The 140129-nt window shown below is 38.9% G+C and overlaps 2 protein-coding genes across 3 annotated transcripts; both read left to right on the top strand.

Annotated features, from left to right (window-relative positions):
- The first annotated feature begins 25745 nt into the window (after window positions 1-25745).
- On the top strand, window positions 25746-66707 carry LOC137030828 (hepatocyte growth factor activator). Of its 2 annotated transcripts, XM_067401273.1 has the most exons (14): window positions 25746-26048; window positions 26136-26202; window positions 26294-26387; window positions 42138-42211; window positions 44571-44711; window positions 47843-47974; window positions 48068-48178; window positions 48618-48792; window positions 51390-51487; window positions 53657-53897; window positions 53974-54113; window positions 55624-55764; window positions 64243-64385; window positions 66348-66707. In XM_067401273.1, the coding sequence occupies exons 1-14, from the start codon at window positions 25914-25916 to the stop codon at window positions 66558-66560; spliced, it is 1905 nt and encodes a 634-aa protein (XP_067257374.1). In that variant the 5' UTR covers window positions 25746-25913; the 3' UTR covers window positions 66561-66707. The 2 variants fall into 2 exon arrangements, with proteins under 2 accessions (XP_067257374.1, XP_067257375.1); XM_067401274.1 differs by lacking the exon at window positions 44571-44711.
- Window positions 66708-67409: 702 nt separating this feature from the next.
- On the top strand, window positions 67410-132761 carry dok7a (docking protein 7a). Its single transcript, XM_067401216.1, has 12 exons — window positions 67410-67463; window positions 67554-67599; window positions 73867-74082; window positions 93695-93895; window positions 110527-110646; window positions 114581-114673; window positions 115881-116668; window positions 117898-117946; window positions 123900-123988; window positions 131234-131309; window positions 131381-131536; window positions 132616-132761. The coding sequence occupies exons 1-12, from the start codon at window positions 67410-67412 to the stop codon at window positions 132759-132761; spliced, it is 2034 nt and encodes a 677-aa protein (XP_067257317.1).
- Window positions 132762-140129: the final 7368 nt, after the last annotated feature.

Raw genomic sequence — 140129 nt, 5'->3', positions numbered from 1 at the left:
CCTTGTCCCAACTTTTTTGAGATGTGTTGATGCCATGAAATTTAAAATCAACTTATTTTTCTCATAAAATGATACATTTTCTCAGTTTAAACCTTTTATATGTCATCTATGTTGTATTCTGAATAACATATTGAAATTTGAAACTTCCACACCATTGCATTCTGTTTTTATTCACAATTTGTACAGTGTCCCAACTTTTTTTTGGAATCGGGTTTGTAAATAGTCACAATTATGACATACTCATGAGATAAAAAGTTATGACATAAGAAGTTGATGTGACAGCAAGTCATAGTCATAATTATGAAAAAAGTTGAAATTATGATTTAAAATTAAGTTGAAATTATGATGTCAAATTATGTGATTAAAATGAAAAAATATGACATACTAAGCCATATTATGAGATAAAAGTCGAAATTATGTCTGCACAGTAGGTAGAATTTCCACTTTTTATGTCATAATTTCCACTTTTCATTTTTAATTATGAATCAGCATATAATTTTGACTTTTTATGTCATAATTATGATTTACAAAAGCATTTTTTATGTGGTGGTAATGGGCTTCCATGTTTCTTCCCTGTGTGTAAGACTGAAAGGATGAGAGAGACTGTGATAGCAGGTGTGTGTATGAAAGGACTGCTTGATCAGGTGTTCAGCGAGTAGGTGGATGCGTTGTGCACTTCTGAGCGTCGTTATGTGATGTGTTTGATCTGTGTGTATATGTGTATTACAGTCGTGCATTACTGCAGGAAATTAAGTGTGTGTATGTGTTGCATTGTAATGTGGTCGATGGTGCACAGATGGCAACTCGGATCCAACTGGTGAGGTTTGCTGCTGTTGCCAGGTGAGGGGTGTCACAAGGGCGAAGGTCGTAAAACTGTACACACACAAGTTTCGTCAAGGTGACAAAACCCATCTGCCCAGTTTGGTTTCAGTAAACCCATCCTCACCCTAACCAGCATGCTTCCAGGGCACACATTTACGTAGCTGTCTAAAATGCCCTCAAGTATGGTTTTGTCAGATTTAGCTCAAATTGGACCTCAAAGTATAGCTAGCACACACATTCTCAGAAGGTTACAGTGTTGCAGGTTGACTCTTTTTCTTTATGTAATGGAACAGCGCCATTTAGTGGCCAGTAAGTATAAGAATGTGAAGTGAATATGTTTTTAGCTCTTATTAGGGCTCTAAGCACCACAGAGTGTTTGTGATTTTCTTCTTCATTATTTGTCTGCACCTAAACTGTTTGTACTGTATATTAGATACTGTAATTCCCAGATATCTCACAGTCCCAAAGTCCCAAATCCCAATTGAGAAGTGGGAATTGGGATTGCCCTGACAAAAAATAACTTTATTCAAGTGTGCTATTAGTATACTTATTTTAAACAAAAAAAGAAAGCCTACTTTTAGTCTACTTTTTATGTACTTATGTACTGGTAGTGTACAGAGGAATTTACTTAAATCTACTTAACCCTTTCACCGCCATTGATGGAATTTTCTGGAATTTATGACACAATGGCCTGGTTTCACAGACAGGGCTTAGCCTAAGACAGGATTAGGCCTTAGTTCAATTAGGGCATTTAAGTAGCTTTTATATACTTACACTAGAAAAAAAACACTACTGGTGTGCATCTTCAGACCAAACAATGTCATATTTTAAGATCTGTCAGTGCAAGCTGCTTTCAGTTAAAACATGCATTTTAGTCTAGGACTAGCTTGAGCTTTGTCTGTGACAGACTTTTTCAGCAATCCATGTTTCCATTGTTATACGGTAGGGGGCGCTATTACACATCTTCTGAAAGAGTACAGAATCTCTGGATCATAACACTGGTAAAGCAGAAACAGCAATAGAAGCATATGCACATGTAAAATATCATCAAACAATAAACAGCATATAAATCAAAACTGCCTAAAGTTACTGAACGAAATGTTGACCCAGGAAGAGGTTTTCAAATGTGAATCTTTGGGGGTGTTGATGGTTGCAATCTACTCTACCTATGTTTTGATCAATGTTTTGAATGCGGACAGGGTTGGGGAGTAACAGAATACATTTAACGGTGTTACGTAATCAGGATACAAAAATCTGGTAAATATATTTTGTTACAGTTTTGTCAACAAATAAAGTAATCAGATTACAGTCACATTTTGTAAAAAAATAAATGGGAATACTATCAGGAGTACAATGGTTTCACTTAAAATGAAATAAATTAGTATTTTGACATAATAATGCTTTATTGACAGTAGAAATGCATGGGTCGCGATTATATCTGTGGTGGAGGCTGCAGATAATCCACGGGTCGGGCAGGCAGGCGGGGCAAGTAATAAAAATGATGAGATTTTTATTGAGAGAAAAAACACTTATATGATTTAATAAAGACAAAACTCTCATTCCACAGAAAACTGCAATGAACGTGTCACTGTTTTACTTTCGTTTTCAACAACAACTTATCTCTTCAGGGAAAACCACAGAAAACATATGCCTAGCTCCTAGTGGTCATTATATAAAACCTACATTATTACTTAATAACTTAATGACCTGGTTTTACAGACGAGAAATAGGCCTTAGCTAAGTAGCTTTTAAAACACTGCTTCAGGAAGCATCGGAGCACAAATGAATCAGTGTATCGAATCTGCTGTTCAGAGAGCCAAAGTCACGTGATTTCAGCCGTTGGCAGTTTGACACGCGATCTGAGTCATGATTCGATACACTGATTCATTATGCTCCGATGCTTCCTGAAGCAGTGTTTTGAAATCGGTCATCACTAAATAAGTCGTTATCCAAGATGTCCATGTCCTTCTTTCTTCAGTCGAAAAGAAATGAAGGTTTTTGATGAAAACATTCCAGGTTTATTCACCTTATAGTGGACTTCAGTGGCCTTCAAACGGTTGAAGGTCAAAATGACAGTTTCAGTGCAGCTTCAAAGGGCTTTAAACAATACCAGACGAGGAATAAGGGTCTTAGAGAAACGATCGGTCATTTTCAAAAAAATGTAAATGTATACGCTTTATATAAACAACCATATCATTATGCATAACACTGAGAATTAGAATAATTGTAATTCTACGATCGAGTGTGGATATCTAAATCAGCAAAAACCATAGGTTCGAGTGGGTGGCGGGTGGATGAATTCTCTATGCTGAGTCAGCATTCTGATGTAGAACCTGAATGAGTTCAGTACATGGAAAAGACATACATTGAGTTTCAAACCCCATTGTTTCCTCCTTCTTATGTAAATCTCATTTGTTTAAAAGACTTCCGGAAAACACTCGGATCTCAACATAACACCAACTGTTACGTAACAGTCGGGATCATTAATATGTATGACCCCAATATTTGCATAATGCCAGCCCATTCGACGCATTAGACAAGGAAAGGCAGTATTAATAGTGATGGGCAGATCGAGGCTTCATGAAACACTGAAGCAGCTGAATCAAATGTGCCGTAATGATTCGAGGCTTCGAAACAATCTGACACCCGTCTCCACGGTGACCCCTAGTGGTCAGAGCAGTGCAAATGCAACAAAACTCAGGCCAAACATGCATTAAAAATACACTTTAACAAATGTATTGCAAAAGTTTTATTTAAAGTAAAATCAATTAAATGGAATTAACTAATCATCTAATAAGATTAAATATAGAGTGTCTGTATAATATGTGCTCTTTTCTCTGTTCCATGGCTCAAGCTAAACAGGCCAATAAGATATGAATAACTACCACTATTAATTTTAATTATTCTAATGTATAATTAAAACATCTACAACTGTATAAAACTGATCGGAGATCAGGTAAAACCATAGGGTAAAGCCCTAGACACTTGTTCAATAGTTCTCGGTGAATCTGCATGATTCATGGGCTCACTTTATCATCCCCCTCTACCGGTGAACCATTGAAATTTTGAACTGTTTTGAAATGTTTCGAAACAGTGATGACGTAAAGAAGCCTCGTTTACTAAAATCACGTGACTTTGGCAGTTTGATACACGCTCCGAATCACTGATTCGAAACAAAAGATTCATGAAGCCTCGGAGCTCCATGAAGCAGTGTTTCGAAATCGGCCATCACTAAGTATTAACGGTTGGATCTGTGCACAGACAAGGTAAGCAAGCAAGAACAACAGCGAAAAATGGCAGATGGAGCAATAATAACTGACATATGATCCATGATATCATGATATTTTTAGTGATATTTGTAAATTGTCTTTCTAAATGTTTCATTAGCATGTTGCTAATATACTGTTAAATGAGGTTAAAGTTACCATCGTTTCGTACTGTATTCATGGAGACGAGAGCCGTCGCTATTTTCATTTTTAAACATGTGCAGTCTGTATAATTCATAAACACAACTTCATTCTTTATAAATCTCTCCAACAGTGAGTAATGTTAGCTTTAGCCCGTTAGCCACAGAGCATAGCCTCAAACTAACACAGAATCAAACGTAACCATCTAAATAAATACTTTACTCACATAATTCGAAGCATGCATGCAGCATGCATGACGAACATCTTGTAAAGATCCATTTGAGGGTTATATTAGCTGTGTGAACTTTGTTTATGCGATGTATATATATAGTTGAGAGCTCGTGTGGCAGAGGAAGCGCATCTCTTAAAGGGGCCGTGCTGAAAAAATCAGTGCATAGTTAAAGGAACACTCCACTTTTTTTGAAAATAGGCTCATTTTCCAACTCCCCTAGAGTTAAACAGTTGAGTTTTACCGTTTTCGAATCCATTCAGCCGATCTCCGGTTCTGGCGGTACCACTTTTAGCATTGCTTAGCGTAGTTCATTGAATCTGATTAGACCGTTAGCATCGCGCTTAAAAATGACCAAAGAGTTTTGATATTTTTCCTATTTAATACTTGACTCTTCTGTAGTTAAATCGTGTACTAAGACCGACGGAAAATAAAAAGTTGTGATTTTCTAGGCTGATATGGCTAGGAACTATACTCTCATTCAGGCGTAATAATCAAGGAGCTTTGCTGCCGTTCCATGGCTTCAGCAGTGCAATGATATTACGCAGCGCCCGTGAGCCCCTGCTTGCACAGGGAACGTGCCTTGCAACCATGGAGACGTTTGTGAGAGACGCTGCGTAATATCATTGCACTGCTGCAGCCATGATACGGCAGCAAAGTTCCTTGATTATTACGCCTGAATAAGAGTATAGTTCCTAGCCATATCAGCCTAGAAAATCGCAACTTTAATTTTCTGTCGGTCTTAATACACGATTTAACTACAGAAGAGTCAAGTTTTAAATAGGAAAAATATCAAAACTCTTTGGTCATTTTTAAGCGCGATGCTAACGGTCTAATCAGATTCAATGAACTATGCTAAGCTATGCTAAAAGTGGTACCGCCGGAACCGGAGATCGGCTGAATGGATCCGAAAACCGTAAAACTCAACTGTTTAATTCTAGGGGAGTTGGAAAATGAGCCTATTTTCAAAAAAAGTGGAGTGTTCCTTTAATGATGCCCCAGAATAGGCAGTTAAAACAATTAATAAAAAAACATCTATGGGGTATTTTGAGCTGAAACTTCACAGACATATTCAGGGGACACCTAGGACTTATATTACATCTTTTAAAAAAACAATCTAGGGCACCTTTAACAATGTCTTTGCTACCTTTCTGGGCCTTGAAAAGTGCCTGTGTTGTTGCCTGTGTGGTTCAGATATCTCTAGAATTTCATCAAAAATATCTTAATTTGCATTCTGAAGATGAACAAAGGTTTTAAGGGTTTGGAACGACATGAGGGTGAGTACTTAATGATGGAAATTTAATTTCTGGGTGAACTAACAGTAATAAAATAAGTATAATTAGCATACTTATTTTTTGTAAGTTTGAGAATGCCTTGTAAATTGCAGTTATTTTCCTTAATTGAATTTAGCATACAGAATGCAGATATGCAATTCAAATGTGAAAGTAAGGGAGTATTAAAATAAATTGAAAAATCTAATAATAATTAGAAAAGCAAAGTTGGTCAAGACAAATTTCAATGTTGTTTGACAAAGTTTTTAAAGTTTGTTTTAAAGTTTATTGTTTACTGGATATATTGTAAAATTTTCAGATGATACTGCCATTCTTGGTCTTTTGTATAAAGATAAGGACAGGGCTTGACATTAACTTTTTTGCTCACCAGCCACTGTGGCTAGTGGTTTTCCAAAGTTACTAGCCACTCAGCATTTTCACTGGCCACAATTTTGCTGTTGAGAAATTAAATTTTATATGATTAAAGTTGACTTTGGCATGCTTAAATTACCATATTTTGAGTCATTTTACTTGATTTACAAGATTTAAAACCCATTCAAACTTACAAATGCAGACCACCCAAATCAAGACAATACATTGTATATATCAGCTGGCATTTTTGTTATGCTATATAAAAAGAACAAAGAAGCAAAATTACAAATAGTAGATGTTCTGATGTTTATTTAGCATGCATACATTTATTTAACATTTTTTTATGTTTGATTAACATTAATGACATGCAGGTATTTATTTGGGGGCTGTTGAATGCATGGACGTCATACACATCCAGTTTTTCCCCACCTGTTTACGTCCACTTAAGCCATAGCCGACGCGAGATACTTCACACGATGCATTTTGACATCTGTGTGTGCGTGTATTCAGGCACAAGGAGAACTGATCGCGCTCGCGACAAAGAGAGCGCGCACGCGAGCGCTTCTGTTGTGTGTCATTCAGCGCGATTTCGCCTATCACGCCTTCACTAACCGCAAGTTAATCGATAAAAAAACTGTGACTGAATTGTAATTGTGTGATACGACGAGCTTGGCTAACTTTCATTTTGCTGTAGGCTGAAATTATATTCAACCCGTCAAAGCGGCTAGTGGGAGTGGCTGTCTTACCCGCCACAGCGGAAATCTACCCGCATTTGGCGGGTTGGCGGGTTGGAGTGTCCCCACCAAAGCTGAGACCAAACCTACGCCCATGTATCAAACCCTGGATAAAGGACATTCAAGACTGCAAAGATCAGTGGTGTATAAAGTACTTGAAAATCATGCTTGAAAAGTATGGATATCTTACCAGAAAATGACTTTGGTAGAAGTTAAAGTCACTGTTTAGAATATTAGGCTACTTGAGAAAAAGTTTTAAAGTATGTGATATATATATATATATTTTTTTGTACTTAAGTATGAAAAGTAGCCTATATATATATATATTAAATGTACTTAAGTTTTGAAAGTAAAAGTACAAGTGAATGTAAAATATAAAAAGAGCGAAAAAATATTATTAATTGTTCTATACACAGTTTGAGCAGCAAGATTGTGTTCAGTTGTAACTCTTTCTTACATTTTGTTTTCTTTGAATTAAAAAAATGGCAAAATATTTAGTGTAAGTTTTAAATATAAAAAAAAACTAATATATAAATTCATGTAAACATTCATGTTAATTCATAGTGCATTATAACTGATGTAAGAAACAACTTTAAAATGTTAAAATGTAAATGTTGAAATAACAATGAACAATACTTTTATTAAAGGTGCAAATCTGTAGTCGCCACAATCTCCAAAAACGGCAACAAAAACAAACTGGTGTAGCCTGGACCACAAATCATAATAAACATGCTCCAGTCAATAATAATGATTTTAATGCGCGTCCTTAAAAATTGCCATCTTTACACACAAAGGCATAGCATGGGTCTATTATATGTATACTTTTACACATTATTTGCCTCTATTTTAGAAAACTTGATGATTATCTATTCAAAATTTGTGTTACTTTGCAGATAAAAAAAGAACTGAAATTGAATACATTTCTGATTTGTTATTTCTGTTGCTACATGATGGATAACGAATGCATGAAAGTGAACAAATGGATATAAACTAATGCAAATGAATGGTAACAATCGTGACATTAAACAGTTGGTGTTTTTGTCACATTGTTTTAAATGCTTGAGGTACTACTAATGTTAGCATCCTCTCAGCCTCGACGGCAAACATACTGCTGTTCTCCACTAATGCAGCATCCAGTCAACAAACTAATTACTTTATAATGATATGAAAACATGTACTGTAGTGTAGGTATAACGTACCGTTTTGTTTTTTGTTTTAAATCCGTTTCTGAAGTGTCCCTCTTTGTGCAACGCATAGCCTCACATCACGTGTCAAAACAAACTTTACGAGGCATCAGTGATAGTTTTTATTTCGCCTCTAGAGATCGCTCTCGTACTGGATAATCTCTCCAGCAACGGATGCAACCCGGAAAAAGAAATCAACCATGGTTGTACGAGCCTTCAGCCTTGCAGTCTGTGTTCTTCCGACTTTATTTTGTAGTAAGTAACGAAAATGCTTTAGGAAAATGTATCGGAGTAAAAGTATACATTTTATTTAGGAGATGTAGCGGAGTAAAAGTAAAAGTTGACAGAAATATAAAAACTCAAGTAAAGTACAGATTCTCCCAAAAAATACTCAAGTAGCCTACATTACACCTGTCACGATCACGTCTGTTCCTGTCACATCCCGGACTACATTTCCCATGATCCTCCATTGCTCATCACCTGCACTCACTTCACAATCACTCCACACTAATCATCTGCCACTCATTACCAGGACTATAAAGGACTGTCACACACACCACCTCACCGCGAAGTCTTGATTACCTTGTGTGTCATTTCCGAGCATTTATATCCTGTTTTACCTGTTGTTGCTGTTCCTGTCTGTTACCCGTTCTTGACCCGTTGCTGCCTGTCCTGACCCTTGCCTGTTATACTGTTGTGTGAATGAAATCCGTCTGCCTCGATCTACTGCCTGTGCCCTGACTACGACTCTGCCTGTTCCTTACTGTCCCTGTTTGTTCCTGTTTTGACCCTGCCTGTACGACCACTCTACTTTAATAAAATGCTGCATTTGGATCTCTGCCTCAGTCCCTCTTCGTTACAACACCACTGGCAGAGATTGTCAACTTTGTTACTTGGAGTAAAGAACACAGTCCAAAGTTAGAAAAACAGAGGAAATGATTTTTGATCCCAAGTTAGTAGGCAACCATTTACTTATCATGATTAACAATGAGCCCATTAGTCAGGTTGTTTCATACAAATACATATGTTTACTTATTGATAATAAACTTTCATGGGATGTGCATGTGGATAATTTGTGTCAAAAGGTGAAACAAAAAATATACTTTCTTTGGAGGCTCAGACATTTTGGAGTTGCTCAGAGGATCGTGTTGCTGTTTTGTTGCATGTTGCTGTGCTCTATCCAGAATTCAAACCACTTCCATCTAATCAATGTTTCCGTATCCCAAGGTTTAGATACAACCACTAGAAAAACTTGTTTCTTTGGAAACTACACTGTTCAACTCTTTTGGAAAGGACACGACTGTTTGATGATGTGGTATCAATAACTGTGTTAGCTTCATTTGTATTGCCTTAAAAGAGACAAATAAAGTATTACCAATTTAGATAGATACATAGATGGATCTTTTTAACCTCTTACTCATTGTGATCTCCTAAATCAGCTATTCACACTGTATTTTTAGGACATTTGCTATATCTGACTAGAACATCAAATTTCAGCACATAATGACTTAAATTGTGAATGAGTGATTATAAAATATAGTATAGAGAATGAATTTGTAGCATACTGAACATGAATTGAATACAAATGCTGCAGACCTTGATGATTGCTAGAAATACATTAGAAAGTAGTGATTCAACTGAAGTAATGAGTCTTCAGTTTTTCCTGTTGCAACAGTGATAACATCCAATTCCTCAGAACTGGGTAATTGTAGTGATGCTGCCTCAACCGGGGCAGAAGAAACCGCAGTGCGTGCTTCCGACACTGGATCTGCCAGGTGAATGCAGAGAAAAGGCAGAGCCCGTCTCTAACCCCTCTGTCAGATCCATTTGCAATACATTTGTTACTGTATTTACTAATCTTCGTTAGTGTTAGTTAATGAAAATACAGTTGTTCATTGTTTGTTCATGTTAGTTCACAGTGCATTAACTAATGTTAACAAGATTTTAATAATGTATTAAATGTTGAAATAAGATTAATAAATGCTGTATAACTGCAGTTCATTATTAGTTCATGTTAACTAATGTAGTTAACTAATGTTAAATAATGAACCTTATTGTAAAGTGTTACAATAAGTTTATATATAAACATAAACGGGAATCTCATTCTCATTCAGATTATATAAATTCTGCAATTAAACAATTAAAATCAAATCATAAACAAGAAACTGAAACCAGAAATGTTAATTTCTTTCTTTAAAATACCAAACCAACCAAATGGTTTGGTTCAAACTATAGGTCTATGAAAGCTAGAAAATCATGCCTATAATTGCTGACAAGAAATATGACATTAGAATTGGATTTTCCATCCAAACCAGAGCCCACCCATCTTATACAGACCTTGCAGCAGTAGTCGTGTTTGAACCAGTTCGGTTCTGAGACTGAATTCAGTTGAGTCATTTCCTCTACCATCGGATTCCCATTCCCAGTCAGTGTTAATCCCAATTACACCCTTCACATGAGTGTTTTCTGAAGACGGCACGGCTGACTAACCATGAAAGATTAAACTGAAGGATTACTCTGGTGCCTGCTTCATTTCTGGGTGTGTTATAAAGGTTCTCAGCAAATGAGCTTAATTATTCTCACTTACACATTTATGTGTGTGTGTGTGTGTGTGTGTGTGTGTGTGTGTGTGTGTGTGTGTGTGTGTGTGTGTGTGTGTGTGTGTGTGTGTGTGTGTGTGCTCTGGCCCATAAATATAAATAACAAATGAATACAAATGTTGTATCGCAGTATTTTTTGGTGATTTCAGTAAAACTTTGTTTAAATGTAATTATGTTTCCCATAATTGAGATTCAAACCTTCACTGTTTGGTGAAATTATTCCTGATAGTTCAGTCAATCTGATACCAACTTCTGATTCTGTTTAGAGTCTGTTTAGTTAGTATTATATATTATATATTATATATATATATATATATATATATATATATATATATATATATATATATATATATATATATATATATATATATACACACACACACACACTACTAGTCAAAAGTTTGGAAACATTACTATTTTTAATGTTTTTGAACTAAGTATCTTATGCTCATTAAGGCTGCATTTATTTCATAATAAATACAGAAAAAAACTATATTGTAAAATATTATTATAATTTAAAATTATGGTTTTCTATTTTAATATACTTTAAAATATAATTTATTTCTGTGATCAAAGCGGAATTTTCAGCATCATTACTCCAGTCTTCAGTGTCACATGATCCTTCACAAATCATTCTAATATGCTTTGATACTCAGTTATTATCATTGTTGGAAACAGTTGTGTTGCTTAATATTTTTTGGAACCTGTGCTACTTTTTTCAGTATTCATTGATGAATAAAAGGTTAAAAAGAACAGCATTTATTCAAAATATAATCTTTTCTAAAAATATAAATCTTTACTATCACTTTTTTCTCAATCCATGCTGAAAAAAAGTATTAATTTCTTTCAAAAATAAAAAATAAAAAAATTACTGAACCCAAACTTTTGAATGGTAGTGAATATTGTTACAAAAGATTTTTATTTTAAATAAATGCTAATATTTTTTATTCATCAAAGAATCCTAAAAAAAAGTATCACGGGTTATAAAATCTTGTATAAAAACTTTTTTCCAACATTGATAACAAATCAGCATATTACAATGATTTTTGAAGGATCATGTGACACTGAAGACTGGAGTAATGATGCTGAAAATTCAGCTTTGCATCACAGACATAAATTATATTTGAAAGTATATTAAAATAGAAAACCATATTTTTAAATTGTAATAATATTTCATAATATTATTGTTTTTTTTCTGTATTTATTATTAAATAAATGCATGCCTTAATGAGCATAAGAGACATCGTACAAAAACATTAAAAATAGTAATGTTTCCAAACTTTTGACTGGCAGTGTATGTCAACTAACTTTCATAGGAGTATTAGTAGACTGTAAAGCTTAGCAGAATAAGTTGACAAGTAGTTGCAAAGTTACTTATAGTCAGTAGAATGTCTGTTGGGGAGTGTTAGCTGATATTAGGAAATTAAGAATACAGTCTACTAATACTTTAATGAAAGTTAGCTGACAAGTAACTGCAATATTAGTAGTCAGTAGAATGTCTAAAGTGGAACATTGAAATAAAGTGTTACCAAAAAAAAAAAAAAAGAACACTACTGCATGCTTAAAAACTATTGGTAAGTTGATCTTTACTTGAAATAGAAAACAAATCAACACAAACACAATTACAGTACTTTGTAATCATTATATATAAATACATTATTATAAAATCATTTTAAACAGCTTATCATCCATAAGAATTAAATCAGAATAAAATTATAAAATCATTGTGACAACTAAATAAAATGTGTGCCCTTGGGCTTTTGAGTTTTTACATATATACATATAGGGTTATGAGAAAATGTTACATAAAAGAACAGCTGAATTATTCACTGAATCAATGAATGAATGCATTAATAAATAAATTAATTGAAGATCACTAAATCTGAGAGTTTTGTAAAACATATCTAAATTACCTACTTAACATCATTTAATTTTAAATAAATGTGATTCTTATTTTTCTCACATGAGACATGAACAGCCACTGTGAATAACACTGTGGATTGGTTGCATTTCTTTTTGCTGTGCAGGCACTGGAAGTAAAAAAAATGGCAATATGGAGGCATAGCAGGGCCATAAACACAAACAGCTATGCCAACATCTTGCCATGTTTTCTCTTCCGATCCGAAAACTTGGCTGTCTCCTCTAGACCTGATGAACAACTTCACAACAACATTTTTACAGATACTGTAAAAACAGTTTTCATGTGTTAGCATGTAGTAGTTTATTTAAAAACAAAACACAAAAGACCCAACTGTATTTAATAAGACAGAATCAACCACAGATCAGTGAGTCTCAATCAAGCATAATTAAACAGGATTGAGGAGGAACTTGTTTTGAAGGTATTCCATTATTTTAATTCAAAATATCTTTTGTTGCCGATTTAACACATTTTGATGAAAAATACAGATTAATATATGTATGTGGGTGACACTTGTAGCAAAATATATGTCCAAATACATAAAAGCACCAAACAGAGGCAGATTTCTACAGCAGTGCAATTTCTTAATTTCTTCACCCACTTTTTTTACAATAGTATTTGTAATATTTCTCAAACTGTATCTGATGATGCACATATCAGTTTTCACCCACAGTATTTATTGTTTTAAAAGTGAATCATTTTAATGTGAGTTAAAAGGAAGATATACCTGTATGAAGGGTTATTTGAGCCTTACTGATGGGATTGATGGAGTAAATAAGACAAAACAGATTTGGGAAACACTGAAATAGACAACTGCTCCTAGAAATAAATTCAATTTGAAGGGTCAGGTGGAAAGAGACAGTTGAACAGGAATAATCCAGATCTCTTTGATTAATCACAGTACTGTTTTGTACAAGTTTTCTGAAATGTTATGTTTGAATATGTAAACTAGGCATTGCCTATAAAGGGATAGGTCAAAAATTCTGTCATCATTTACTTACCCTCAAGTTGTTCCAAACCTGTATGAATTTCTTTTTTCTGCTGAACACAAAAGTTGTGTGTTTGTTTGTTTGTTTGTTTGTTTGTTTGTTTGTTTGTTTGTTTGAAGAATATGGGTAACATTTGACAGATGTTCCCCCCCCTCCACCCTTTTTTTTTTCTTTTTTAACTACCCCTTTAAGTATGCACTGATTGCATAGGCTACAGGACAGAAATCTAAACACTGCAGCCATATTCAAAATTATTATTTAATTTTGTTGACATATTAGATTTAAATGTTTTTACAGAGGGGGGTTATCTTTTTATCACACCATAAAACAAAAATACTCTCAATAGTCAGAATAAAAAAAATAAAAAAAATAAAAACATTTTCACTAGCCTATGTTATTGGGAAATACATAAGTTAAATAGTAGAAAATATATGAAAAATCTTCATAATGTAGATATAAATAAAACTGGAAAGTTTTTTTCATGAGGAAAACAAACAAACAAAGGTTTTGCCGTAAGGATACAAATGTTTCACACACAGAAAGTAAAAAAAAGTTTTTTTAAGAAATTCACCTCAGTGAAGAGCAATAAAAATCAACTTACCCTGCTGCATTTGAGTCGAAAACGTTCTGCTGCTATAATCAAGATGTTCCTCAACATCGTTTCTGCTGTCGATATTTCAATCTCTCGTATCGCTAAAAAGGTCCCGCTGAAATGAATCGAGCTGCTTCCACTGAAGAGCTTTTCCCCCGAATGAGGTGAGTCAGCAAACTTCGGCAGGCTTCAGGTGTGTTCAGGTGTGTTACAGCGCGATCGCGTCACCACAGCGCCGCGCCCATGTTAGAGGAGAATAATGGAGCGCGCACGTCAGGCGTCAGAGTATCCCGGCATTCAGGTTACACTGGCCTGAAGATGCTTTCAAAATGCTTTTAAATGCAAAGCTCTGCTCGGTGCTTCATGTTTGTGTGAATCACGCGTGGTCTCGGTCTAGACGGGGTCCTGCATCTCTTGGGATGTGAGCTAGACTCTTGGAGCGGGTCTCGTGCTGAGTCAGGGTAGATTTTACGGATGAATCATTTAATAATTCGACAGACTTTCCGTTTTTCTTCTTCTTCTTCTTCTTCTTCTTCTTCTTCTTCTTCTGCTGCTGCTGAATCTGACCCGATGCTTTGTCACTCACTTACAGTCCACGCCTTTATTATAACTATTATAGTGCGTATCACATATTTCCACCCGGTTAAAAACGGGTCTGCCAAAACTGTTTCGAATAATCTTTTTTTTTAACAATAGCCTATGTTCCCATTAGTTAACGTTAGTTAATGCGTTAATAAGTAACGCCTTTTATTAGCTTTGATTAATCTATATTAACTTCTCATTGTCAGTTCATGTCAGCGCAGGTTTGAATGATATGAATAAGTTTCTAATTGTTAACAATATGTAACATGAACTAACAATGTAAAATAATATTGGCTTATTTATTAAACTTTGATCAATAAAGCCTTTATTAATCTTTGTTAATGTTAATTTGAACATTTATAGGCTACTAAAGCATTATTAAAATCAAAAGTTGTATTTGTAAGTATTATTTAATGGACCTTAACATGAACTAACAAATGCATTGCTCATTGTTATAGTAAATGTAAAGTCACTGTAAAGTGATAATAATATTCACATATACTTTTGGTTGTAATAATGCATAAGTAAATGATGAATTAACATTAAGATTAATGAATGCTAAGCTAATTGTAGTTCATGTTAAAGGGTTAGTTCACCCAAAAATGAAAATGTCATTTATTACTCACCCTCATGCCGTTCCACACCCGTAAGATCTTCATTAATCTTCAGAACGTAAATCAAGATATTTTTGTTTAAATCTGATGGCTCAGCGAAGCTTGACACTTGAATGACATTTCCTCTCTCCTCTCCATTGATGTACTAAAAGCATATTTAAATTTATGAAGCTTCGGAGCGTTATGAATCATGATTTGGATCGTGTGTCAAACCGCCAAACTGCTGAAATCACGTGACTTTGGCACTCGTATCCACTGATTCGACACGCTGATTCATAATGCTTCGACGTTTCATGAAGCAGTGTTTTGAAATCGGCCATCACTTTATAAGGGCCCCTATTTTAACGATCTAAACGTAAAGTGTAAAGCGCACGGCGCAGGTGCACTCAGGGCGTGTCCAAATCCACTTTTGCTATTTTAACAACGGAAAAACGGTCCGTGCGCCGGGGCACATTTTTGAAATGGGTTGTCCCTATTCTCTTAATGAGTAATGGGCGTAACATTCAATAAACCAATCAGAGTGTCATCTCCCATTCCCTTTAAGAGCGAGATGCGCTCGCGCCATGGCGGATTGCTATTTACATGGCGGAATTTGTTGGCGGAAAAGCTGAACGCTTTTCAAGCGAAGAAACCAATCTGCTTGTGTGCGAAGTTAAAGTGTGCAAGCAGATCATCTACGGGACAAGCAGGAATCCACCAAAGCTTCCCAAGGTGAAGAAGGCGTGGGATGAATTAGCAGTGATTGTGTCCGTTATAAGTAGTAATAGGCTGAATTGAAAATAGGTATCCTAATTCTAATACAAGCAATGGCTATTCATCATTACATTTTTATATTTAACTACTAGCAAACACACTTACGCTGCGCCTTGCGTCGCATTGCGCCGGGTGTATTATAGGGCCCTAAGTCGTTATTTTCGTCGCTTTATAATATTAATATTGAACCAGTGTACTCACATGAACTGATTTAAATATGTTTTTAGCACATTAATGGATCTTGAGAGAGGAAATGTCATTGCTGGCTATGCAAGCTTCACTGAGCCAAAAATATCTTAATTTGTTTTCCGAAGATTAACGAAGGTCTTACTGGTGTGGAACGGCATGAGGGTGGGTAATAAATGACGTTTTCATTTTTGAGTGAACTAACCCTTTAAAGGTGCAATATGTAATATTTTCTGTTCGCTAGAGGCCTATTCAAAACAAAGGCTTAGCTTGATGACTCCAAGTTTGAGTGCGGAATCTTGGGACATGTGGTCTTCAGCTCAGAGCCGGTGGAAAACAATTGGGATAGGACTCAGGAAGAAATCATGTTAATGGATGTGATTATTAACGTTATTGTAGTATGAAGCAGAGCAGGACCGAGTGTTGTGGGAGCTGAACGAGGCCGCTGGAGCGATTGCGCAACACACGCTTCACAAGCAGCGGGATTTTTATTATGACACAGTCGCCGGCGCTGCTTCCACTTTTCCGGTCATGAATATGAGGTATCACAGCTCTGTTTATCATATTAGATACATTTGAGAGTGTTGAAAATGATGTTCTAACGTTACTCTGTGCGTTCGCTCGGAAGCTGCTGTGAGACACTTGTTGCACACTGCAGTAAACTAGATCGATTTTAGAATATCATATTAAATACTTCATGGCTTGTGTTGATAAATGGCATGTAATTAATTTTAAAACATATTGTATGATAAAGAAAATTCTGTATTACTGTTACTAAAAATAAAGCTGCATCTTATTATGCTATGTTAGCTACTTGACAAAATAATGTTTTTCTCTGAGGCATGGTAAATCATGGTACTCGCAAAAAATCAAGAAAATTAGATTAAAACAAAAGGACTAAATGTGTTGAGCTATATAACAATAATTAGTTTTCTGTCTACATATATATTAAAACAGTTGTTCCCTTGTCTATTAAAACATGTAAATATTAAAGCGTCTTTGGTGTTTGGTTTCTACAAAATAAAACCGGAAACTGTGGGTAATGCGGGTATGACACAAGGAGCCTTGGTTAAAATTGCACATCTACAAACAGTTGTAAACATGTGGGATATTGTAAGTACCCAATTGAACAAATATATATAACACAATTATATATATATATATATATATATATATATATATATATATATATATATATATATATATATATATATATATATATATATATATATATGTATATATACAATATATAACACTGGCCTAGTGGTTTTTGGATATTTCACTGCAAAATTCTTACACCTTTAACAAGTGGAACCTTATTGTAAAGTGTTACTGATTGTCTGATCGGCTACTCATGCTTACCTAACATCTTTCTAATGCTTTAAAAATCCTACAGTAATCCTGATCCTTCTGACAATTGTGTGAATGATTATAATGATAATAATAATTGCCAGACTGTTGGCCTAATTTCTCAGTGAGGTGAGTCACTTCCTGTGCCAAACCCCATCACTGAATCCCACCTGGATCCTCCCACATTACAAACATGAAATACCTCCATCCATGCTCTCAATTTTCCATTACCTACAAAACAGCAGAAAAAAAAAAAAAAAAAAAAAACACACTGAGATACTCACATTGTTTCAGTCTATACGCCTTAATTCTTCAAGCAGTGTGTGTGTGCTTTAAATACAGTAGGGACACATATTTTCCTATAAAGGAAAAAACACTTAACCCTGTAAAAAAAACTTTTTTTTTAAATAGTACAGTTTATTGAAACTTAAAAATCTGAAAAAAAAAGAAAGAAAAAAATGCATATATGTTTTCTTTTGAGTATCATATTTGATACATCAGACTTTAATAGTTCATATATTATGATATAGTGAGAATATGGAGCACAATTTTATTCAGAGGCCCAAAAATATGCAATTTAATACAAATGCTGATATTTATATGGCCAACAAATAAGATGAAATTCTGATAGCTTGTAATGTAATTCAATGAGATGTTTATTACAGTATACCACTCTATATCTGCCAATAATATGTCCTAGTAAGATGATATTTAAATGCTTAGTTTTATGATCAAATCTCTGTAGTTTTAAAACATAATGCAATTAAATAAAACGATGATTGAGAGAAGAACATATAAATGTTCTTTAAAAAGACTGATGGATGACGCACATTTTAACATGATTTTTCTAAAAAATGATGTGTGGATAATCAAGTAAACCTGCTGCTTCAGTCCAGTGTTCAAGTTATTCTTATGTATTCGTGTAGCTCAAAGTTAAGATTTCAAAGCAAAAAGACACGTGAACCACGACTCTGACGTTTCTACAATTAGACTAAGGTCTTTTACTTGTTAAATAAGTATAAACTATCAATCAGATGTCAGAATGCATGTAGTAGATTGTGTGCAGCAGGTTTTGATCAGGTTTCAGGGGTTTTTTCAACAAGGTTTTGATCATGTTTTGACCTTGAAATTTGTGTACTAAGTATGTCTTTATAGAGTTAAACAACAGATTATGCTGATTCTACTGAAGGGCTTGTGTTCTCAGCAGAATGAAAGTCTGACGTGTGTGTCAAATGACTGAATCATACACACTCAACAGTACTTTGAGCTCCACGTGTGAATCACCTACAGTGACCCAGACGGGCAGATCTTCATGGCTTCTCCCGTCCGTTAAACAGGCCGAGGCTTGACTCACCGAAAATAACCAAAACTGCCGGGTCTGGCTGTGTGTCATGTAAGGAAAACAAAATGTTCTGCATCCAGCTCATAAGGGGATAATAAAGTTGTTGCTGTTCAGCTCGAGTGAGTCTGGTCACACTGCCAGTCCAGCAGAGCGTTTTGTCATCCACACATGGTTACGATCAGACACTCGTGACGCACATTTTGCTCACTGCATGAATCAGCTCTCTAGCGGCGAATGAACGTCCTGCTGTTTTATTTTTATGTATTTTACTAGTCTGTGCTCTTATCATTGTTGGCAAAAGTTCATGTATTCGTGTAGCTCAAAAATCAAAGGTCAAACTAATATGACCCAATTCACACTATATAGAACAGGGGTGATAGAGTGGGGCATGTTGTCACACCACATGGGTCAGCTGCCTCCATGGAAACCTGCTGTTTATTGCTGCTAATTTGAGAGGAATGGCGAATATAATAATACAATCTAAAAAAAGCATCTTCCACAGCATATGGCCCAAAGAAATTGCAATGAATAAATTACATATAATTAAAATAAATGACAGCCTGCCCCTAGGAGTGGGACGGTACCCTTTAAAAAGATGCTAATATGTACACCTTCGGTACCAATATGCACTTTTAAGGTACTAATATGCAAAAAGGGTGTACCTTTTGAAAAGGTATATTTGTAGGCTACCTTTTTTTTTGAGAGTTTACCATTTATAAAAAAAACTTTAAACCGGAGAACATCAACCTTAAAAACTAGTTTGATTACATTCTTCACTCTCCGTGTATGATTTATTGTGTTCACAATTTTACTCAGCCATAGCAAAAATAGGAGTGTTTCAGAAAACCATATAATTTGAATGCATTTAAACCAACCTAGATAAACCCAGTAGAGAAAACAATCATTTGTACAAAATCTTTGGGATATTCCCTAATAACACACACACACACACACACACACACACACACACACACACACACACACACACACACACACACACACACACACACACACACACACACACCAAATTAAACAGAATCTGATTAGTGTTTTGTAATAATTTAGCATCTACTAACACGATCACAAATCAAATAAACATAATAAACAGATGTAAAAATTCTTACTTCAAAATTCGGTTTTGTCCTTCAAATCTTTTTTTTTTTTTTTTTTTTTTACCTATGAGGATGGTGGTCATGTGGTGATTTCAACCCTATACCTTCTAAGAGGTTAAACTGACTGTTACAATCGATCCAGAGTTATATCCTAACTATTCTTGGTCTACTCTATGGCATATAAAATGTATACTATTTAGGAAAGAGAAAAATTACTTAAGATTTACCTGATGTACCTTCTAGGAACATTTTTATGAATTTTGCTCTATAATTGAGGACATGTAAAATTAATTTCAATGACTACTGACTAATCTAAAAATAAAATCGCATTTTGCCATTTATTTTTTTCCTTTCTTTTGTCATTTTAGCTCGGTTTTATTTATTTATTTATTTATTTTATTTTTTTGAACACACACACACACACACACACACACACTCACTCACACACGTGTCGCCTCACCTTTACTGGATCAACTGCGGCGTCCTTGAATCGAGTTCTTTCCAGATGTTTCTTTCTACGAGGTACGAGAATCCCCCTAAAGCTCACTTATGTCTGACCACAGAACATTTCGACAGCTTTATAAACACCTTCAGAGGGATTCCCTGGAATCTCGGTGAGACTTTCCCACCATGAACTTTGAGACGGAATTCCCCTGCATGGATACAATGGAATTGGACAGAAAATAGCCGGAATTGAGTGGGATTTTTCCTTGTTATTCTGAGTTAAACGTACCGTTAATTCTAAGGAAAGGACGTTTCTAAAAATACATCCGTCTGTTTGTCTGCCTGAATGTCTTGTCTAGATTCAGTAATGAATGAAAGCAATGAATGAATGAACATGAAAGTGAAAGTCATTACTACTCGAGTGTGTGTGCATCTTTTGTGCGCTAGATGGCGACTAAATCAAATGCATGAGAGTTAATATCCAACGTGATGTTTCAGCAGTGTTCTCCCTCTCATTTAAAACTACTTTGAACATTATTTCAACACTGTTTGACTAACTATTATTCAAATAACTATTTTGAACACATATTTTAACATGATTCACTGTAGGCCTATACATAGCAGTTTATATTTACTGAGATTTTGCATTAAATATTTACTAAATAAAAGATTACTAAAAACTTTATAGGCTATCCTATACACAGCTAACATTTTTTTTTTTTTTTTTTTTTTTTTGCTACTGTTTTAAATAAAAACGCTATTTCTGAATGTTGTCTGAATATTCAAAACGTCCAGTTTTTTTTTTTTTTTTAAATGTTTTAAAAAAGGTTTTTTTGTTTGTTTGTTTGTTTCTTGGTTGTCATCGTTAATGCAATATTTTACGGAAGAGGATTATAAGCAATAATAATAATAAAATTAAAAAAAAAACATCTCGAGATTAAAGTTGTTAAATTTCGAGAAAAAAGTCGAAATAAAATGTTGAGAATAAAGTCATTAAATTACGAGAAAAGGTTGTTAAATTATGAGAACAAATTCGTAATTTAACGTAATTTATAAAATAAACATCTACCTACTGCTCATGTGTCCCTCATAACACTTTAGTATTTTCACATTTTTATGGCAATGAAGTAAAAAATAGACAAACTGTGTGTCTGTGGTCTCTTTATTTTTGTAAAAAATGTTTTCAATTTAGCCGTTTAACTATAACCACAATTTTATTGTTAGTCCTTAACATGTCAAGTGGTAATCAGCAAGAAATGCCTTCATTTTTAATCATCTTCCCTATTTTTTTCCCCCGAAAGAATAGTTGAGAATAGTGTGACGAGGTTGAAGATGATTTGAAAGGAGATATTGCCTTCAATTTTATTTTTAATTTAGTCTCTATTTCATATTGTGCCCTTGTCTGGGTCAACATACACCCAACACAGTCTTTCTGCTTCTGATGTGGCTGCCATTTCTGACATAGGATGCTTGTCAAATGTTTAAGTGCACACATTACGTCAAATATTCTATTTATAACAAAATTATGAGCTGTCATGCTTTTTTTGTGAGTATATCTTTACTGAAAAAAAAAGACTTTATTCTTTTTATTATTATTAAAATTATTCATAAATGAAGTGAAACTCAACCTTGTCACATTTTTTTTTTGCCCAAAATGGCCACTGTTCCTCATGTAGTGTAGGGAAGTAGACCATATATGGCAGCAATGAAATAAGTACATTGTATGGATTCAAATAAAATTTTGAAAAATAATCATTTTCCAGCTTCATTTTATGTGATGGTGTTGAGTTAAGCTTGACAGTACCCTCCCTGACTAATATACGCCACAAAAAATATGAATAAAAACTATGATATACTTACCATCTTCAGCACCACTGTTGAAAAGAGACTTGAATGATATAATTTCTGGTAAATGATGTCATATCTGGGGGTCTAAATTATTATAGGTGGAGAATGGTTGGTGTGACGGAGTTGAGTTCAGACTGAGGGACATAGCTTTGTAGTCTGTTTTTTATTGCATTTTTTTTAGAAAAATATTTGTTCACTAGAAAGTAACACAAATAAATATTTACAATATTGCCAAAAATTACAAATTACTCTGCACATTTTGTTAAATATTTTAGTAAATTCAGAATCAGTGAAGTGCCTCAGGGACATGACAAAATGCTAGTGTATGATAGAAATTATTAAGATATTATTTTATAATAAAAATTATTTAAATGCAATAATTATTTTTATTTATTATAATGGATATACCAAAGTATTGTGAAAGCTTTTAACATTTAGTTTTGGTGAACCACCACTTTAAATAGACTGGGGGACTAAAATATCACTGAATTTGAATGACCCACATGCAGTTTTTTTACTGTTAAATCTTACCTTTCTGAAGGCAGTTATTTCAAGCTGTTCATCTCACACTCCGAAAGGTTCATAGTATGTGACATCTGTTCCAAAAAGTTGTGTTGAAAAACTTCAGTGGGTGGGGCTAAGCTATCAGTGACATCAGTGCTTTTTAAATCCAAGTGTAACTTTAAGCACAAAGGCCAGATGGCAAGATTTAATTTAAGAGCATTTTTTTTTCATTCTTTGACTTTCACTTCAAAACAGTCACACCCAGACTCTCCTTTAACGCAGAGTAAAATGACATATTTCCTCACTTCTTCACTCGACTGTGAAAGATATGCCTGTGCTTTATGGGAGTATGTGCTGTCTGAAGTGGTAATACAGGGAATGAAAATCATGCGTCACTGTGGCTTCAAAGCTATAGACAAAGATTCTTAGCCTACACTTTTTGCTTTTATTAATTTGACAAATAAGAAAGTGCAGAATGGCTGTTATATTCTTATCTAATATTTTATTTTATCCCCATAAAAAAAGTTCCCTTCATTTAAATGGCATGAGATGTCGTGGATGACACTTGCTAGCTCTACAAACAATCAAACAAACAAAAAATAAATTAAAAAATTATAATGATATCCGGCTTAGCGTGAACTTTGAAATGAATGGGGAAATGAAAAAATCAATACTTTTTAAAAAAAAGTATTTGTCAAATAAAAAATATGAAATCAGCCACACCACAGCATACAAATACACAGAAGTGAAGTGTCAAGCCTATAGCACATCCACAATGTGGAACACTCATGCTCACTCACATATACACTGCTCCATATCCTCACAAACAGTCCTTCCCCCTAACAATCACCCATACACATCAATGAGAGACTATAAAATATTGCTTTTTGTTACATAATTTGTCAAAAAAAAAAAAAAAAAAAGTTTCAATGCAGAAAACACAAAAAAAAAAAAATCAAGGGGTGATACCACAACACATCCCTGACACATAACACCCCCACCCCCCCAAACTCACAAAATCATTCATAGGAAATTAAAAATGGGCAAAGATGTATACCCATGATAAGGAAATTGCAGATGAGCCATTGAGTAATGCTTTGAAGCCATCGACTGGCTGTAGTTGAAATGTCATGTTATTTTCATTTTAAAAGTAGCTATTTGTTCTGATGGCAGCAAGCTTCCTTTAAAGGTACATTATGTACTTTTTCTGTCCGCTAGAGGCCTATTCAAAACAAAGGCGTAGCTTGATGACGCCAAGTTAAAACGCGGAATCTTGAGACATGTGGTCTTTACATCACAACCGGCAGAAAATAATTGGGATAGGACTCGGGCAGAAATCATGTTCATGGATGCGATTATTAACGTTACTGTAGTATGAAGCAGAGCAGGACCGAGATTTGTGGGAGCTGAACGAGGCCGCTGGAGCGATTGTGAGCAGCGGAACTTTTATTATGACACAGTCGCTGGCGCCGGTTCCGCTTCTGGTCATGAGTATGAGGTAAAACAGCTCTGTTTATCATATTAGATACATTTCAGTGTATTGAAAATGATATAACATTACTCTGTGTGTTCGCTTGGTGGCTGCTGTGAGACACTATTACACACTGCAGTAAACCAAATTGATTTTAGAATATCATATTAAATGCTGGATGGCTTGTGTTGATAAATGGCATGCAATTAATTTTAAAACATATTGTATTGGAGAAAATGCTGTATTACTGTTACTAAAAATAAAGCTGCATCTTATTATGCTATGTTAGCTACTTCACAAAATAGTGTTTTTCTCTGAGGCATGGTAAAGCATGGTACTCGCAAAAAATCAAGAAAACTAGATTTGAACAGACTATGTTGAGCTATAACAACAATTCGTTTTTCTGTCTATAAATATATCACAACAGTTGTTCCCTTGCCTATTAAAACATGTAATATATTAAAGTGTCTTTGGTGTTTCCATGGTTTCTACAAAGTAAAACTGGAAACCAAGGCAGACGAGGGTTAACGCAGGTATGACGCAATTGACAGGCGACTCCTCACACGTCCCGGAGCCTTGGTTAAAATAGCAATTTTCTCATGATTTACAAACAGTTGAAAACATTTGGGATGTTGTAAGTACTCAAGTGAACAAAATATATAACACTGCTCTAGTGGTTTTTGAATATTTTACTGCTAAATTCTTACATATTGTGCCTTTAAACCAAGGCACATTATCCATGTTATCTCCACGAATGAAAATGAGAAATGTGAATTTTACATAAACGTTTTTTAAAAATAGTTTTGATTTTTATAAATTAAAAAATACCTTAAATCCCCCATTTTTTAAATAAATTACATTATTATGTTACAAAATCACATTTTATTGTTTGCGGTTTCTGGAGACACCAACATCCTGAGAGTATACACCAAATGAATAGCTTAGAAATGGTTTGTTTTTAAACATCAATAACATGATCATTAGGCTTTTTTTTATTATTAACTGTATATATTTAGCTCATTCAGATGTAGAAAGCTTTGTGAGTATAATTCTGCTCTCATTTATCTCAAAATTGTCTTAATACTGTTACTCAGTAACCATGGCTCTTATTTTCATGTTTTCCCATATGCACACATATGTGGAGGAATTCCTAGCTTTCGCTTTGAAAGTAGTTTCGGTCAACAATGAATGATTAACTGCATTCACCCGAACGTGACGCGCCGCGTAAGTGCAGCGGTGACGCGCAACACTCTAATCAGGTTTAGAGTGTGTCTCTCCCGGTGCAACATCACTTGTGGGTGGATTCCGTTGTCACTGACAACAACCCCTAAATCAAAGCATGAAGATCGGTATTACATCACAGGCTCGTGCTGGGCTGGGTCTGTCCACCCCGCCAGGTGTAATCACAGGCTTTTCTCGTGGGAACTCCCTTGAAGAGGCTTTTCCTGCGGTGAGCTTTCACGCATCCATCGCCCCGGGATATAATGGAGGAATCCTACCAATGACACTTGCGTGCGGGACGGAAACTCTCTGAATTTATCTAGTGCTTTTATTCCTGGTGAAACTTATCCAAAGATCAAATATCTGCCATGCGGAGAACACCTCGTTCACAAATCTCTTGGTTGGATTTTTCTGTGTTTTCTCCAGTTCTGACTCGTCGAGTATTTCTTCTTTTGCTGCTGTCATGTCTTATTTTATTGCCCCGTTTGCAGTGTGTTGGATCGGTGAGTGTCCCATATGATTTTTGCTGAATGTTAGTTATTTGGTATACATCTTGGCAAACTCTCTCTGTCTCTCGCTCTCTTTTAAAGCCCAAGCAGCCACCTGGTTTTGAAATTTTAGTAGTTTCCAGGCAGTCTAACACTGTAACCCAGAAAGGTATGAACTCTCGAATTGCTCTCAGTCCTTAATGTGTCTGTTTCTAATAACTGTTGGTTCATGTTTCAATGTGTGTGTGTTTTACTTTTAGTTCTCACAACAGATGGAAAAGAGTGCAAGTTTCCTTTTCGCTTTGGTGGGATGATTTATCACAACTGTATCTCTATGAACTCTTACAAGGCCTGGTAAGTGCTAACAAACATGCACAGCATGTACACATTCAATGTCCTTCAACCATTCTCTTTGATAAATAACTCTTAATTCACTGACCATCAAACGTCAGCACTTACTTTAACTTCAACTCCTTTAAGTGATCTCAAACCCCCTAATACAACAGCTCATACCCAGATGCCTAAATCGTTACCAGACCCACAAAGAATCTGCATGCGTAGAATGTGTTTGTTTATTAAATAGTTTGGCTAATTTGATGTTTTCAGTTACCAATAATAGTCTAGTACCCTCAGATCCATGATTAGTACCATTCTACAGATTTTTACAACAAATCAGCATAACCTGTAATCAGATTAGATTAATCGTTGTAAATTTAAAGGGTTAGTTCACCCAAAATGAAAATTCTGTCATGAATTACTCACCCTCATGTCGTTCCACACCCGTAAGACTTGGCAGAAGCTCAACCTAACGTGAATGACGCACAAGAACAAACCCCTTCCGGAAGCTCAAACATGCTGCGTAACCAAAGAGGTTCATTCTCGTGTATTACGCAGTACGTTTGAGTTTCCGGAGGTTTGTTCTTGTGCATTATTCAGGTTTGGTTGAGCTTCTGCTTATGTTCGCTCATCAATTTGTACATGCGAGTAAAAGCCTAAATTAAATCTGTTTATCATAACAAGTGATCGATTCTCTTCAGAAAATTTGGACTAAACCGCTCGATTCATATGGATTATTTTTCCGATCTCTTTATGACATTTTTGAAGCGTCAAAGTGGTAGTTCCAAAGGCGGTCTATGTAAGGAAATCTGAGCATTCTATCATCAAAAAGATCTTCATTTGGGTTCCGAAGATGAACGAAAGTCTTATGGGTTTGGAACAACATCAGGAATGTAATTAATGACAACATTTTCATTTTGGAGTGAACTAACCCTTTAAGACATAACTTCTGAGGATCTGGTCTGTGCCGAGTTAGTATCTACAGTAGGTTTGGGATAACTAAAGGTCTGGCTTGAGCTTGTTACAGACACATCCTTAACCAGTTCAAATGGGAACTCATTTCAAAGATTTATTGCATTTTGTTTCTGAAATCCACCCCATCTGATGGTATCAGTATAATCCTAAATTATTTGGATCAAAGTTATCCTAATCCTACTAAAAGTTTTGAACAACACGTATGGAAGATTTGAGATCGAAACCAAGACTAAATTATGTGATCCAGTTAAATTAGAATCTTTTTTCTTTTTCTTTTGAACAAGCCATTTTCAAGATTTGATCCAATCCAATATCCAACTTAAAATAGTTTCTTTTGTTAACATTAGTTAACTACTTTAGTTAACATAATCTAGCAATGAATAATACTTCTACAGCATTTATTAATCTTAATTCATGTTAATCTCAACATTTACTTCTGCATTTTTATAATCAAAAGTTGTTAAAGCTGCAGTCCGCAACTTTTTTTGTGTTAAAGATTTACAAAAATTATATAATGAGAATATACAACATGAATCCATTTTCCAAGCCGTGTTTTTGTCTTACCTTGAGTCATTATGGTAAACTTATAATTAGTGTTTATATTCGGACTATTTCAGACCGGACTCGCCGCAGAGTATCACAATAACTGCGTGACTCGCCATAGACATACACGGAGAAAAGTAGCTCCGGCTACAGTGTTCTTCTGCAAGACGCGTGCAGTTCTGTTAGAGGGCCAAAAATCGTGGACAGCAGCTTTAACATTAGGTATTACACGTCTCTGTGGAATACTTGATTCTGATTGGTCAATGGCGCCATTCAGCGGTATGTTATTCCCCAATAACTACCGCTGAAAACAGTTTAAACATAGGCTCATCCAGGTTACTGAAGTCTGCAGCGCTATCCACCTGTTTCCGCGGGGCGCTACTGTAAAAGAGAACGTGGGTACAACTTCCGGTGAGGCGGCGGAAGTAGCATACCAATGGTATTTTGTGTGCTAATTAGCGAAAAGGGCTAAGTGTTTTTTGGATCATTGTTTACTTTGTAAAGTTGCAAATCTTTATGAGAGATGTCGTTACGGCACCCAGGGACAACATCTCAGTTTACTACATTAGTTAATAATATCACAATAGAATAAACAGTTTTCGTGCCCTTAATTGCTCTTTACTTTACTGACCTTCCACAAAAGTGCTGCTGCATGACTAGAGCATCCTGACCCTGCAATACTTGAACAACCCGCTGTCTGTACTTCCCGTCAAAGCCTTATGATGTGATATTTTACTCCTAACGTGTCGTGCGTGCCAGAGCCAGTCGCGTTTCCACTGTATGCGATGCTAAAGGCTACTTATGTTAACCATTGCGATAGTAAATACACACATTTATGGAAAATATCAGAGACTGCTTGAAGACAATTTTTATATGATTATAATCGTGTATTTATTTGGTTTAATGTTTTATCTGTCTCTTCCCTGTGCCTGTTGACTCCTGACAAATGCATAGCCTGTATTTGACAGATTCACATACTCCGGTTAACTCGTATAACTCATAACTCCTGTTGTCTTCTCATGAGCTCCCTCTTGCTCTGGCTGAAAGGATCAGGATAGATAGACTGAGAGATCGCGCAAACATCCTCGGATAGCAATCATCGCATAATTTCGAGGAAAATAAATAGAAATGCTCAGAAAAGTGACGTAAACATAGGGTATGTTATCAATATATTTCTAAATGTGTAAGCCTTTGGATTTAAAAGCTTTAGTGGAGTTGTTTTTTGCATTCTTGTGATCTCAAATAAATGGAAGCATGCGCAACTAAATAGGTCTGTGTTTTATTTTTATGTCAATATAAATATCAGTTAGATTTAGCATGAGTGATGTGCACTCCTGCCATAAATTAATACATTAAATGTTTTTAATTGTAAAACATTGTTCAAATATTGATGCCGGAATCTTAAATCTTTAAGTAAAAAACAAACGTTCGCAAGTTTGGATCGTTAAATCTTGAATGACTGTCAACTGTTGAATGAATGAGTGTCACGTCCAGCTTGTTTACTTCGAACCGGAAGACGCTCCCACGTTTGACGCAAGGCCTCGTGGGGCGTAGGAAACTTGTGGATATGCTTGCTAGGAACGTTTTTCCTCGTGGAAGTTTTGCCTTTGGTGAGCTAATTAAATTATTAAAAAGCAGTCAAATTTTGTGTAGTTATTTAATTATGTCATCCGGTATCGCGGACCCGCTCTATCGTTTCATACAACAGCAGCTGCTGCCATTTTGCGACTATAGTTTTGTTCACTGTAATGGATTAAGATAACAAATAGGTACGATTTTAAATCAGTTTAATCTCAGATCAATATCTTATGCCTATAATTATTTATGTGGCAAAATGCAGTGTAATATGCTGTATGAGTGTACCGTACTAGATCTCTTAAATGTGTTTCTGTCTAGTTTGCCACGCGAGCAACTGCTCTATCCGCAGAAGCGGACTCAGATCGAGAGATAGAATATTTTGTGTCTAATTATTCACTTATGTGGCAAGTAGCCATGTAATAAGCAGGATAATGTACATCCATCTGGTTGTTATCGCAGTATAAACCCCTTCAGGCTGATACAAGACCTGTTGGGGTTTATTCTGAGATAACAACTGGCTGGATGTAGCCTACATTATCCCTTACTTAAACAGTGATAATTTTTATTAAAGCTGCAGTCCGTAACTTTTTTTGTTTAAAAATGATCCAAAATCCATTTTTGAGCAAGTACATAACCAGCCAGTGTTCAAAACAATCTCATTATCTTAGCTCGATTCACAACGGTAAGCTTGTAATAATGTTTTATAATAAGAGCGACCTGGTGGATTTCTGCTGGAAATTCGAGCATGCAGCATATGTCATTACGTCACGTCTATAAACATAAAGGAAGGAGTTCCGTCCAGGCTAGTCGGTTTTATCATGTGAGGATGCTGCCGGTAGCGGATCATTTATAGCCTTTTCTCACAGCAGCTGAAATAATTAAACTTTCATTTTAATGGCGGATTGTAATCCAGAAAGATCCAAATGACAATCATCAGTGACAACTGGAGATTCACCTGTAGTTAAAAAGCAAAAGACGTCAGACTGCGGCGTTGCTACAGAAAATGATATCTACAGGTAACACTAATATACACTAAATACACATAGTCACGCAATGCTGATGTTGTTAACATTAACAGTTTGAGAACAAAGCATAAAAGTAATCATAATTTGCACGGTTTGGCGTGATTCAAGCTTTAATCACCATTGACAACGCAATTTATTGTAGGCCTAATGCTTTTTTCCTCAGTTGGTCAGAACAAAAGTGGCAGAAATGTTACTTGTTCAGCTGATTTTTTCCAGTGAAAATTCTTATATTGGTCATACTTTCAAGACGTAGAATCTGTGATTCTGAAGTACAGTATCCACACCGGTGTAGTCACTTACAGCAAGCATTAGTTTCATCCGCGCTGACGAGCTGTTGCGAGGTACAACAACACACATACAGATAACTATTCCGCATAGGCGCAGGGCGACAAAGAGGAAAAATGGCGGACTGCAGCTTTAACTAACATTAACAAAGATTAAAAATGTAGTTATATGTTTCTCATTGTTAGCTAATTCATTAACTAGTGCTAACAAATAAGGCCTGATGTGAAGTATTACAACTGCACTCTGGTAGTTACCCATCTTAAACCAGTTACTTAGCCAACCCATAATAATGTCCTTACATATCCAAACCCACATCCTTAATGAGTTTAAACCACATTGTACCATCAAGTGCAGACTCATCTGCATATTGAGCAACTTTTACCAAAACTAGTGACCTGTTCACTTAACTTTTGACTCACTACTCTGTTTGCTAAAAATGATCTTTTGTCATCTCCGCTGCTCTTTATGTTTCCTCTGTCAATGAGTGGAGCAGATGACTACACATACCGATGTAATAAACCATTATAAACAATGAGAAGGAGTGAGTTTTATCAGTCAGAGAGATCAGGGCTGTGATGCAAGATCAAGGAAGCGGTGCGGTTATTAATGTCACTGCAGCTGAACAAGTGTGTGCAAATTTCCATATGGAGCAACTCTTAAGTGAGTTTTACTCCATAAATATGGAGGAGGGTTTGCTTCTGACTGAGTGTTGTGAGACACAGCGGATTTGCTTCAAGCAATGCCAAAAACTGAAAATCTGTCATAGTTTAAATTCATTCATTTTAATTTCATTCACTTTGTTTATAAAGCACTTTACAACTGCAGCTGCAGACCAAAATGCTGCACAAACAAGAGACACAAGCAATACATAAAAACAACAGACAACCTAAAACAACAGACATCCTACTAAAACAACAGATACAAGCCCACCCTCTCAGAGACAAGAAGTAGTTTTTGACATCAGCTTTAAAAGCATTTAAAGTCAAGTCACCTTTATTTATATAGCGCTTTTTACAATGTAGATTGTGTCAAAGCAGCTTTACATTGATAACTGGTACATAATTTTTGCTGCACAGCAGCTCTTAAAGAATAGTGTCAATGCAGGCAGATCAAAGCACTGTTGATTATCAAATGTCAAGTCAAATGTCAAGTGTCCCCAACTAAGCAAGCCAAAGGCCACAGCGGCAAGGAACCCAAACCTTGGGAGAAACCAGGCTTAGTCGGGGGGCCAGTTCTCCTCTGGTGAACAGTGCTTTGTTACGATTCAGGTTGCTCTCATAAGTCCGATAGAGAGGTCACATCATGTTGCGATCCTAAGTTCCTGAGAATGACTATGCCAGAGCCTTGGACCCGCAACAGCAAAGGCCTGATCCCCTTTTAACTTTATATGAGTTCAAGGGACAGTAAGCAATACTTGGCGAAGAGCAATGAGCTCAGACACATAAGCAGGAGCCATCCCAATCACTGCTTTAAAAACTTACTACAGAATTCTATATTTTATCATGTAGTCCACTGATAGTCACTTGAGTGAAGCCAAAATAGGAGAGATATGATGACTTTTTCCATAAGACCTTCATTCATCTTCAACACAACACAAAGTAAGATATTTTTGATGAAGGGTATCTGATCCACACATAGGCAGCAACATCATTGCACCTTTTGATGTCCAGAAAGGTTGTTATAAACATGGTTTAAATAGTTAACAGTGTTCAACCCGTGGACACTTCGGTAAAGTTGGTTTTATATTTGCACATTCGGACATCCATATTCAATAGCCTTGTTAATCACACTACATTGGACATTCAGTGGACATTCACAAGTAAATATGCCATTAAAACAATACTTGTCTATTTTTATCGACTGTGAAAAATGTTGTAAGTTGACAATCGTTGGTTTTCAATATCATGTCGCTGCTTAAAATTCGCAAATATTAATTTATTGCACATTTATTGGAAAGTCTGAATTTATCAGAAATCCGAATGTGTGAATATAAAACCAACTTTACCGAAGTTGTGTGAACCCTCGGAAGGTCTTACAGGTGTGGAACGACATGAGAGTGAGTACTTGATGACAGAAATGAAATTTTTGGGTGAACTAAAGCCTCGTTTACACTGCACGCGTGTGCGGCGCTTTATGGCTGCGACGTGGCTACCGGAGCTGATACGCGGCCACTCTACTCAATGCTCGTGTTTACACCAGCCGCACCGCGGTGCGTTTGAGAAGCGGCTCGTCGGCCCGCTTCGCTAAAGATAGGAGCCTCGCCTATTTTTGACGGACGCCGCATCCAAGACGCGCAACTCAAATACAAAATAAAGTAAAAATAATCACCCTGATGGTGCGTTCAAGTCCTCCTGGGAAGTTCGTATTTACGAGGTGGGAAGTCGTGTGTACGACGGTAGGTGCATTCACCTTCGTCGGAGTATGATGGCGGTGTGCCTTCTCTAAATTAATTACATAAAATAACAACACTTCTGCTTCTAGAAAATGTAGAGCAAAGAATGTGCATTAGTTGTATGTTGCTTTTTTATATTTTTTAATTAATTTATGAAGCCATTGTAAACTTTATTGTTACATATTACATTTTTATATTGTGATGCTATCGTATATCGTATAGCTTACTTCGTTGTAAATAGAAAAGCCTGACAATGTCACTGCAAAATACCTGTAAGTATGGTATTTCACTATGTTTCTGACTGACACGCCCCCAACTTGTACAAATCAGAGCTTAAAGAAAATTACGAGCTTCCCACTGGTATTTACGACATTGTGGTGGCGTTCATGTCGGTTCTGCTCGTAAATACGATCTTTCTGACATGACTTGAACGCACCATGAGTAAACTCCTGCTCATATTTCACATCACTAAGAGGCCAGAAACTGACGATAAGAGATTCGAAGTTGAAAAAATGTGTAATTTCTTTGTTCTAGTTGTCCATAACTGGACTTTTATGTGTATTAAGTTCATCTTTAGGCTACAGCAAAATAAAGTATGGCATAGCAATAAACACAATTAAACTAGACAAAATATAACCATTTAGCCATTAACAACACTAAAAAATCCATGAAAAAAAAAAAGTCAGACAGGCAAATAACATGGTCTCGCGAAACCAGCTGCTTTGCTTCTGAAATGCTTCTGGTGTGAGTTGACACCGCTCAGAGGACGGAACAAAACCTTGCCGGAGTCGTAACGAGCCGCAGACGCGTGCAGTATAAACAAGGCTTAACCCTTTAACTAAACCAGATTGTAAGCCATCCAGCTTTTAGCCTCCTCTAGACATGCCAAAAGTAAATTAGGGCCATATTTCTCTCCCACTCTCAAAGGAAGACAAATCTGTGTATCATCAGCATACAAATGGTTATAATTAAAAAAAATTAAGCCCAGGGGCAACATAAAGAAGGAAAATAAAATAGGGTCAATAACAGAACCCTGAGGAACCCCACAAGTGGCAGATACTGTTGTTGAAACAAAGGTAGCATACTTTACAGAGAATGATCTATTTAAGAGATAGGACTTGAACCACTCTAAAACTGTCCCACGAATTCCAACCATGGGATAACCACTTTATAAGAATCACATGGTCTATTCTGTCAAAAGCTTTGCTTCAATAATATCCAATAAGTCCAATAAAATCAGAGCTGCAGCATTACCTGCATCTCTGATTATACGAAGGTTATTAACAACTATTAAGAGTACAGACTCAGTGCTGTGACCTGCCCTAAAACTGGACTGAAATTTGTGTAAGATCTCATACTTACTTAAAAATGACATTAGCTGTGAATAAACCACCTTCTCTAAAATCTTTGATAAGCATGGTAGTTTTGAGATGGGCTGATAATTCTTTAGTTCTAGAGGGTCTAAATTAGGACTTTTAAGAAGTGGCTAAATAACCGCTTACCTAAGGCCTGTTGGGACAATCCCATTATGAAGACTACTTTTAATAATGTAATTAATACTCTGTCCAACAACATCAACCATCACCTTAAGAAGATGTAAAGGAACCACATCGCAGCTACCAGATAGACTATCAGTAGGCTTCAAACGCATAATGATGTCCTTAACTTGCGCCAATGACACCTGTTCAAAGAGTTTTATGTTTATGTACTTTTATATTCTTCCAAACCCATGTGCTATAATTTTATCCTGTGGAACGCAAAAGAAGAATTTTGAAGAAGCTTTATGCAGCTTTTTTGCCATTTATTTGCCATTTACTGATGTGTGACGGCATACCGCAAAATCTATAAGGATACCTTAAACAAAGCAGTGTTAGCTTCTGATTGGCTGAAGAAAGCCATTCAAAGGCATGCAGGAAGTATGGCAGGGTGACACAGCATCTTGTTCCCTTCTCAGGGAACCATGGTTACAGTCATAACATGAGATGTTCCCTTTCGACGGAACTCTACGCTGCATCTGATGTTAGTTCTATGACGTTAGTTCTATAAAATACCCACTATGCCATACTGACAATTGCCTGTCCTAGTGTGAAGCTCTTCAGGTACAACTTAGGACAAGAACACTTGAGACCCTGTGTATAGTCCAGGTCCAGACTATAAAACCTTATAAATGTGTGCGGGGAACAGATGGTGGGTACCAGCGGGTGTCTGCGGGTGAACCACTAATATTTGATGTAACGGGTGGAATAATATTTACGTGTCGGGTGCGATGTGTAACACAGCGGGAGTCATGGTAAGATCCAAATGCAAGCTTTATTAAGAATGTTGTACAGGCAGGGTCAATCAGGAGCAGACGAGAACAGCAAGGGACAGGCAGGATCGTAATCAGGGTGCAGGCAATGGTCAGGACAGGCGGATATCATTCACAGAACAGTATAACAGGCAAGGGTCAGGACAGGCAGCAACGGGTCAAGAAACAGGAACAGGCAAGATCAAACACAAGCAGACAGGATACAAGGAACGCTCAGAATTGTCACTAGGAATCAAGACTTCGCAAACTGGTGGTGTGAGTGTGAGTCCTTTATAGTCCTGTTAATGTACTGCAGCTGGGTGTGGTGATTAGTGATAGTGATTGATGGAGTGAGTGCAGGTGATTGGCAGAGAGGATTATGGGTAATGTAGTCCGGGAACTGACAGGAACAGACGGTGATCATAACACGATGTGGGTGTGGGTCGGGCGTGCGGTAGGCACGGGCAGACTGCGAGCCAAATAGCCAAGACTATTTAAACTCAATCCGGTGCATTTGACAGCTGCTTTCAAATAGTCCAATGCTTATTTGTGTTCACGCTCTTTCTGAAGATCGTTAAAGGCTTCTAATTACAGCACAATTTGTAGCACTGGGCATTAAAGCTAATTGCATCGCATCTGATTAAAAGCTAGTGATTATATTAATCACTTTGGTCGCTTGATGCCGATCACTTAAATGCCGAGTGAATCTGCTAAAACATTTAGGCCTACTAGCTTTAAGCTTACAGTTAAATAGGCATACTAAAACATTATTTGTTCTATTGTTTTACTTGTGTTGTTTAATGCAATGCTTAATTAATTGCAGAATGCCTAATGCAGAATGCCTAATGTTGGTTTTATTGCTTGTGTTAGGCTACATGAGAAAATTATTTTTGTCTACCTCATGTAGGAGATTTAATGCGTGTGCGGTTCAGGTCACAGTTTTTATGTCAAACAGGTCATGTGCGGACTAAAATTTGTGTTTGTGTCAGATATCGGGTTGGGTGTTTTGTTAATTACTGCAGGTGTGGGGTGGGTTCGGGTTTATCAAACAGGACCCTTGCAGGACTCTGTCAGGGAAGACCAGCCAGCATCACATTCTTTTTGGAGGGAAACTCCTGACAGTAAAACTTTTGAAGCCGCCAACCAAAGGTGAAGGCAAGTCATGTGCCTCATAAGTTGTAGAGATACCCTCCACAATCCATTTACTGGTCTGCTTGGAAGCTGGGGAACCCCACCTGGGTGAACTGATGGAGACCAGTAGCTGGTCAGTCTTACGCCACTGAGCAGTCCAGTAGACATAAATCTCAAGGGCCCTAACTGGGAAAAGCAAATTAAGCTTCTCTTGGTCCATCGACATGAAAGGAGGAGGATGAAAGGCCTGCAAGATTGTAGAGTATGCTATATTTGTCGGAACTTTAGGCACGTAGCCTAGTCTAGTGTGCAAAATTGCCATGACCCTATCTGGGGCAAATTCTAGGCAGGAGAAGGCAACTGACAGGGCCTGCAAATATCCTACCATCATGATTACATCCTTAAGGGATGTAATCACCAACAGAAAAGCCATCTTTAAAGTTAGGAACTTCTCTGAAATCAAGTCCAAGGGTTCAAAGGGTGCCAGGGACAACCCTTCTAGAACCATGGCCAAATTGCAGGCCGGAACGTTTACATGGACTACAGGCCTCAACCTCAAAGTCCCACGAAGTCCCAACATAAAATGTCCCAGGTTCTCCGTGTCACGATCACCAGCTGGAATGCCCTTGCCACCAGGGAGACTCCATCACAGACTGTATCAAGGACTCATTGCCCGGTCTCATCATCCATGATTGTCTACAGCTATTTCTTATTACCTTGTTTACGACAGCCTATATAAGCCCTGTTCACTCAGCCATTCATTGCGAAGTGTTGTACGTGTCTACACTGCATTTCTGAGCTTGCTGTCTTTTGTTTCTCATGTTTATGATTTTGACTTTCTGCCCGGTTTCTTGCCTGTGTTCCTGTGCCCTGTGACTGGTTGGACTGTTTACTCTGTGTTTTGACCTTTGCCTGCTTGATTGTGGATCAGAGAGCTGCACGGGTCCGATTTTGTAAATCCGCACCCGCCCGTACCCGCAGTGCTTAAAACCGCATCCGACCCGTTTTCCGACAGCAGCACTAATTAAAATCCGCACCCGACCCGACCCGCTTAAAATAGAACCGACACCCGACCCGCACTCGAAATCAAATCAGTTTAGCCAATCACATTATACACACTTTTTTCAAATTTTTATTGCCAGGTAATACAGGAGTTATTACAAGGCCTTTAGCCTTAACACAAGGACAACCTCAGCCGAAGTTGTCAAAAAGCCGGTACATAAAGAACATGGCTAACGTTACCACAAAACTGAGTAACGCAATTTCGTCTAGCCTACATCAGACAATTTCGGGTTCAAACACGCCCTGCACACCACACATAGGCTACTTAACAGTGTTAAAATAAACAATAACAACAGTGTAGGCTATGTGATAGGCTACTTTTAAATGAAAGAAAAGTCCAGTTGTATGCGAATCCTAACAAACGCTACATACACCGGCCTGTGAATTATGCTACTTAACCATACAGCCTAGGTATAGGTTACAATTAGGGCTGAGACGTGAAACTGTCCCGTTTATGAATCCAAGATCTAATGGGGGCAATTTTGGCCTACCTTTTGCCGTGCAAGGGGATTAGATCCTATTTGTGGTGTGGTATTTTTAATTGCTGTGTAAAAAAATCACATCTTCCACTGTGGACGGTTTCAGCTGACTCCTCCGCTCTTGGATAACGTATCCAGCACAAGAGAAGTCTCGCTCACTTGCAGTGCTGGATGCAGGGATGGCGAGGATAGACCTCGCAATCTAGGCAATATTAGGGAAAAGGTGAGCATGGTCTTGCCACCATGACAAAATGTCAAAATGGTCATCTTTTGGCGTTTTGTGATCGATGTAAGCAGCCACTTCGTCCTGATACTGCGGAGCCTCATCACTGGAATCTTCTACGTCTGATAAAGTGTCCGCCGACACTCGAACTCGCTTCTCCGGTGGGGGGTGGTGGCACTGCTCCTCAGGACTTCCACGCTTATCCTTAAGGTCTATAATAAATGTAAACAAACATTGTAGTGCAATAATTTTATGGACGTGACATTTGCAGTCAAAACTCGAAATATAAATTCTCAGAAAATGCATTTAATACCAATATATTGAAACGTCTGTTTATATATCCATATAGCTACCCCTTAATAAAGGAGTCCAGTCATTAGAAAAAATATCAGTATACACATGCGTTTTATATTTAATATGACGGAAATACACATGCCTACGTTACACAAAAAATCTGTAACCACCTAAAACGCTCAAATCCCGCTCCGACATATATACTTCTCTGTACTGTAGTTTATAAGGCCTCTACGTGTGGTAGCCTAGTCATTAAAGAAAACGATTTTCACAATTATGTTAAAAAAAAATTATATATATATATATATTATATATATATATATATATATATATATATATATATATATATATAAATAATTTCATCTATGTTGATTATATGAGAAGTGAAAAGAAGATCATAAGTTGCGCAATATGTCGGGAGACAGAGTGGGCAGACATTATTTTGTTTTTTATTGTATAAAGCCTTTCTTTAAAGTGAATTTCGTTTTGTATTAATTGTATCTTAATTTTAATCAATGTTTTATCAACCAATTGCCTGGATTTAATAAATAAGAAGTAAATATAGCAGGCAATATAATCAGGACACGGAGCGGAGGCGCCGGCGCGTGAACTGGAGCTAGTCTCATAAATTAACCGAAACTCAGTGTATAAGCTAAATGCCTCACAGACCTGAGAAATATATAGAAAGCTTGAAATGTGTACTTTTAAACAAAACAATTCAAAGCGAAATAAAACAGACTGCTCTCTGCTTATGTAATCTGTATGAAATGTGCATTTCTCTCTGGCGTGTTCGCTACTGCGAAGATCGCGAGTCGGCATCGTCAACTTCATCTTTGCAGCCGACACAGAAAACACTTGTTTATTAATAAACAATTGAAATGTGTCCTGGCAATATTTGACATATTCATAATCATAGGCTACTTTTGCCGGTTCTTTGTGACATTTTTCATGAACGCGTCACAATCGCTCATAGTTAATATTGTTCTTTGGTGTTCAGTTTATACAGGTTTTTCAAATGTTATTTAATAAAAATACATTTTTCCCCTCAAAATTTCACTTTTATTTTCTCTCATCCAACCCCCCTGTGGCTGTGTTTGCATTACTGACCTTTCACAAGGCGCCGCATCTCACTGTGCACGCTTGCCACTTCACTACTGTCAGCAAGTAGCTTCATACTTTTCAGTTTAGGATGCAGGAACATTGCAAGTCTGTGTAAACGATGAATGTCGAACTTGTCCTGGAGAATACTGAGGCATTTCTCCTTCAGTGAGGAAATGATCATGCTATCATTTGAAGAAGCTCGCAAGTGGCGTCTGATGCGCTCATACCAAACAATGGTTAGATGGAGGGTCGGGGTTTTCGATGCCTCTAACGCTTTAGTGGCTTCCTTAAATCGCTCCAGGAATGCAACAAAGTCGGAGAGGGCCTCTTCATCCAAGTTTGCGAGGCGGTCAACTTCCCCTCGCTCTTCCAGAAGTGTGCGGATGTCTTCATATTGACTGTTGATAGACTCTAGCATTGTATGCAGGGAATTCCAACGTGTCTCTACAGAGTTTTTAAGAGTCTTTTTCAGGCGAGTCTGGAGGTTGGTCTGCTTGAAATATGTTACCAGTGACTTGGCTGAGGCAATCATTGCAGTTACTTCTTCTCCATACATATCCTCCTGGGATGGTTTGAATGTAGTGTACAGGACAGTATTGAAAATATGGGCAGCGCAGCTCAATCTGGTCACTGTACGCAGGGCCGCAACTATATTTGCGCCCCTATCTGTCACATACACCAGTTTGGAGTAGAATTCATCAATGCCAAATTTACGCAATGCGCTGATGATGGCTGGTTTAATGTTGTCAGCCGTTTTACGCAGTGAACTGTCCCACTCAGAGGTACACAACACTCTTTCGATAAGCTCCCACTTATTGTTAATGTAGTGCAGAGTAACACAAAGGTAGCTGGTTTTTCTGTAATCGTCAGTCCACATGTCCAATGTACCAGCTCCATTACTCCCCTCCAACTGCATTTTAAGTTCTGGGATTAGTTTTTGGCGAATCTCCTCTGCATATTTGTTGACACCACGAGAAACCGTCGTAGGGTCAGGCAGTAGTTGTTTAACATCCACACGGCCAGCCTGAGCACCAACATCTATCAACCCTTGTGCTAATGCAAAAAATCCCTCGCCGTGTACTGCATCAAAGGGTCTAATATCATTGCATACAAAGTTCACAGACAGCCTGGTTATGGTGTCCTTGTCATCTCTACGAGGCACCTTCAGTTCTGTCCCCTTTGAAAGATACTGTTCGATAGAACTGGTGATTAGTTTGTTACCGGCACAGGTATCTGCGTGCTTCCTCAGCGACGAAGTTCCACATTTGCGGCTATCGAAAACGAAAACTTTAAGGCAGGTTTTGCATGCAGCAAAGCCTTTCACAATATTGCTTTCTTCATCTGAGATGACTCCAAATTTCTCCCACACACTGGACTTGAGTTTTGATTAAGTATTGTCGACAACTTTACAATCTCCTCTAGCTATTTTTTTTTTCAACTCCTCAGGATCCATCTCGACGACTCATGCAGCAGTTCGCGCGGTTGTGATTTTTTAAAAGTGGAAAGTGGCCTAGAGACTCCTGGGAAGGCGCGGGCTCAAATAAACAAAAAAATATATACCAACTTGAAATACAGGCATAGTTTTGTAGAAGTGTTCCTAAAAATATGCATTTATTTTTACGTTTGCACGCGACTGTTTTGAACCCGTGTTTAGACCCGTGTTTCGTGTTTCCGTTTCCGTCAGCCAAATTTGCGGGTCACCCGCGGGTACCCGAACCCGTGCAGGACTCTGTTGTGGATTACCCTTTCAGTAAATACTGCGTTTGGATCCTCAACCTTCGTGTCTTGGAGCAGCTTCATGACACTTGGCCTCACTCTGCTTCATGTCACAGTAACGTTAATAAAACTTTAATACATAAGCTCATTCATGAACATGATTTCTGCCTTGAGTCCCGCCAAATTGCTTTACATTGGCTGTAGAGGTGAAGACAACAACTCCCATGATTCCATGTTCATTCATGGCAAAATCAAGCTACAACTTTGTTATTGTTTTGAATAAGAGATCCCTAGCGGTGAAACTTACATACTGTGCCTTTAAGTACACTTTTGGCCTTTAATTTTATTGATATTGTATTATCTGTAGTTTTTAAAAATATATACTATACTTTTAAGATTTAAAAGTACACTACAAGTACATATTCAATACAATTAAGCACAAATATTTTTGACAAGGGTGTCCAATATAATACAAAGTCATAATGAAATTTCTCCTTTTGTGTTCCCCGGACAGAAATAACAGCATACAGGTTTGGTGCGATATGACATAAATATATAAATAATGGCAAATTTTCCATGCACTCAACAACCAGTAATTCTGTCTGTTTGATCTTTACCCAAGTCTTGAGTAATTCAGATGTGTGTCATGCTCATTGTGTTTTCGGTTTGACTTTTAGGTGTTCTCTCACACACAACTATGACCGTGATCAGAAGCGGGGATTCTGCAGTTCACCCAAACGAATGTTTAATGGTAAGAAATAATTTTTGTATAATAAGTACAATAAGTCTTGTCAGAAGTCATAAGATCTTGCATCAGCCTTTGTAGATATTAGATATCTCAATGACAGTATTTGCTCTGATTTTTTTTTCAATTAGAGAAACCAAACAGTCAATTTGTTGCCAAGTAAAATCAAAATGTGTAATGTTTAATAAACTGATGCAGAGTAAAACATTTAGTTAAAATTAACCATGGCATGTCATTCACAGTTATTAACTAAATGAACACAATAAAGGAATTTATATGCATATAACAATAAATAGTAATAACTCCGCTTCGCATCGTGCCTAACAACGCCCTTTAGCCAAGACTTATTCACGATACAGCACAGTGTCTCGTACCTTATTGCTTACATAACTCACTACAGTTGAAATTATAATCAAATGCTTAACATATATGCTTTAGTATATTGGCCAACACACCAAAATAATTATACTTCTTTAAAGCATGACAAATGATTATTAAAACATGATTTAAAATGTAAACAAAAATTTTTAATTTACATTACAAAGTGCACTTAAGTGTGTTAAGAAACAGTCATGTAAATGTATTCTTTATAAGTACAATTAAGTGGCCTTTTATTTTATTAATATTACATAATCTGCAAGTATAGTTCAAAAATAATTTTAAGATTTAAGGTACACCACAAAGTGTACATTTAAAACAATTAATCGCACTTGTTTTTTTACAAGGGATGATGTGAAGCCATTAAAACAATATCCCAGCAGGTCAATGAATTTGTGCCAATTAATAACCAATAATCCATAAATAGTAATAAACCTTAATATTTATATGCTCGCAGAGAGAACTTTTTTATTTATTTATTTTAATTAGTTGTCAATATTTATAATTTTCATTTAAGTTTTCTGTTTAATTTTTTTAGTTTAAAGGGATAGTTTATCAAAAAATGAAAATTCTGTCAATATTTACTCACCCTCAAGTTGTTCAAACCTGTATGAAGTTTTTTTCTTCAGTAATACTTTAGTTTAGGGTCCAGTATTAACTAGTTGCTTATTAGCGTGCATATTAATAGGATATTGGCTATTTATTAGTACTTATAAAGCACATAGAGATAGATGCATGACCATATTCTACATCCCTTAATTCTTCCAATACCTAAACTTAACAACTACCTTACTAACTATTAATAAGCAGTAATTGGGAGTTTATTGAGGCAAAAGTCATAGTAGTTAGTTTATAGTGAGAATTGTACCCTAAACTAAAGTGTGACCCTTTCTTCTGTTGAACATAAAGGAAGATATTTTGAAGAATGTTGGTAACTAATCAGTTTTGACTAGCATAGTGTATAAAAAAAACTGTTGAAAACTGTTTGGTTACCAACATTCTTCAAAATATCTTATTTTGTGTTCAGAAGAAGAAAGAACTTCATACAGGTTTAGAACAACTTGAGGGTGAATAAATGATAACAGAATTTTCATATTTGGGTGAACTATCTCTTAAAAGATTTTCCATCTAATTCCTTCATCTAATATTTATAGATATATAAAACTTAACTTAAATCCTAAATAAAGCAATATTTGATAGTTTTTGCTCTAGTTAACAACACTGCATGGAAGTGAATTAAACTGTTTTAACACTCTCATACTCTAAACTAGTTTAATGACTTGTAAAGAAACGTAATAAAATAACGTAATAAAAATGGCATTAAAATCATTCCATCGCATATACACAATGTTGCTTCATTTTATATCGCTAACAAATTCATTAAATGTATGATGTATTTATCACTCAGCCTTAGTCGGCAATCGTGTGTACATTTCCCGCTTGTGGATGGATTTATGGCTGAAACTGTGGGTTTACCAGGATGTTTTACTTTCAGAGGGAGGTGTTTATGTTAATGCATAAATGACACACTTTGTTTGTAAGATGCAGACCTCTGTGTTTATAACAAATGTACAGAGTTTGTTTTCAAGTGCGTGCTCTGGTTCAAACACACTGTTTGTGTATATGCTCACGTCATGCACTGGATTTTTGAAGGGACACTATAGTGGCAGTTCTGGCTTATTTGGTTCCTTATACAAGACATTTTTTAGCTTAATTATTAATTCAAAAAGTGGCTCAAAACGTGGTGTGTGAGTTTGGATGGACAGAAATGCTTCTGTACTGAATCTACATGCACATATAACTGTGTTCAGTAATCATAGCTGAGAGTAATGCGGACTGCATTTGGCACAACATTGTTTATGATTTGGAAAACAGATACTGTATGTCTCATTGACTCATTCAAGGTTTGAGAAATGAGCATGATGAATCAGCCCTGCCGCCATGATGATAAGCAAGTTTTTCTTTATTTATCTCATCCTCTCCTCAGGATTTCTTCATTTGCGTCAGGGTCCAAGTCTCTGCCAGCAAAACCCGTGTTTGAACGGAGGCGTTTGTGCCACGAACACTAACCTGGACTCATTTGATTGTGTGTGTCCTGATGGATTTACTGGAGCTCTGTGTGAAAAAAGTGAGTGAAACACAGTGAAATGGCCATATTCACATAATGCAATGATAATTTCAGTGTAATTATGGATTATTGGTTATTAATTGCCACAAATTCATTGACCTGCTGGGATATTGTTTTAAAGGCTTCACATCATCCCTTGTGAAAAAAGAAATGCGATTAATTGTTTTAAATGTGCACTTGTGGTGTACTTCAAATCTTAAAAGTATTTTTTAACTATACTTGCAGATTATGTAATATTAATAAAATAAAAGGCCACTTAAAGGGATAGTTCACCCAAAAATGAAAATTTGATGTTTATCTGCTTACCCCCAGGGCATCCAAGATGTAGGTGACTTTTTTTCTTCAGTCGAACGCAAATTATGATTTTTAACTGCAACCGCTGCCGTCTGTCAGTCAAATAATAGCAGTAGATGGAAACTTCAACTATAACAGTAAATAAAACTTGCTTAGACAAATCAAAATTAAAACCTGTGGCTCGTGACGACACATTAATGTCCTAAGACACAAAACGATCGGTTTGTGCGAGAAACCGAACATTATTTATATAATTTTTACCTCTAATACACCACTATGTCCAACTTCGTTCGGCTTCCTGTTAGTGAGGTCAAAAAACGCGTTGTGATGACGGAAGTGATGTCTCGCCCATATACTTCAATGAGCGCGAGACATCACTTCCGTTGTCAGAGCGCGATCAGACCTCTCTAGCCGGAAGCTGAATGAAGTTGGACATAGTGGTGTACTAGAGGTAAAAATTATATAAATAATGTTCGGTTTCTCGCACAAACCGATCGTTTTGTGTCTTAGGACATTAATGTGTCGTCACGAGCCACAGGTTTTAATTTTGATTTGTCTAAGCAAGTTTTATTTACTGTTATAGTTGAAGTTTCCATCTACTGCTATTATTTGACTGACAGACGGCAGCGGTTGCAGTTAAAAATCATAATTTGCGTTCGACTGAAGAAAAAAGTAATCTACATCTTGGATGCCCTGGGGGTAAGCAGATAAACATCAAATTTTCATTTTTGGGTGAACTATCCCTTTAATTGTACTTAAAAAGAGTACACTTTCATGACTGTTTCTTAACACACTTAAGTATACTTTTAAAAAGTGCACTTTGTAATGTAAATTAAAAGTTTTAGTTTACACTTTAAATCATGTTTTAATTATGATTTGTCATGCTTTAAAGAAGTATAATTATTTTGGTGTGTTGACTAACATCAAAGCATATGTTAAGCATTTGATTATAATTTTTACTGTAGTGAGTTATGTAAGCAATATGGTATTATTAGCGTGCATATTAATAGGATATTGGCTGTTTATTAGTACTTATAAAGCACATAGAGATCGATGCATGACCATATTCTACATCCCTTAATCCTACCAATAACTAAACTTAACAACTACCTTACTAACTATTAATAAGCAGTAATTGGGAGATTATTGAGGCAGAAGTCATAGTAGTTAGTTTATAGTGAGAATTGTATGAGACGCTGCGCTGTATTGTGAATAAGTCATGGCTGAAGGGCGTTGTTAGGCACGATGCCAAGCGTAGTGCCTGCAACCCCTTCAGCCGTGACTTATTCATGATACAGCATTAGCCTGGAGTACCTTATAACTTTTATAAAACGGTTACCACACAATACAATTATTAAAGCCAAAAATATGTATTAATGCAATTTTCATGAAGTAAACATTAACTAAAAGCCTTCCTTCCACCGGAAAAAATAGTCCCTGACTGTGAACAGCAACAGAAGTTACATTATAATGCCATTAGATGACAATAAAGACTGTCTTTATGAGTGTGTCAGTCAGTAGCGAAGACTTTTATATTGAAAAGACTGAATCGTTGTGAACACGGAACAAGACGCAACTGACAAATGCTTTGACTAGCGCTGTCAGTCATGGGAAAACCCCTTAACTGTTAAAAGGACAAGATAATACATCGGACATTTAAACAGATTTTTTTATTATGAACATAGGACTGACCTGAAGGAAAATGCTAAATCTGAATGCAGGTAATAAACTCGCTCACTCGATCTCTTTCTCACAACACTCTTCTACATAGTATAGTAAGCTTCAATGAACAATATCAATTGAGAACAAACAGTTTACGTTGCTAAGAGTGGTTGATAAGGGTGTTGTGTAGTGATACACAGAACCGTCTGGTGAAGCGTTCATAGCCATGTTTTATCATGAATAAAACACAGCTATTGACTATTCGGAATCAAGGACAGGAACTAACTGTTTTATAATCGATATTACATTTGAAGTTAAGTTAATATATTTTAAATGTATTAAATTGCAACTTCATCATTACAGATGTGCAATTACAAATATATTTAGATACATGCACATTTCAATTGCATTTAACATAATTTTACAAAACATTTTAATTGCAATTAACATGCAAATAAGTGCCCCAAAACATTACACACACACACAAACACATATAATAAGCACTCTTTAAACGTATGTTAAAGTGTACTTCTTTTTCACAAGGGGAACTGATATCTTTAGAGATGAAAACATACAGTAACATTCAGAAGTAAACATGTATCTAGAGCATCAAAAAAATGTCATTTAATTCTGGCAATCTCAGTGAAAATTTGTTTCCAAGATGTTGGACATGTTAAGAAAAGCAATTATAAATATATTATAATAATATATTATAGCAATTAATATATTAACAAATGATACCTACTGTATTATAAATATATTTCCACTTAATTGCAGTTTTGTCTAATTAAATTGTTTATTTAAATATTCTAATTGATCTTTACTTCTGTTTTGGGTATCATTAACAATATTATAAGACTATAATCTGCAGTAATGATAATTAGTTTAACAGTAATAATTAATAATAGTGTATGATCTGTTAACTAAAAGTAACTAAACATGTTCTTTTTCAAGCATTGCGTCAGATGTTGTTCTCCATTCATGTGTCGCTGTCTTTTATGTTTTGAAAATTTCTCATCTTTAACACTATCACATGTCCTGCGAACCGTGAAGTTTTTGTGCCTCTTCTTTTGTCTGTCATCTGATATTGGTGGAGTTGTTTCCTCAGGGTTGATCTGATTGGTGGAAGAGTCGAGGGTGTTTTGTTTTCTGACAGCTTGGGGTATGTTTTATAGAAAAGTGCTACGAGCCGCTGCATCTGAAACACTATGACATTGGAGAATCGTGGGGACGGATCTACCAGCGAAGCGTAGAGCTGTGCACGTGCCTCGGTGGAGAAGTCAGCTGCAAGCGTGCACGTTACACGGGTACGACTCACTGAAACTACAGTACTGACACCTGATCCCCTGGAGCTACGGCTCTTTCCTTTTAAACATTGTTCTTTTTGTTTGTGTGTGTAGTGTGTTTGCGAAATCACTGTGAAAATGACGGAGTCTGTAGAATAATAGAGGCCACTGGTGAAGAGGTGTGTGGGTGCAAATCTGGATATATTGGAAAATATTGCAACATCAGTGAGTACACACACACACACCCATACTGAAAACATGAATTTTGAAGCAGTTTATTTTTGAAAATGCATGTTTTTAATAAGTAACTAGATAAGACAGTTTGGGGTGAGAGTGTGTGCAGTTTACGTTGTAGAGAAAAATGTCAAAGTATTGTCAAGTTATGCCACAGGTTTCGATGTCATCCCTGCACCAGTCTGTTAAAGGAATAGTTCAGCCAAAAATGAAAATTGTGCCATCACTTACTCACCATCAGGTTATTCCAAACCTGTATGAGTTTCTTTCTTCTGTTGAACACAAAACAAGATATTTTAAAGAATGTTGGCCCAGACAGTTGACGATAGCCATTACATTACATAGTAGGAAATAAATATTTGGGTGAACTATCCCTTCAACACATATACGCAAATACAGTGTAATAATCTTTCCCTGTGTGTGTCATCAGACCCACAAGAGCAGTGTTACCTTGATTCAGGTGCACAGTATCGCGGTCTAGCCAATGCCACCGTCTCCGGATCATCCTGCCTGCCGTGGAACTCGGATCTGTTGTTCAATGAGCTGACAGTCGATACAGTGGACAGCGCCACCCTCAGGGGCCTCGGAGAACATGCTTTCTGCAGGTGACTGCTTGCATTTAAAGTCTCATCATGCTTGTCATTATAGTAATGTGCTGAAGATTTATAATGGAGCAAAGGTAACTTAAAAAAGTGCACTTAACTGTACACTTATTTTGATGTGTTGACTAACAAACTAGAGCACGTGTAAAGTACTTGATTAATTTTACTGTAACATGTTCAACATTACATTTAAAGTTAATATATTGGTAACACTTTACAATAAGGATTCACTTAAAATTAGTTAACTACTTTAAGTAACATGAAGTAAGAATTAACAATACTTCTACAGTAAGTTAATCTTAGTTAATGTCAATCTTAGTTAAAATCAAATATTGTATATTGCACTGTGAAATAACATGAACAAACAATGAACAGTTGGATTTTTATTAACTACCATTACCAAAGATTAATAAATGCTGTAACAAATGTATTGCTCATTGTTAGTTCATTAATCAATACATTAACTAATGTTAACAAATGAGGCCTTATTGTAAAGTGTTACCATTATTTACAGTGCCTTGTGAAAGAATTCAAACCCCTTCATTTTTTTCACATTTTATGTTGCTGCCTTACATTAAACTACTTTAAATTACTTTTTTCCACATCAATCTACACCCCATATACCATAATAGCAAAACAAACAAACAAAAAAGATCTGTGACAACTTTGCAAAATTATTAAAAAGGAAAAACTGAAATAAGTACATTGCACAAATTTTCAAACCCTTAACTAAGTACTTAGTTAAAGCACCTTTACAGCTTTAATTATTTTTGGATATGATGTGACAAGCTTTGCACATCTGCATTTGGTGATTTTCTTCAATTCTTCTCCTCAGAAGCTCTGTCAGGTTGGATGGGGAGTGTCAGTGGACAGACATTTTCAGGTTTCTCCAAAGATTTTTGATTGGGTTCAAGCCGTGGCTCGAGCCACTCAAGGACATTCACAGAGTTGTCCATAAGCCATTCTTGCATTGTCTTAGCTGTGTGCTTTGGGTCATTGACCTGTTAGAAGGTGAACCTTCTGCCCAGTCCAAGGTTCTGAATGCTCTGGGACTAGGTTTTCCATTAAGGCTAACTCTATATTTTGCTGCCTGCCACTGAAAAACACCCCCACAACATGATGCTGCCACCACCACTCTTTACTTTTAAGATGATATTGTGCAGGTAATGAGCAGTGCCGGATTTCCTCCAGACAGGATGATTGGAAGTGAGGTTAAATCTACCAGAGAATATTGTTTCTCACAGCCTGACAGAGTCCTTTAGGTGCTTTTTTTTGCTATTTCCAAATGGGGTTTCATGTGTCCTCACCAAGGGGAGGCTTGAGTCTGGTCGCTCTGGCATAAAGCCTGGATCGGTGGAGTTTGCAGTGATGTTTGTCCTTCTGTTAATTTCTCCCATCTCCATATATGACCATGGAGCTAAACTAGAGTGACAATCCGCTTCTTGATCACTACTCTAACCAAGGCCCTTCTCCATCGATTGCTCAGTTTGGCCAGCTCTAGGAAGAGTCCTGGTTGTTCCAAAGTCCTTCTATTAAGGATTATGGAGGCTATGTGCTTCTTTGAACCTTCAATACAGCAGAATTTGTTTTGTAGTCTTTCCCAGATCTGTGTCGTGATACAGTCCTGTCTCTGAGCCCTCTAGGCAGCTCCTTTGACCTCATGGCTTGGTTTTGCTCTGATATGCATTTTCAGCTGTTAGACCTTTTATTGAGAGGTGTGTGCTTTTCCAAATCATACCTATTCAATTAATTTTGCTCCAGGTTAACTCCACTCAAAGTGTAATAACATCTACAATCGAAATTGGAATGCTTATGAGCTAAATTTCCAGAAAAGGGTTTGAATAATTGTGCAATGTACTTATTTCACTTTTTCACAGATCTGTTTTTTGCTATGTCATTATTGTATATAGGGTGTAGACTGATGTGGAAAAAAGTAATTTAAAGTAGTTTAACATAAGCCAGCATCATAACAAAATGTGAAAAAAAATCAAGGGGTTTGAATACTTACGCAAAGCACTGTATGTGTACTAAATTGCAACATCATCATTACAAGTATGTTACTGTATGTTACATACAGGTTTCAATAGAAATTACATTAAAGTATATTTTAGTTTACCATAAATGCTTGTCAGTACATTCAGCAGTAAACTTTAACCATATTTCAAAGACAATAGAATAATGAAATTACAAATGAAGATGTACTTAAGTCCTACCTACTGTAAGTTGCTCAAAAACACCTTGAAGCTCAGCTAATGGCATTTAATATAAATTTAACCTATAATACATTGTCATTTAATTGAAGTTAATGTGCAATTAAGTGTCTGAAAACATTACAATACATTTAAACTTAAGTATAATCTTTTAAAGTATATTATTTCAATAATAAATCTGCTAAAATGTTCTTTTTCACAAATGTAATATTATACGTACGATTTTTACTTTTTAGTAAAAAAATGTGACAAAATTCAAGCACCTGGCAACCACCCAGAGCACCCTAGCAGCAGTGTCATTATCACAGCATATAGATATTTTTATGTGATTTTGCAGAAAGCATTGATGTGATGCTGTCTGAAATCTTTCCGTATGACTTCATTTGGCAGGAACCCCGATCAAGATAAGCTGCCGTGGTGTTACACAATGACAGATAGAGCCATTTCCTGGGAGTACTGCAACATCCAGCCCTGTTCCAAACAGCCATGTTAGTACAACTGCACATGCACACACATGAGCAACAGATCCTTCAGCTTCTGCAGAATATTCCTGATAACTCACAAATAATTGTGCATGAGAAGTAAAAGAAAGATAAAGCTTTCTAAAAATTCTGTAGAATTCTCATTGACTTCTTCTTGGCGTGGGAAGAGGAAATCTAAATCAGTGAAGCAATAGATTCTTGATCATGAGCACTTGACATCGTGTACATGGAACACCCTGAACATGTTTTTATTAGGATTTTATTAATACTGATTCTAGCACAGACATGAGCGACACAAGTGATCGCCGATAAACATGTTAAAGCAAGCTGCTCTTTTCTGTGACATATTCATTCTTATCTGGTGTACACTACTGATCTAAAGTTTGGGGTCAGTAAAATTTTTGTTCTTTTTGCACAATGCACAAGGACACATTAAAGGTGCCATCGAATGAAAAATTGAATTTACCTCGGCATAGATGAATAACAAGAGTTCAGTACATGGAAATGACATACAGTGAGTCTCAAACACCATTGTTTCCTCCTTCTTATGTAAATCTCATTTGTTTAAAAGACCTCAGAAAAACAGGCGAATCTCAACATAACACAGACTGTTGCGTAACAGTCAGGATCATTAATATGTACGCCCCCAATATTTGCATATGCCAGCCCATGTTCAAGGCATTAGACAAGGGCAGAACGTCTGGATCTGTGCACAGCTGAATCATCAGACTAGGTAAGCAAGCAAGGACAATAGCGAAAAATGGCAGATGGAGCAATAATAACTGACATGATCCATAATATCATGATATTTTTAGTGATATTTGTAAATTGTCTTTCTAAATGTTTCGTTAGCATGTTGCTAATGTACTGTTAAATGTGGTTAAAGTTACCATCGCTTATTACTGTATTCACGGAGAAAAGAGCCGTCGCTATTTTCATTATTGAACACTTGCATACTGTATAATTCATAAATACAACTTCATTCTTTATAAATCTCTCCAACAGTGTTTAATGTTAACTTTAGCCTGTTAGCTATGGAGTACAGCCTCAAACTCATTCAGAATCAAATGTAAACATCCAAATAAATACTATTCTCACAGGAATCGATGCATGCATGCAGCATGAATGACGAACACTGTGTAAAGATCCATTTTGAGGGTTATATTAGCTGTGTGAACTTTGTTTATGCTGGTTAAGGCAGTCAAGAGCTTGGTGGCGGGGGAGGGCGAGATTTAAAGGGGCCGCGCACTGAAGAGGTGCATATATAATTATGGCTCAAAATAGCCAGTTAAAAAAATTAATAAAAAAAAAAAAATCTATGGGGTATATTGAGCTGAAACTTCAGACACTTTCAGGGGATACCTTAGACTTATATTACATCTTGTTAAAACTGGTTCTAGGGCACCTTTAAATTGATTTCTGAAGGATCATGTGACACTGAAAACTGGAGTAATGCTCCAGTTTTCACAAGAATCACAGGAATAAATTACATTTTAAATATATTACAATATAAAACAGTTTGTTTAATTCATAATAATATTTCACTGTTTTGATGAAGTAAATGCAGCTTTCTTTCAAAAACATTAGTTAAAAAACAGTAGTTAGCACAAATGGATCATCTATATCTAGTCGCTTAATCCTAAGTGTTTGAATTTTTTATTTTTTTTTGACTCATTTATATATAGTTTCATTCACCAGCTGATAGAAAAACTGCTCAAATTTTAAATTCTGAATAAACCAAAAGTTGTGATAGTCTTTTTGTCCCTATTGTGACATATATATCTGAGAAAAATGGCTTCTGGAATGAGAAAAAAAAAAAAAATGTAGGACAGGACTTGATTTTTTTCCTTTGGGGAATTGATCGGATGGTTGTGGTTTGCTATTGGTCGATCTAATGTGAGTGACAGGATGTCCTGCCCTCGCACCAGTAAACACATCATTAGAGAAGAGATGGTGCTGCAGGAGGGAGGGGAAGTTTAATTAAAGATTATGAGGGCTCATAAATCAAAAATAAATAAATATAATGATGTGCACAAACAAAATGTTTATAATAAATACTGCAATATTCCAAAAAAATACAAGAATGTCAATTTTGATTTCTTGAATCTTCAGTATACTTCAATCAGGTGTGTTTGGATTATTTTAGTTAAATTTTCTCTCTGTTTCCGCTGTCAGCCTCCCGCAGAGGTCCTGTCATAGCTGCTGCACTGCGGCCGTCCCGCACCCCTGCCAGGACACCGGTGTGTGGGAAGAGGCACAAGAAACGGATCAGTAGGGCTCGTATCCTGGGTGGGACATTCGCATTGCCTGGTTCACACCCCTGGATGGCAGCGTTGTACATCAAAGATGAGTTCTGTGCAGGAACTCTGATTTCTTCCTGCTGGATTGTATCCGCGGCTCACTGCTTCCTGCGCAAGTATGTGTGTGTCTGTGTGTTAACATACATTTGCATTTTTATGAAGTTCTAACTTAATTCTAACTCTCTTTCTCAGTCCATTGCAGTCACAGATTCGGGTTGTTCTTGGCCAGCATGGCTTTAATGACACCGGCCCAAACACCAGGACATTTAGTGTTGAGAAATATATTTCGCACCCCCTTTATAGTCAGTTCCTGCCGACCTTACATGATATTGGTGAGTTTGGACTCCAAGTACAGAAACTTTAACATCATTACAAATTTACAAGCAATGTCTTGAGTGTGTGTGTGTTTACAACAAGTGTTTTAAAAAAAATTAGGACTATTAAAGAAAGTTCAGTTAAAAAGGGGTGTGTGTGTGTGTATATATATATATATATATATATATATATATATATATATATATATATATATATGAGCAATATCACATGAGTAGCCGTGCGATATGGCTGTATATCAGCATGCTGTGATTCGTCCGTAGGCACGAGGCCGCAGGCGAAAATATCGCATGGCTATCAGCCAATCAGATTCGAGAACCAGACAGAAATGTTTTATAAATATATATATATATATATATACAGCTATGGAAAAAATTAAGAGACCACTTAACATTGATTTCTGAACTTGGAGTGGTCTCTTAATTTTTTCCATAGCTGTATATATATATATATATATATATATATATATATATATATATATATACACACTCAGGACATTGCTTGTGTGTATATATATATATATATATATATATATATATATATATATATATATATATATATATATATATATATATATATATATAACATTATATGAAGACAGAAAAATAACTAGTATTATTGTAATGTTTATTTAATTTGTATTGCAAAATACACACTAATCAGAGTGTTGGGTTTCCATGTTTTATTGGGACATTCCATTGACAATATATACTGTACAATAGATACTATTATACTGTACAAACTATATATTTTATCTCCTACCCCAACCTCTAAACATACCATCATAGAAAACCTTCTGCATTTTTACATTTTCAAAAAAACACCAGTATGATTTATAAGCTGGTTTCCTCATGGGGACCAAAAGAAATCTGTTATTATTATCCTTGTGGGGACATTTTTTCCACAAAGTAGGGAATTCCTGACCCCACCCACCCCCACGCACAGACTTTGCAGTTACTTACTCTTTAGTTTGTATTACATTTACACTTTATTCCTTTGCTCTCATTAATGTTCATATGTTCACAGTAAAAAAATAAGAAAACTTTTTTACTTTTAGTAAACTAAAATTAATTTACTCGTCAAAATGCCCATGCAAAAAAATAAAAAAAATAAAATATAAGTTGAGATTTTTTGCATTGTGACATTTGACATTTCATAGGAAATTCGAATTGTGCTTTTTAAAGTTTCCCAGGAAATGCGTGAATAACATATACAGATGCAGACGTGGGCTGGTGTGACGCAGACACGCTCCAACACGCTGTTCACCAGCACTTGTGTTGTTTGAAATGTTTTGTTTTCCCAATCTCGCCATTTCCCATTCTCTTAATAGTATTCCTATCTCCAAAAGCCTTTTAAATAAAACTCATCTTTTGTATTTTCCAAAATAAAAAAAAGAGCACCCTTTGTTTATACAAAACTTGACAAGGCATTGCAATTTAGAGAGTAAGCATTTGTGTGTCGTGTTGTGTTGTGTATGTGTTTTGTTTGTAATAAAAGCTGTTTTCATAGTCTTAGTGAAGCTGAAGAAGGTCAACGGACACTGTGCTCAGAAAACACCATTCATCAGGCCAATCTGTCTGCCAGGGAAAGACACAAAGTTCCCGGATCACTACTGCTGTAAGATCTCAGGCTGGGGTCACATGAGCGAGAGTGAGTGACTAACAATCTCTCAGAGATTTATAGTATTTATATATTTTTAGCATTTATTTTGTAGATGTGAATCTTTTTTTTTTTTTTTTTTTTTTTAAGATTACTGTATGATATTCTATGATGGTGAAGATGTTGATTATATGAAAGCAAACAAACAAAACGCATGCATATAATGTACTGATGAGTCAAAACAGCGAATAAGTGAATATCCTTGATCTTCTTCTCTAATAAGGCCACATATTATAGTCTGGGTAGATTAGATGGTAAGCAAACAATAAACAAAAATGGGTTACTCTCGGTTAGCAGTGGTGAGAATTTATTGGTCTGAGGAGGGACAAACCACAAACAGGCAACAGGGTGTTGGGTGTCCAAGGCTCATCGATGCATGAGGACAATGAAGGCTATCCTGTCTGGTCCGAGCCAACATAAGGTCTACTGTGCCGCAAGTCACACAACAGTTTAATGATGGTAATGAGAGGAATGTGTCACAACACAAGTCAAGTCACCTTTATTTATATAGCGCTTTTTACAATGCAGATTGTATCAAAGCAGCTTTACATTGATAACTGCTACATAATTTTTGCTGCACAGCAGCTCTTCAAGAATAGTGTCAATGCAGGCAGATACTGTGCTACTGGCTGTCATGTCGATGGGGCCTTCACAATGGATGATCTAGTCGACTCGATCTCTGCTGAATACTTCAGGGCTGCGTTGTGGTCGTGTCCAGTTGAGGATCGTATTCATCACGCCGGTATGGACAGTCTGTTGAGGAACTGTGGCACTGGCTGTCGTGTTGATGATGTCTTCACAGTGGATGATCTAGTCGACTCGATCTCTGCTGAATACTTCAGGTCTGCGTTGTGGTCGTGTCATGGCACCGGTCCTTGGTCTCAGCTGGATACGGCCCGGATCCGGTTGATTACGGTAAACCTCGGGATAAACAGAAAGACTAATATTAGCATAGATGCCATTCTTTTTCTGATGTAACGAGTACATCTGATGTTATAGGAAGTGTTCCCGGTTCTGGCTGACCTAATTTATGCAGCCTAATAATCCTTTAACTGATTTGAAAATATAAATTGATAATGTGTTATGTGTATGCCAGGTTAAAGAGATGTGTTTTTAGTCTAGATTTAAACTGACAGAGTGTGTCTGCATCCCGAACAATGCTAGGAAGATTGTTCCAGAATTTGGGTGCCAAATAGGAGAAGGATCTACCACCTGCGGTTGATTTTGATATTCTAGGTATTATCAGCTGGCCTGAATTCTGAGATTGCAATAAACATGAAGGACTATAATGCATTAAGAGCTCGCTCAGGTACTGGGGTTGCTAAACCATTTAGTGCTTTGTAAGTAATTAGCAAGATTTTAAAATCTATACGATGTTTAACAGGAAGCCAATGCAGTGATGACAGAACTGGGCTAATATGGTCATACTTCCTAGTTCTAGTAAGAACTCTAGCTGTTGCATTTTGAACGAGCTGTAGTTTATTTATCAAGCGGGAGGAAAAACCACCCAGTAGAGCGTTACAGTAATCTAGCCTTGAGGTCATGAACGCATGAACTAACTGTTCTGCATTTTTCATTGAGAGCATATGTCGTAGTTTAGATATATTTTTAAGATGGAAGAAAGCGGTTTTGCAGATGCTAGTAACATGGCCTTCAAATGAAAGATTGGTATCAAAGAGCACACCCAGGTTCTTAACTGACGACAAAGACTTAACAGAGCAGCCATCAAGTATTCTAGGTTACTGCGTGAAGTCGTTTTTGGTCCAAAAATTAGAATCTCTGTTTTTTTTCTGAATTTAGTAGTAGGAAATTACTGGTCATACAGTTTTTTATATCAGCTATACATTCTGTTAATTTAGCGAATTGGTAAGTTTTGTCAGGGCGTGAAGAAATATACAGCTGAGTATCATCAGCGTAACAATGAAAACTAACGCCATGCTTCCTAATGATATCTCCCAAGGGTAGCATGTACAGAGTGAAAAGCAACGGTCCTAGTACTGAGCCTTGTGGTACTCCATATTTAACTTGTGATTGATATGACATCTCATCGTTTACTACTACAAACTGATAACGGTCAGATAAGTATGATTTGAACCATGCCAATGCAATTCCACTAATGCCAACATAGTTTTTGAGTCTATTTAGAAGAATATTGTGATCAATAGTGTCAAATGCAGCACTAAGATCCAGTAACACTAATATACAACCACGATCTGACGATAAGAGCAAATCATTATTAACTCTAATGAGAGCAGTCTCAGTACTATGGAAATCCTCACAGATAATATTTCTTTCTAAAAAGGAACATAGTTGTGATGAAACTGCCTTTTCTAGTATTTTTGATAGAAAAGTGAGATTTGAAATCGGCCTGTAATTGACTAATTCTCTAGGATCAAGTTGTGTTTTTTTAATAAGAGGTTTAATAACAGCCAGCTTAAAAGTTTTTGGTACGTATCCTAGTGATAAAGATGAATTAACAATATTAAGAAGAAGATCTATGACCTCTGTTTCTTCAGGGACACTACAATGCACTGTCTGACACAATACTGTTGTAGACGGTTGCATGGTTATAATTTTCTCTCTAATATTATCAATCTTGCAAGTAAAGAAGTTCATAAAGTCATTACTGCTATGCTCTTTGGAAACATCAGAAGTTGAAGCTTTATTTCTTGTTAATTTAGCCACTGTATCAAATAAATACCTAGGGTTGTGTTTGTTTTCTTCTAAAAGTTTTGAAAAATAGGCTGATATAGCAGTACTTTCTGTACTCAATCATTTTCTCTCTCCACGAAATGCGAAATACTTCTAGTTTTGTTTTCTTCCAGCTGCGCTCCATTTTTCTAGCTGCTGTTTGAGTGTGCTCATTGTACCATGGTGTTGGATTAATTTCCTTAATCTTTTTTAAACGCAAAGGAGCAACTGAGTCTAATGTGCTGGAAAAGACAGGCAATAGTTTCTGTTGCAACATCGAGGTCTTCTAAGCTGTCTGGTATGCTAAGGTGATGAAACTGATTAGGAGGATTATTTATAAAGTGATCTTTAGTGGTAGAAGTGATGGTTCTACCATATTTATGGCAGGGAGGCAGTTTAGCCTCTTTGACTAAATGTAGTATACACGAGACTAGATAATGATCTGAGATGTCGTCACTCTGCTGCAGAATTTCAACTGCATCAATATCGATTCCATGTGACAATATTAGATCTAAAGTATGATTACGACAATGAGTGGGTCCTGACACGTGTTGTCTAACACCAATAGAGTTTAGAATGTCTGTAAATGCCAATCCCAATGAGTCTTTTTTTATTATCTACATGGATATTAAAATCACCAACAACAAGGAGTTTATCTGCAGCTAGTACTAATTCTGATAGAAAATCTGCAAATTGCATCGCACTCTGCTGCATATGGGGCTGCATAGATGCAGACCAATCAGAGTGCCTAGATGACCCTTGTCCACTATCGACATACTTCACCTTTAAACTAATCAGTTTAGGACACAGATCTAAAGAGAGGATAAATACGAAACACTATGGCATCAATTTAAATGTACGCCAGAAGTAGTTTTTAAATTAATAATTAAAAATAAGCACTGTAATTTAATTAGTATTGGTAGCCTATTATAAATAAAAAAGTAAAATGTAATTATAATAAATATATGTAGGCTATAATAAATAAAAAATATCAATAGCCTGTTCTTTAAAAAAAATAAGTTGAAATTATGCTTTTAACAAAAAACTGATGATTTTAACAAATGCACAGACTATTGATTAACATCCTCTGATAGTTACAGTAGGACTGTCTTAAACAATTTAGAAGTTTTTTTGATTTAGTCTAGTTAGTATTGTATCAAATACAATGTGATTTGAGCAATTTCGATGATCGAGATCTGGTAGCAGCAGCTCATTTTTCCTCTTGGGCTAGTGATTCGCGGAGAAGCAGGCAGCTTATCCTGCCCATGAAATCCCCCATATGCAATATGTATATGTATATGTGTGTGTGTGTGTGTGTGTGTGTGTGTGTGTGTCTGTAAAATAATGTCTGTATAACACTGCATTGTGGGATAGTAGTGTAATAAATGGTAGTATAAAAATGGTAGTGTATTGTGATTGTTTGAGGTCATTATTTTGATTGCGCTGCTAAAAAAAAGATGTTCTTATTCAGTATTATCTTGAGAAGCAAAATGACTTAAGATATTAAGTCTTGTTTTCTGAAACAAATATATCAAAATGAAGCAAGTTTATGCTTAAAGGTGCAGTAAGTGATTTCTGAGAATCATTGTTGAGCACAGATATTTGAAATTAACCTAAACAAACACATTGCTCTGCCCCCACAATGCACAAACTCGCAATGCAAGAGTAGATGTCTTTTGTCATAACAGAAGCGAAGCAAAATAAAGCTTCACAAAAAATAATGATGAGGAAGAACAAAAAATTAACATACAGTACACAAGTATACAATTAAGAGTTCATTGTTATTTGCCAGCAGCACACCAGCTCCAGATATGACACTCAAAACGTCTCTGGTTACAGATGTAACCCCTGTTCCCTGAGTAAGGGAACGAGACGCTACGTCGAATGACGTGATGGGAACCCTCTGCATTTTGTGTTCGTGAAGCACCTCTGTATCCAACCAATGAGGAAACGTGACGTCAGAGGCGGGTGACGTCACGGACCAGGAAACTATAAAGCATACCCAGAACAAAGAACGCTAGCTTCTGGAATATGTCTGAAGCAAGACGCTCACAGGTATGCCGGGGGTACGGCAACGTGACGTAGCGTCTCGTTCCCTTACTCAGGGAACAGGGGTTACATCTGTAACCCGAGACGTTCCCTTTCGTGGGAACTATCGACGCTACGTCGAATGACGTGATGGGAACGCTATCCCAACTACCAAATACCCCTTGTCGAGTGAACACGGACAGCTAATGGAGATGCTCTGGAGTGGAGTATGGTCTCCACAACCTCAGTTGGGAGAGCAGCATCTATGAGCCTGGCCCCCTCAGAGGCCAGGCCCACAGTCTCCATAGTTCTGGGCGTGGATGAATTATCATGCCGCCCGCTTGTGACAGGAGGTCCTGCCTGAGAGGAAGCTCCATCAGGGAGCCATCTAGAAGTGACACTAAGTCTAAGAACCATATTTTGGTTGGCCAGTACAGGGCTATCAATATTAGACTGACCCCTTCCTGGCGTACTTTCTCCAGAACTCCCAGAGCGAACGGGGAAATGCATACAGACGCAGCCTCGGCCACGTCTGTACCATGGCATCCAGACCCAGTGGTGCTGAATGAGATAGGGAGAACCACAGTGGACACTGGGTTGATTCCCCTGAAGCAAATAGGTCGATTTCAGCTCGACCAAAGTTTTCCAAAGTGAGCTCCACACCTCAGTGTGGAGACTCCATTCCCCGGGCCTCGGCCCCTGCCTCGACAGGGTGTCTGCTCCCACATTTTAATGCCCTCAGGTGTGGGAGGAAGTATTTTACTGCAAGAAATACCGCCATCATTTCCAGCCGATTTAAGTGCCAGGAACTGATGGTCCTCCCAGAGACCCTGAGCTGAGCGACCACTCATGATCGCCCCCCAGCCCATGAGGGAAGCATCCGTCGTAAGCATTACGCGATGACGAGAAGTCCCCAACATGGGTTCTGGGACAGGAACCAAGGCTTTTTCCACATGACCAGAGCACGAAGGCATCGCCGCGTGACTTTTGATCTTGCGAAAAGGATTTCCCCTCGGAGAAAACCCCTTGGTCCTGAGCCACCACTGTAAGAGTCTCATGTGCAGAAGGCCAAAAGTTATCACATTGGACGCAGCTGCCATCAGACCCAACAGTCTCTGAAACTGTTTTACAGTGAGTGACTGGCCTAACTTCACCCAATTAATGGCTCAGAGAATGGAATTCACATGGACAGGAGACAGCCGCGCCTGCATCGTGGTAGAATCCCAGATTACTCCTAGATAGTTTGCAATCTGACTCGGAACCAGCACACTCTTTTTGGCATTGAGCCTCAGCCCAAGCTTTTTCATGTGCGACAGAACAACATCGAGATGTTGAACTGCCAACTGTTCTGTTTGAGCTAATATCAACCAATTGTCGATGTAGTTCAGCACGCGGATGCCCTGAAGTCTCAATGGAGCCAGCGCTGCATCCACGCACTTCCTGAACATACGGGGTGATAATGATAGGCTGAAAGGAAGAACCCTGTATTGGTAAGCTTTGTCCCCTAAAGCAAACCTGAGGAACTTCCTGTGAGAAGGATGGATGGATACATGAAAGTAAGCATCTTTCAGGTCTATCACAACAAACCAGTCCTCGGACCTGATCTGTGGGATAACCCTCCATCCTTCTTTGGAACAATGAAGTATAGGTTGTAAAACCCTGACAGCTTGCGTCATAACCTCCTGTTCCATTACCAGAGACTGCTCGGGGGCCACCACTGTGGGAAGGACCCCATTAAACTGGGGCGGGCGAGACCCGAATTTGGAACCCTTTTCTATTGTGAGCAGCACCCATTTTGAAATGTTTGGGAGAAGTTTCCATTCTGCCTTATTTACAAAGGGAACCAGTCTCTCGGCGCCCTGAAGCGGCGAACCGGCAAGGAACAGCTGAATCAAGTGATGACCGGCCCTCCTCGGAGGATCAGTGGAGACCGCTGCGCTCTGAAGCACACTGGGTGGCAGGGTTAGCAGAAAGGCCCCCTGAGGGCGTCAAAGAGGGATGGGTAACAAGTATTTTAATACCCAACCCTCTCTGAAGGCTGCCCTCCAATGTCCCGCGCCACTGGCATCAGGACCTCTTCGAAGCCTTCTTGGTGATAATTACACTCCGCAGATCTGTGTTACCCCACAAAGACTTCGGCTGTGTCGCCTGTCCCTGTCCCCAACTGTGGGGGACCAAGGGTGGCGACACTTTATTTTAAATTCCTCAGAATTTAATGTATTCAATATTTCATTTAATCCTTAAATTAAATGCAGCCAGTTCTTATATAAATATATATATTTTTGAACAGACTGAATATATTTAGAATGCAAAAAAGAATTATAGCTCGCAATAATTTGCAAGGTATTGTAGGGAAAGAGAGAAAGGGAAACTCCCATCTGCTCATATCCCTTAATATATAAATATATATACATATATATATAGGCTACATACACATACACACATGCATAATTACGGACACGTGATACATGCGCAGCCTCGGCAAATGCAAGACCCGAGCCGTATATTCATTCTTGCAGACTTAATCTACGTGCTGCCTCGGCAACGCGAGATCCGAGCCATATATTCTTTAATAAAAAAAACAATCCACGCGCTGCCTCGGCAAGCGCGAGATCTGGGCTATATTCTTTAATGAAAACTCAACCCACGCACTGCCTCAGCAAGCGCGAGATCCGAGCTTAGACTTTTATTCCCTCGAGAATAAAGCCAACAGGTGTAGAGCTACAAAACTCCCGCTAGTGCATACTTTTCTTCGGGACATTTTTATGAACGAACACTGTCACTGTCAGTTGTGAGCTGACGTGCATGCTCCACTCCCAGCAAACGACACATAAATCGTGTGTATCCCCACTCGCTTTGTAGTGAAGCACAGGGGGAAAAAAAATCAAACTGCTGTTCACGATTGATTTGTTATAAACGTGTGATTTTGAAACACGATATGTGTGTGTGTGACTGTGAGGTGGTGATCCTCAGATCGATATCACAATATCCACCTCCTCAGAGCTGGACATGTGAGTATCGGTGCCTCAACCCGGGGGAAGAAACCGCAGAGCGTGCTTCCACCTGGGAGACGGCACTGAACCTGGCAGGTGAAGGCAGAGAAAGGGCGGCGCCCGTCTCTAACCCCTCTGTCAGATCCATTTGTGAACCCCACGAACGGAGCCTCCGCCCTGCCTCAGCAGAAGCGGGACCCGATCCGCAGGGAACACTGGAGCACAGTGTCCTGAGAGTGAGTTTTTACAGTGCACACAGACGGCTCCCTCGAGAGCTGCCTGGGCATACTCACTCCCACTTCACTGCTGTTGGCGGTGCATTGGCATCCATTTTTAGGCCTTCCTGCTCAGGTCTCTCTCAATATTAATGCAGATTCTAAAGTTCTTGCCTGATCATAACCCTTCTTCTTTCCAATGATATTACTCTGAACTTTTCTCTTTTCTAAAGTCTCTCAGCCATCTCTTTTTCTACAATATTTCTTCAAATCTCCCTCTTACTCACTGTCTCTCTCCTCCCCCACCATGAGTGTATACACCTCCTACTGCTGATTGGCAGTTTGCAAGTTTGTTCTGGTGCTCAGTCCGATCCACTTTCAACAGCGTTTTTCAGGAAATGCGTACTGCAACTTTAAATCTAGAAGAAATATCTGCCAGTGGGGTCCGAAAAATAAACTTGTTTTCCCTTTGAATTCAGTTTATAAACATGAATTATGATTTGCATAAAATTTGTGAAAGTAACTTGTGTGTGTTTGTTTAGAGGCAAACTCGTATTCTCAGCTGATCGAGGGATTGGTGAAGATTATTCCTTTTGACCATTGTTCGAGTCCAGAAGTGTATGGATCAGAGGTCCGGTCTGGGATGCTGTGTGCCGGGAGTGACTCCTGTGTGGATGCCTGCCAGGTGAGATGTTAAAACACTAAACACTTATGATGTAACGTATGATGTATCTTCTTCTAAGTATCAACAAATGCATAGCTCATTGTTAGTTAAAGGGTTAGTTCACCCAAAAATTAAAATTCTGTCATTTATTACTCACCCTCATGCCGTTCCACACCCTTAAGACCTTCGTTAGTCTTCGGAATGCAAATTAAGATATTTTTGTTGAAATCCGATGGCTCCGTGAGGCCTGCATAGGGAGCAATGACATTTCCTCTCTCAAGATCCAAAAAGTTACTAAAAACACATTTAAATCAGTTCATGTGAGTACGGTGGTTCAATATTAATATTATAAAGCGACGAGAATATTTTTGGTGTGCCAAAAAACAAAATAACGACTTATATAGTGATGGCCGATTTTAAAGCACTGCTTCAGGAAGCTTTGGAGCATAAATGAATCAGTGTGTTGAATCAGCGGTTTGGAGTGCCAAAGTCACGTGATTTCAGCTGTTTGGCGTTTTGACACGCGATCTGAATCATGATTCTACACAGAAGAATCATAATGCTCCGAAGCTTCCTGAAGCAGTGTTTTGAAATTGGCCATCACTAAATAAGTCGTTATTTACACCAAAATATTCTCGTCATTAATGGACATTAATGGATCTTGAGAGAGGTAATGTCATTGCTTGCTATGGAGGCCTCACTGAGCCATCGGATTTCAACAAAAAATATCTTAATTTGTGTTCCGAAGATTAACGAAGGTCTTACGGGTGTGGATGAGTAATAAATGACATTATTTTCATTTTTGGGTGAGCTAACCCTTTAATGTTAGTTAATGCATTATCTAATGCAGTGTTTCTCAAACTGGGGTACGTGTACCCCTGGGGGTACGTGAGGTGACAAAAGGGGGTACGCGAACAAAATGCAGAGTAGTTAGGCTATTTTAACTCTACCATACCTTAAAATACTATTAAAACCTAGCATGTATTTCTAACTGGCAAAATGCCGTAAATCCATTACATTTAATCAAATTACCTCATGTTTTGCAGTCCACACAAGCAGCATGCATATGATAGATTGCGTGCCGAATCTGCTGCCTTAAATCGCGCTAAATTACTGCCGTTCTCGACAATGCACCTTTGTAAAAGTAGCACTTGCATGAAGAACAAATATAGACCAAGATAGTGGATTTATATCAATTTAAGACTCAAACTTTCTCCGATACAAAAACATACCTTGTGTGAGTTCTTGTATTTAATGTTGGTAACGAGGAAGAATGCAATTGTACCCAAATATCCACATGACTGCAAACGTGCATTATACAACAGGCCAAAAAACAAAACGTACATTTTAAACACAGTACTGTCAGTATTTACTCTATTTTGCAACGAAAAAATATTTCTAACGAAAACCAGAGCAGAACTACAACACACAAATGCAGCTTTGAACGAATCGTGAGAGTCAATGATTCAATGATTCATTCACAGCCACTTGCTTCGTTACTGAATGAATGACTCGATGACTCACTCATAAAAACAGTGACTTGCTGCTACCTGCTGGCAGTTTTAGTTTAATATTTAAAAGTATCACTTTGTTTTACCATCATTGCATATTTCTCTATTAAACATTTTTTATTTAAAACATTATTTATTTTATAAAGTTATTCATAAACGTAAAAATATGCACTGGAAAATCAATTTAGGGGGCAAATATTGTCCCTTAATGGAAAAGGTGTGACTGCAGTCAAAGTGGAAGAGAGGGGGTACACAGAAGTATGGGAATCCCTTCAGGGGGTACTCCACGCTAAAAAGTTTGAGAACCTCTGATCTAATGTGACCTTATTGTATCACAGTTTTTGCACTGAATAAAAAAAAATATTTTTTGATTTTTGCTGACTAGGGTGACAAACCATTTTGCATCAGAATTAAAAAGCATTGGAATATGAACCACATGTATCTTTTTTAATGTGTGATGTGATTTGTTTAGGGAGACTCCGGCGGTCCTTTAGCGTGTGAGTGTGACGGTGTGAGTTTCCTTTATGGCATCATCAGTTGGGGGGATGGATGTGGACGATCGGGAAAACCAGGCGTTTACACCCTCGTGCCCAAATATGCTGACTGGATAAACAGCGTCATCAAAAGATCCAAACAAACATCAGCTAATAGAACAAAGATAAACATCTGCATCGGGAATCAGTGACAAAGATAACCCATAAATCAACTGTGACTTTATTAGTAATGTATTAGTTGACACTTTCCATTACAGTGTTCATGTTAACGAGTAATACTAATGAACTTAATGTGTCATTAATGCTATTGTATTTATATTAACAAGCAATGTTGTGACATGTACACACTGTATTTTTAAGTTTATGTATTATATTATTTTATATATATTTTTGCATATCAATAAATTTTTGAGTTGATTGTGGTGAAGTAAATGTGTCTTTTAAACTGCATGAAGTATTAAAAAATGTTATTAGACAGTGTTTGGGGGAATCTCACAGAATCTATCAAGAACAATTCCTCACAGTTTTCTTTACTTAAATTTTGTTTGTAATTCAGAATTTTAATTATTATTAAGGATTATTTCCATCATATTAAGGATTATTTCCATCAGACGGTGACTTGTGAGGACATTACCACATGTCCCCATATTTCAAAAGGTTTATAAATCACAGAGAATTTGTTTATTTGAGAAAGTAAAAACCTGTGTGTGTGTGTGTGTGTGTGTGGTATATAAATGTGACGCTTCACTTTTTCTACTTGATCTGACCATTATAAAAGACCTCGTTGTGGTGCTTTCATTAATGTTACTTTAGATACCACATGATCACATTGTCACAATACAAATTTTGCAAGGGTTACATGACAAATGCATGTAAGGGTTAATTATGTTTGACCTAAAATAATTGTTCTGCACCGACACAGTAACCTTTGACTGACCCCTGACATATGTGGTATATTGGGGCGCGTGCTTGAGGCAGCGGGGTCGAGCGCTCCGGAGTTATTTTGAAAGTGACGCACGCGCAGCTGTCATGAGGGGAAGATGAGCGATACCGTGATCGCGGAGGGAGCAGCAAAAATCAGAGACGGCAAAAAAGTACGAAAATCGCTCGCGTGAGCTGAATGTGTGTATAATTTGTTCATGAGTGACTGTGTGTAAAGGTTTGCTTTGAATTTTCTCTCGCAGTGGAGGAGTCGCTGGCTGGTTCTGCGCAAACCCTCACCGGTCGCAGGTCAGTTCATCATGATCACTTCACAGCAACACAAACTCAACACATTTTGATTTTACGTAAAAGTAACATGTTACATGTACATTAATAAATATAAATAAACGGAACATTATTACAAGTAAAACTTACAACGACAATATAGCAAAATAAACCAGCAAACAGTAAGAAGAAATATGTGTATAAATGCGGTGCATGCTTGTATACAGTAAATATTATAATATTGTATTGTGTATGTGTGTGTGTGTGTGTGTGTATATATATATATATATATATATATATATATATATATATATATATATATATATATATATATATATAATGAGCATTGTATCTTTAGATTCAGTAATTTCACTTTAATAGCAGTTAATAGGTCCTCAATTAATTGTCATTAAAGTGAAATAACTGAACATAAACATACAAGCTTGATAAAAATGCAAATTTTAGAAAAAAACATTTCAGATGGCACTTAGAGGCTTCAGTAGTCTTGCAAACTCATTCATTTTACCCAAACCTATAAAAATTAACCATATTAAATTACACAAATATACTTTATGCATTTATGTATTTGTACTTTATTAACCAATGTCTTTGCTGCTTACCTTCAATGATCTAATTCAACTATACTAATAAGCAACTTTAGATTAGATTTAGAACTTCCTTCTCCTGTATCCTTTTCTTCTTTAATCCAGAATGGCAGCACAGCTGAAATGTTTTTTTGAGTTATGTTAACGTTATGTTTGAGAACGTTAATTCAGGTCCACTAATTTATGTTCCAGCAGTTTCATATAACCGCACTGGAATGTTTCACTATTCAGTACAGCACTCTTGCTTCAGTGAAATGTCTTGCCATTGCTGCAGTGATTTAGTGGCACAGTGAAGTTTTCTATTGCGGTAGATCAGCTGTGAGAGCAGAAATGTGTGAAGAAGGACGTTTGTACAGCTGTTCACACTTGTGTGTGTGTGTATATATGTGTGATATGCCAAAGGTGGTTTTGTTTGTTTGTTTGCTTTTGTAGTAGCAGGCATCACATGTTTGACCTATCTACATCTTTGAGGGGATGTAAAAATTGTTTTTTGGACATGCACCTCTACATGCACCTCTTTATTTACATTTAAATATGGTAAAGGTTACAGTAGTTCATAGTAGACCTATAAATGGTACAATGGCACATGAAACACTACACTACCATTCAAAAGTTTGGGGTCGGTAAGTTTTTTAAAATATTTTTGAAAGAAAATCTCTATAATATAATTATAAGTCCTATGATCAAAGCTGGATTTTCAGCATCATTACTCCAGTATTCAGTACCACATGGTCCTTCAGTAATAATTCTAATATGCTGATTTGCTGCTGATTATCAATGTTGAAAACAGTTGTACTCGTTCATATTTTTGAGTCAAAACGTTTTTCCTTTTTTTCCCCAGTAATCTTTGATGAATAGAAAGTTTAAAAGTATAGCATTTATTTGAAATCTTTCATAACATTACAGTTTTTCTCAATCGATTTGACACATTTCTCCAAACTCGGTTCACTGTTCTCAAAACAGTTAACACAGTGATCTGAACACTTTGTAATTGTCCTTAACAGATTAACACAATTGTAAATCATGTGAATAATTTTCTCAAAACACTATGCACAAAGTTCTCAAATGATACTAATTAAAACATCCAACCAAAACTTTAATAAATGAGGAAAAAACGATCACCGGTTTTATTATTGGCTATACACAAATCACAAAACATTTATGTACCGTTTGCCCAAACACAAGAAACAAAACTCTGGAATTTGTCATATTATCAAATGCACATGGTATGTTTTCAATTGGCCCCAAAATGATAACTGCTTGGTTAATAATACACATAACACCGTAAGTTTCCTATCTGTTTACTCATTTATCACAACTGCATAATGTAACAGGGGAAGTATGAAAGGGAAAGTATACATAGAGCAACAAAAGAATAAGAATATGAAAGAGAAAGGGAAAATAAAGTGGTGTAAGTGTAAAGGTGGTGGTGTGGGTATAGCGAAAGGTGTGTAATGAGAAAGAAAGGAAGAGTGGAGCAGATAGAGGGAGATCAAATGAAGAGAGAGGATGTAAAAAAGTAGAAGAGATTGATGGAGAGCATTGATGTAGCACTGGATCTACAGTGTAGCATTAGATCTGCTTATTTCACTCTGTGTTGTTGCTTTATTGAGGGACAAACCCAATGGAACTGGAAGAGACAGCATTTGATCATATCATGGCCTTTGTCAAGACACCCCAAATTGGTGTTTTAATTATAAGACATTCAAAATAAAATACTTTGGCATAATTTTATGTTTGAATAGACATATATATATATATATATATATATATTTTTTTTTTTTTAATAAATATCAGTAGTTTTAAAGCAGTTGAGATAATTGAAAACTTTCACACTGCAATTTGTATGTTCTCAAATGTCAGGATGACAACTGCAAACATGGCTGTTTTATATGAATTGACAAGGAAACAACATTAAGCCTGATAATGCAACATCCAGAGGAAATCAATAGATCATTGTGGCAGAGTGAAAAGGTTTGTAGATCTCTCTTAAATACTGATAAAACTGCTATTTTCAGGTATAGGAAGGTTGGTAGACTTTGCATGTCAGGTGGTACAATGATAAAATATATATTTACAAATATTTGGTTGTATCATCTGACAATAGAAAGTCAAAAAATTGAATTTAAACACTGAAATGTTATGTAACAACTAAAACTTTTTTAAACATGCATTTCATATGCATTAAAGGATTAGTTCACTTTTAAATAAACTTTTGCTGATAATTTACTCACCCCCATGTCATCCAAGGTGTCCATGTCCTTCTTTCTTCAGTCGAAAAGAAATTAAGGTTTTTGATGAAAACATTCCAGGATTTTTCTCCTTATAATGGGCTTGAATGGGCACCAGACGGTTCAAGGTCCAAATGACAGTTTCAGTGCAGCTTAAAAGGGCTTTAAACGATACCAGACGATGAATAAGGGTCTTATCAAGTGAAACGATCGGTCATTTTAAAATAAATAAATAAAATTTAAGTTTTATAAGCACAAATGCTCGCCTTGCTCTGTTCTCGGATGTGCAATCGTGACGTCACGTAATATGCAATTACGTTGAAAAGGTCACGCATGACATAGGCGTAAGTACCAAGTCTGTGTTTACAACTTGAACGTGCAAGTCAAACGCCGTTTACAAAAAAAAGGCAAAACAACAATGTCGGAAGAGGAGAAGATGAGTTTTTCACTCTGCCCTACCTTTTTGAACCGGAATACACAGAGTAAGAAATTAGGCAGAGGGAAGAGACTGCTGTGGCGACACACACCTCTCCAGCATCGGGCAGACGTGGTGGTGCACATGTGGCAAATGCCAACCATTGCCAACAATCCCGCCATTAGAATCAGTCGGTGAGTCCCTGTTTTTACATCTCGCTGCATTACCGGACAAAATGGATTTCCACTGTTACTAAGCAACAGTGTCGCACACCGGACGCGAAGCTCAGCACCGTGCCGTGTCTTTAAAATTCGAACGCATTGTTTTCTATGAGTGTACACACCGGCGGCGACATTCGGCGCCTGTCCGCGGTGCCCAGCTATGACTCAAAATCCTGCCGCGCCACAGAGCGCCATGTACATTGTTTTACATTAAATGTATATTTTATTTCTCTCAAATCGTCATTAATGTACATACTGACTTCACCCTGTGCTGCAAGATACATTAGTTTTACACTTTAACAGCTTGAATAAAGTCTAAAAATGTATAATAAACGTAGCCTTTTCTTTCATTTTGCTCTGTTGTGCCATTTTCCATGTACACTAACCTCAGTGCGAAATATTAAAGCATATGTAACGTTTCCCTGTTGATGTAAAACACTCCCATTGTGTACGTAATTGCGTATTACGTGACGTCACGAACGCGCATCCCAGAACAGAGCAAAGCGAGCATTTATGCTTATAAAACGTAAACTTTTTTTTTTTTTTTTTAAATGACCGATCGTTTTGCTAGATAAGACCCTTATTCATCGTCTGGTATCGTTTAAAGCCCTTTGAAGCTGCATTGAAACTGTCATTTGGACCTTGAACCGTCTGGTGCCCATTCAAGCCCATTATAAGGAGAAAAATCCTGGAATGTTTTCATCAAAAACCTTAATTTCTTTTCGACTGAAGAAAGAAGGACATGGACATCTTGGATAACATGGGGATGAGTAAATTACCAGCAAAAGTTTATTTAAAAGTGAACTAATCCTTTAAATTTGCATCAGTTTTGAAAATATTTTTTTAAATACCTTTTTTGAAGCTTTATTTGTCAATGATCCATATAACAAAACATGTTGGAAAAACATTACAATAAACATGTATTTTAATTGGTGTATTTGTACATCCGCAGCTGAAAATGTTTTAAAATCAATAGACCATATGCCTGTAGTTTTGATGTTAGTATATACTTTTCATAAATGCATTACTAGAAAAAAAATGCAGTGCTTTACTTTGCAGCAAAGTTGAACTGTTTGGCTAAGATAAGAGTGTGTTTAGATCACTGTGTTACAATTTTTTTCAATGGCTATACACACATTTTTTCAAAAACTTTACACACAAATCCAGGAATTGCATAGAAAATGCAAAATGCCTCACATCTCTTGCAAAAATGAAGCACTGCATTCAAAATATCGCAAACACATCTCAAAAGCAAACATTTGTCTTACATTGCAAACACCTTTGCCATAATATTCTATTTTTGGATATAGCATATACACACAGTTATTCAAAACCTAAAACTCTTCTTTCATGTGCTCCTTTGTACATTTCTGTACAAGATTGAAAGTAATTGGCAGAGAGATGTTGAAAAATTCACTGTAAGCATGAAAGCAAAATTGAAACCAAACTTCTTTTTTTTTTTTTACTGTAAGCATTTGTGGTTGTGAATACAGTATTACACAGTACGAAAGAAAAGAAATACATCAACCTAGTGTAGTTGGACAGAAGCAATGGTTGTGTTGGGAAAAGGAAATCAAGATACTTCCTGTTAGATTTTTGTGTTACATAGAGAATTGTGTGTTGTGTTTTGCAAAAAGTGTTTTATGAAATTGAGTCGATGGCCAAGAATTAGTGTATGGTTTTGTAGATTTGGTGTGTTTTTCTGGTGTTTGGGTGTCAGGTTTCAGAAATTGTGTGACAATTAAGGATTTTGTGTGTGAGTAGTTGAAAAAAACTGTAACTGTTTTGAGAGCAGTTATATTACTTTGGAAAAATGTGTCAAATCAAATGGTGCCCTAGAACCAGTTTTAATAAGATGTAATAAGTCTAATGCTGTGTTCACACCGAACGCGTCTGGGGCGTCAAATTCGCGCCAGACGCATCTAGTTGGACGCTTGAACATTTTGAAGTCAGACGCGCGTAAAATCCGCTCAATTCACGCGTCAAAACGCGCGTGTGTTCAGACGCAAATTTGCGTCATTTGCTTTCATCTCTTTCTGCACAGATCCTCTGAATAAACACATAATCTCGTCAGTTGGAAACCTGCAGCGGCAATTTAACTCGGTTATGCTGGCCGACTTTTGCTAGCTAGAAGGTGGGCTAGTATCAACGGCTAAAATCATGCAAAAAGTTTTACAACTAACCAGATTGTCCGATTTGTTCGCTAATTCTCTTCCAGGCAAGGTCCTTTTTATTCCTGTCTCGATAAAAATATAATGCCACATCATAGAGCTCAGGGTGGCCACACACAGCGACATCTTTGTTCTGGTCTCCACCACTGATCACATCATAAACACGTTACTACCAAAGCAGAGTCCCTGATTGGTTAACACGACGCGAATTTACGCCAAAGTTCAGATTTTTCAACTCGGGCGGTTGAGCGTCAGCCGCATCAGCCGCGTGAATGCTCAATTCGCGCTGCGCCATTACAAAGTGTTCGTCATTCATGCTGCATGCATGCATCGATTCCTGTGAGTATAGTATTTATTTGGATGTTTACATTTGATTAAACATAGTGATGACACTCTTACAAAAAAAAAAAAAGGTAAGTATAGTATTTTCTTACTATTTATTGGGGGGGAAACAAAAAATAATCAGTGCTATGTTAAAATATTACTATTTTTGAAAGACTTGTCTGCTAAATCATAGTCATGTCATTGTCATCAAGGTCAAGTGGACCTTTCAGACCTTTGTGACTGTATGTGAAAGGTTAATAAATCTCTTTAAATATGTCCTTTATAAAAGCTAATGTGTAAACTGTGTGTGTTTGTGTGTGTCAGATTGTTTGGTGCTGTACGTGTATAAGGAGCGGGGTGTGAAGGACAGGAGCAGCGTGACGCTCGAGCACATCTGCGGTCTGGAGGCATGTGTTAGCGCTGATGGCGTTCCCTTCATCCTCTCAATCCTTTGTCTCAGTCAAACTGCCATGCTTGGCTTTGACAGCAAGGAGGCACTGCAGAGCTGGGACCTGCGACTGCGCTACTGCCTTGGGGAAGGTCAGAGTTCAACATTTAACCCATAAAACAGTCACTTACAGTCCACAATGACCGATGAGATAATAGCTATCTGTATCTGTTTCCATGATAAAGGGGTAGGGTTGGCTCGATACCACAATTTTGGCTTCAATACGATCCCACAGTCTAATAACATAGTATCGATATTATATCGATACCATACAGGATCTGAATTTCGGGGTGGGATTGTGGGTATTGCACATAATTTTACTCATTCCTGCAGGTTTTATGTTTATAATGTGGGAAATCACCGCAAACATTTATTAGTCAACACATATTATCACATCAAATCAGTAATTTGAAGATTTTTCTTGTGAGAAGTAATTTCACAAACAGCATGATTAATTAGTTTTGGTCGTGCTGAGTGATATTCACCTGCTTTATCCATTTTGTTCTTCTGTCAGTTTGGGTAACACACTGCCACCTAGTGGTGAACTTTGGAACTGCAGTGTATCAGGTACCGAAATTAGCAAAATCATGATATTGTAGTATTTGAAATAAAATTTATATTGATATTTTCCCAGTAGCGTATTTTCCCCTATAAAGGGGTAGTTTAGTCACATAGTTTCGTTGCTAAATGTTTAACATTAAATCTATTTTTTAAAAAATTATATCTATATATTTTTTTTACGTATGCAGCCTTATGAGCTCATATCAAAGACTACATGGAATAATTACTGTCTAGTAACTGTTATATTTATAATTATATATTATAATTATTAAAATGATTTTTAAAAATAATTTGTCACACCAACACAGGACCATTTATATTGAGGTAGGCGATATGGTGACACATTTGACCAGTTAGAGCATTTAAAGCATATACTTTTCCACATTCATGTACATTTTAACTACGTTTTGATGTTGAATCCAACATCATGCTGCATTATGCATCAGCTACCCAAAGAGATTTGATTGATTCATATGATTGTTGTGTATGTGCTTGAACTCTTTGTAGTTGTGAGCAGGCATATAATACAGTTAGCTGTGTGTCGGTTGGTGTGTGTGTGTGTAGCTGCCTCTTTTTTGATTTGCGTACCCTCATAAATCTCTTTAGTGCTAACAGGTTTAACCCTGCCTGCATTCCCTCATCACATTTTACACACACAGACAAAGACAAGCTGTTGTTACTGCACAGACCAAAGTAAGTGAATGATGTTCCTGGCATTAGGAATACTTTCTAGAGTTTCTAGTTAGTGCTGTTTGCTGAGGCAAGGAGTACTATCATTCATAAGTTGGATTAGGGATCTAAACACCAAACTTATGATTTTCACTTGGCAGATGAATATAATAAATAAAACTATGAGTGTAAATTACAGTTTTTTTTTTACAATTGCTTGCACACTAAAATTAAAAATAACACACAGTTACTGAAATCTTACACTCAAGGAGCAATGCCCGGTTGCATAAAGCACCTTAAGTTTTTCCCTTAAGTATGACACTTAAGGCGTGATTTCCCCTTAACTAAGGGAATGACTTAAGGGTGTTGCATATAATCTCTTAAACTGTTCTCTTAGGTAAGGGAAACCGTTAAGTGTTTAACGACAGCATCCCAGGTTTTGCCGTTAAAAAATTCTACTGTTGCCATGGACACGTTATTTGTTAATACGTATCGTGGTAAGTTTTCACAGAAAACAACATAATATGGATAAGGAAAACAAGAAAACCAAATATGAAAGAGACGAGAAACTCAAATTGATTGTTTACTCAAAATTGAGATTTCTGCCGTCATTCACTCACCCTGACGCCCTCATGTCGTTCCAAACCCATAAGACTTTTCATCTTTGGACAACAAATAAAGATATTTTTAATATTCTCTCATCATTTATGTCCATTTATTGAAAGACATCCATATGATTACGGCTGTGTCGGAAGCTCAAATGTGCGCGCAAGAACCAATGAGGGTTGTTTTTGCGTGTGATGCACGCACGTTTGCGCTTCCGTTTACCATATAAGATATGTTATAAGATGTTATATTTCATCAATGTTTATGTGAATAAACCGCTAAAGTACAATTTGTCTATCATATAAAGCGGCCGATCGTGGCACGTTATACGACTTGGATTGAACCTGCTCACTCTGTGTAACACTTAAGGTGAAGTTTTACGAACCTTACGATATACTTAGGGAAATGAAGGTTAAGGGGCTTTATGCAACACTTACGCATTACTTAAGTGAAAAATATATACTTAAGGGAAATTCTTAAGGGTTTATGACGTTTCGCCTAAAGAAACCCTTAAGTAACACTTAACGGTTATTTTCTGCAACACCCTTAAGTTTAAGGGAAACATAAGGGCGATCTTAAGGGAAAATTACACTTAAGGTGCTTTATGCAACCGGGCACAAAACCTTTGCCCAGATCTGCACAACTATAAGCACATTCTCAGCCTCGCACTTTTTGCAAAACACTACACACATTGTTTTGCACAACACTAAATACACTTCTGTAGCAAATTAGCTCAAAATAAATATGAATAATTAATCATAACTAGTTATAATTAATTATTAATATTTTAATCAGTCAATAAAATTAACTTAATGTAATAAAATTAATATTACAATCAATTAACCTGTTGTTCAATGAACACACAGTGTTAATTGTTTATTAACTAAGAAATGTTCATTTCCAGGTTATGGGAAATAACAATCTTATTCTACTAAAAGCCTGTAGTCAGGACCGACATGAATAGGGACTCCCGTACATGAGCGCAAAACACGGACAACCTTACGTGTGACATGAACAAGACTTTATTAACTAGACTAAACACTTAAACTACTCTAACATTCACACACATACATGCATACAGTTTACCAAGATAGAGAGAGAAAGCAGAGTACAGGAAGCAAGAAGTTACAGCATTGTTGGACATTCAGCAGATCAACAGCCTTGAGCAAACCATCAGTTTAGTTTTAACAGGCCCTTCTTTAAAAGGGGTAAGGATACTCAATGTATCCGATAATGAGACTAAGTTTGATACTTGCGTGTCTCTCCAAGTTGAATTAAAACTGTCCTGATGCAATTTGTGGAGGCTTCCGTTGAATCTTTGCTGATATTGTCTTGACGAAAGAGAACCGGCTGGATTCAGAGGATCTTTGATGAATGGAAGGTCTAGGCCGAGGCCTGGCACAAGCTTGGGGTTCCTTAGAAGCTTCTAGCTTCTTAAAGCATCATCTTGACGTCAGCATTCATCAGTAAAAGAGAAGAAGAGGAGGAAGAGCAGGAAGAGAGAGGTTTTATCTTGTGATCCATGAATATAAGGGGTGGAGACATCACACCCTCTTAAGGTGTCTGAGCCAATAAGGAGTTCCCCCCTCGGAGGGAAGTTTTACGAGTCTTTGTTCTGTAGCAAGATATTAGCATAAGACACTGGATTGGATGTTTGAGAGAAGAACCCTCTAGATTCTTATAATACTAATGTGTCACAGAGTTAGTAACATGTAACATAAATTACCAAATAGGAAATGAAAGTTGGAGTCCGTAGATACCAAGCATGCTGCCAATGTGATCTCAGTTAACTATACATTTGCAACTATGGAACATTAATACCAAAATAGTTCAAAAGAGAGAATTAATACATAGAATAAAGCCTATAAAAGGAAAGTCGTGAGATGGGAAACTTGGATACATGTTTATACATTTCCCAAGTGGTTATATAGAGAATACATAGGATTAAGAGAGTTTATTTGTCCTTCTCAGGAAGAATGAGTCACTAGTCTCTCCAGAATTCTTCTGGATCATAAAAGTACCATATAACTGTAACAGGACACCTAGGTTGGCCTGTGTGCTAGCAACATTGGGATGCTGGTTACAGTTTTAGGGGGATGAGTTCAGAGAACTTTGATAGGGAGAGTGAGTTTATGGGTAATTCATTAAATACAATGAATAATTGTGTGGCTGATTGGTCCAGACGTTACATCTCTCTACATTAGACACAGAAATCTAATATAATGTCACTTTGCCATTTCAAGACACTGCTTTCCAAAATACCACAGCTATAAAGCAATTGATCAAACATGGCCGTCATGTCTGCAAACACTTAGGTAAACTCAACAATCAGGTAAAAGTACTATAAAAAGGCAAAAGGTGAGTTTATGTGTCTTCAACAAAATGAAAGGCAATGTTGCAGTAAGAGGGAGAGGGAGAAACATAATTTTGAATGTCCCGGGCCAACGTGGTGTTATCATCACAATGTATGTTGCAATCACGCAGAATGTGGTCCTCCACCAGCATACCAACTTAGGCCCTTACAACACACCCACATATTCACATTTTAGACAGACTGCACAAAATTGTCACAGCAGAAGACCAAATAGATGCAGAGCAGATGAGATTGTCATATGGGATAATGTAAATTTTCACCTATCTGCTCTGGTCCAAAACTGGTTTCATTAGCATCCACAATTTTCACTCCATTACCTCCCACCATACTGTCCCTCCCTTAAACCCATTGAGGAGGTTTTTTTTTTTTTTTGTCAATATATTCATGTACTTTACTCTAACAATATCTCTGAAAAAACCAAAGCCAGACTATATCATTAGAAAAGTATAAAAGTTACAAGTGTTTAAGTTTAAAGAGAATCAGAATATATGAACCATGTGTGTTCCATACAGTGTCAAAGTTGGGTTCCCTTTCGTGGGAACTATCGACGCTACGTCAGTGACGTGATGGGAATCCTCTGCATTTTTGTGTTCGTGAAGCACTATTGTATCCAACCAATGAGAGAACGTGACGTCAGAGGCGGGCGACGTCGCGGACCAGAACCTATAAAGCATGCCCAGAAACAAAGAACGCTAGCTTCTGTTGTCTTCAGTAAGCGCTATTTGTATCTTGTCTGTCTTATTTACTGTTGTTTGCCAAAAAGTGATCTCTTCGTCTGAGGACAAAAGTTTCTAAAACAAGTGAAATAAGACACATACATATATATATTAAAAAAAAGCCAGCGTTTCCCTAAGTGTGCATCTCCTTGCCCGCAATTCATCGTGGAGGGAGATACACACGAGATGTGTGTGAAGTGCCTGGGAGTTGAGCACGCACAGGCAGCTTTTTTTTTCTTCTTTTTTTTTTGCAACTTTATTTATGATTTTCAACAAAACATTGACATAAGTTCAGCATTTCTTACAAAGGTTGTGTGAACTTCACCCCCCACCCCCATCCAGGTGGCATCCCCACAAAAAAGAAAACAAGTATACACACACACACACACACAAAAAAAAAAAAAATCCTAACAATCAGACTGCAGGCATTGAGGAGACTAGGGACGGCAGTCAGAGAAAAGAGCAAGAAACTAAATTACCAACAAATAAAAAGACAATGAGTAAAGCAAAAGGCAGATTCTTGATATGAGTTATGAACTGTGACCAGGTTCTGTCATATTTACCCTCCAAGCCGTGCACTGTATACCTAATCTTTTCCAGAGCTAATCCCAACATCACCTCTCTAATCCAATGGACGTAAGAAGGAGGGTTTTTCGCCTTCCAGTTCAACAGTATCAGACGGCGGGCATGCAACGAAGCATAGGCTATTGCATTTTTATGGAGGTGGGAGAGCTTTAGCTCATCACGTGCTACACCGAAGATAGCTATCAAGGGGTAAGGTTGCAGTGTTTCGCTAGATATAACTGACAGTGATTGAAAAATTGATGACCAAAAGTCATACAAAGATGGACATGACCAAAACATGTGCCCCAAAGAAACAGGAGAATAGTGACATCTAGGACAGTTCGGTTCAACATTAGGGTATAATTTTGACAATCTGTCGTTTGAGTAATGCAACCTGTGGACAACCTTAAATTGAATCAAGCCATGTCTAATACAGAGAGATGATGTGTGTATGCGCTGTATGGTATTTTTCCAGATGTCTTCCGGTATAATTTCTCCAAACTCTCCTTCCCACGCTGCCCTGACTTTGTCCCATGTATGAGGGCAGCCATCAAGAATTAATGCATAAATCTTTGATATTGCTCTTTTAGTAGGTTGACTCACATTAAGAACCAAGTACAGTAGGTCTTTAGAGGGTGGAGATGGGTACCCTGAGAAAAATTTAGAGGCAAAACTCCGAGCCTGAAGGTATCTAAAGTGGTGAGACTTAGGTAAATTATGGTTTTCACATAAAGATTTAAATGAAACAAAGCCATCCTCAGTGAAGAGATCTCGAAAGAAGACCAAGCCACTTCTGTGCCAAGCTGCAAATGAATGGTATATTTGAGATGGTACAAAAAGATGATTAAACATTATTGGAGAGAAGCTACATGTAATTATCAAATTAAAATGTTTTCTGAATTGACCCCAGATTTTAATCGAATTCTGAACCACCAAATTTGAGTTCAGCTCAGTTAATTTAATATTTAGTGGGAGAGGGGCAGCTAAGATCGAAATCGGAGAAACTGGGAGTGTAGCTTTCAGTTCCATATCAGTCCAGACTGGACCCTCCTTATCTGCAAACATGGTTATCCAGTATGTCAGCTTAAAAATATTGGCTGCCCAATAATAGAACAAGAAATTAGGTAAACCCAAACCCCCATCAGATTTAGCTCTCTCCAGGCTTGCCTTCTTCATACGTGCAGGTTTTTTGTTCCATATGAACAAAGAGATACAGCGGTCCAACTGAGCAAAATAGGATTTGGGGAGAAAAATGGGAATCATTTGAAATAAATAAAGAAACCTGGGCAGTACAGTCATCTTCACTGCATTTATCCGTCCTGCCAGGGAGAGTGGAGTTTTTGACCACCTATCCAGATCAGTTTTGGTACGATCTAAAATAGACCTGTAGTTATACTGGAAAATAGCCTTAATTGAGCCAGCTTTTCTATTCCCAAATAAGTAAATTTATCATTTTCAATTTTAAAAGGCAAATTTACATAAGTGATCTGTTTTGCCAGATTATTTAATGGAAACAATAAAGATTTTGACAAATTAACTTTATATCCCGATATGTTACTAAACTTTTGTAGCCAATAGAGAAGATGGGGCATACTCTCAATTGGGTCTGATATCTGTAAAAGGAGATCATCGGCATAAAGCAAAGTTTTATGTTTTATTTCACCCCTGGATATACTCTTAATCCTCCCATCACATCTGATAGCAATTGCCAGTGGTTCGATCGCAATGTCAAACAGGAAGGGCGACAGGCAGCAACCCTGCCTTGTTCCTCTGCAGAGCGGAAAGTATTCCGAGATCAGACCATTTGTCCTGACTGCCGCCATAGGTGTTGAATATAAAACTTTTGATCCACCTACAGAAAGTAGGCCCCATGCCGAATTTTTCTAAAACTGCGAAAAGATAGGTCCATTCGATTCTGTCAAATGCCTTTTCAGCGTCAAGGCTCAGAATAACTTCTGGATGTATCGTTGAATGGGGGGAAAATATCACATTACATAGTCTTCTCACATTAGAAAATGATTGCCGTACGGGAATGAAACCTGTTTGGTCCTCATCAATAATGGTGGAAATAATAGGGTCTAACCTTTGTGCAAGAGTTTTGGTTAAAATCTTATAGTCACAGCACAGAAGGCTTATTGGTCTGTATGAACACTGTACAGGATCCTTATCTTTCTTTAGTAAGACTGAAATCGTGGCCTGGGTAAGCGTTTGCGGCAGATTTCCAGTAGCCAAAGCTTAATCATAAACTGATTTCAGGATGGGTGTGAGTTTAGAAGAGAATTCCTTGTAAAACTCCATGGGGAAACCATCCGGACCTGGCGCCCTTCCTGTCCGTGACAACTTGATGGCACTCGCTATTTCCTCAAGCAACAACGGCTGTTCTAGAGATGACTGCGCATCTGGAGAAAGCTTGGGAAGATCCAGCGAATCAAGAAATGAGTAGATCTCTAACGAGTCACTACCCACCTCTGATTGATATAGGGTAGAATAAAATTGTTTAAACTGGTCATTAATGACTCGAGGATTGTGGGATATCGAGTCAGCACCTATTTCAATTCCTGAAATCATTTGTTCAGCCAACTGCTGTTTGAGCTGTAGTGCAAGGAGCCTCCCAGCCTTATCCCCATGCTCATAATATACCTGTCTGGATTTTAAAATATTTTTCTCGGCTTTCCATGTTATAAGCGTGTTAAATTCTGTTTGCAGCAATAATTTCTCCTTAAAAAGATCTGGCGTAGTTAAAAGAGCATAGCACTTGTCAATATCTGCAATTTTGTCAGCCACTCCTTTAAGTTGTTTAGAACGCTCCTTATCTCTATGTGCCACATAAGAAATAACTTGGCCCCTAATATAGGCTTTCATAGACTCCCACAAAACTCCCCTTGACACATCCTGAGTGTCATTAAATTCCAAAAAGTCGTCGATCTGATTGTTGAGAAATATTCTGAAGTGTTCACATAAAAGTAATTGGGGATCTAGCCGCCATGTTCGTTGGGGCGCTACATTGCCTGGGAAAACTAAATCTATCTGTACTGGGCTGTGATCTGATATCACTATACTGTGATATTTGGTGCTGGAAATTAAGGGTAATAGCTGGTTATCGACAATAAAGTAATCAATCCTGGAGTAACTATGATGAACAGGAGAGAAAAAAGAAAATTGTTTCGAGGTTGGATTTTTTATAGAACGAAGAGAGAGAATTAATAGCCACTGCAGCTGACGAAAAAGTATTGTTCGACCTTACGCTTGACCTGTCCAACTGAGGATGGAGGACACAATTAAAGTCTCCACCTAAAATTAGCTTGTAGGAGTTAAGGTCTGGGAGAGTCGAAAAAAAATTAAGAAAGAATTGTGCATTGTCGCAGTTAGGTCCATAGATATTAGCGAATATTAATGGTGTGTTAAATAGCTTGCCCACTACAACAATATATCTGCCATTAGCATCTGATATTACTTTAGAGCAGTGGTCGCCAACCCGTCGATCGCGATCGACCGGTCGATCTTTATCACTGTTCCAGTAGCTCGCGAAAATAACAGAAATATCTCCAGTCTTTGTACTGTATTTTTGTATTTATTTTATTTTTGGGAGCTACTGGGACAGACAGATAAAGGTAAATAGCCCACATCATTTCTGAGTCTGTAAACAGCCGTTAACAAGAGGCCAGAGACGCTTAAGACGGACGCAGAGATGAGACAATTCTGTAGCAGGCAGATCAGCTCACTGTTCACGATGCTCGAAATATAGGAAGAAAATATAAATAATGAATTTGGGTGAGGGCTTATATGAATGCATCTTTAAAAGGAGATCAGTCTTCAGAAAGATTTCGATGGCAATGGCATTTTATTTTCCTCTTACCTTAGAATATAGTAGCTAATTATTAGCGCATTTCAGTATTGTTTACAGCAGTAACCAAGGAAACACTGTATTACTGCTGCTCCATAAGCCCCACCTGATGTTGAATTTACGTTTTTGTTTCATGTTTTTTTGTGTATGTAGCATAATTGAAAATTACAATTTCACAAAGATAAAGTCAGACTGTTCTGTTTCTGCTTTAAATCCAGAAATTAAATCTAATTAAAACAAAAAACAAAAAAACTGCTCATGCAACGTGCGTAGTTTCTTTGTTTGGATTGTGATCAAAAAGCAGTGGTTCCCAATTTGAAATGGCTATGTTTTTTTGTTTATTATAATAATATTAATAATAAATATCTGCAACCAGTATCAGAATCGGCCAATTTGCTTGTAAAAATAAATAAATAAATCAGAATCTACATTGGCCACGAAAAAAATACTAAATACAATCTGGGCTGTCTTTTTCTATCAAGTAGATCTTGTCTTTCAAAAAGGTCGAGGTCAGGGATCTTGGGCTTAAAAAGGTTGGTGACCACTGCTTTAGAGTGTTCAAATGGAATCCCCTTTCTAATTAGGATTGCCGTTCCCCTGGCTTTGTAGTTAAAACGAGAATGATATATTTGTCCAATCCATTTACAGCTTAGTCTTTTATGGGAGTTAATATTTAAGTGCGTCTCCTGTAGGAAAATTACATCAGGTTTGAATGATTTCAAATGACTAAATACTTTGCTCCTTTTAACCATATTATTCAGCCCTTTGACGTTCCAGCTAATAAATGAAACCGCGTTTTGTTGGCTATTTACATTATCCAGAATCATAGTGCCACAAGTGATAATGAACCAGTCCTACACGTTGGCTACGCTGGGCGCTCTTTGAGGAGGGCGCCGCGGCGAGTGTTCCCCGCGGGTCTGGAAGGCTGCACTCGTGGGGTTCACAAATGGATCTAGCAGAGGGGGGAGAGACGGGCTTTGCCTTATCGCTCCCCTTACCTACTAGATTTAGTGTCTCTCCTTTGGTGGTGGAAGCACGCGCTGTGGTTTCTTCCCCTCAAAGGGAGGCACCGACACTGAATATATCTTCCTCCGAGGAGGTTGATGTTGAAGGTGTCGAGGGTGGTGATGAGGGACCGTCATCCTCATCTCCAGCCCATGAGGAGCCTATGGAGGTAGTGACCCGGGCAGTAGAAAAACTAAATATAAGCTGGCCCGCGGAGGAAAGCGTTCCTAGAGTTAAAAGCAAGTTGGATGAACGCTTCCTCCCAACTAGGTCACTACCCCAGCGTCGGGGACTGCCGTTCTTTCCTGACCTCCACACCAAGGTGTCGAGGTCGTGGAATAGACCTGTGCAGTACCGTGTCTTCAGTCCACAGACATCAATGTACAGCAATATCACTGGGCTGAAGCAACACGGTTATGGGGCGATGCCTCGGGTTGAGGAGACGCTTGCGAGCTATCTCTCGCCCGAGTCTGCATCGTCCCTGAAATCCCCGACGTTGCCCACCAGACCTCTAAAGCAAACATCAAATCTGGTGGGCAAGGATTATTCGGCAGCGGGTCAGGCTGCTGGGGGAGATTGACGAAAGTGAGGAGGTTACCTTTGAGACTATTCAGGAGTTGTGGAAGGCCACAGATTTAGCTCTCCGTGCCACCAAGGAGACGGCCAAGTCAGTAGGCCGCTCTATGGCAGCCCTGGTGGCCACGGAGAGACATCTGTGGCTCAATCTTGTTGATATCAAAGATAAGGACAAACATATCCTTATGGATGCGCCGCTTTCCTCCGAGGGCCTGTTCGGTGACGCAGTTAACACTGTCGTCGACAGGTTCGAGGAGACGAAAAAGCAGAAAGCGGTGTTCCAGAGATTCCTCCCCCGAAAATCTCATCCCCCTGAGGCTGCTGGGCGGGGGCAGCCTCAGCCGACAGCCGGCTCCTCGGGACACAGGTCCCAGCAAAAGGCTAGTGTGGCCGCCCGTGCTCCCCCGCGGAAAGCTTGGGGACCGGAGCGTGCTGCACAGCCGGGGGTAGGGCGGATCTGAGGACCGTCATCATTTCCCGGAAGGCTTCCCAAAAGAAATCCTGACGCTCATGGGTCAGGGCTTCTGAGGGCAGTCCCCTCCGAAGGGGTTCGACGATTAATTTCTATCATTCCCCATCTGTGCCCTCAGGGGGCTGTTCTGCCAACCCTGCCACCCAGTGTGTGACAGGGCGCAGCAGTCCCCGTCGATCCTTCGAGGAGGATCGGCCAGCACGTGATTCGCTTATCTGCCAGTGCGCCGCGCCAGATAAACGAGCCAAGTGCTCAAAAAACACCAGAGACCAGTCTTGAGAGGCTGGTTCCCTTAGTAGAATTTTTTGGGGAATGGAAATGCTTACACTCAGACAGATTATTCCACAGATCAGATCCGAGGACTGGTTTGTGGCGATAGATCTGAAGGACGCATATTTTCACATATCCATCCATCCTTCTCACAGGAAGTACCTCAGGTTTGCTTTCGGGGGTGAAGCATACCAATACTAGGTTCTTCCCTTCGGCCTATCATTATCACCCCGCACGTTCACGAAGTGCGTGGATGCAGCCTTGGCTCCTCTGAGACTCCAGGGCATCCGCGTGCTGAACTATATCAACGATTGGTTGATTTTACCTCAAACAGAACGTCTGGCAGCTCAACATCGAGATGTTGTGCTGTCGCACATGAAGAGGCTTGGGCTGAGGCTCAATGCCAAGAAAAGTGTGCTGGTTCCGAGTCAGGTTGCCAACTATCTTGGGGTAATCTGGGATTCGATCACGATGCGGCCGCAATTGTCTCCCGCTCGTGTGACGTCCATTCTCGGGGGCCGTGAATGGGGTGAAGTTAGGCCGGTCACTCACTGTAAAACAGTTTCAGAGACTGTTGGGTCTGATGGCAGCTGCGTCCAACGTTGTTACTTTTGGCCTTCTGCACATGAGACCCTTACAGTGGTGGCTCAGGACCAAGGGGTTTTCTCCGAAGGCGATGCCTTCGTGCTCTGGTCATGTGGAAAAAGCCTTGGTTCCTGTCCCAGGGACCCGTGTTGGGAACTTCATGTCGTCGCGTAATGCTTGCGACAGATGCATCCCTCACGGGCTGGGGAGCGATCATGAGTGGTCGCTCAGCTCAAGGTCGTTGGGAGGTACACCAGCTCTCTTGGCACATAAATCGGCTAGAGATGCTGGCAGTGTTTCAGGCTCTGAAGCACTTCCTCCCCGACCTCAGGGGCCATCATGTGTTGATTCAGACAGACAACACTACGGTGGTCTCCTACATAAATCACCAAGGGGGATTGCGGTCTCGTCCACTATACAAATTAGTCAGTCGCATCCTCCTGTGGACCCAAGGGAAATTACTCTCGCTGAGGGCAGCGTATATTCCGGGGTATCTGAATATGGGGGCAGTTGTCTGTCGAGGCAGAGCGCGAGTCCGGGGGAATGGAAGCTTCACTCCGAGGTAGTGGAGCTTATATGGAAAACATTCGGTCGAGCGGAAGTCGATCTCTTTGCCACAGAGGAGTCAACTCAATGCCCTCTGTGGTACTCTCTGAGGCACCCACTTCCTCTGGGGTTGGATGCCATGATACAGACGTGGCCGAGGCGACGTCTGTATGCTTTTCCCCCAGTCTCTCTGCTCCCGGGAGTTCTGTACAAAGTCCATCAGGAAGGGGTAGACCTGATATTGGGGGCTCCTTTCTGGCCAACAAGAATATGGTTTGCGGACCTAGTATCGCTTCTTCACGGCTCTCCTCTGGAGCTTCCAGTCAGACAGGATCTCCTGTCCCAAGCGGGCGGCATGATTTTACATCCCCGTCCAGAAATGTGGAAACTGTGGGCCTGGCCCCTGAGGGGGCAAGGCTCATAGAATCTGGTCTCCCAACCGAGGTTGTGGAGACCATCCTTCAGTCCAGAGCTCCGTCTACAAGGAAGCTTTATATGTATAAGTGGAAGGTGTTCTCTACATGGTGTAGTCATCATAAGGTGGACCCGGTCCATTCTTCTATCAGCTGTGTGCTTCAATTCCTTCAAGAAAAGCTTTCAGAAGGCTTAACTCATTCCACTCATTCATAAAAGTGTATGTGGCTGCTATTTCAGCCTATCACATTCCTATGGGTGGTGTCTCGGTAGGTCGAGACCCCTTAGTTGTTCGCTTCCTTCGTGGCGCACTGAGGTTGAGGCCTTCAGTACGCCCAAAATCTCCGACCTGGGACTTAGCCATTGTGTTACAAGGGCTGGCTAAGGCGCCCTTTGAACCTTTGGAAGACGTGTCAGATAAAATGCTCACATTGAAGACTACGGCCATCTCATCCTTGAAAAGGATAGGTGACCTTCAAGCTCTTTCGGTTTTACCATCATGTTGTGATGGTATGTATGTTACGGGTCCCCGAGTCGAGAGGGCCCAGCGTCCGAGCAAAGGATGAGTAAGTGGGTGGTTGAGGCCATCACTTTGTCTTATAAAGCCCTAGGGCACCCGTGTCCTTTGGATGTCAGGGCACACTCAACTCGAGGTATGGCTGCTTCAAGAGCTCACATGTCAGGAGTTTCCTTGGCGGATATTTGTGGCGCTGCTGGATGGTCATCCCAGCACACCTTCATCAGATTTTATAATCTTAATGTGAGTAGTACCCCGGGTGCTTTGATGTTACAAGATAGCAGCCAGGCACTCGGAGGCACGGCGTAGTGGGGACAGCGTTCCCATCACGTCACTGACGTAGCGTCGATAGTTCCCACGAAAGGGAACGTCTTGGGTTACGAGTGTAACCCTTGTTCCCTGAGTAAGGGAACGAGACGCTACATCACGTTGCCGTACCTCCAGCATGCCTGGAGCGCTTACTTCAGACATATCACAGAAGCTAGCGTTCTTTGCTTCTGGGCATGCTTTATAGGTTCCGGTCCGCGACGTCGCCCGCCTCTGACGTCACGTTCTCTCATTGGTTGGATACAATAGTGCTTCACGAACACAAAAATGCAGAGGATTCCCATCACATCACTGATGTAGCGTCTCATTCCCTTACTCAGGGAACAAGGGTTACACTCGTAACCCAAGACGTTTTGTTAAATGAATGTAAAGTTTTGAATGAAGTGTTTCATTTTGCAAAAGAACTGAAGTTTTCTGCTAGCCTGGGTGCCAGCCCGAACCCCACCCACAACATTTTTTGGACGGGAAGTTCGGTCTGGACTCGATCCATTGTGGAGTAATTATGCTCGGCTTCCAGAAGGCCGAGCCAATCAAATTGCCAGGGCGGGCTTTAATCGATGATGGACAGGCTATCTGCGGTTACGTAACCACTCACGTCATCAAAGAGCGTTTGGGTTGAATCGGTTTTCACCAACGATGACTGCAGCTGGAGAAGATGTTTAGATTCCGCTATCACGTCTGTAATAAAAGAAATTGACAGCGCATTAATTTTAAAAGACGAACAAAGATCCGCAATCAAGGCATTTGTCGATGGGAAAGATGTGTTTGCCGTCCTTCCAACGCGATTCGGCAAAAGTTTAAGTACAAGTTCAACATACGTCACTTACTGCGTTGCTCTGATTGGTTGTAGGTCTATCCCAGGGGTACTCAAATATAAACTTGAAAGGTCCACTTACCAAATTTCCATTTAGTCTGAGGTCCAGAAAAGTGATGGTCAAATTCCAAATAGAGAACACCAACAAAAAAAACAGAGGCAATCCCCAGAAGTTTCGAACTATACACAAAAAACGACATGGTAGGCCTTTTAGTGTGAAAGGTGACACCTTCTTTTTGCCACCAGTTGTTTAAACTTGGGCATAAAAGGTGTGAGGGCCAGGCGGAGGCACTGATGTAAGTGTTCATTGGTGAGTGTGCTGCGGTATGCGTTTTTTACCATGTTCATGGTTGAAAAGGCAGATTCACAGCAGTATGTTGAGGGAAACATTGTGAGAATTTGAAGGGCCATCTTCTGCAGGAGAGGAACACCTGCTGCAGTGACCATCTTCGTCCAGAAGGTGACAGGGTCACAGTGAGATTCCTGCAGTGCTAGGTTTTCTTGCAGCTCAATTAGCTCTGTTTGCAGAGAAGCAGCACTGGCCCATTGGAAGACTTTTGTGGCTTCAGTTGAAAATTCTGCAATATTTTTGACAAGAAATGGATTTTCAATGCACAGCAAGACTTGTTTTCCCAGAGGGAAATCTTCAAAGCGACTTTGGAAATTTTTGATCAGCTTGTCCAGGAATTCAGCATAATTGTGATGATGATGTTTTCCTGCAGTCTGATCCAAAAGTCTTGGGAAGTGAAGCAGGTCCTGCTCTAAGTCACATTTGAAAACCTCCAGCTTCCTCTGAAAAGCACGGACAGCTGACATGAGGCCACACACTGTGCTGTTTTTGCCCTGGAGCTTCATATTAAGGTCATTGAGATGGGAAGTAATGTCAGTTAGAAAAGCAACAATTTCCATTTCCTCTTCATTCTTCATGAAATCCACAAACGGTTTGGCTTTTGCACTCTTCTGATCCAACAGAAATGTCTCCAGCTCTTTCCGCAGTGCCCAAAACCGCTCCAGTACCTTGCCTTTACTAAGCCACCGGACGTGGTTGTGAAGGAGCAAATCATCAAATGTTGCATTCACCTCTATTAGAAATGAGCGCAACAAACGATGTTGCAGAGCAGAGGATGCTCTCAGATAGTTGACAAGTTTCATGACTGTTGTCATGACTTCCATGTACCTTTCTCCAAGGCTGGCACACAAAACCATCTGGTGAATTATGCAGTGGTATGCCATGAGGTCAGGGTGGTGAGCTCTCAAGCGTGCCACTAATCCCCTCTCTCTCCCAATCATACTTGGCGCTCCATCAGTAGCAATGGAAACAACATGCTTCAGGTCTATCTCTCTGTCTCTAAGCATCTGTGTCACTGCTTCATAAATATCGTCCCCCTTGTGTGTCCATGGAGGTTTGTGACACCCAAAACATCTTCATGAAATTCTCCCTTTTCTTCATCAAAAAATCTGACAAAGACCATGAGTTGTGCATTGTCTGTGTTGTCTGTGGATTCATCCACAGCCAATGAAATGAATTTGGCTTTTTTTATAGCAGAGCTAAGTTGTTCAAGCAAATCATCAGCAAGTATTTCAGTTCGTCTTGCCGCAGTGGAATCAGAACAGGGTATTTGGCTTATTTTCTTGATTATTTCATCCTTTTGAGTCCCTTCAAACAGAGCAGTCACCACTTCACTCATACACTCCTTGACTATTTCAGCATCAGAGAAGGGTTTCTTGTGTTTTCCCAGGACCCATGCTACTCTTAGTGAGGCTTCTGTTGCCCGCTCTTGTTGTGTGGCTGATCTAACTATTACACTGCTTGTAGCTGCATAGGCTGATTTCAGCTGGTTTATTTTTGTTGTCCTCAACTCTGTGTTCTGAGGGAAATTTTGTTCAAAATGTGCATGCTTGGTTTCGTAATGGCGCTTCACATTACCACTTTTGATGATTGCTACCGTGTCGTTGCAGATTAAACACATTGGTTTTGTGCTTCCCACGGGAAGCACGAACGCATATTTTTCTGTCCACTCACTTTTAAACTCGCGGTTTTCAAAATCGACTTTTCTTTTCTTATCAACAGACAGCTTTGAGCACGCCATTTTCACTTTTAGACCGCAAAAAAAGAACGGTTACCGATATTTGCACTGCTCGCAAATGATGAGACTGCCTGTTTATCTGCCTGGCCCAGAGCACGTGACCGGTGGATAAGTCTGACTGACTTGAGTGAGTGACGTTGCTATAGCGATGCAGTTACAGCTGATATGATCGGACATAGATGAAGCAGCCAAACCGAATAGAAGCCTCAAAGATATATAGCGCGGAATCACAATTGTTCACTGCACTGAAAACTCATTTGGATTATGATTAAAATAGCATGTTGGTTTTGGCGTCGGTCCAGATTTAACCGTGTCTGGGTCCGGAAACGGACCGGAGTCCGCCTATTGAGTACCCCTGGTCTATCCAATTGAGTGCAGAGGTTTTTTTTTTTTACTGGTTCGGTTAAGACACGCCCCATAATTCAAGTGCAATGGAGCAGTATCAGACTCACATTCTGCCTAGAATATGAGTATGACGAAGTCAGGCTAGTTTTCTGCTACTTGTGTGTGTGGATCTGTGACTTGTGTGTAGTGTTTTGACAAAATGAGCCTTGTTTTTAAAATTGTGCTTAAGCAATCATAAAAAACTGCAAAGCTGCAAGCAGTGATGAAAGGGTCCTCACACCTGTGCCACTGCCACCTGGTGGCTTTAGGAAAACAGAGCACAGAGGGCAAAATACATTTCAGTAGGTAAATATAGGAGGACTACGTCAAAGTCATTTGCATTTGCCAGCCTTCCTGCTGCCAGCTGGTGGTGCTATGGCTATACCTACATTTTAGCATGTAGATGTGTCCTGGCCAGGACTTTTATCACACATGTAAAGTTTGGGGCAGATTGGACATTGTATGCATGAGTTACAACAACTTACTGTTTCAGGCATTAATAGCATACTTTAGCACTTAGTAAGTGTTTCTAGCATGTTTGAGCATGCTTAGCATTCAATGGCATATTTTAGTATGTTGCTAATAGTGCATCACAGTGTTAAACGTCACTTTCTGTTTCCAATAGAGGGCGCTATGACTAAAATAATATGGGCATGTAAATGTTTTAAGGCCAATACTCTTATCAAACATGTGAAGTTTGAGGCAGATTGGACATTGTATGCATGAGTTACAACAACTTCCTGTTTCATGGTGTTAATAGCATGCTTAACAACTAGGGCTGCATGATTTATCGCGATTAAACCGCACACGATTTGGCAAAGGCTGTGATTATTTCATGCGCAGCTTGTCAGAGCTGTACGGCTCTGTGATCAATAGTAAATGCTTCTCCATCTGAAAGCCTGAGGGCGGTCTTGTGCAGAAACTCTAAATATGCCCTGCAGTAGCAGTAGATAACACCTGTTATTCCAGAAAATCCCTATGGACATATCTATAATACCAGAGGTATTATAGGGAGATGAGAGGGTCTGAATCTCTTACCATTGGAGAAAGCATAACAGCTAACTTAATCATGTTCGGCACCTCTCAGCCTATTGTTTAATTGCAGTGATATTAGTGGCCGCCACTCAAAACACCTTCCTTGCGTACCGCTACAGCCGGAGCCTTAGCATTGGCCATTACGCTTTTTTGGCTTAAGGTTGCAGGCTTGCCTTCCAGTGGCTTTGACACAACATCTATCTGTTAAACAGTAACGCGGCACATTTGCTGTTGGTAATGCCGTAAATGAGTCCTAGCTGTCGCAACATTCCCTAGTCTGCCTTCTCTTAAAAAAATACATTTTTATCAAGCTAAAATCTACATATTGTTCCCAACGAAAGTATTGTTTAGTGTAAAACATGTTGAAGATTAGCGAACAGGCTGTCGATTAATTAAATGATTAGCTATTTCCCCACAAAGCTGTTTAATCAGCATAGTGAAGCTTCTCATCCATTGACATCCATTCACAAAACAGCCTCTGGTCTCCTTCCCTGCGTACCGCCAAAGGCGGAGTATTAGCATTAGCCGTTACGTTTTTTTGGCTAAAGATTGCAGGCTTGCCTTCCAGTGTTTTACGCGTGTTGCTTTTTCAAATGTACATTATAAGCGACTCACACTCGCAGTGCTTTCAGATGGTTTAGCATTTTGAGCCATACTTCATTGACAAGCTGCGCATAAAAAAAATAATCACGTTTAAGTTCAATACTATTTTTCGTATGATGCGATAAATCTTGCAGCCCTATTAACAAACCTATCAACCACCCTGAACACTCTAGCAACCACCCAGAATTCCTTAGAAAATATCTAGCAATCAACAGCAACCACCTGTCAATACCCTACTTTGCATTGTCCTTGCAAACACCCAAAATAACTTAGTAACCACCTATCATTGTCCTAGTAACTCCCTTGCAATACCCTAGAGACCACACAAAATACCATAGAAAGTACCTATAGCAATGCCCTAGCAACAAGAAGTCTTTACAATCTACCTAGCAACCACCCATAATACACCAGTAACCATCTGGCAATGCCCTTGCATCTAACAAAATATTTTAGTAACCAACTAACAACCACACAAATCATCCTTGAAATCACTTAGCAACGCCTTTGCAACCACAAAGAACACCGTAGTAACCACCTTGCAGTGCCCAAGCAATCATCCTGAATTATTCTGAAACTAGTACCTATAAGTCACCTAGCAACCATCCATAGCACCTTGGTTAACACACTCTAACATATTGTGAGTTTTGCACAGGAAAGCATCACTTAATTGTCCATCAGTTTATTGTTTACATCTGATTGAATGGTACATGCAAATAATGTTTTCTCTTCTGTCAGTCCACAGTTTCAGCGTCTCTGTGCTTCCCGGCACTAAACTGGAAAGCGGAGCAGCGACTCTGCATTTATGCAACAATGTCCTGGTCATCGCTAAAGACCTGCCAGCCATCATCATTGGCCACTGGAATCTGCTGGACCTGCGGCGATACGGGCCGGTCAACAATGGCTTTGTGTTTGAGGGAGGAACACGCTGTGGTTACTGTGAGTGTGCCAATATAATTATGAAAAGGCTAATTATTTTTAGCCTTTTTATAAAATGCAGTTTCATGGTTTGGTTAGTTATCATGGTCTTTTGCTTTGTGACATGTAAAGTTTGATGCTTTGGCTTATTTTGGGACTTTTTTAAAAGTACAAAATATACAACTATTAAAATTTTGTCTGAAATACAAGTTTGTTGTTTTTATATTGGAAATAAAATAACCTTTAGTATATATATGGTATCACATACATAATCGATAATGTACATCCTGCTGGTTATTATCATAAAATAAAACTCGACAAGGTGATCAGCAAGGTGATTATATGAGTTCGTTTTAAACACAGAGAGCACTCGCGCACTGTCAACACCCAGGTGATGACGGCATAAATGACTGGTCATAGAGCATTTGGCACGTCACTGAACATTTGTTTACAAATAGTGACTGTTTTGTTCATCTTCTTTTGATCATCGCTGTTGTAACACATTGGGAAACCAAAATGCATATCCATCGACTGAAAAATACATCAGCTGAATCCGTCTGTCTGTTTTTTCCATGTTGTTGTTTCCAACAAACAATATTATAGATGTGTTGTCAGATTTGGAACATTGTGTTGGCATTAAGGGTACTGTAATGGATTGGTTCAGTTCTTATCTGCCTGACAGAAGTTTTTCGGTCTGCTTTGGGGATCTCGGATCTTTGGGGTGTCAGCCTCGGCATCTCTCTTGTGTGGAGTCCCTCAGGGTTCCATTCTTAGGCTTACCCTATTCTCTTTATATATACTTCTTTTAGGTTCCATTTAAGGAAATATGGCATCTCGTTTCATTGTTACGCAGATGATGCACAACTTTATCTGCCTTTAGAATGGAAAGATGCAAACTCTATAGCACCATTGTTGGACTTTCTTGAGGATGTTAGAGTCTGGATGGCTTTACATTTTTTAAAATTCAATGAAGGGAAAACAGAAGTCATAGTATTTGGACCTGGCGAGCCCCTTACCTGGATCTGAGTGCTATAAAATCATGTTGTTAAAAACCTGGGTGTAATGGACAGTGACTTTAAACTGGATAAACAAATTAACTCTTTTTTCCAGTTGAGGTAATTATCCAAAGTCAAGTCTTTTCTGTCTTTTAAAATTTTCAAAGGGTTATACATGCTTTTATCTCGACCCGCCTTGACTAGTGTAATGGCCTTTATGTAGGGATCAATCAGGCCTCCCTCAAACGTTTGCAGATGGTACAGAATGCTGCTGCTCCTCTGTTAACAGGGAAATGCAAACAAGAACATATTACACCCATACTGGCCTCCCTTCACTGGCTTCCTGGCTTCCATACTCTTGAACAAGGCTGACAAGCTGAAAAGGGTGCTTTTGCAGTCACAGCCCCAAAATTTTGAAATAATTTGCCTCTACATGTTAGGCAGGCCTAAACACTTCCTGCTTTTAAATCCAATCTTAAAACTCGTTTTTACACTCATTTGTTGAAACCGATGTAGATCGGGCTGAAGCTACTGTTAGTGTGTTTTATAATGAGATTTTAGGAATGCTTATTTTGCTCAGTGTGCCGCAGTGTGTCGTCGAAGCAGAGACCAGGAGATGTTGGGATATCTTTCAAGCAGAAGTTACTCTTTATTGAGAAACGCACTGTGCGTCGCTGTAGTCATCAAAGTCTAACTAAAACAGTAATACTTTGTAGTTTATATACATTCAAGGGAGGGGGATACATACAGTATAGGTGGAGACAATCTAAACAAAGCATGCAAATGCAGTGCAGGAATCAGCCCGTTCCCGGCATTTCCCCAGCCCTGATCTAATCAGCATAACAGTGTCATTCAAATACATAGGTGCTAATCCAATCAGTCTGACAGTATCGCCTATACCTTCACATTATCATAGAGACAAAGGCACAGCTGTGCCTTGAGCTTGTCATGCCAAATGGTCAGGAAGTGCATAAAGACAAAAGGTTAATGTCTCAGACACCTGGGCTGCCTGACTTGATCTCCTTAGGATGTCATCATCTTTACCTCAAAATGTAAAACACAATGTACACAACGTTTTCAGTTTATATACTATTACATTGGAACCTAGATATAACATTTTAGAAATTTGTAATCCCACAAGTGAGATGCTCTGAATGGAGGCACTGGTTTGTGACAGCATTCAAAACTGTTTTTTTACTTGATTAATTGTGATTGTGTGTGTGTGGTCACAGCTGACAGTGTTTGTGTGTTTGTGAAGTGTCAGCTGGTTTTGGGTGGTCTTACCAGCTAACAGGGAACGTTCTCATAACTTTGGCTAAAGTTCTGTCAAGGTTCTCTCAAAGATATGAACACAAGTTCTTCCAGTAATATTAATAGAATGTTTTTTCAAAGTTATCTGGTCTTCAATAATGTTCTCAAGAAGTTATCATAAAAACATTATTTATACATTGTTTGTAGAAGGTTTTTTAAATGTCCTCATAATGTTTGGAAAAATATTCTTAGATCAACATTCTTTAAACATTTAGAATGACAACTAACTTGGTTGTGTGTGCTGTTTTAAAAGAATATCCTTGGAATGTGGGACAGTTTTATAGCCTGTCCCATAATTGTTGTTCCCAACTTTTCTCTTAAATTTATGTAAAGGTTGTACAAGTGCTAGTATACAATACAGTAGTACAAGTGCTTTCTGTCTACTCTCATAAATAAATAAATAAGAAAATAATGTCCCGTTACATGTGTGAGTTGTTTCACGAGTTCACACTTAAAAATTATCGAATGAGCTTATTTGTCCAAGGCGAGGGTCCGATTTCGTAATTTAGCCCAAACCCAGAGTATCCCCGGCTGGGAAAAGGAACTAGTGAGGAATCGGTGTGGCAGAGGGATACAGAAAACTGTTGAGGTAACTAGGTGAGTCGGCTGTGTGTGTGTGTGTGTGTGTGTGTGTGTGTATGTATGTGTATATAGTAGAGCTGTGTATTGCCAATGATACATATCACGATACAGGGGTTGCAATACAATATATTGTGATATATTGCGATACTGTAAGAAAGGCAATAGATTGCAATATTTTTTGTTTGTTTTTAGAAAGGATCTAATTTTAGAAAGAAACTGTCATAAAGAACACACCACCATATGCATAAAACCTGACAAAAACTTTATTTTATTTAATCAAGACAGTATCATTTGCATTTACAGTGGGTAAAATAAGTATTGAATACGTTAACATTTTATTTATTTTTTTTATTAAACATGGTTCCAATGCAGAATTTCACATAACATTTTGAATAGACATCGATATTTACACAAATTATCAAAGATATCTAGACAAATAGATCATAATTTTACAATCCATAAAACAGCTATGTGTAATAAAGGGAAATGAATCAGGAAAAAAGTATTGAACACACTAACTGGAATTGTATTTAAAAAGTTGGTGGAAATGCCTTTTTTCAAGGCATATCCTGTATGACCAAACTTTAAATCTTGAATATTCTGGGGGTCTCTCTTGTGAATTTTGATCTTCAGTTTCTTCCACAAAGGCTCTGTTGGGTTTTGGTCTGGTGATTTACTGGCCCATTCTAACAACTTTATTTTCTTCTTCTGGAACCTAGGGATGTGCACAAATATTCGAATATTCGTTCTGTAATTAATATTCGAAAAATAAAAATACTATTCGAATTTTACTATGTTGCTTTGCTGTCTGTAAATGCAGTGAATCCATGATAAATCCTAAGCACTAAAACTCGCCGTTATAACTAAATGCACCGGGTGGCGCTGTGGAGCGTGTTAAAGTTTATTTTATTTGATCGTCACATAATGTTGTCGTCTGCCTCGCAAAGTTTGGAATTACTTAGATGAAAATGATCTTACAAAATGGAATAACTTTTGATCAAATTAATTAATGAAACAGAGTTATCATAATATCAACACCATAATGAGAAAGCACATAAAATCTAAATACCCGTCGAGTGAGGAAAGACAGCTGTCCATCACTGCATTCACGACAGGTAAACGCAGCTGTAAGTTATCCCCGAGTGAGCCAAGATGATCACTTATCTGATAGCAAAATAATTTTGAGACGTATGCTTCCTTTAAGTTTCGTCGAGGGAGATATATTTACGAACAGAAAACAAAGTGCTACGGTTAGAAACTTAGCTTAGCACACAGTTATGTATTATTATCTTTGTGTCTCTGCAACGTCTTTCAGCATGGCTCGTTTTCTCAACCAAGCATGTGGATATTATTGTTTTTCTCAACATGAACATGTGAAACAATATAAACACGATAATCATATACTGACTCGAGTGTATTATGTACGTTTTGTACAATAACTGGCGCTCCCGTTCGTGTTGCTTGAGATTAAATGCTTTTGTTCTTAATATTTTCTGTTTACACATATTGTTTAATGCTTTGAACTAAAAGAAAACCTTCAGACATAATGTAAGCTTAATGTAAGCTTGTTGTGTATATTGCCTAATTGTAAGCTTGTTCAGAAATGGTTACAAAATATTGATGAATATAAAACAATAACGTCTTTCTCGTTTAACCTCATTTAAATAAACGAATATTTGAATATTCGTTTTTTTCTAGCCCAAATATTCGAATACAAAATTTTGGATAAATTCCCATCCCTACTGGAACCAATTCAAACTCTCCTTTGCAGTGTGTTTTGGATTGTTGTTCTGGTGGAAACATCCACCAAAGTCCCATCTTTATCATCCTGGTGGATGACAACAAATTCATCTCAGGAATTCCCAGTACATGGCTCCATTCATCATCCCTTCAATAATATTGATTCTGCCAAGTACCATGAGAAGAGAAACAGCCCGATACTATGATGCTTCCACCTTGAAAACATGGTATTTTTAGGGTCATATGCAACGCCATTTCTCCTCCAAACATGGCATGTGGTATTTTTGCCAAAAGTTTGATTTTTGTCTTTGGTTCTGACCACACTTATTTCTCCCAGTAGTTCAGACCTTTCCAAATGTTGTGTAGAAAACTTAAAGAAAACTTCAAACCTTCAGTGATGAACCGGGAAAAATTACTACCCTGAAGCATTATTTGCACCATAAAGAGAAGACTCCTCACTTTAAGATGTACAGTTTCCTTGTGGAGGAACCTCAAGGGTTTAGGAGGGACTCAGCAACCTTAGTTGATAGACCAGGGTTCATTAGATGATCCCCCTCAGGGCCCAAACCCACAACTTCCACATCTCTGACCAAGGGTGATATTTTGATTGTGCCCCTGGCCTGTGACAGAGGATTCCTCCTGACAGTAATCTCCCAAGGAGAGATGTCCAGGAGAGAGAATCATCTGTGAATCATCCCAGATGAAAAAAAAGGTACACTTCCATAATGTACCTAAAGTGCTCTACTTTTGTGCACTAATTTTGCACTTAATATACTAAAAATTATTCTTTAGGACATCGTAAGATAATCTTAAGAACATCTAAGTGTACTCAACTGTGCTATTTTGAGACACCATGAATATGAACTAACATGTGCTTTTAACATACTGTCTCTGCATTAAAAAATGTATTTAGTTACCACTTGTAGTACTACATCTCAGGGAGAGCAGCTTGCACTGAGCCCACAGGAGGATCTGGTGTAAAAAGGCATGACTGCAGACCCCTCTGATGATTTGTGTGTAACACTACCAATGTGTTGTCTTAATGGGAAAGAACTACTGAGTTCTGGGAGGAAGTACCTCAGAGCTAGAAATACAGCCATCATCTCCAGGCAATTTATGTGGCTGTCTAGGACCACTCAACTCGGGAGGAACACCACAGCCTGTGAGGGACACATCTGTCGTTAGTATCTTGCAATGACAAGAGGCCCCCAACACAGGTCTCTGGGACAAGAACCAAGGCTTTTTCCACATCACTAGTGCACAAAGCCACCTGCGCTTAACCCTGGTGATGTGAAATGGGTTGCCCCTCTGAAAAACCCTTTGGACTTGGGCCAACACTGCAATGGTCTCATGTCCAGAAGGCCAAAAGTAATCACGTTGAACACAGCTGTCATGAGTCCCAACAGTCTCTGGAACTGTTTCACAGTGTCGGGTTGGCTTAGCCTGATCTCACCTATAGCTGAGAGAATTGACTGAATACCAGCAGGAGACAAACGTGCCTGCATCATAGTTGAGCCCCATACCACCCCTAGACAAGAGATTCTCTGTAGTGGAGGCAGTAGGTATCACTAGTATCTGAGGCAGTAAGTGGATTGCATTAAGTTTTTATCAACTTACAGGTTACAAAGGTTATTGTAGCTGTATGTAGGTACTCAGTTTTTACTGTTGTTAAATATATTCAGCCAAAAGCTTGTGTTATAAAAGACAAAGTGTTACACACAGGCTGTATTGGCTATGACTATACAGCAAATACACTCTTCTCCACTCCTCAAATACATAAAGCATTAACCTTTATATACATTGTCTTTTGAATAAAGAAAACACTGTACTTATTCACAAGCTCTTAGTATAAAGTTCAGTTCAAGCCATGGTATAAAGTATAGACTAATAAAATTAAATTAAAAAATAATATTATTAATCTGCATTTTTTTCCCAATCAAACCATTTTTGGAAAAATAATGTTACAGAAGGAACACAGAACAAAAACGTCTCGGTTACAAAGGTAACCCTTGTTCAGTGAAGGAGGGAACGGAGACGTACGTCGGACAGACCGACGAATAGGAATCTTGCTAGAGAGGCCAATTTACTTCGAGTGTAACTAAAACGAGCCAATGCACATTGGCATGCAATCATATGCATCAGCTGCTCGCCTCGCAGCGCGGGTATATAATGAGCAGCAGGTGCGTTGCATCTTCAGGTTTTCGCTGAGGAGCCGAACCGGATAGGCGGCAGCATCAGCGGGGTACAGCGACTGTGGCGACGGGACGTACGTCTCCGTTCCCTCCTTCAGGGAACGAGGGTTACCTTTGTAACCGAGACGTTCCCATTCAGTCGGTCACGTTCGACGTACGTCGGACAGACCGACGAATAGGAATCCCTACCAAAGCGCCACAGGAGCTGCCCCCTTCCAGCGCTCTGTTGTAAGCCACCTGAACCCCCTTGCCTGAGGATGGTGGGACAGGGCTAACACAGAGAGAGTCGATCACTGCTGTTCCCCAAAACCCATTCAGTGAGACTATTGGATAACGCTGGGAAAGCGTACCCTTCGCTGGGAAAGGAACGCTGCGGAAGCCACATCCTTCCCCGAAGAAGTTATGTGGAGAAGTACATATGGACTAACCCTGTAGGGCTGTGCTACATATGGAAGAGCTGGGGTGACTCCAACCCGATGAAGGGTAGGTTCTCCCAGAGGGAAAGACACGGGCTTCGTTTAGGAGCAACCGTGGAACCAACCATATGGGATCCCCGTAGGGTCACACATATGGAACCCAGCCTAAACCCGGTTCTCAAGGATACAACGGAGTATAGGCCTGGCGCCACGTCGGCTGCCGAAGGGATATCGGAGGACTCGACAGGGTCTGCCTTGTAGGGACTCTCTGGAGAAAAGAAGCGCATGTAGCGCAGCAAGCCGACACTAAGCCGGGGCCTCTCCGTGCCTCTGACCTGTGGCGAGAACATGGGAGGAGACCGGCTCGACACGAAGGCTATAGTATCTAGCGAACGTGTTAGGTGTCGCCCAGCCCGCAGCTCTACAAATGTCTGTCAGCGAGGCGCCACGAGCCAGCGCCCAGGAGGATGCGACACCTCTCGTGGAGTGAGCATGCAACCTGAGCGGGCAGGGCACGCCCTGAGCTTGGTAAGCCAGGGCCATGGCATCCACTATCCAGTGGGCCATCCTCTGCTTGGAGACAGCCTTTCCCTTCTGCTGGCCTCCATAACAGACAAGAGCTGGTCTGAGGTCCTGAGGCTTTAGGTTCTGTCTATGTACAGTCGCAAAGCGCGGACTGGACAGAGTAAAGCCAGGGCTGGGTCTGCCTCCTCCGAGGGCAGCGCTTGCAGGCTCACCACCAGGTCCCTGAAGGGAGTGGTAGGAACCTTGGGCACATAGCCAGGCCGGGGTCTTAGTACCACGTGGCTATCACCCGGCCCGAACTCCAGGCACGATTCGTCGACCGAAAATGACTGCAGGTCCCCTACCCTCTTGATGGAGGCCAATGCCACCAGCAGCAAAGTCTTCATAGACAGAATCTTTAAGTCTGCTGACAGCAAAGGCTCAAAGGGAGCAATCTGAAGTGCTCTCAGCACCAGAGTGAGGTCCCAAGAGGATATGGAGAGGGGACGAGAAGGATTTAACCGTCTCGCCCCCCTAAGGAACCTGATGACCAGGTCGTGCTGACCAACAGATTTGCCATCTAAGTGGTCGTGGTAAGCGGATATAGCAGCAGTATGGACTTTGAGGGTGGAGGGGGCACAGCCTACGCTCCAACCCTACTGCAAGAAGGAAAGCACGACTCTGATCGAGCATCTTCGGGGGTCTTCCCGGCGAGAAGAGCACCACTCGACGAACAGGTTCCACTTTGAGGCGTAAGCACGTCTCGTAGACAGTGCACGTGCCGAAGTGATGGTGTTAAGTACCTCAGGGGGTAAGTCACCTAGAACCTCCGCATCCCGTCCAAGGGACCAGACATGGAGTTTCCAGAGGTCTGGACGCGGGTGCCAAAGAGTGCCCCGTCTCTGAGAAAGAAGGTCTTTCCTCAGAGGGATGGGCCAGGGAGGGGCTGTCGCGAGGAGTGAGAGTTCTGGGAACCAGGTCCGGTTGGGCCAGTAAGGCGCAACTAACAAGACCTGCTCCTCGTCCTCCCTGACTTTGCACAGGGTCTGTGCAAGTAGGCTCACTGGGGGAAACGCATATTTGCGCAGGCCCCGGGGCCAGCTGTGAGCCAGTGCATCTGTCCCGAGTGTCCCCTCGGTAAGAGAGTAAAACAACTGGCAGTGGGAGGTTTCTGGTGAGGCAAACAGGTCTACCTGAGCCTCTCCGAATTCTCTCCAGATCAGCTGAACCACCTGGGGGTGGAGTCGCCACTCTCCTGGCAGCGCAGCTCGTGATAGCTCGTCGGCCACACGGTTGAGCACACCGGAGACATGAATGGCGCGAAGCGACCTCAGATGCTTCCGACTCCACAGGAGGAGATGGCGGGCGAGTTGCGACATGTGACGGGAGCGTAGACCACCTTGACGGTTGATGTACGCAACGGTCGCAGTGTTGTCCATACGGACCAGTACATGCTTGCCCTGAAGCAGGCCTTTGAGGCGGCTCAGAGCAAGGTGTACTGCCAGCAACTCGAGGCAATTGATGTGCCAATGCAGATGGGGTCCCGTCCAAACCCCTAAGACTGCATGCCCGTATTACGTGGCACCCCAGCCGGTGGCAGAAGCATCTGTGAACACCACAGCATGCCGGGACACCTGTTCTAAGGGCATTCCTGCCCGAAGAAACAAGGGGTCCGACCACCGACGGAAGGTTCGGCGGCACTCCTGAGTGATTGGCACCCGGAATGTACCGCGCTGCCACGCCCATCTCGGGACTCGGCCGTGAAGCCAGTGCTGAAGCGGTCTCATATGAAGCAGACCGAGCGGTGTTACAGCCGCAGCAGCCGCCATATGCCCCAGGAGCCTCTGAAAGAACTTCAGTGGGACCGCTGTCCTGCCATTGAATGTATTCAGGCAGTTCAACACCGACCGAGCACGTTCCTCTGTGAGGCGTGCTATCTGCGCGACCGAATCCAACTCCATACCGAGAAAAGAGATCCTCTGCACCGGGGCGAGTTTGCTCTTTTCCCAGTTGACCTGAAGCCCCAACTGGCTGAGGTGTCTGAGCACCAAATCCCTGTGATTGCACAACTGATCCCGGGACTGTGCTAGAATCAGCCAGTCGTCGAGATAATTGAGAATGCGAACACCCTGTTCTCTCATGGGAACAAGGGCTCCCTCCACGACTTTCGTGAAGACGCGGGGAGACAGGGCCAGCCCGAAGGGTAGGACTCTGTACTGATATGCTCGACCTTTGAACGCGAATCTCAGGAATGGCCTGTGTCGCGGAAGAATTGAAACATGGAAGTACGCGTCCTTCAGGTCAATAGCAGCAAACCAATCTCGGGGACGGATGCACTCGAAAATGCGTTTCTGCGTGAGCATTTTGAATGGTAGCTTGTGGAGGCTCTGATTCAAAACTCGCAGGTCCAAGATCGGTCGTAACCCGCCGCTTTTCTTGGGTACAATGAAGTAGGGGCTTTTGTAGAGCCCAGACCTCAGACAAATCGGCTGGAGGGACCGGCTCTATCGCGTCTTTCGCCAGTAGGACTGCGATCTCCGCACGCAGGACAGGGGCATCGGCATCTTTCACTGTAGTGAAGAAGACGTCCCTGAACTTGGGGGGGGGGGAGCCGGGCGAACTGTATCGCAAAGCCGACCCTGATGGTCCGAAGGAGCCAGCGAGACGGACTGGGGAGCGCTAACCCGGCTCGCAGAGACCGTACAAGCAGGACCAAAGGTACCACCGGTGTACCCGCAGCAGGGCAGCGAGGTGGAACACAGGGACGCGGCTCGGGGGGCTTTCTTTGTGAGGCGGCCCGAAGCGGCGTCACAGTGTGCTAGGCAACACTTACCTGGCTCCACGGATGGACAGAGGGAGCAGTCGAGGCTTTGGCTGCCCGCTGCTCGCTGCTGTCCGCTGGCGACAGAAGAGGGGGATGAGAGTGGTGAGGTTTTTCTCCTCCCACTGCTCTCCAAACCCTCTTCAGACCTGGAAATGGAGGAACTGCTCTTTAAAATTTGGGTACCGCTGCCTCTTGGGTCAGTGGCGGAACAGAAACAAACCCAATAAAGGATTTACCACCTGGCCCTCCTCCAGGGGTGGAAGAGCAGCCCCACCCATCTCTGGGTCGCCCGTCTCAGGGGTGATTCTCACCAACCAGTTAAACAGCTGTAGAGACGGGAGGCGTCATCTCCCCGCAATGGATACAGCAGAGCCTGCTGGGCCGGAGTTTCTTGCAGGGGACGACACCCTTGGCGACGAGCAAACTGAGGGGCGGCCCAAGAGGAACTCAATGGTTTGCCATGTGAAGCCCCCCGATCCGCTGCTAACTGAGGAGAACCGCTGGGCTCAGTCCTCGACAGTGTCACCGAAAGGCCACCTCGTAAGATGGGAGCATTGAGAAAGCATTTAGCTTGACAACCTCTCACACCTCACAAGGTAAGCCAGGGGGCACTTCTGGACCACGGAGGTGGACATCGTCTGGCTGAGGGCCTGCGCCGTGACTTTGATCACGGTTAGTCAACAAGCGCAGCTCAACCCCAGCACAGAACTACCCTCATGCAAAAAGAGTACCTTGGCCTCACATGCAGGGTGGGTGTGGTCTGTGTACAGCCACCCCATCCAAGAGGGTAGTGAGAGAGGAAAAACTTATGCAGATTGGCACCTTTGGCATTCCATATTTATGGCACCAATATACCCCCATACTGCCAAGTTTTCCATGCACATCTGGAAGACCCAGGAAAGCATGGCTGTAAACTCTGAATCTGAGTCAGCATAAGCACACACCATTACAGTGGGCAGCGTCACCCTCATTTCCAGAGAATAACAGCACTCTCTCCGATGCTGCAATCGACGTCTGTCCCTCAGCTGGAGCTCTGAATGAAATGCTAGGTTCCCCTATGAAAAGGACCAGCAATCCAATCCAGAAACTGCACAGCTTGCAATGCGCTAGAGAGGGAGGGGCCCTAGGGGGTTGGTTCCCCGAAGGAACCCCTCAACCTCATGTCACCCAAGCCATATCAGCAAAGTAGACCTCTTCTTGTGCACCAGAGAGGGCGCTACAATGGAGATTACGCAAGGGAACCGCGCATCTAGAGCGCCGAACGAGCGCTGGGTTGCCGTGACAACCCGCGCTGCAGCCCGGCAGCTCGACGGCACACGACACGCAGAGGAGCGAGAGGTTTGCTCTCGTTGATCTCCATGGTCTCCCAGAGTGTCGGGCAGACCCGCGGCTGTGCTTTTACACACAAGCGGCAGCTGGCCAACAACAGAGGGGACTCAAGCTTCCCGGAGAAAGAAGAGTCACGACCGGCGTGTCGACGTGATCATGTTCTCATATGAAAACATGAACACCCACGAACATCATTTCAGCACGCGCCCAGACATGCGAAACGGTGATCGTGGCCGTCAGTGAGGACAGGAACGATCGCATCCAGAAACACAAGTAGGATGTCGTCTTTAAAAAGACGCGAATCTACTTGTGTAAGCTCTTTCAGGGACTTTACTCTTTTAGAAGTGCTGAAGCACGCAGGGGAACGGCCACCGCAACACAGACAGGGATTGTGCAGCCTGTCATGTGCTTTCTCTCTCTTTGAAGGCGCTCACTCTTACCAGCCGTAAAAACGGCTTTTCAGCGCTCAAAAGCGCACCGTACCGGCCGTGAGAACAGCCTTCTGACGCTGTCAAACAGCTATTTGCTCAAAAACGGCAAACGAAACAAAAACAGAAAAAGAGAGGACTTCGACCCCGCTGCTGTGCGAGCAGCTGATGCATATGATTGCATGCCAATGTGCATTGGCTCGTTTTAGTTACACTCGAAGTAGATTGGCCTCTCTAGCGAGATTCCTATTCGTCGGTCTGTCCGACGTACGTCGAACGTGACCGACTGAATGGGAACGTTAAAATACTGATTCTGCTCGAAGTGAACCAATTTATTATTATTTTTCCCGTTTTTAAGCCCTGATTATGACAAAACAAGTCCTCGCATCTGATTTGAGTCTGATAGTTAGCATCTTGAACCTGTATATTCTCAAAGTACGATTTAGCTGACAAAGATCTAAAATGGGACACAACCCCTCTCTTTCACGAAGAGAGACTGAACCTCCTGTTCCAGCACCTGAGCCTGCTCTGGGCTGATTATCGTAGATAGGACCCCTTGAGTTAGACAAGAACCAAACTGAATTCTGTATCCTCTTTCTATAATCTGCAGGACCCACTGAGACACATTTGCCAGAAGCTTCCACACTGCCAAAAAATATATCTAGGAAATCAGTTGAGATTGACCTCTTTTTCTTCCTGAGTACTATGCCAGATGCCCTGAAGTAGATGACTAGGAGGAAACAACCCAACAAACTTCTTTAGAACCCTCCTCGGAGGGGGCGAGCCTCGCAATGTCACAACAAATTCAGGCAGACACTGAGCTGATTTTCTGAGGGCACCAAGAACAGGGTTTATTTTGAGTCGTATGTTTGATGCTCTGAAGTGATTGACCAGCAGGGGATGAATAAACATACTCCTCCAGTACCCTCTTCAAAGGGGGCAAACCTCCCAGTGTCGCAGTATTCCCAGGTAGACATTGGGCAAAGACCTTGCTGCAAACCACTGCACCCTGAGGCAACGGAAGTGGCAGGGTTGGCAGATTGATTTCCCAAGGGCACAGAGAAGAAGCGTGCCTGCTTAGACCTGGTGTGGGCCACTTCTCCTCTGAGGGGCCCACCCTCAAAGTCCTGATCCCTGAGGCATCAGGACATTCCGTTCATATCATGATTAAGTTAGTTGTTCCATTTCTGTGTTTATTCTGAGTTTGGTACTGTTTAAAATTTTGGGAAATAAACAGCCTGCTGCAAATAAATCCTGGATTTAATTCTACTCCACTGCAACCACTCCATGACAGAAGAACGGACCTCTAACAATGGATTTAGCAGCAGATTTTCACGTCATAGCTCAGAGGCGAGCTGGGCCTCGGGCCTGTTTTAGGCTTCTCCTCCTTTTAATACTTTGGACATCCATTAATTAAAATAAACCATGTGAAGCTGATGATGGTAAAATAAACACATGCATAGATACAGTGCTGTGCTGGCGGAAACATGATGAGACCATAGCTGCGTCTCATTTCTGAGGCTGCGTGCGCACGTCCTCATGTTTAGTGTAGCAGAGAGTTCACCTTCAGCGCAGCAGCTGGAAGAGTGAGAATTGGATAAAAAATTAGGGATTTTCATTTCGGTGTGACCCATTAAAAATACCAAAATGTTATTTTCAAGGCTTTAGTTTTATACATGTGCAAATACGGCATATAAAACAACAGAATATGAGTATTCACACGTAGCGTACATGCAGCGCTTGAATGGAGAAATCGCGCCGGCGCCTTGTGCACATACACAACATAGCCTATCAGTTCTCACATTTTTAACTTGACATCACAGCCTGTTTATTATCAAAATAAAATACAGTCAATCAAAGTTACACTGCTCAATGTATATATAGGCTAGTCTATACAATCTGTGGCGTTCAGCCCTATACTATCGACTCACTTAAAAAGCACATGTGAAGGATGTATTGTTGGAACGCGAGCGAAGTACAAAGCCTATAATTTACATAATAAATAATAGTTAAATAATAGTTTAGCATTCAAATACTTCACGAATATGGAAACATTTGGATTTGTGCCGAATTAGAGAGGTAGAAGACATGTTCTTTTATTTTTCGTTATGGTTCTGTTCTGAATAGGCTACCATTTATAGGATATGTTGTCTATAGCTATATGCAGGGGCGCAGGAGACATTTTCAAAGTGGGGGGGACCAAACTGCGTTCCGGGTCGCCGGTGTCTGTGACCACTGTGTCGCCGGTTGAGGCAATAACTTTCGTTTTGCTTTTAGATATCTCTTATATAGATGCCATCAATGCTTTTAACTTTCTAGATGTACTTACCGAAATCAAAACAAGCCAGCTCGCGCGTCAACCTGAGAGATCAGCCTCCTTATCTTAAAGTGTTAAATTTCTCGGTTTCTAAATAGACGGTTTGGCTTGATTGACAAACACTAACGTTCGGCCACGATTTATATAGCCTACCATCGACATGTCCTAAAACGTTAGCACGCTGTGATCGATTGCTTGGAGATTGCGTGTTTCTCCGTTCGAGAACGCATTTCCTGTTCACATCTGCGACAAAACAGTTAATTATTTACGAACAAAAGCTCACAGAAACGTGAAAATGGTCTCATTTGAAAGAAAATATCCTAAGCTAAAAGATGATATATTGTAACTGATTGAAGCAGCCCTTATCAAAAGTGCGGGGGTCGATTTCTGTCTTTTCAAAACTGCGGGGGTCCTGACCCCCCGTCCCCTGTGCCAACGGTGCGCCTGGCTATATGTTTAAAGTTTGTTTTCTTTTTAAACCATCTAACCGATAGTAATAATTGGTCAAACTTCTTGGTTAACTAGTCAATTATGAGCATCCCTAATTAAAACTTTCCAATGCGGATGCCGTGCTTTTTCTCTCACGATTCTCTTTCTCTATGAGAGTGTTCTTCTGGCTGTAGCATGTTGTCTCGCTTTTCATTTGAAAATAAAATGACCATGTTCAGTGGTGAAGCTTTGATTTTGATTTTGTAAGGTAAGACAACCTGAAAGTTTGTTTTTAAGCCAGTTTTGTTTTTGTTTTTTTTATTTTTCCGCACGCTGTTATGAGCAGCAGAGCAGCCTGCCTCAGCTTGAAAAAAGTAGCTTTTTACTGTGGTAGTGCTAATAAATGTTTAAACTAACATTGTGATATGTTTATATTAGTGTTTTATATCTATGGCTTTTATTGAACAAGTGTTGATTTGAGAGTCTAAATCAATCAAACGTGCTCATCTCACTGCCGGCCTCTGCGGTCGTCACTTTAAAAACATAATCTTTGATTTAATAAACAAAGAAGTGCTCTAAACTTTTTTTAAATTAACTTAATAAAGAAACGAAAAGGATTACGATTACTTTGCAATTAAAAACAAAACTGAACATTTTAATGGCTGCAACAAAGGCTGCGTTCTGGAGAGGATTTAAAAAAAAAAAAAAAAAAACGGGCTCCAGTCGGGCTCTGGCCGAACATTCTGACAAACTGACGGACACGGGCCGGGCTAAGGCCTGAACGTCTCGGGCCAGGGCCGGGCTAGGGCCAAGATTTGTGGCCCGTGCAGGGCTCTACCTGGCTTCACCTCGGCAGCTTGGCCCTGTGGCTCCACCTTGGTCTCTAGGACCTTCTGTATTGCCCAGTCTTTTTTGCACCGTCTGGGTTTCCACTACAGTTGGCTTCATCTCCTGTGTATCAGTTTGTTTCCATGGTGTTTCATTGATTTGATTATGATTTGCACCTGATGTTAATTTTGTCGTTTAGTTTGACTTTGTATATATAGCCTTGGTTTTGATTCAGTCTGTGTCTGTCCTCATCATGATTAAAGGGTTAGTTCACCCAGAAATGAAAATTCTGTCATTAATTATTAATGTCGTTCCAAACCCATAAGACTTTCATTCATCTTTGGAATGCAAATGAAGATCTTTTTGTTGAAATCTAAAAGTTTTCTGTCCCTCCATAGACAGCTACGCAATTGAAACTTTGACACGTCAAAAAATTGTTATACACCAGTGCTGATTGAGATTTAAATCAATATACACCACGTTTTATACTAAGATTATGGTTGATATGATTATGAGCTTAACAAAATCAATATATTCAAATTGTTGATTAAATTTAATCAAAATATTGCCTACATCTCATTATAGTTTATGATCATTAGATCATTATATATTATAGAATTATGATGGTACATGTAAACTTAATCAATGATCCAATATGTTCCACAGACTGACAATCATACAGGTTTGCAGTGAGATGAATGTGAGTAAATGATGACAGTATTGTCTACCTTGAACATCTGTGTGTATTTGTGTGTAGGGGCCGGCGTGTTCCTCCTGTCATGTGCTGAGGGTGAGCAGATCAGTTTTCTGTTTGACTGTATTGTTCGTGGCATTTCCCCGTCCAGAGGCCCTTTTGGACTGAAGCCACTGCTACCAGGTCAGTGCTGTATCACTGTGACATGTACAGAATGTATCATTATATCAGCTTAAAGCCTCATCTGGAACCAAATTCTTAAAGCTTTCATGCTTTATGCATAAAAATCTGATTAGTCTGTCTGTTTTGAGTTTTTGTGCTGTATCTGTCTATCTCTTTCTGATGGTCTCAGAAACTACATAAGGAATTTGTAACCATCAGACATGAAGGCTTTTGTAAACATTCAGGCAAAGCTTTTTTAAGACACCATTCGATGTTTGTTTGGCAAACTTTTATTTATTTATTTATTTTTATAATATTAAATCTATGGTATGATCCTCTTGTAAAAAAGTTTGCATTTTATAGTGTACTTTAAATCTTAAAAATATATTTTTAAAAGGATTTACTTGCAGAGAATATTATGACTGAGATAAAAGGCCACTTAAGTGTACTTAAAGACAGTACACTTTTATGACCATTTCTTAATACACATAAGTATACTCCTAAACGGTAAATAGGACTTAGATCCTATACATATATTGAAATGTGCAACAGCAATATGTATAGGACCTAAGTCTTGTTTAAGTGAGTCAATAAAGTTCACTCTAAAGTTCAGTTAATTGTATTTAATATAAATTTAAACTATAATACATTTTAATCAATTAACATTCAAATAAGCATCTGAAAACATTACATTCAGTTCACACTTAAGTATACCCCTTTAAAGTATATTGTTTCTGTAATAAGTACTCTTTTTTTTTAAAGTATGATAAAGTGTATTTATCTTTTAAAAGGTTTTTTTATTATTATTATTATTATTTGTGCACTGTATTTTTACAGTTTCCAAAAGGGGGGTTTCACCGTAATTCCATTGAAGAAGCATTTTTGGTTCCCCAAAGATCCATTCAGTGATTAGTTCTTAAAAGAACCATTTTTTTTTTATTAGTGTAAAGAACATTTTAATAATCTAAAGAACCTTGTGGTTCTTTAGTGGTTCCATGGATGTTAAAGGTTCTCATGGAACCATCAATGACAATAAAGAACTTTTATTTTTAAGAGTGTAATGTATGGAGATCCATTTATGCTGCTTGAAAAATAACAAGTGTGATATTATAAAGACAAGACATTGTTTACAAAATTAAATAACTAAAAAATATTTTGTCATTGTACTGAAGCCAAAATAAGTCACTAAAATATTATCTGGAAATTATTTACTTAACATATTTTTATCCTGCCATCCAAGAAGTTCATGTCTTTCTTTCTTCAGTCGAAAACAAATTAAGGTTTTTGAGGAAAACATTCCAGGATTTGGAATGATCTTTCATTTTATTTAAAAAAAAAAAAAATCTATTTAAACACAAATGCTCTTCTTGCACCACTCTGCGATCTGCCACACATTACGTTAGAAAGGTCACGAGTGACGTAGCACGAAGTACTGCAGTAGGGTGAAAAACTCATCTCATTTTCTCCTCCAACTTCAAAATTGTCTGACAACATTGTTTTACCTTTTTTTTTTTTTTTTTTCTTCTTAATTTGGCTTTGCATGTTCGCTTTGTAGACACTGGATCTGTACTTTCACTTACATCATGCGTGACCTTTCTAACGTGATTACATCATGCGTGCTGGATCGCAGAGCAGTGCAAGATGAGCATTTGTGGTTAAAAAGTATATATTTTTTTATTTTTCTTTGAAAATGACTGATCGCTTGTCTAGCAAAACGATCAGTCATTTTCAATGCTCTACACAATCCCAGATGAGAAAGAAAGACATGAACATCTTGGATGACATAGGGGTGAGTAAATTATCAGGAAATTTTAATTCAGAAGTGAACTAATCATTTAAATAGAATAATGTTCGATGTATAAAGCTGACTTTTTAATTTAAATTTAATTTATTGATTAGTTATTCTCTCTCTCTATCTCTCTCTCTGAAACTTAAATCCCTAGTTATAAAAGCCCCTGGTATAATTTATGCAAGATCAGCCCTATGGCTTTTTACTGGGACATATAAGACGCTAACAAGAGTTTATATATCGGCCCAGCCACTCAGAGTGTTTCACACCTCGTCCTGACCAATCAGAACTTGAGCTTCTCTCCTATTCTGAGATGACGGGAGATCAAGGGGTCAAAGTCACAGTTTATATACGCGAGCATTCCTGATCACTCCAAGAACGCTGTAACCTCATCCTCTCTCGCAGTACTGTACTGTAAGCAAAGCTGTTCCTGTACCATAGCAGGTGTGGCCATTGCCCTGAGAATCAGCTGAAGACAAATACCCAGACAACCAATGTTAGGCCATTGCTTTCATTTAAATTCAGTCCGAAAACTTGCATGAGTTTGAAACTCCAGACACATCGTGTTTATTATGTCCCTTAGGATGCCTGTTGATCGGTGATGATCAACAAATATCTGACAGCGTCAGTGCTTCTCTGGCTATTTGCCATCTCATCCACATGTCTGCTCTATTAATAGCACTTTAAGTGTTAAACAAACACTGGGACGATCTGCTGTAACCCCCTTACATGCGGTCAACGTGTCCCTGCAGTTTACTCGTACACACAATGTGTATCAATCAGTCAGGCTATAAATATTTCAACATACCAAGACAAAAATCAATACAACATCAGTAAGTGTTTTAAAAAGCACTGACCCTCGTATCAAGATCAGTTTTAAATAGTGATGCTGTGATTTTCTCTAGTAGTCAATGTCAAAACGTCTTAAGCCATACTCGAAACAGGATTGGATTAATATGGGACGAAGGGTGATGTAATAATTACCAGAGCTTCTCCAGAATGTTAATCACTTCTGAATCTGCAGTTTTAGTCAATTGCCAAAACTTTTTACAAAATGCATGTTCCCAATGCGCTAAAGAATATTCTGTCTTTTGCCTTCTATATAATGTCTTCAAGAACGTGAACAGCCTGTAGACCATTGCACTGTTGCCATTTTACTGCATTTCATGCTTTTAAATGCAAAAAAGTATGGCGCTTCAGCTCTTTGTATTAAACTGCATAAATACATGATGCTGTTTTGTTCATCATTTTTTTTATGTAATTGACTAAATTATTTTTGATTAATATTTTGCTCATTGCACCCTCTTGTAGCCTCAAGAGATAAGCCAAAGGCTTTTTTCCCCTAACTGAAATTATGCCTTTTAAATTTGAATATAATTTGAATATTAGTAATATTTAAGTATACAATTTGAATTTAGTTTTTCAGCCATTTTGACAGCCCCAAGGCTTGTCATAGTGAATCAGGGTAAGGCAAAATCGTTAATTTGGAAGAAAGGATTGATGATGAATTGACTTGTTATTTAAATTTTTCTTATTTTTAAACAAAAAAAGGTTACATAGTATACCTTTAAAATGAAGAAATAAATAACATTTAGTTATGATTATTGTTTGCTGCATAAGACATTTGGTAGCCATCTATGGATGTATGGAAATGGATTGCTTTATCATTTGGTTAGGAAAATGAGAAAAGTACACAAGCATGACATTTTAAAATTGGAGCATAGAGAATTTTGGAACAGTTTATTCTAAGAAAAACAAAAGAAAGAGACAAATAAAATTGCAAACATTGAATGGACTGCACATCTTTTTAGTCCAAGAGTACAATATAGTATTGCAGGTTCACTTCAATCTGAAATTCCAATCAATTTCTCCTTACAATCTAAGATATGTGATATGAAGGTGATGATACACGGGGCAACTTTTTGAGCAATGTTGCAGGGCAATTTTGCAGAGCAATGTTGCTTGGGCACTTTCCCATTGAGAATGGGCAACAAATTTCTAACTTCCTAGATGGAAAAGAGCAGTGGAATAGCACTTGAAGTCAGACAGCATTCCCATTTTGTTTGTTTACATGTCATATTCTGAGTGTCCAGCAAAAAGCTTGATTTCTGTATTTGTGTTTGCTGTCTGTCTCTCACAGTTCTTTTTAATTTGCTCTGTCTCCAGAGCCCAGTGTCAATGCAGCTTTAGTGCAGGACAGACTAAACCATGAAGCGGAGGAACTGGAAAGGAGGCTCAGTCTGCTCTCTCATAGCACAGGTACCTGTGTCTCACAAGACCCCCAAAACCATATCCAAGATGTCACTCCGGTGAACCTAAATCTGGAGGATTTCTGCAAAGCTTCAGTAATCTGTAGAAGTTATTATGTGTTTGAATGACAGCATCAGATCTTTCCTTTTTGAAAAAAGATGTGCACTTTAGCATACTTTTAAAAAGAGTACTGATTATGGAAATAATATACTTTTAAAGAATACATTTAAGTATGAACTGAATGCAATGATTTCAGACACTAAACTGCATGAAAATGTATTATAGTTTAAATTTATATTAAATGCAATTAGCTGATTTTTAGAGTGATTAAGTAGGACTTTTTAATATGTAATTTCATTATTACTTGTAATGTCTTTGAAATATGGTTAAGTGTACAGCTGAAGCATTTATGATAAACTAAAAAAAATACTTATGGCCTGGTTTCACAGACAGGGCTTAGATTAAGCCAGAATTAGGCCTTAGTTCAAAGTAACTTTTTAAAATGTGCCTTAGAAAAAACATTACTGGTGTGCATCTTGAGATAAAAAAATAGCAGTGATATATTTTAACATATGTCAGTGCATGTTGCTTTCAGTTAAAACAGCTCAAACATACATTTTAGTCTGGAACTAGGCTTAAGCCTCGTCTGTGAAACTGGGCATTAATGTAATTTCTATTAAAACTATGTCATATATTAAATATATTTGTTATAATAACACACTACAAATAACACACTACAATTCACATTATAATTAAATACTTTACGGCCTGGTTTCACAGACAGGGTTTAGATTAAGCCAATATTTTATAAACCTCGCTTTTATAAACCTGCCTTAGAAAAAAAATAAGAGATAAAACAATGGTAGTGACATATTGTATGATGTGTCAGTGCAAGTTGATTTCAGCTCAAACATGCATTTTAGTCTGGGACTAGGCTTAAGCCTTTTCTGTGAAACCGGAGGTACATGTGCTTTAAAGTCAGCACATCAAAATAAGTGTCTTAAGTAAACAAGTATACTTAAGCGGCATTTTATTTCATTAATATTATATTATCTGCATGTACATGTATTTAAAAATACATTTAGGATTCAAAGTAACCGACAAGTGCACATTCATAGCAAATAAGTTCACTTCTTTTAATATCTATGAGGAGAGAAGCAAATATTTGTGCAGTCAGGATGAATAATATTGCTTTCTTTCTCTTATGTCCTGAAAGCTTCCAGCTCCCGTTTCGGCTCTTCGATGACAGCAGACAACCGCAGCATATCTGGTTCATCTGACACCTCAGACACAGATTGCAGTATTAGCAGTCGCTCTGCAACGTGGACCGATCTGGTTCTGCCCAGCTCTGCAGAAACTTCTCACCCACAAGCATCTCAGGTAGAAGAGAAACTCTCCACTGAACTCAAGGTCCCGACTGATCCCGTTCGCTCACGGAAGCTAAAAGAAACCGGCCGACAGAACTCATCTGACAGCGGCATTGCAACGGGAAGCCACTCGTCTTACACAGGAAGCTTTTCTTCCTACAGCGGCAGTCTGGATGCTGCTGGTCCGGGGGAGGAATACGGCATGCCGTTCAACCTGCCACCACCTACTATCCCAGAAAAACACCTGTGCACATGCAATCATGAGTACCAAATTCCCTCTTCCCTACCATACCTTTATGACTCTCCCCGGAGTCTGCTGGAGATCACCAGTGCTCCTGAGGACAACAGAGACAGTAGCAGATCTCAAAATAATACTGGACTTATAGAGCCGTTCGTCCGGAAACAGTCTGAAGAATATTCAGAATCTCCCAGCCAATCAGATTCTGGCTCAGCTCTGATTCATTCTCTAGAGCTTGGTAAAATGGAGGAGTCAAAGAAAAGGAAGAGCTTAATAAAAGGGGAGGAGTCTCAGGGATTATTTTGTAATAAAAGCTGCAGTGATTGTGCAAACTGTTCACTTCCTACTGTCGGCTCTAAATCGGTCGTCACTACCTGCCACATCTGCAGAGGACTCAAGGTACACACATTACTCAGGGTTATTATAGTTTAAAACTAAAACTAAAGCCATAATAAAAACATTTCCTCAAGTATTTTATTTCAGCTAGTTGCTTCATTTTAAGCTAGTTGCTCATTTTAATTTAGCTTATCTCGATATACTAAAATAACAAACTAAAACTGAAATAAAAATAATATAGACATTAAAAACAATAATAAAAATGACAAAAACACTCTAATCTTATTGTAATGTTAATGTAAATGTTTACTTTTTCTACAATAATGAAGATTTTAGCTAACCATGGATTATCCTGCTTATAACACGATCATTTGCCAGCATTGACAACTTAAAGTTGTTATTGATGTTTGCAGAGCAATATTTGACCGGAAAGGGTAAAAATATTTTCGGTCAGTTACGAAACTGTTAGATCTAGCATTATGCCCACTTTGAATCAAACGCAGGCATAAAGTAGTGCGTACGGTTACATTTATTTGCATGAATAAATTCTAGCATTTATTTGAATTAACTGTCGAGAGAGATAAGAGATGCTTGTGTGAATTACCTACGTCTGTTCAGCATCTTAACAACAAAGCTGTTTAATTGAAGAGTTTAATTACCATTGATGTTATCCCCTTGTTGCTGTGTGTGTGCAGCACAATCTCTGAGTGACGTGTGTGTGCTTCCATGAAAACAGCGCATTTGATGGCGTAAGCGTGTGTGTGCTACAATGAAACCAATTGCATTAGAACGGTGATTAAACTGACTTTGAACTACCTGTGCATTAAATAGTTTTATTGCACACCTTTCAGCAATCAGAATCGAATATTTAGACAGACCATGGTATAATATATAATATAATCACAAAATCTTTGGCCAAACTACAAACAAGCACAGCAAACCTGGAGCTTTTATTAATATTATTATTTTTAAAAATCAAAATCACAATTTTTATCAGAAAAATCACAATTCTTTTCTTTTCTCCCCAATGTGTAAACCTATATTATGAAAGCTTGTTTCTATATATAAAAATAATGTGGCCACGTGTCACAATTACCTTTATTATTATTATATTATTATGTATTATTATTTTATTCTGTGGTGGGAACAAGCTTCCATACTATTGTGTTGGGAAGCAACACCATCTGGTGTACTGCAATAAGAACAGACTCTTGCATCAAGTTCAGTTCATTGTGGCATTGATTATGGTGTTATGTAACAGTTAATTGATTTGCTCTGTGTTTGTTAAACAGGGTACATTTCTGCCTCATCCTGGAGGGACTTTACTGCCCACTGTGCCAAGTAAGATTCCTGCAGCCAGTATATCCCTTTACAACATCTCCCTCATTCTGCATGTCCCATAATGAAATGCTTAAAAGGTTATTTAATGAGTCTTCATGAGAAAAATATGTGCACTTTAACATGCTTTAAAAAGAGTACTTATTACGGAAAGAATATAGTATATAAGTGTGAACAGTATATAAGGATGGGATTCCCAAACACACTCCTGAAGCCTCCCCAACACTGCATGTTTTCCATGTCTCCTTAATCAAACACATCTGATTCAGATCATCAGCTCATAAGCTGAGACTCCAAGCACAGATCGTATTATTATAGGGAGATGAGAGGGTCTGTATCTCTTACCATTAGAGAAAGCATAACGGCTAACTTAATCATGTGCGGCACCTCTCAGCCAATCGTGTAATGGCAGTGACATCAGTCGCAACATTCCCTGGTCTGCCTTCTCTGAAAAAATAAATTTTTATCAAGCTATAACCTACATATAGTTCCCAACGAAAGTATTGTTTAGTGTAAAACATGCTGAAGATTAGCTAACAGGCTGTCGATTAATTAAATGATTAGCTATTTCCCCACAAAAGCTGTTTAATCAGCATAGTGAAGCCTCTCATCCATTGACATCCATTCAAAAAACAGCCTCTGGTCTCCTTAGCTGCGTACCGCCAGAGGCAGAGCGTTAGCATTAGCCATTACACTTTTTTGGCTGAAGGTTGCAGGCTTGCCTTCCAGTGGCTTTGCACCAAGAACTGAAATGGGTGTGTCAGACAAAGGAGACATGCAAAATGTGGTGTTGGGGAGGCTCCAGGAATGTGTTTGGGAAGCCGTGTTTTAGGACATTAAATTGCATGTTAATTTATATTAATTGCAATTAACTAAACTTAAAAAAAAAGTACATCTTTATATGTAATTTCATAATCACTTCTATTTTCTTTGAAATATAAAGTGTACTGCCGAATGTACTGAAGCATTTATGGTATACTAAAATATGCTTTAATGTATTTTCTATTGAAATTTGTACAATTGTTACAATTTAGTACATTTAAAATATATTCCCCCAGTTTCACAGACTAGGTTTAAGCCTAGTCCTAGACTACAATGTATGTTGAGCTGTTTTACCTGAAAGCAACTTGCACTGACATATCTTAAAATATGTCAGAGCCATTGATTTGTCTCAAGATGCACACCAGTAATTTTTTTTTCTAAGACATTCCAAGGCAAAACGTAATTGCCCTAATGGAACTAGATTTAATCCTGGCTTAATCTAAGCCCTGTCTGTGAAACCGGGCCATTTACTTTAAATGTAATATCCAACAACACACTACTGTTAAAATTATAATCAAGTACGACATTACATGTGTTTTAGTATGTTAGTCAACACATCAAAATAAGTGTACTTTAAAGCATGACAAAATATTATTAAAGCAATGATTTAAAAATGTATGTAAAGGTAAACTTTTTATTTGACATTTACAACAGCACTTTTTTAAAGTGTGTTAAGAAACAGTCATGAAAGCGTACTCTCTTTAAGTACACTTAAGTGGCCTTTTATTTCATTAATATTATATTATCTGCAAATATAGTATTTTAAGATTATACTTGTAAGATTTGAAGAAGTACATTTAATACAATTAAGTGCACTTCTTTTTCACAAGGGTCTGGATACCTCCCGTATTTATTAAGCCAGTTCTCTATTAAGGCAATATACAGCACATTTCAACATGGTAATATAAAGTGAGATTTATATGTGAGGAAAGTACAGACACACTTTCAAAGCAGCAGGTGTTACTTCAGCAGGTGAATCTCCATCCTCTCCGACTGGACCAGCCACCAATCAGGAGCAAGTGGAGATCAGCGAGTCCTCTTTGACCAATCAGGATCCACGGAAGCCATTATCTGAACATTCACAGACCAATGAGGAGGAACAATCTAAGAGCTACATTTCCTGTCTGTCTGATCTCCTGGCACATTATAATCCTGCTGGGAAATCAGTCAGTAGTAGCGTTTATGAGGCGATGTCATCGTCCAGACGCCCTGTTCACAGCATACACAACGTCCTCTACGAGAACTGCCTCCAGTGCAGGAAAGGAGAGGGAAACTGCCGGCTGCTTAGTCTCACTCCTCCATCCAGACTCGCAATTTTTGTCCAGGATCAGAGCAGAGAACTGAGTAGAAACAACTTGAACATCTCAGAGTCCATCTGCTCCTCCATTGAGCATCCCAGTAGGCCAGTTTCTCTGCAACGAAAACCTGAAGAAGGTAAGAGGATGTTGACCCTAAACCTCTCAGACTGGACATTGTCTCATCTCTAACCCACCTCTTTTTTTGATGACTCAATCTTCTTCTCCTTCTCAATCCAGAAGTCACTTTCCTCTTATGCAAACCCATCTACATGTATATTGTTGTTTTCCATTCCTCTTCTTTGAGGGTTTGGATGGGTGAAAAAGTTTAAGAACTTGAAAGCGAGTTCGATTGCATGTGTCATGAGTTATATCTGACTTCTGAGCCATTATGGGATTTAAAACACAGGATTTATCTGATGTAACATTTTTTTATTATTAGCAAAACTTAAGTGGGGGAATACAGTTTAGTTGTATAATGCATGATTTTTGTTTTTTTTTTAGTGATGGTTTTGTTTCTAAGTGATGATAGTAAACAAGTTGGAATTAACTTTAAGGGCTCTTGCTTTGTACATTTAGTATCCAAAATACTAATCTCTTGTATAGATGGTTAAGGGAGATTAAAACTCATATTGTAGTGTATTTTGTAAGATTTCACCAAGAGCAACACATTGAAAGGAATAGTATTTATTAGATAAATATAATCCTGCTTTGATGTACCTAATGTAACTCATAATCTGGTAATACATTTACATTTACATTTAGTCATTTAGCAAACGCTTTTCTCCAAAGCAACTTACAAATGAGAATAGTAGAAGCAATCAAATCAACATGAGTACAACAGTATGTAAGTGCATGTCATGCTGTGTTTCATCATCAAAGTGCTCGTAACAAGGTTGTTGTTTTTTTTATACAAATAGATGAAGAAAGATAATAGAAATCGAAAAAAGAAAAGTAAATATAAAGAGTAAGTGCTAATATACTGGGTCAAGTGTTGACGAAAAAGATATGTCTTTAGCAGTTTTTTTTAAACTAAAGTCTCAGCTGCTCCAATAGAGTGTGGCAGGTAATTTCACCAGCCGGGAACAGACCAGAAGGTCGGTGAGAGTGATTTCCTGCCCCTATCGGAATGGCACCACAAGGCGCCGTTCACTTGCAGAACGCAAGCTTCTGGAGGGCGTATAAGTCTGAAGTAGTGAGTTTAGGTATAGTGGTGGAGAGCCAGTGGTTGTTCTGTAGGCAAACATTAGAGCCATGAATTGGATACGAGCAGCTATTGGCAGCCAATGCAAACTGATAAAGGGAGGTGTGACATGCACTCTCTTGGGCTAGTTAAAGACCAGTCTTGCTGCAGCATTCTGGATGAGTTGTAGAGGTTTAAAAGTGTATGCTGGAAGGCCTGCCAAGAGAGCAAACACGACTTGCCACATGAATGAATACAGTAAACAAAGTTTCCTAGCAACGACACAGCGCTAAACTCAAACTAGAAAAGAAAAAAACACAGTATGTAGATCCTCCTGTTGCTTGACTGCTAAATAAAGTATTGAACCAACCAATCAATCATGTGCCAATGTGTATTTGGTATGCATTGATATGTAAAGTTTGGGAAATACTAATCATTATATTTATATTAAGGCCAGTATCATAGACAAAATTATAAATTAGTACTGTTTGTCTGCTTTTTAAATTACATTCGCACTAAGGCCGGGGACATATTTTAAGCAAATTTGTGAAGCACTTCTTGTTATGAACAATTCATAATTGAACACAATCACACAATTTCACAAGAAGCACTGGACATGTTCCTCTAGCCTTTTGAAAAAGAATTGTGCTTAATTGTATTTCATGTGCACTTGCAGTGTACTTAATCATAAAAGTATATTTGTAAAAAAACTGCACTTGCAGATAACATAATATTAAAGAAATAAAGAGCCACTGAAGTGTACTTAAAGAGAGAACACTTTCATGACTGTTAAAGTCTATGTCTAAACACACTTAAAGAAATTATTCACCCAAAAATGAAAATTCTGTCATCATTTACTAAAGCAGGAGCTGCGTACAGTGATGGACCTCGCCTCAGCCAGCTGGGGCTTTGGATGAACTGGGAAAAGAGCAAACTCCAATGTACGCAGCTCCTGCATGAGTACTGCTGGCCCTGCACTGGTTTTGACCGTTGCTGTAGGACAAGCATGTGCTGGTCCGGACAGACAATACATTGACTGTTGTGTACATCAACAATCTACGCTCGTATGTCACAACTCACCCACCATCTCCTCCTCTAGATTTAGAAGTGACTAGAAGTTATTTAGAAGTTGCTTTATGACATTCACATTCTGGGCAAGCTCAATCATGCAGCTGACGTGCTCTCACAACAGCTCACGCTTCCAGGAGAGTGGAGACACTACTCCCAGGTGGTCCAGCTGATCTGGAGACTCTTTGGAGATGCACAGGTAGACCTGATTGCCTCTCCTGAGACATCCCACTGCCAGTTGTTTTATTCCCTGACCCAGGGAACCCTTGGCACAGATGCACTGGCACACAGCTGGCGCCGGCGCCTCCGCAAGTATAAGTTACCCCCAGTGAGGACGAGGAGCAGGTCTTGATGGTTGCACCCTACTGGCCCTCCCGGACCTGGTTCTCAGACCTTATGCTCCTCACGACAGCCCCTCCCTGGCAGATTCCCCTGAAGAAGGACCTGCTTTCTCAGGGACGGGGTACCATATGGCACCCACGTCCAGAATTCTGGAACCTCCACATGTGGTCTCTGAACAGGACTAGATATGTGGCCAAAGTTCCCACCACTCCCTTCAGGGACAAGGTGGTGAACTTGCAAGCGCAGTCCCCTAGAGGAAGTAGACCCAGCCCTTGGGTTGCTGTGTCCCATTCGCACCCTGTGTTTGTACGTTGACCGCTCACAGAGCTTCAGATCCTCAGAACAGCTCTTTGTCTGCTTTGGAAGCCAGTAGAAGGGAAAGGCTATCTCCAAACAGAGATTGGCCCAATCTGATGCCAGGTCTAGTACTTGTGTGTATGCCCATTTGGTCAGCCTCTGTACTAGACTTGATGCCCCATATGTTGCGATTCCCTCTCAGTGATCCCATATGTATATTCTTCCATGGTACAACTTCACTGTTGGTGAGCCTGTGTCTTTTCCTGGGCAGATTCCACCCTGCCCATCTCTGTAATAGTATTGACTCTATCCCTGAAAAGGCAGGATCTACCACAAAGATTTAAAATATGTGTAACACTGCCCTAATGGTCAGTCCATATGTGTAACTCCACATGTTAACTCCCTACTGGCAGGATGTGGTCTCCGTACCGTCTCTTTCCGTTTGGAACAGGCACACTTCCCCACTGTTATCCAATTTGTTTTAAATGTATATGGTGTAAAAACAACAGCAGAAATCAACATCCCCCTGGTAAAGCCATGTCTGTTCTGACATAACTTTGAACGTGACTGACTGATAGGGAACGTCTAGGTTACTATTGTAACTCCCTCCTGAAGGAGGGAATGGAGCTATTACGTCCCATCACCACAATTCCTGTGCCACCACTGAACGGCCGGGACACTGTCTCGGCTCCTCAGCATAAAACTTAATGTGTGAGTGTTGCACTCTGCCTTACATACCTATATGTACGGGTAGTGGCTTGCGATGCAAATCACTAAGGTCCATTGGCTTGTTTTGTCCCAGTTTATTATTTTTTTTTAAAACCTGGTTTTAGGAAGAAGAATATTCTTTTTAAATTGGACAAAAGATACCCTTGTCATATATTGTACATGTGTTTTGTTCTAACCTTGTGCTGTGATTTTTTTATTTATTTATTTTTTTTAAATGCAGATAACATAGAGAGTATCTGGGCAGACAAAGGAAGATCAGATCCTGCCTATGAAATTATGGATGGCCGAACAACAGAGAGAAGCCCAGAGGTAACGATATTCCTTTTGATTTACATTCGATAGAACTGTGCAAAAAATACCAATGCAACCCGACACGGTGCAATTAACACACCGGTGCTCGATTAACCCTTTGATGCAATGAATCGACAACAGGTGACAGATTTTTAAAAGAGGCACCTTCAATTGTGTTTTTTCCTGATAACTGTGAAAGATACTCAAATTTTGGTCTTATAGATAAGTTATACAGCATTCACATACAATAAAAACAAAATGTTGTGATTTTCGCAAAATAAAGAAAACAAACATGATGTGTGATCTGCTGTCTCTCTCTCTCTCTCTCTCAGTGAAGTCCATTCTGATACATTTCAGAAAACTCAAACTTAGTGAATACTTGTCACACAAACATGAGACATATGTCTAAAGAAATGTTGAAATGTCAGGTTTTAAATAATGTAAGTCTAATCGAAAACAAATATTCACTGTTTATGTAATCTGTTTGAAAAGAGAGAGATACCAGTCCTTCGTGAGTAACCTCATTATCCACTAATGCAGCCACAACCATGGAGAACATGCACCATTCAAAGGCAAATTCTGAATCAATCCATGCAAGCATGACTTTCAGTTCATTTTAGGAGAAACCTGATCAAGCTGAGGATTGGCTTTTCCCAAACTATATTAAACTGCTTTTCCCAAACTATATTTCTATACTAAGATGAATGAAATTGACTGAAATATGTAATATATACTGAAATAAAATGCATTTATAGGCTCTATAATAACAAATATGGTACATAAAATGTCATGGATGTAGCGATATTAGCTCAAGGGGAAATATTAATAATTATTCATAACGCACTATAATTGTTAATTATGATTAATTATGAATGTTTGAATCATTTAATCAGATGAACTTGAAGTAGCTTCATTAAAATTACAATCAGTAACTCAGTTCATCCTGTGAACACTCAGTATTGATTATTAATTAATTCTAAGATAATGGTATTGTAGCAAATTAACTCAAAGGGGAAATATTAATAATTATTCATAACTCAATATGATTAATAATTATGATTAATCATGAATATATAAATCTGTTAATCAGATTAACTGGATATAGCTACATTAAGCTTAATATTACAATCAATTAACCTGCTGTCCAGTGAACACTCATTGTTGATTGTTTATTAATTCTAAGAAATGTTCATTTCCAGATTATGGAAAAATAACATTCTTATTGTACTGTGCTACTTAGAGCATGTAGTCAGGATCTAAATCACTTAAGAGGCAATTTATTAGCAGACGGAGATAGAACCAAACAGGTATTGTGCACAGTGTTTATTAACTAACTCACAAACACATAACTAAACTAACAAACACATAACATAACATACACAAAGGTCACACACATACGTAGGTCAGAATGAGTAATGATAGAGTTGAACCGGAAGAGGTACTGTTACTAGAGCTATAGGAAAAAGTCAAAGACAATCTGGAAAGGAATCATCAGTTTCTTCAGCATTAGCAAGGGTATTACAAATAAATACTAAATCGCTGTTTAGTGTTCAAATGTACAATACTTGCAAGATGCCTTTAGGCTGAGGAGCGTCGGATCTGCAGGTTGAGGAGAGATCTTGAGGACTTCGTCTGAAGTTGTTGCCAGTCTTTTCTATGTTGGATGTTTAGCACATGGCTGGTTTGTAGGCCTTGGCCTGAAGAGGCCTGCAGCAAGGAGATGTCTGTTCAGTGGTCCCAGAAGCAAGGAAAAAGAGGGAGTGGCATTGTTCTCTAGCTTTTAACCTCTGGTCAAAGTCCAACCTCTTAAAGTTGATGTAGCCAATGAAGGTGTTGTATTTCCGGGCGACAACACACCTCCTGACAGGGCTTTTATGACCAAGAAAGATTAACAAGCTGAGTTTTTGAATAAGAACTATTAAAGATTCTTGTAATACTGATGTGTTGCACAGGTATGGACATACTGCATACACAAGCTTTTATATCTTTTCGATACTAACCCATAGACACTAAACATGGCATGAAGTTACCTTCAATGTATCATAAAACATACACATACATCTGTGAATTACAATGATTGTAATACAGCAACGGTAATAATGGATATCATTTCCTGGGAATGTGCATGTTCATTTATAGAACAGTCTGTCTATACATTAATTCAAGAGAGTCTGTGTTATGTGTGGATAATGCAGGAAAGATGCACGTTTCTGTGTGTCTCTTCTCTGCTCTCAATGCGGCAGCCACATTTGGTGCAATAAAACTTGTAACTAAGAACTTCTCTGGGATGGAAGCCAGACCCCAGATTGAGCTTAAAACTATTGGATAACGAACAAATAATTGTGTCTGATTTGTCTCAGTCATTACAGTATTTTTCGTGGTCACAGACAAATAATTCTTTCTTAGTATTTACAGTGCTTTGTAATAAGTATTTACAGAGCTGGTAATCAGATCTGATAATTTAAGAGGCAATCTATTGCAGACAGAGCATCAGAACCAAATATGTATTGTACACAAGTTAATTAAATCCCAAACAAATAGCTAACTAACAGACACAAACATACATACATGCAAGTCACACATAAATGGGTAAAATGATAAATGAAACTGGAAGTGGGAAACAGTAGGAGCTATGAAGAAACCAAAAACAAGGGAAAGAATCATCAGTATTCATCATAAAAACTGCCTTGTAACAAAGGAGGTTCACAATTTGAACTAGCTAGCAGCAATTTAATATATTGTACAATACTTGCATTAGACCTCGACCTTTTGAAGAGCATCTGGATATGGCTCTTAAGGTCTGGGAGAAACCACAACTCTTCGGGTGGAACTGTCCAATAAGCAAAGTGGAATTTCTGTAGCGGGAACTTACTTGTTGGGAGATTTTATGGCTCTTGTCTTTGAGCCTGACTGAATGTGCTGAGTTGTTGAAGAGTAAACTATTAAAGATTCTTGTAATACTGATGTTGCACAGGTATCAACATATCATATACACAAGCATTTAAACCTTCTCAATATGAACCCATAGACATTAAACATAGCATAATTTAAGCTATATTAAATGTAACTGTCCAATAAGCAAAGTGGAATTTCTGTAGCGGGAACTTACTTGTTGGGGGATTTTATGGCTCTTGTCTTTGAGCCTGACTGAATGTGCTGAGTTGTTGAAGAGTAAACTATTAAAGATTCTTGTAATACTGATGTTGCACAGGTATCAACATATCATATACACAAGCATTTAAACCTTCTCAATATGAACCCATAGACATTAAACATAGCATAATTTAAGCTATATTAAATGCAGGAAAATTTTAAGGGTTTCCTATGTGTTTCTTTGTCTCTGCTCTTACATGTGGCAACCCGCTATTTTTTTTAAACCGGGTCCCAGAGTGGATAAATCTGAAAACGCCTATCCGTATATTTTGTGAAACGATGATGTCATCACTCCACATATCGACCCTAGTTAGACGCCGCTAACAGCACAAAACGGCAACAACAACAATAGCGGACTCTGGATGTTTGTGTTCGTGCTGCAGAAGCTACTGAGCCAAAATAAAGCATTATTTCTAAGCTTTACTATAGTTTGTATACAACGTGCAAGGTTTATGCGCATGCTCCAAGTCTTATTCGCTGTTTTAAATGTATCTCTGTGGCAGAATTACAGTGCCATATATTGGTCTGGCATGTATACTACATAGTTTTGAGTCCTTTCAGTGGTTTCGTGTGGACGTAGACATTTCTTGACACAAGAAAAATAAAAAAAAAGATTGGATAGGGCAGTGGTTCTCAAACCTGTCCTGGGGACCCCCCACCACTGCACAGTTTGCATGTCTCCCTCATCTAACACACCTGATTCAAGTCATCAGCTAATTAGTAGAGACTGCAAGAGTTGAATTGGGTGTGTTAGATGAGGGAGACATGCAAAATGTGAAGTGGTGGGGGGTCCCCAGGACAGGTTTGAGAACCACTGGGATAGGGTAAGCTCTGGCTTCATGTGGACGTAGCCTACATGAGATCTACCAACCAAAAAAAAACAAAAAAAAAAAACAGCTTATATTCAAATGCTTGCTGCTACTACTGCATGTATCTCTACATGGAATTAAGGAAAATAAAAATAAATGTTAATTGTTGATATTAAATTTTAACAATTTTCAATTTTAATACTAAACTCAAAATACTTACAGCACAACAGATTACATTAGCCAGGGCATTTACCTTATTCTGATGACTTGCACTGAATAGAATCAGACAGTATTACATAATCTTTGTTGACAAAACACAGCTGCCAATGTCTAATCTGGTGTCAATCAACACTGACGGAACACATGCGATGGTCAGCGGTTCTAACTGATTCATTATTAAGTACAAGGAGGAGGATGATTTTCCCGACTTCCTTAATTAACACTATTATTATACACTAACAAGCTCTATGTACGAAAATGCAGAACATGAAAGAGATCATGGATGTGTTCATGAAAATCGTCTGCTCAATATGTGCACGCTCACTTCAGAGATGGCTGTTTGTTTCGTGTGTATTTGGAGGAAGCCGACTTCGCGCTCTGTTCTCTACCTAGTTGTCATGGCAACTGAATAAATCTTGCCTGGTAAAAATGTATTAGTCAAATGCAAGTCAGACAGAAACTAAAAGGATAAGAAAGGGCATCGTTATATTTCTTTTTATTAAAATTTAACAAAAGCATTTATTATAATTGTGTGCGATCTACCAGCATTGTCTTTGCGATCGACTGGAAGATCGCGATCGACCTATTGGGCACCCCTGGCCCAGTGTAACATAAATGAAACTTTTGTTTGCAAAATTCTGCTCAGATGCTAAATACAGTTTGGACACTATGCTATTTAAATTAATGTTTTTGAAAGAAAATCTGAAAGGAGAAAGAAGAAGACTCGGTGTCTGAGGCACATATAACAACTTAGCCAATCATGGCTGATGCAGTGATAAAGTCACAGGGTGATGTCAGCGTATAAAAACAACCTGAAAACACGTCATCAGCTTCAAATGTCTGAGGGAAGAGGCGCAGGCACGGCCGAGGCATTGCAACACAACGGAGGATCTCATTCCTCTCTCAGGGAACCATGGTTACAAGTGTAACTTGAGACATTCCCTTTCGAAGGAAATCAACGCCATGTCAGCTTGACACAATGAGGACGTTAATACCAACTACACCATGCTGACCAGTGCCTGCCTCTAGATTAAAAATAATCTAGAACCTAGCCACTGAAACTCAAAAGGTCAGCCAGCAAGCTCTCTCCCCTTAAAAACAACATGCTGTACCTCACGCCCTCCTCAGAGGGGGAAGGAGGAGATATTAGTCTCCTCTAATAGAATTGTTGTACCCCAGGCCTGACCTGACTGCCAGGACCTCTTATCCGAAGCCCATTTCGAGAGAATAACATTCCTCAGATCTGTTTTCTCTCTAACGGGCTTCGGTTGCGATTGCTGCTTCGAACCCCAAGATCTTTGTGGGGGTGCTCGACTAGCAACAACACTGTTTTTGTGTCTGCTGGTATGAGAAGCCTGATGTTGATTGCTGAGACTTATGGCAACGGGGGATACATTTTTTTTTTTTACACCTCCTGAAATCTCTCAACCACTGATGTTACAGCGTCACCGAAGAGACCAGATGGCGATAATGGGGCATCAAGGAGGAAAGTTCTGTCCCTCTCCTTGATGCCTGACAGGTTGAGCCACAAGTGCCTCTCCATCACCACCATGGCTGCCATAGAGTGGCCGATAGCACGGGCCGTCTCTTTGGTGTCACAGAGAGATAAATAAGTGGCTCTATGGAGCTCTTTAATATCTTCAGAGCTCACAGCTTCACCCCCGTCTAAGTCCTCTAGCAGATCAGCCTGATACACCTGTAGTATAGCCATAGTGTGTAGACAGGCGCCGGCTTGACCTGCTGTCATATATGCTTTGCAAAACAATTAGGAAGTGGTGTGAGCACTGGATCCAGAGGCTGAGGCCTGAGAAAGGCCCGAAACCATCCCAAACCCCTCCCCTAGATCCATCTGTGATCCCCACGAATGAGGCAGACAGGCTGCCTCGGCAACCATGGGACCTGTACCACCTGGGGTGAGCTGGCCACTCTGATCAAACAATGCCAGCCGGGAGCGTAGCATTCTAAGAGTCAAACACTCACAATGTTCGCAATCAACCCCCTCGGGCTGACAGAGCATGCTCTGCTTCCAAACGGCTCACACAAAAGGTTTTGTGCATCTCACCCATAATAAAATGTGGGCAGGGAGGAACACACTTCTTAAACTGCTGCTGCCCACTCACCAAAATATACTGTATATTAATAATGATACGAGACAAACAACAAATAAGACTGACAGACACAGAGCGCTTGCTGAAGATCGGAAAGCTGACAACAGCTGTGAGACTGGCTCCTTTATAGCTTCCGCTTTTCACCGTCACGCATCACGGGATGATGTTGCACCAATCAAGATTGGACTAAGTTGCTGATGGCTTCAGACACAGTCACACTCAAGGCGTTCCCCACAGTGTCATCATTGACATCATTCCCTCGAAAGTGAACTTTCTGATATAAAGATTTTTGATATATCAAATCTTTAGTGTATAATGCTCAACAAATTAGATAGCAAAGATAGTGAGGCAATATCTTTGCAATGCTTTTACGTGAACGAAATGAAACTTGCATATGTCATCATAACCATCTTTGTTGGCCATATTGTATATCAGCCATTTACAGTAGCTGTATTTTACTAATACTTTAGGTTTTGAGACAAAACCTGGTAATTGTGATGGATGGTTACCTGAATAACAGCACTCAAAATTGTTCAAAATTTGCACAAAAAATGTAAGCACAAAATGCTTAGAATTTAGGATTAATTTGGTCTAATGTTATTAGTTATTAGCATTTGAAAAATACCTTATTTAATCTCTTTTCAAAAACGAAACAGATTTTTTTTTTCATTCATTCATTCATTTTTTTTTTTTTTTTTTTACTTCAATGACTCGTACATCAAAGGGTTAAATGATACAGGAGTGAAATACACAATGCCACACAAACAGTGTGTTATTATAAGGCTGTCATCTGAAAACTGCATTAAAGCATAAAGGCTTCAGCCTCTCTCACTTTCATGAAACAGTGCTAAACTTGTACAGACAAGTTATAGATTAAACTGGTGTGGACATGTTACTTTTAAACAGGAATCAGACTAATGAAGGTGTGTTTTTCCATGGATGAACGTCTCTCTCTCTCTCTCTCTCTCTCACAGTTGGAGGAGCGGAGCAGGTTTGAGCTCATTGGCAACTGTGCTGCTTCACAGAGGATTTCTCATCATCTCACTGAAGGTGAACTCACTCGAGGTCTATAGTGTTTTCTATAGGTGTGTGTGTCTTTAATGTGGGTCTGTGTGTTTCAGGTGGAGTGTTTGCATTTGCAGTGGATGGCTCAGCGGTGACGGACAGGCTCAGAGGAGACGCTGTAACATACGTGAATATTCCCACCAGCCCTACGTCCAAAAAACAGCTGCATTACATGGAACTAGAGCTGCAGGAGTCCAGCACGACCATCAGAGGTGCAAAACAAACAAATAATAATATTAATAATAATATATGCAAATCAACACCATACATAGCATACATTGCAATTGCAAGATTAAAAACAAAACAAAAAAAAAAAAAATAGTTACCTTTTTTTTTCTTGTTCCCGTGGTGGAAGCAAGGTTCCATAATATTATTTATCCATTATTAAAGTAAACAAACAAAGTCACAGTCACATGCAAGATACAACTCATCTGACAAAAACAGATTTTACTCTTTTTAAAGCAAAACAGCATGAAGCTCAACTATAATAATAAATGTCACTCACTTTGATGGAAGTACAAACACCTGAAAATACCAATTTCACTAAATACAGTGTATGTATTTATTGTTAATCATTATTAATATTTATATGACTATTGTAGTTTTATTTTAAAATATTTATTTATGTATAATTACTTTATATCATTATATAGTGCAAAAAAAGCATAAAAATAATACAGTGATTAAGTGTTGGTTCTGCCTATCCGTTATTGGACACTGAAAGATTAAAAAAAAAAAAAAAAAAAAAAATTGGTATTGGTTGTTATACACATATAATACTATTAAAAAGTTTGGAGTTGGTAAGATTTTTTTAATGTTTTTGAGAAGTCTTTTATGTTCACCAAGGCTGCATTTATTTGATAAAAATACAGAAAAGTCAGCAATATTGTGAAATATTATTACAATTTTAAATAACTATTCTCTATTGTAATACATTTTTAAAATGTAATTTATTCCCATTATGCAAAGCTGAATTTTCAGCATCTTTACTCTATTCATCAGTATGTGTGTGTATATATTATAATGTGTGTGTGTGTGTGTGTGTGTGTGTGTGTGTGTGTGTGTGTGTGTGTGTGTGTGTGTGTGTGTGTGTGTGTGTGTGTGTGTGTGTTTATCGCTAGTCTATAGGGATGCATTGTTTGATTCAAATACTCAGAAAAACCAAGCAACGTTGCTTATACAATCAGTCAAACTTCAAGCTTTTCAAACTCTTTCAGGAAAAACTTTTTCAGGCCAACATCAACATCTGTCTTGACAAACTTTTCTTGCTGCTTGTTCCGGTTCTGTTCAGGGAAAAGCTCCAGTAAATACGCTCAGATTGACATTGCAGCAACCGAGGCAGCTCACAGAGCAGTTACCCAGCATGCACTGGGGCGAGAAGAAGGTCTACAGAGACTGGAGCAGCAGAGGAGAAGACGAGGACTGAAAGAGGACTGAACTGAGAAACACTTCATCTGGAGATTTCATGATCATCTTTTGCTCTACACAAACTGACCAAAACACTATATATATATATATATATATATATATATATATATATATATATATATATATATATATATATATATATATATATATATATATATATATATATACAGACTATATTTATGTGACATGACAGTAATACACCAAACATAGTGTATCTACAGAAGTTTCCAGTCATTTTCTCATATAGTTGACTGTGGAATTCACTATGTAGTGAATAGTGAGTGAGTGTGCAGTGTCATTCATAGTATATCACAAATGTAGAGTAATGTATATCTCACACTGCTTAGATGAACACACATTCTTAATTTTATTTTTTCTTATTACATTTTTATTTTATTTATTTTTTACATTTATTTAGTTTTAATGTGTTGAATATTACTTTCTAGTTGCATTTGTATTAAATATGCTGCATTTACTTTTTAGTCTTTTTATTAACTTAAAATTAAAGTCTATTCTAGTGAGTCATGTGAAGACAGTAATTTCTACATGAAACTACTGATTTTGTATTTTAGATTCATTTTGGAATCAGAAAATCATGCATCGCAGGTGTTCACTGTCCTTTATTGATCAAGGCTGTATTTTATCATTGTTTCAGCACTGAAGGAAGTGAACAGTTTGAACTGCGATATAACAAACATACTGCTGCTGCTAGATATTATAGCAATCATAGTTACTGTGACAAAAATTAATAACAATAATACTAATAATAATAGTTTGTATAAACAGGTGTAAAATAAAAAATAATGTTCAATATTGTTTATCATTATTGGAAAGTTTAGTTTAAGTTTTATCTGAGGACGCAGTTCTATTGTCTCACCGCCAGAGGACAGTGTGAGGCTTTACATACGAAACAGCAGTATATTTAGACTTAACACACAATTAGACATTTGGTTTTTAAATACATTGAACACAAGATTTGCTGTTTTCATTTCATTTTGTTTGCAAATTTAATAATCTGACAGATTTAATTAAGCAAGTAATAATTCTCTGAGAATTTTGATGAAGAGAAGCCTGTCATGAACACACATAGTGTGAAGCTGGTGAAAAATAAAAACATCTATTATATAATCATCTCGTGTTCCTTCTGATTTTCTTCAAGAGAAAGAAGAAACACTGAAGATGAGTTTGGTGAGGATTCCTAGACGTACAAAGAGGGTGTCTTAAAGAAACTAAAGGATTCAGAAAAAAGTTCAGCAATATTCCAGCTGTTCTAAGAACGTTTTGATAATGTTGCTGTTAAGTTATGAAAATGTTATTTCTAAATGTTCATAACGTCCAGTTTATTATTATTTTAAAAACTTTCAATAATCAATGGATGAATATAGTTTATGTGCTAACGTTTTGAGGATGTAAAAAGGCCATGAGCAAACAACTATGAACAAACATTACTAACTATTAACGTTACTGGAAGAACGTTTGTTCAGCATTAAAATAATTGCCAGAACTTTCTGAGAATGTTCCCTTTTAGCTGGGATGGTAACTGATAAAAGAGAGTATTAAAGTAGTTACATCTATGCTGCAAATCAACAAGATAAAGGTGACCTCACTAGGATTCTCAGGCCGGATTCACCATGGCAGGGAACGACTAGACTTATCTTGGGCGACCTTGGGGCCCAGAGGACAAGTGAGAAGGCCAGAGCCGTTGAACCCTATCCAACTATCCAACGCGAGAGTCGTTGCTTTGAGACCGGAGACCCTTTGGTGCTGCCGCCAAAGCAGACAAAAAGCTGGTCAGACTGCCGGTACGGCTGTGACCGCTCAATGTAGGTCCTCAATGCCCTAACTGGGCAGAGTAATTCCAACTCTCACTCGTCCGAAGGAGGCAGCGCTGAGAGGGAAATGACCTGTGCTCTGAATGGGGTCGAGAGCACCTTAGGGCGTAGCCATGCCTGGGCTTTAAAGTGACCTTCGAGTCGTTGGGCCCAAACTCAAGGCATGCAGGGCTCACAGAGAGGGCCTGAAGGTCGCCAACACGCTTGACCGATGCTAGTGGAAGTAGCAGAGCGGTTTTGAGCATAAGGGGCCGAAGGTCAGCTGACCGTAGCGGCTCAAAGGGAGGCCCTTTGAGTGCTCTGAGGACCGTGGAAAGGTCCCAAGTGGGAACAGTGAGAGGACGTGGAGGGTTCAACCGCCTAGAACCTCTCAGGAAACGCACAATGAGGCTGTTTCGGCCCACTGATTGGCCAGCAATGGGAGCGTGGAACGCCCCAGCGCCCCAACCTAGGTTGGACGCATCCGTGGAGAGCACCGTCCTTCTGGAAACTGCCTGCAGGGGTACTCCACGACCGAACCAGACAGGGTTTATCCAAGGTTTCAGGGCTGTCAGACAGGCCTGATTGACCCTGAGGTGAAAGCAGCCATGACGCCAAGCCTAAGGTGGGACCCAGAGTTTCAACCAGTTTTGCAGAGGCTGCATCCGAAGAAGGCAGAGCTGCAAAACTGGGGAGGCGGAAGCCATCAGCCCTAGCATTCTCTGGAAAAATTTCAGAGGGAAAGAGGCCTTGTACCTGGTGGAAGCCGCAAGCCGCTGAATTTCCAGGGCGAGACTACAGCCCTCATATGGGCTGAGTCAAGAACTGCACCCTGGAACGTGATACGTTGGCTGGGGAGCAGTGAGCTCTTGGCAAAGTTGACACTGAGTCCTAGGCACTCCAAGTGGCTGAGGAGCATGGATCTGTGATGGTCTAGCTAGTCTAGTACTGTTGTAAATCTTGTATATTTTTGTATGCGACAGTCTTGTTCTGCAATAAAGCGATGAATGATGACGATGTTTTTTTTTTTTTTACAACATTAACAGTCTTCATGTAGAAATAGTATTATATTAAACACATTTTTTTATTATTATGTATGTCATATTTATCGAAATAAAACTGGAAAAATAGACTTATATTTAAAAAGAATAAGCTTATGTTGATCATTGTACATAGGCCGCAGGCACTGAAATGTAGTAGGCCTACATTAAGCATTGAATGAAAAGTTTTTTTTACTGCACGTAAATTTTGGAAACATGCGTTTATTTCACAAATATGTATAAACAGCTTTGTGACGAGCAGGGCGGGCGAGAGCCGTGAGGGAACGGCGTGAGGCCGGTGACGCGAGTGATAATGAGCGTCACCTGCGAGGCGTGCCGGCCTCGAGTCTCTCACGGAGGAGCTCCGGAGGCATAAAAGGAGGAGCGACTACAATGAAAGACGAGAGAGGACCAGGCCTGGACTTTATTTTATGGTTTATTATGTTTGTGTGGCCGGCAGACGTCCGCGAGGGTCTGCCGGCATTACTTTCGTTTTGTTTGTTTATTTTATATTAAAGTTTTGTTGAATGTTCGCCGGTTCCCGCCTCCTTCTTCCCACATCTACTAACCTCGTTACATTGGTGCCGAAACCCGGGAAGAAGGAGGCGGGAACCGGCGAACATTCAACAAAACAAAACGTCTGCCGGCCACACAAACATAACAAAACATAAAATAAAGTCCAGGCCTGGTCCTCTCTCGTCTTTCATTGTAGTCGCTCCTCCTTTTATGCCTCCGGAGCTCCTCCGTGAGAGACTCGAGGCCGGCACGCCTCGCAGGTGACGCTCATTATCACTCGCGTCACCGGCCTCGCGCCGTTCCCTCACGGCTCTCGCCCGCCCTGCTCGTCACAAGCTTCATCTGCAATAAAGACAGCAAAGTTTGCAAGTTACTACGTGTTACTTCAGTGCTCTGTATTCAACTCCTCCGACTTCAAGCAGCAAATCTCGCCGAACGGTAAGTTTGTTTGAGATCTGCCAAACACCTCGCCTTGAATTTACATGAAATTAGGCGACTACAGTCATCCTCTAACCACATTTGTGGCATATGTGCAACTATTGTTTGCACTTCATTCGAGCGGCGCTAGTATTCCACTATGCTGTCAGAAGTGAGGATCCACTGCATCAAGTCCAAACGAAAGCTGTGATGTCACGTGTAAAGGGTCTATGCCACGATCCAACAACATGTGTTCTGTTTATCTTCCGCATGTGTGCACAAGTACACAGATGCAAATCTGTCTCGAGTCTCGACCATTAATGCAGAAAGCTATATTATTTTATAATTGTAGAAAAGCACAAACACGACGAGATGCCAAATTCAGCGACTGAATTTAGTTGAGGTAAAGTGACTGCTAACAGACAGCAGCGGCAAACCTGTCACTCAAGTGGCCACGCCCTTAATTATGCAGAAATTTAAGGCTTAATATAGTTTAAATGGACAATTTATAAAAAAATCCACCCCCCTCAGGGTTGTCATGAAGGGGAAAATTAGCAGTAGAGACCAAAAAGTCTCGGGTTACGAGTGTAACCCCTGTTCCCTGAGTAAGGGAACGAGACGCTACGTCAATGACGTGATGGGAACCCTCTGCATTTTGTGTTCGTGAAGCACCTCTGTATCCAACCAATGAGGAGACGTGACGTCAGAGGCGGGTGACTCCCTCGAGAGCTGCCTGTGCATGCTGAACTCCCAGGCATTTTACACACATTTCTTGTGTATCCCCGTCCGTAATGAAGCGCGGACAGGGAGAAACACACTTCATAAACTTTTGCTGCTGTTTTTCCGCCATTTTATATATATTTGTCTTATTTTGTGTTATGAAACTCTTGTCCTCAGATGAAGAGATCAGTGTATGCAATATGTGATATCTACAATAAATAAGACAGACAAGATACAGATAGCACTTGCTGAAGACAACAGAAGCTGGTGTTCTTTGTTCGGGGTATGCTTTATAGTTTCCTGGTCCGTGACGTCACCCGCCTCTAACATCACGTCTCCTCATTGGTTGGATACAGAGGTGCTTCACGAACACAAAATGCAGAGGGTTCCTATCACGTCATTGACGTAGCATCGATAGTTCCCACGAAAGGGAACCACAATTTGATCCAGGCAGTAAACTTTTTTTTTTTTTTTTTTCTGCTGTAAAGTTGGCCGTTTTAACATGGCACTCAATGCGATTCTGCTCTTTTTTGGAGCCTGTCCCTAGGGGCCAGTCGATAAATTGCACTTGAAAGTCACTTCCGTATTGGCTTCAAAACAAACTGGGGGAGGTTGCTGCTTGTTTGGGACACTAATTGTAATTTCGAATACTATTTAGCATGGATACAATGCGAATTGGGATACAGCATCAGACTATTTTTGTAGCGACCGCACTGTAAAAGGTTTTGCTACAAACTCAACTCTGTCATACAGAGCCCTGCACATAACATACAGGAAAAAAATAGTAAGCTAAATTGTGTGCACCATTTATAATTTGTTCCCTCGATTTATAAATCCTGCGCATGATTGACTAATTCATTCCCTTGATTTGCTACATCGTGCAAACGTTTTATATATCGAAGGAACAAATTAGTAAATCATGCTCATGATTTAGCAAATGGAGAAATGAAATAGTGAATCATGCACACGATTTACTTTTTTTTCTTACAGTGTCGTGTGGGGCTCCGTACCTTCACATTGATATCGTGAGACACCTTTACACCTCAACAAAAAATATCGAAACGTTTCAATATTGCGAGATCTTGTGGCACAAAATCTTGATGCACCCCTATTTAGAAACAAGTGTAAACAATTTTGAATCATTGTGTGTAGCCTAAATGATAACTGTGTTGTAGTTGTGTTTAACTTTTTTCGCTTGTGTTTATCATTTTGCAACAAATGCATCACAGTGCAAAATGTGTTTTTGTGAGTGAGATTGTGTTCAAGTTTTGCAAATGGTGTCTTAACTGTGGCTGCCTGGTCAGGTCAATACAAAGCAATACTTTTATTGCAGGATTATGCATTTTTCAATTGGCTTGTTTTAAGCACAACTTTATTTATTAGCCCAGGATGCTTTTTGTGATATCTGGCAACCCTTCAGCTGGCGCTTTAAAGGATTAGTTCACTTTCAAATAAAATTTTCCTGATAATTTACTCACCCCCATGTCATATAAGATTCATGTCCTTCTTTCTTCAGTCAAAAAGAAATTAAGGTTTTTGATGAAAACATTCCAGGATTATTCTCCTTATAGTGGACTTCAATGGCCTCCAAATGGTAAAAATTACAGTTTCAGTGCAGCTTCAAAGGGCTTTAAGCGATACCAGACGAGGAATAAGAGTCTTATCTAGTGAAACGATCGGTCATTTTCGAAAAAAAAAAAAAATGTATATGCTTTATATAAACAACTGATCACCTTCCAAGTGGTTCCGCCAAAACCGCACTTTCGTATTCTTCAAAAAGCTTACGCTGTATATCCTACACCTTCCCTATTCTTCTCACGGAAAAAATGTAACTGCGTCTGTGTTCATTCCGTAAGTTGAATCGGGAAGGTGTATGACCCTTATTCCACGTCTGGTATTGTTTAAAGCCCTTTGAAGCTGCACTGAAAGTGTCATTTTGACCTTCATCCGTCTGGAGACCATTGAAGTCCACTATAAGGAGAATAATTCTGGAATGTTTTCATCAAAAACCTTAATTTCTTTTCAACTGAAGAAAGAAGGACATGGACATCTTGGATGACATGGGGGTGAGTAAATAATCAGGATTTTTTTTTTTTTTTTTTTTTACATTTCAATACATCATTCAAAATTCAGGTTTCTATTATGTCTCTAATTCCTTCTGAAACAAACTTGAGTAAATACAGTGATAAAACAAATGCAGATTTTTTTATTTTTTTTTTCCTCAGGTCCACAAAATTGACAGGAAATGTTTCAGCTTAAATCTTTCCAAAAGGTGTAACTATAAATCCTATATAGTATTTTGTACTATACTTCTGTATGGATGTAAACCTATAGCAAGGCCAATTGAGACAAAGGTGATTCTGACACACTTTTGCCTCAAGGTGGCAACATCGGGCATCTTTTACTATGAAAGTCAAGCAGTCCAATTCATAACAAGCAAAGTTAGATTTATAGTTCATTTTTATGATTTTAATTTTAGATCTATGAGTAGATTACTATTCTGAATCTGAACAAGTATGTTTTGTGATAAACTAGCTGCTTATAACAGTCATTTAAGAATAATTTACTGAACTGTCAATGCAAAAAGATATACTAAGAGTGATGTCTTGTTGATTCTGAACAAGATTGTGTTCACACTAATTAGTAAATTATTTGTTGGGCTCTAAATCAGAACTGATTATTGATCTTGTGTTATCCAATTTTTTTTTTAATATTACTCTTATTGGCTGGCTGAACAAACTGCTTGCGAATCTGTTGGTCAGTGTGTCACACACACACACACACACACAGACTATGCAATCATTATAAATTGATAGAGAGGTGAGTTAACACTAGCAGACTGTAAATCATGACTCACTCTGAATTGTGTCCAT

This window comes from Chanodichthys erythropterus, chromosome 11 (genome assembly GCF_024489055.1).
Source record: "Chanodichthys erythropterus isolate Z2021 chromosome 11, ASM2448905v1, whole genome shotgun sequence".
Taxonomy (NCBI): domain Eukaryota; kingdom Metazoa; phylum Chordata; class Actinopteri; order Cypriniformes; family Xenocyprididae; genus Chanodichthys; species Chanodichthys erythropterus.
The sequence above is the reverse complement of the archived record's forward strand: the minus strand, read 5'-3'. Positions and strand labels throughout refer to the sequence as shown.

Bases quoted from the DNA above. Each gene is read 5' to 3' on its own strand.
- dok7a (XM_067401216.1), top strand. From the start codon at position 67,410: ATGAGCGATACCGTGATCGCGGAGGGAGCAGCAAAAATCAGAGACGGC. The intron at 74,083-93,694 runs GTCAGAGTTCAA...CTCTTCTGTCAG, and splicing joins GCGCTACTGCCTTGGGGAAG to TCCACAGTTTCAGCGTCTCT. The intron at 131,310-131,380 runs GTGAACTCACTC...TGTGTGTTTCAG, and splicing joins TTCTCATCATCTCACTGAAG to GTGGAGTGTTTGCATTTGCA.
- LOC137030828 (XM_067401273.1), top strand. From the start codon at position 25,914: ATGCGGAGAACACCTCGTTCACAAATCTCTTGGTTGGATTTTTCTGTG. The intron at 48,179-48,617 runs GTGAGTACACAC...GTGTGTCATCAG, and splicing joins TGGAAAATATTGCAACATCA to ACCCACAAGAGCAGTGTTAC. The intron at 64,386-66,347 runs GTGAGATGTTAA...TGATTTGTTTAG, and splicing joins CCTGTGTGGATGCCTGCCAG to GGAGACTCCGGCGGTCCTTT.